The 144,179-nt window shown below is 43.4% G+C and overlaps 2 protein-coding genes and 1 long non-coding RNA gene across 3 annotated transcripts in view; 2 read left to right on the top strand and 1 right to left on the bottom strand.

Moving 5' to 3' along the window:
* Nucleotides 1-46,089: 46,089 nt before the first annotated feature.
* On the bottom strand, nt 46,090-108,311 carry CUNH1orf94 (chromosome unknown C1orf94 homolog). Its single transcript, XM_020983719.2, is given in 8 exon segments — nt 46,090-46,287; nt 54,332-54,528; nt 59,081-59,155; nt 75,405-75,580; nt 78,515-78,781; nt 83,882-84,031; nt 84,034-84,599; nt 107,731-108,311. Coding segments are annotated over 8 exon segments (1,821 nt in total). The 5' UTR covers nt 108,045-108,311; the 3' UTR covers nt 46,090-46,211.
* A 47-nt stretch (nt 108,312-108,358) lies between these two features.
* Nucleotides 108,359-115,249, top strand: LOC110206390 (uncharacterized). The gene is made up of 3 exons (XR_002323900.2): nt 108,359-108,734; nt 108,832-108,880; nt 113,125-115,249. It is a non-coding gene; the product is annotated as an uncharacterized LOC110206390 (long non-coding RNA).
* A 13,418-nt stretch (nt 115,250-128,667) lies between these two features.
* CSMD2 (CUB and Sushi multiple domains 2) overlaps nt 128,668-144,179 on the top strand; it is a 974,125-nt gene continuing 958,613 nt past the window's right edge. The window contains 1 exon segment of the mRNA XM_078157010.1: nt 128,668-128,989. Within this exon segment, the coding sequence (XP_078013136.1) occupies nt 128,842-128,989 (148 nt within the window). The 5' untranslated portion in view covers nt 128,668-128,841.

Raw genomic sequence — 144,179 nt, 5'->3', positions numbered from 1 at the left:
CAGGTTCACAAGACTATCATTTCAGAGGAATATTATAGGTATAGAAGCTTAGACTTTTGGCAAGGGATTTCCTGAAGTCTTTCATGCACCCTTGTAAACAAGATGGAGAGATGTAGGCTAGACAATAGCAAAGGGAGGTAGATTTAAAATGGTGAATGCAAAGAGTGATGATAAGTATATTAATGTCTGCTTGGGGTGAGGTCTAGTAGAGTGCCACGGGGCTCTGTCATTGATTCAGGTCTCACCTCCATCTGCATCAATTTCACAGATGAAGACATAGTATGTATCAAACCCATGACTATGAAGATGGCATATGTGACAAATGCCTTGCTTCTTCTGACGTAGTGATCTCTCTCAGCAAGCTGAGAAAGGAAATCAGGCAGATAACCAGAATCAAAGGAGGTCCTAACACTGGTAGATAGGCTAAGAGCCTTAAGCAGGAGTCACAGCTGATGAGAATATGGCCCCAAGCTATGTGACCTACATGGCTGTCCTCTCCTTGTCATACATCTCTGCCCTCACCTCCTGTCAGCCTTTGCCCTTGGACTTTGCTAACTAGAATTGAATAGTAGGGGCAGCTAGGTGGCGCAGTGGACAGAGCACCGGCCCTGGATTCAGGAGGACCTGAGTTCAAATCCAGCCTCAGAGACATAATAACAATTACTAGCTGTGTGACCCTGGGCAAGTCACTTAACCCCATTGCCTAACCCCCCCCCAAAAAAAAGAGAATTGAATAGTGGCTATGTCTCTATCCAGACACACATGAATGTGTTTGCCTCTTGCTGGTCCCGTGCATCCTGGAGACTTCAGTTCTTTTGCTTCCAGCACTGATGAAAAACAAACAAAATAAATTCAAGCCCTAACCCTCAGAGTGAATCCTGTTTATCCGCTATCCATAAGCCAGGAATGATACATTAAATTTTTATTTTCAAATACTTTATTAAAAATTGTTCAATAAACATGGTTTAATTTAAATTTATTTAATTTAAAATATCATTAAAATATTTATTTTTAAATACTAAAATTTAATTTTTTTCAGAGGTAGGGCTTAGAGTCACAGGATACCTGGGTTCAAAACCCATCCCCAACAGTTACTGGCCAAGTGGCCACAGAGAAATTATTTATCTCTGAGCCTGAACTTTCTAAACCATATTATCCCCATTTTATGATCCCTGTAGCATTTACCTCACAAAGTTGTGAGAATCAAATAAAGTGATGTATATAACACACTTGGATGCTTTGGATACAGCACTGGACCTGGAATGAAGATTTGAGGTCAAATCCAACTTTAGACGCTTACTAGCTATATAACCCGGGTCAAGTCACTTACCTCACTTAACTTCTGCCTTCCTCAGGGTCCTTATCTGTAAAATGGGAGTAATAATAGTATCTATGTGACAGGGTTTTGTGAGGACTAAATGAGATTAAGACTTGTAAAGTGCTTTGCAAGCCTTAAAGTGCTATATAAATGTGATTATTATTTTTATTACCATCATTATTATGAAAGCATTATATAAATCTCAGCCATTGTCATCATTGCAGTTATCATTTGTCACCATTATCATTTAAATCTATGAGCTTGCCAGGACTATGGCTCAATTTCCCCAGCGTCTATTCATTCGTCCATCCCCCCGTCCATACACACCTCTGCCTCCATCCATGAATTCACTTTATGTTCACTTTTCACCCTTCACCCTCCACTTTCCATCTTCCTCCTAATGGTTATACAGTAGCAAAGAAGAGTAAAGAAACCCAGGAAATATGTGACATCCCAATATATTCCATCACCCTGGTAGGGATTATGATGATATTGAGATCCTGAAGGACTGGAAAGCCTGCAAGCTCAGATGATGCAAGCTGGTTACAATAGCCCCTTCCTCCAGCTCCACTTTTCTCTTTTGATATAAAGCTACACAGCCTCCAGGCTCTGTGGGCCAGTTGCTAATTGGGCTGTGTCTGGATATCCTACCTTCTGGGCATAATTACATGTGCAACTTCATTTGGCAATGAAGCATATGTGTGCATATCTTCTTGTATCCTTCCTATCTGTGTGTCTGTGGAGTTTATGTATGATTCAGTAAATCTTCCAGTTAGTTGAGGATGAGTATGATGTTATCTGTTTCCTGGTATCCCAAACCTAACTACTCCAATGGGTAAAAAGGAAGGTTTGGACCTTTTAAGATAATGGCTACAGGGGGGCAGCTAGGTGTCGCAGTGGATAGAGCACCGGCCTTGAAGTCAGGAGGACCTGAGTTCAAATCCAGCCTCAGACCAAACACTTGACACTAGCTCTGTGACCCTGAGCAAGTCACTTTACCCCAGTTGCCTAAAATAAATAAATAAATAAATGAAAGATAATGGCTACACCCCAACCCCGTGTGCATAGGGGAACAAAGGCACAGGAAAATCCAGAAAGAATACCTTTCCTGAGGGAAAAGTTGTTGAATATTTAGAACAGAAAACAGATTGTTTATAAAGAGAAAAAAAAACTGTTCCACGACTCTATCCAACTATAAATAGAACCTTGTACTTATGGGCAGGTTGTCCAATATCTTTCTTAACTCATCAGCTAGCCTTCTGAAAAACCCATGCTGAGTCAATTACATGCGCTAGAATTTTAAGTGCTGTAGCAGGGTTCCCAAAGGGTTAATTTCCCTCTTGGGGCAGAATTTGTTCTCCCTATGACTTGCTGGCTGCTCAGTCCCTGCAGGACAATTGCGTGGCCAAAACACTTCTTTGCCTTTTGATTGCAGCCCCCTAGAGGCCATGGTTGATGGGAGGAGGGTGGGGGTGGAAAACAATCCTTCATTGCTCCAAAGCCATCCACATCTCTCCCTGTGGTTCCTCATTCTGTGTCGTGAGGGCTCTGTCTCTGAACCTGAGTGAGAGTGCTTGAGCTGAGCCCAGCTGGGGTTTCTCATTCTCTAATGGTTTCATTGAAGCAGAGGGTTTTAATGTCTCAGCTTCATTTTTCCTTTCCCCTGTTGTGTGACTGTGATGGGGGGTGGGGGGAGTGAATAGCAACTGACAATATTCCTTTTCCTGATGACAGAAAAAGATAGAACAAAAGGGAGTTCTGAAAAAGATTTGAAATGTGCCTGAGTTCCAGGTGACTTTTCAAATGAAATTTCAAATAGATCAGATGTGTCTATGAGAAGGTAGTAATCTTTGACCTCTCCACACCATATTCAATCCATTATCTGGTGATCCTCTCTCCTTTCCCTCTAGAAAGTCATCTATTTCTAGCTCTACAGTTGGTCAGGCAGACAGTATCTACCTCACATATGGGCAGGCCTCCAAAATTACCTTCCCCAGAGAGTGGCTGTTTCAGGCATGAGATTCCCAAACAGAATCTCTGATTCTGGGTAAGATCACTAGCGTGAGGCAAGTGGGGCTTTGTCCCAGGGCACTGAAACTTACCACTTCTACTTCTTTAGTAGCAGAGAGCTACTGAGCCTTGTATCCCATAAGACTAATTAGTTCAAATAGGAAGTCACCAGATGGCTTCTCCCCAGCCATCCACCTGTGGCTTCTTTCCTCACTCACAGGGGCCTGTATTCCAAGTAAACGCTTCCCCAGACTGGCTCTAGCATCCTCTTTTCTCCCCAGACTATAGTCTCTCTATCCACGATCTCAAGGTGTCTGAGAAGCAGGACAGGTGAGGGGGGCCAGGAATGGGGCATAGGGAGGTCTCCATTTCTTTCCCCCAGTGACTGAATTGAGAGTACATTTCATGTCACTAACCCAGGTTACACAAATATCTAGTTATGTCTCTACCTTAAGGATCCCAAAAATGTCAGAGGTAGATTTTGAACCCAGATCATCCTGGCTCCAGGACTCTGACTTCATCCACTTACATCAAGACGCCTCAACAAAGTATATTCAAAGTGATGCAAAGTAATTTTAAGAAGTACCTAAAACTAACAACTGAAAATATGAGGAAAGGATAGGCTTACTCATCATGAAGTAGACAGAACATGATGATGGATGATGGATAACAGAATGAATGACAAATGACATTCTCTGCCCCTGGGTATGATTGTATTCAGGGTTGAGCCATACCAGAATTGCAGCTGCCTGCCCTTTGACTTCATTTCTTCCTTGAAAACATGGGTCCCAGAGCCTGACAGCCATTTCAGCCAGGCAATCGGCCATCACTGCCTCCCCCACAGAGCAGTTAGGAAGTCCCTCCTGGGCCTGTGGGCCCATGCTTTTCATTTCTTCAAGTAGGTATGGGATGTCATTGGAAGCAGCTCCCTCTGGTCCATCACATTTGTGAATTAAAAGTTAATTTGTAAGTCCTGCCTACCTATGAGGCAAGATGCACTGGAATGCATGAGTGGCATGGATCTGAAAGAACAGTGTCAAGGAAGGTAAAAGCCTAGAACTAGCAGAGACTTGATAAAAGCAAGGAACAAGCAGAAAGATTCTGCAGAGCTGTCAGGATCAAGGAGGAGGGGTGCTTGTCATGGTATAGTGGAAAGAATGCTGGCTTTGAAGTCAGGATCTGGGTTTGAATCCTGACTCTGCCACTTACCACTACCTGTGTGACCTGGGGCAAGCCATTTAAACTTTCTAGGTCTCAATTTCCTTATTTGTAAAATGAGGCATGTGGACTAAATGAACTTTAAAGTCCCCTAAAACTAGAGTCAGCTAAGTGATGCAGTGGATAGAGTGCTGGCCTGGAAATTAGGAAGACCCGAACTCTGATCTGACCTCTATATTTTACTTAGCTGTGTGACCCTGAGCAAGTCACTTAATCTCTTCCTGCCTCAGCTTCCTCAATTGTAAAATGGCACTATTAGTAGCAACTATCTGCCAGGGTTGTATGAGGATTTAATGAGATAACATTTGCAAAGTGCTTTGCAAATCTTAAAAAGCTAGATAAGTTATCATTATTGCCTCAAATTGATGGTCCTATGGACCTATTGTCCTGATTGGTGATTGCCTCTCTCAGATCGCTATTTCAGAAAAAGGCTCAGCCATAATCCACTTTACTGCCAACTCTTTGGCAATCTCTTCCATGGCCTTGATGCCCGGTCCCCACAGGGAGGGGCATAAATAGCACACTCTATTTTTCTCCCTCTGAGGTGAGAGAGATCTGTGATTTCATCCATGTCTGTAAGCTTCCAGTGTGGAAACATCCTTCACTGATGCAGACCCAGTGATTCCTCTGTCACAGTGTTAGAGAATTGCTTGGGGCATGAGGTGGGTGACTGACTTTCCTAGAGTCACATAATTAGCAGGTATCTACGTAGGAATTGAACCCAGGCTGCTTGACTCAAGATCTCTAACTTTATCCACCAAACCATACTGCTTGTATAAAGTACATACAACATAATACAGAGTAATTTTAAGAGGCATCTAGAACTAACCACTGAAGAATAGGTATAGATAGAAAAAGATAATGAATGACAGAGAGCCAAGGTTCTCAATTCATTCTTTATCACTGTTGCTGTTGTTGGGGTGTGTGTGTGTGTGTGTGTGTGTGTGTGTGTGTGTGTGTGTGTTTTAAATCAAGGAGAATGATCTTCAAATTGACAAGAGTTGTAGTTAAAAGATAAAGGAGACCCAAGATATCCCTTAATGAGTTCCAGTCACCAAGCCAAGATAAGCTCCATTCCAGAGTATTGAAAGATCTTGTAGATTTCAGGCAGTACTGAATATTGGAAAGGGCATTGTACTTGGAGTCAGGAAGACCAGAGTTCAAATCTCTCCTCAGGCACTTACTAGCTCTATGATCCTGGGCAAGTTACCCAACCTTTCTCTGCTTCCATTTCCTCATCTATGATGTGAAGAGGCCTCTGGCCTCTGGGTTTGTTCCAACTCAAAATTCTGAAACTGCTAATTAGGTAGATAACTTTTGAGGATCTGTGAACTCAAGCCACAGAACTGGAGACAGACAAATCCTTCACTGTCCAAAAGAGGGAAGAAATTGAATTCCACACATTATATACAGTGAAGTGAGTTTTATGTTCACTCCTGGAAAAATTCTTCCAGCTTTTTAATTGATGGTTTGTGAGCTCTTAGAAAGAGAAGTAGTGATTACTTCAAACTAGCAAGTGTTCACTAAGGTTGAGTCAACTAATCTCATGGCCCTTGTCAAGATGACAAAGCTGGTACAATAAGGAAACAATGTGCAATAGAATACCTGGCATTCAACAAGGAATCTCATTTTATTTGTAACCCAATTTGAGTCTCAAAGCCTATTGGCATGGGATTCTCTTCCCATTGGTGGAAAGCAATGGCCATCACTGTGTGAGGAGCAAGGAGGAGTTGGTAAAAGTGGGAGAGCCAGAGACAGAACTCTTCATTTCTTCAGGTCTCTTCACACTATTGAGTTTCTTTGAGCTTAGCAATTATTTTGGGCACTTCTGACTTCCAGCTTTGAAAGAAAATGGACAACGCCAACCCCACTTCCAACTGCTAAAGGGAAAACAAGAGTCTGGGAAGAAGCTGACACGAAAGGATCTACCTGTCTCCATCATGTTCCTATCCCCAGCTTGTTATATTAGAGACTTGGAGAATTTCCCTTTGTGTGTGATCTAGGAACTTCTCTTTCTCCCTCTTGGTTGAGTTGAAGTACCTCACTGCCAATGAGAGAGCTCCTTCTGTATTGCCTAGTACATGTGGAGAAATGCAAGCTACATTAAAAGTGCAGTGAATTTGAAAGCAGTTGAACAACCATACCCTTTCTCTTATTTCTGTTTTGCTACTGATTTGGATAAATGGGTTTCTTTTCTACTTCTTATGTGTGTTCATTGTGGAAGTGGAAGTTAGTGGAAAGGGAGTCAAGCTTTGGATATAAAATGTGAGATCTTCCTTCCCAATTAAGAAACAGTGATCTAAAGTTTAGCTTGAACCTGAAATCTACACCCCCTAGACTAATAATATTTATCCCAATTCAATTTCATCATATTATATATGTCCCATCACTCTAATCTGTTGAGATTCTTTCATCCTCCAATTTGGCTATTCCTTCCCACTTCATTTCATCAACAAATTTGATAATTGTGCCATCCATATCTTTAACAAAGATATTGGCAAAAATATTGAACAGGACAGGGCCAAATCCAGACCCCTGCAGCTGCCATCAAAGACCTTCCTCTAGTTAGAAACAGATCAATTAATCCACATTCTTTGGGTCTGGTTGTTCAATCACTTTCAAATTCATCTAGTTTGCATTTCTCCACTTTTTTTATAAGGTCATGATGGGAGACTTAAAAAATAAAGAACCTTGCTAGGGCATGTAAAGTCCTCTACTTGGGCTTTTAAAAATAAAAACGCAGGAATCAAAATTCACAAATACAGGATGTATAAGACATGGCTGAACAACATTTTATGTAAAAGATATAGTGATTGAATGGACTGCAAGCTCAATATGAGTCAATAGCACAACATGACAACTAAAAGAGCTAATGAAATTTTAGACTGCAATAATAGAAATCTAGGAGCTGGAGTAAGGCCAACGATAATTCCATTCTCCTTTGCCCTGATCAGTCTGTATCTGGAGCATTGTGTTCCATCGAGAGTGTTACAGTTTGCAAAGAAAATTGACTGGCTGGAGGGGGTACGAAGGAGGGCAGGCAGTGTAGTGAGGAAAGGAAAACCTATGCCTTAGGAGTGTCAGTTAAAGAAAAGATTAACAGGGGTTTGATCAAGTACTTTAAAAGCTTGTGGAAGAGTGATTAGCTTTGTTCAGTTTGGCCTAGAGGGCAGAACTGGGAATACCTGGCAGAAGTTCCAGAGAAGCAAACATTGGTGTGATAGAAGGCAACATTTCCCAACAATTAGCACTGTCCAGCAATAGAGTAGGCTGCCTTGAAAGCTCTACCACTAAATGTATTCGAGTGGAGGCTGAAGATCAATTGTTCGGGACATTGTAGAGAGGATTTCTATTCCGGTGTGAGTTGCAACAGATCACTTATGAGGCCCCTTTTAGCTCTGGAATTCTGGGGCTTTCTAAAAGGGAGACCTGGGTCTCAGCTGACTACAGGTTCAACTTGAAAAGCAAGTGTAATCTGAGTCTGCATTAATAGAAATACCATCCAGAGGAAAAATGAGGTGATTATCTTGCTGTCTTCTAAGCTGCTAAGACCACATCTGGGGGAATGTGCTCAGTTCTGAACAATAAATTTTCAAGAGGTAGGAAAGATTCATTTAAACCTCTACAATTCCATCATCTTGTAATTCTTTGAGCTTTTACAACATAAAGAAGTCTCAGCCCACACACACACACACACACACACACACACACACACACACACACACACCATCTAAGCCAGTGAAGACAGGCTCAGAGAATGGTTGCACATCCTAGATGTGTAAATTGTGGGAGACTGGAAGTTTCCTGAAGCCAGGGACCCCATCTATGTAATTCTTTGTATTGGGACTAGCATAGCATTACGTGTCATTAGACCTTAATGAGAGCTCTTTTCTTTTTCTGAAGATGATTCAGACAGGGCAGGAACAAAGAGTTGCTTTGTTGATTTTATATTTGGCCTTTCATATTCCCTAAGTGTTCTCAGATACATTAGTAATGAATATCAGAGCAGGGAAAGGCTAGGGGCCTCTATGATGTTGGTCAAATCACATACAATTAGTGTTTTCTGACCTCTTCCATTGATTGAAAATTGCCTGGTGCTCATAATCAGGTCTTCTTGCTCTGCCAGTATTTGTTATAGGGGGGAGCCCGATGAAGGAGGCTTGACCTCTGAATGCAGAGGCCACTAGAGAATACCCCAATGATTTCTTCACAGGGTTACCTGAGTTTGAGCATTGACAGGTGGATGGAAGCTCACCAGATGAGACAGAGATCTGAAGACTTAAGATGCCAATAATCATTAGTAATGTCTGGGTTATTTGGTGTCACCCACACTTAAAATACAGAAGGAAAATACGGGAAAAATGTAATGAACTCGATTCTACTGAAGATATCCTATGCCTTAGATCTTATCTATCTCTGCATTCCTATGTCTAGCAATGTCTTTGCACAAAGAAGGTCCTCAATAAACATGCTTCCGTTGTGGTCGATGGCACTTGGTGCCAGTGGGAATCAGGTGTAAAATAAGTATTTATTAAGCACCTACTGGGGCAGGTAGGTGGTGTAGTGGATAGAGTGCTGGGCCTAAAGTCAGGAAGACCTGAATTCGAATCTGGCCTCGGACACTTACTAGTTGTGTGACCCTTGGCAAGTCACTTAACCCTGTTTCCTCATCTGCAAAATGATCCCAGTTGAGTCTGAAATGACTGAGCAATAACACTGAGCACTTATTATGCACATGAAATAAACATTTATTATGCACCTTTTATGTGTTTAAAAATAAACATTTGTTAAGCACCTACTGTAAACCAAGTACTACGATAAGCCCTTGGGATACAAAGGTAAAAAATAGTCCCTGCTTTCAAAGAGCTCACAATCTAATGTGGGATACAACATAGAAACAAATATGTAAAAACAAGCTATATGTGGGGTAAGCTGGAAGTGATATCAGAGGGAAGGCACTAGAATTAAAGGGGATTAGGAACACGGGAGGGTGATGGTAATGTGGGGGAAAGAAAGTGTAAGTGTCCTAGTTGTTAATGCCCTCTCCTTAATTACTTTGTACTCACTTGGCATGAATTCTGTATTTACTTAAGCTTATCATGTTATTTCCCCTTAGAATGTAAACACTTGAAGGCAGGGACTCTTCTGTTCCATGGAAAGAATGCCAGATGTGGAATCATAGAATTCAAGTCCATTCCCAGCTGTGCCACTGACTACCTGTATGACCTTGGGCAAATCACTTGACTATAAAAGGAGGAGGCTGGACTAGATGACCTCTGACCTCTCATCCAGCTTTCTACCTCTGACTCATGACTGTCTTCATATCCTTGGTCCTTAGCAGTACCTGGCAGATGCTGTTTTTGTTCAGTCAAGTCCAACTCTTCATGACCCCATTTGGGGTTTTCTTGGCAAAGATACTGAAATGATTTGCTGTTTCCTTCTGCAGCACATTTAATGGATGAGGAAACTGAGTCAAACAGGGTTAAGTGACTTATCCAGGGTCGCATAGCTAGTAAGTGTCTGAGGCCAGATTTGGGTTCAGGTCTTCCTGACTCCAGACCCAGTGCTCTATCCACTGTGCCACCCAGCTGCCCAGCTGGTACATAATAGGCACTTAATAAAACATTTCATGCACTTGATCTTATGGAACACACCTTACACATTGGCAATGTGATGAAATTCACCTTAGGACCTAAGTTTATGTGTTTGTATATTGTATAGTCCATGTGAAAATATGGACCTTTGTTTCAGAGAGAAAGTCATTAAAAACACTGGATAATTGTCTTCCTACCCCCAATTTTTGGCCTGGATCATTGTCCATTTGCAGGGCTTGTACAAGATATAAGTACTGATAGATGAGTTCTACAGATCATCTATCCAACTGCTTATGGTAGCCTGGACAACAGGCATTGGTTTATCTAGTTTTTCCTGTGTGGCTAGTTAGGTCAAACTCTTTATAATGACTATGGATGGCCCTCATTTAGGAGGCTCTGCAATGTTCTCAGAGAGGTTGCAATTAGAAACCAAATTAGTGTCACCCCCAGACAAGAAAACCTGGACAAGGCCCCATCTTTCTAACAATGGTATGCTTCTGGAGACATTTTATGGTTTTGAGGTGTGAGATGCTCCGAAAGTGGAATGCAGACTCCAAAAAGGTAAAGGTTCAAGTCACTTTAAGGGCATATGGCTGGCATGAGTAGGATGCAACTCATTACCAGTAAAGAATTACCTAAGAGAAATGGCGCAAAGGATGCCTGTCATCAGAGAAATCTCTAATTGGAAGATGGGCCAGTCAGTCCATGAGAGTGAGGCATAATTGATAGAAAGGCTGCCTACTTGATTGGAATGCAATTAATCAAGCTATCTTGAGGAAGACATCCAGATGTTGGTTGGGCCCTTCTGCTAGGGGGAGGTGGGAAGGGAGAAAGGGAAAATAAGCATTTATATGTCAGGCACTATGCTAAACACTTAATAAACATTATCTTGTTTGACCCTTACAACAACCCTAGTAAGCAGGTGCTGTTGTGATCCCATTTTACAGATGAGGAAACTGAAGTAAACAGAAGTTACATGGCTTGCCTGGGTTCACACAGCTAGTGAGGGATGAAGGAGTATGGATGGTATAAGGAGTGCCCACATAGATCAACTCAGATCCGTTCAATATCATAGTAAATGTGTACAAGTACATGTACTTTTCTACGGTGCCTTAAAGTTTGCAAAGAGCTTTCCTCATAATTCTGTAAGATGATGTAGCTTATACAAATACTATTATGCCCATTTTACAGATGAGGAAATTGAGGCCCTTGTCATTATTATATGGCTAGCAAGTATCTGAGGCAGCAGCTGGTCTGAATGTGGGTCACCTGATACCAAGTCTATGGTATTTGAGCATTAGTACCTGTATGCATGCCCTAGGCAGCTGGCTTCAGCAGTCACTAGGAGGGGAGGGAAGCCAAACTGAAGGGCAAATGAAGTCTGATATCCTTTCTAGTCTAGACAGCAGTATGTTATGTGCTTTTTTGTAAAGCACTTGACCTCTCAGTGTGACAATTTACTGATCAGTATAGAAACATCTCATGTGCTTCATTGATATTCATAAATCTGGGCCAGAATGCTGAATGAATTTAATTTGTTGTGAATAAACTGAGAACTCACCTTTGTCTGCCTGATAATTGACAATTCTTGATTTTGGAATTGACGGTCTCAGAGTTGGATGGGACCAGTACGGTGGAAAGAAGACCAGCACTGGAGGCAGAGAATTGAGGTTCAGATCTCATCTCGGATGCTTAGTACCTGGGTGGCCTTGGGCAAATCTCCTGGGCCTCAGTTTCCTCTTGTGTGAAGTAAGTACTTTGAACTAGACTGTCTATGAGGTTCCTTCTAGCCCTGGATCTGTGTTCCTCTGACCTGAGAGCTCATCTAATATACCTGGATATGAATCTTCTCTGCAATATACTAAGTGGTCATCGGGTTTTAAGAGCACAGGAGTACGGACTTAGATCTGGAAGTTATGTTAGAAGCTTAACAGCTTCATTTTATGGATAAGGAGACTGAGGCTCAGTGGATTGAATAAGTACCCAATATCAGAGGCAATGTTTGAACCCAGGTTTCTAACCACAAATCTCCTCTATTCCATGTACTCCTCCTTAGGCTTGAAGATCTGCTAATAAGGGAAAAATAGCAACCTTCCAAGGTAGTCCATTCCACTTTTAGATAGATCTAATTGGTAGGAAGATTTTCCCCACAACTGGGCCATCTCCACCACCTCTCTACAGCCTTTACCCATTCCTTCTTCTTCTGCCCTCTGCCAAGAATCAAGAGTAAGCCCTTTTATGCATGAAACACCTTCAGATATTTAAAGATGGCTATAATGTTCCCTCTAAGTCTTCTTAGGCCATAGATTTAATCCAGGCAGCTGAGGATTCAGCATGGGAATGGGAGAGTAAGAGAAGCCATGACTTTGCTAGTCTTAGAGGAAGAGTCCAAATAGACTAGCAATAGATGGGAGCAGCTGTGATGGGGATGGTGGGTAAGTGGAATGATCTCTGTCTTGGTTCTCTGTCAAAAGTTGGGGCAAAAGAAAGATCCAGACAAAACACATGGGAAAATATGAAGAAAAAACTCTTTTAGCTATTATGTGTCAGCTCAGCTGGATTAGCTAGGAGAACTGGGAAGGATTCAGGGAGTGGGTGGCATCTGATCTGAGTTCCAAAGAAAGTTAAGGGTTCTGAACAGTAGAGTGAAAGGAATGCTCTTCTAACTGTGGAAGACCACTTGGGCTAATGCAGAGAATTGGGAGATGGAATTTCATGTTTGAGGAGCAGCTACTAGTCCAGTTTGGTGAAAATGCAGAGTGCCTGAAGGAAAGCAATGAGAAAAAAGGGAAAGAAAAATTAATTGGAACCAGGTTATGGGAGCGCTCAAATGGCTGGCTTGAGGAATTTGCATTTTTTCCTGTTGGCACTAAGGAGCAATGGGATGTTTCTGAGCAAAATCATCTTGACAACTGTGTGAAGGATGGATTACAGAAGGAATACTGCAGGCAGAGCCAGGATTGGTCCTTTGGTCTGGGTCAAGGCTGAGGCTGCAGGTGGGGATAAAGTGGGCACAGCTGCCAGGGTTAGAGGGATGTTGGGGGTGGGCAGTTCATTATAGGATGTCTTTCTCAGTGACCAGAAGCAGCAGAAAAAAAGAGCTTCACCAGGGCTGGGGAGAGGAGTGAAGAGAAACAAGGGAGGAGAAATGACTGTAAAAGGCTAATGAGGCCGTCCACTAGATTGTATGTCCTATGAGAGAAAGGATAAGCTTTTATCTAAACTTTGATTCTGTTCCAGTTCCCAACACATAATTTATGTTAAATATTGTTGAGTTCTACTTTCTATAAATCACTATCAGGATTTTTATTTATTTGGCCCTTGAGGCCTTAACTCAGTCAATCAGTCCACCAGCCAGTATTTATTAAGTGCCTACAAAGTGCCTGATGTCATGCTAAGCCCTTGGGATACAAGAAAAGTCAAAGCAAGAGCTACAAAAGCAGTCCCTGCCCTCAAGAAGCCAGAAGTCTAATGGTGGGACAATGTGCTAACAACTGTGTAGAACAAGTTGGAGACAGAATCAATTAGGGGACAAAGATTGAGCAGGGGTGGTAAAAGCCTCTTTCAGAAGGTGTAAGTAAAGTATGTGTAAGGTGGATTTTTGTTATACCTTCTTAGAGTTTAGTTTCCCAGGATCCATAGCCATAACATCTCTAGTTTCCAGGTGTTAGATATGAGTTCTCACGATCATGGTTCAAAACAGTCCTATGACTGCTCAGTGAAATATAGGAATGAGCTAATGTAAAATTGTGAGGCTATTGTTGGCAATATGCCTTCTTTGTCTGTTGCCCTTTAAAGCAAGTGGGCACTGGTCAGTAAGTGGGGAATCCAATTTGGGGAATAGGAAGGCACAAGAGGAATGTGTATGTGTGTTTGCCTTGATTGGCCCCTATCAAAGCCCCTATCAAGTTGCCTGGATTAAATCTGTGTTTGCCTCAACTGGCCCCCATTGAGGTTTAAGAGATGAGGAGTTGTACTCCTTTTCTTGCCCATCCCTTTGAGAACTGATTAGGGAATGCTATAGGAGTTGGTGCCCCCATTATCAGCAGCCCTTTTGAGAAGAACAGACTGGAATAAAGCAAGTTTATTTAACCCTCCGAACCTGTCTTCCTGTCCTTCTGGCTGTCCAGATCAAGAGTGAACCTGTTAGAGGCTAGAGCCTAAAAACTTCAGTGCCTCCATTGTTGTTACCTGTTCTAATAGAAGGTAAGACTAGCTGAGACTTGAAGGAAGATGGAAGTGGGGAGGGCTGAGGAGGGAGAGAGTGATAGGAATGGGGGCAACCAGTGAAAACACTTGGAGTCAGGAGATGGGATGTCATGTGTGTGGAGCAGAAGGGAGGCCAATGTCACTAGACCGCAGAGCACATGGAGGAGAGAAAGTTGAGTGAAGACTGGAAAGGTAGACCAGGTCATATTGATCCTGGAAGTGATAGGGAGCCACTGGGGTATATTAACTGGGGTGGGGGGGTGACATTGTCACATCTGCCTTTTAGGAAAATCAGTTTGACAGCTGAGTGGAAGATGGATTAGAGTGGAAAGAGACACCATGTATGAGAGATGTTATAAAAGCAAAAATGATAAGACCTGACCACTGATTAGATATGGGAAGTGAGAGAGAGGAGTTGAGGATGAACTCTAAGTTGTCAGTCTGGGTGACTGGGAGAGTGATAGTACCTTCAACAGTAATAGGAAAGTTGGAAGAGGGGACAGACAGTTTGTGAGGAAAAGATCATTTCAGTTTTGGACATGTTGAGGTTAAAGCACCTGGCACATTCAGCTCAAGATACCTAAAAACACAGGTGGAGATTTGAGACTGGCAATTGAGAGAGAGTTTAGGACTAGACTGGGAGATCTGAGAGTCATATACATAGAGATTATGCTTGAAACTGTGGTATCTGATGTCATCACCATGTATAGATAGAGAAGAGAAGAGATTCTGGAACAGAGCCTTGGGGGATTCCCTCAGTTAGCAGGCATGATGTGGATGAAGATCTAGCAAAGGAAAATGAGGAGATGTCAGACAGGTAAGAAGAGAACCAAGAGAGAGTGATGTCATGAAACAAGAGAGAATAGAATATCGAGAAGTAGTGGGTGATCAGTAGTGTCAAAGGATGCAGAGAGGTCAAGAAGGATAAGGATTGAGAAAAGGCCATTAGGTTAGTAAATGAGATTAGTAACCTTGGAGAGGGCAGTTTTAGTTGAGTGATGAGGTTGGAAGCCAGAAGGCAGAGTTAAGAAGAGAGAGAGGAAAGGAAGTGAAGGCAGCAGTTGTGGGCAGCCTTCTCAAGGGGTTTAGCTACAAAGAGGACAGGTATAGGATGATAAGTTAGCAGTATCAAGTGATGGATTAAGTGATTTTCTTTTGAGAATGGGGGAAACATGGATAATATTTGAAGGCAACAGGGAAATAACCAGTACACAGGCAGAGATTGAAGATTAGTGAGAGTAGGGATGATAAAGGGGCAATCTGCTGGAGAAACAGGATGGAATGGGATTACTTGAGGAACAACAAGCAGGAATTTGCCTTGGCAAGGAGAAAGGATACCTTTTCAAGTGAAATAGGGGTGAAGGAGGAAATAACGGCTTAAAGCATATGAATGATGGGAGCTGAGGAACAGGAGGAAAGAGAGGAGGTTTTCTGTGAATGGCCTCATCTTTTAGAAAGTGAAATATGAGCCCAGGTTCTCAGTGAGAGGGGTGGGGAAGGTGGGGTGGGAGGTTTGAGGAGGGATAAAAAGATTTGGAAAAGTCTCTGTGGTGAGTGTTATAGTAAATCAGGTAGGAAAGTATAAATTTGCCATTATGAGGGCCCAGTTGAGACTGTGTAGCATAAACTTGAGTGGACCCAGTTGGGCTGGGTTTGTGGTTTTCTCTTGTTTTGTTCAGCAACATGTGAATATGAGTGAAAGGAGAGGATGGAGGGAGGAATCCAAGGCTGGGACTTGGAAGGGCAAGATCGTCAATAGGGCAAGGTACTCAAGAGAGGAAGTCCACCAAGTGGTCAGGATGGGGAAGAGAAGAGAGTTTGGCCAGGTCATGGGGTTGGGAAAGAAATGAAGGGTGTAGGGACTGGAGGTTAAAGTGAAGATGAAAAATAGGGTTTGGAATTGTAAAGCAGAAGGAAAGGTGGAATGACAAGTCATGATCAGATAAAAGAATTTCAGAATTCATGAACATGGATATGGAACACTTGTGGATGATGGCAAGATCAAAGGAGTAACCATCTCTGTGCTTAGCTGGGGAGATGTAGGTTGTGAGAAATGAGTAAGTTGAGGCATTGGGAAGTTTAGACATTTGAGGGCATAATGATATGTATGGTGAAGTCCCCTAATATGATGGTAGGAGTTAGGACAGAAAACCAGGCACTGAACTCATTTAGGAAAGAAGGGAAGTCTCCTAGAGATTGGTAGATAGTAATTAATATAGCACTTTATGGTTGATAAAAACTACCAGAATCTTGGTTGGGTGATAGATATGGATAGAATGAACCCCAAAGGAGGAGGGGTTACTGAGTCATGGTGGTAGAGGTAGATCCTGGAAGGGCAATGGGGAGCAAGGAGTAATCCATCTCCCCCATCACAACCAGTGAGTTGGAGGGTATGAATTAAAGTGTAACTAATATTGGAAAGGGTGGCTAGGGAAGCTGTGTCATCAGGAGGAAGCCAGGTCTCAGTGAGTCTAAGAAGGTGGAGGGAGGGATGATAGGAAAGGTTTAAAATGAAATCATTTGTTATCTATGGATCAAACATTCAAGAAAGCACAATGTAAGGTTTGGGTAATTTTAGAGTGGGAGTTTGGGTTGAGTGGGACAAGAGTAAGGGACCAATCGTTGGAGAATGGAGAACAGATTTTGAATAATGGTAACCAGGGGTTTAGACTCAGTGGCATATGGGGCACGTGACAGGATGGGAGAATGCTAATCATTGGCTACAAGAGTTCATCCTTGGGTAGAGTTGTCCCAGGGCATCAGGAAGCTATCTGTGGCTGGAAGAGGGGGAGGAAGGATCATGGAAGGTACATGATCTAGAGCAAGGCAAGACTTGTAGAACTGTAGGTAGCCCTAGATGGTGGCTTCTTAGAACATAATGGAAGGGCACAGGCAAAGTAGGTCCTAGTAAGATCTCTTATAAAACTCCTCCAGGTACTCTGTGTTCCAGTTAAACTGAGCTACTCTCTAGCTTCTGAATCTCTCCCTCCCCACTTTCCCACTTCTGGTTCTCCCTATTTCTAGTGCCTGGATTTAGAGTCAAAGGACCTTGGTTTGAACCTTGGCTCTGCCACTTCCTACCCATATGACCTGGGGCAATTAATTTCATTTCTCTGGAGCTAAGTTCTCTCATTCCTAAAATGAGGTGCTTGGACTAGATGAGCTCTATGGTACCTTTCAGCTTCAAATCTATAATCTTGGGATCTTTCTTTCTCTCCTCTTACCATGCTGAATTCCTAACTGTATTTTATTTTTTAAGTCTTTAAATTTATTTTAAACTTAAGTAAAAAAATAAGAATAGAAAAAAAACATTGCCATGTACACAGTAGAACATGAAAAGATCCAATATGAAGCAATAAATTTCCATTTCATATAATACTACATTCATATAATACTACAAATTGTTTTCAGAGCTGTCCAGCTTTTCATTGCTTTCTTGTAGGTTTTCTTTTGTTCTCCACTGTTCACTTTTTACTTTATTTCCCATCCCCCCCCAAAGAAGGCTACAGTTAAGGAAGAGATAGACAGACAGGAACACACATATACATACACACAGATATAATACATATCTATAAACATACACATATATACACATATACAATGTGTAAGACCTACTATGCTTATTTCTATTTGTCATCAGTTTTTCTGAAGGTGGATAGCATCTTCTTTCATAAGACCAAATCTTTCCATGGTTTTCTAAATTAACCAGCTCATCACTTCCTCACACCACAGCAGTATTCTAGCCCAATCCCATTCCATCTGAGAGATTTTCTATGAAAGGTTTTCCCCCCAATTTTCTGCATCCCTTCTATTCTTGGCTGCATAGGTTTTATTTATACAAGAATCCTAACTGTATTTTAAAGTTCCACTCAAATACCACCTCCACGAAGTCTAGATTCAAGCCTTCCTAGATTCCCCCTGCCAGGAAGGACCTTCCTCCTTCAGCCTCTGAAAGCACTTTGCTTGAACTGCTATTAAAGTATATTATAGATTTGTGTCTTAGACTTACAAATTTATATGCACTTACACATGAAAATATATATATATGTAGCACTTTAAAGTTTATATAAAGCACTTTCCTCAAAACAACTCTGTGAAGTAGCTAGTGTTGTGATCTACAAAAGGAAATGTAGAAAGGTGAAGGGATTTGCTCACTCCATCCTCATTATGTGCTGAATCTGGAAGGAAGGGAGGAAATTGTAGTCTCTGGTTCACTTGCCTCTTATCTCTTAGGGTTCTAGTTCCTTTTGCCTGGGAAGGTAAAAGTGGCAGGTGAGTCTAAGGGAGAGAGTAGGGCAGGTCCATCCCAATTCCACTGATAGCAGAGTGGGCAAATCTGTCCACACTAATTAGTAGAGCCAGAAGAATCCTTGGGTCATGGGAATTAAGGCTAAAGGAGACTTTAGAGTTCTTCTGGTCAAATTCTCTTATTTACAGAGGAAGAAACAGACTTAGAGAGGGGAAGACAGTTGTCCAGTTACCCAATGAATCAGTGGCAAAGTGTGGGTACCCTTTGGACCTTCTCTCTTATCTTAAACTTCCCTACCTTCTTACTCATTGAAACTCCTCACAGTGGTTTAGAGCTTTCACTATGTGGCCCCTGTCTTCCTTGTGATACACAGCTTCCCCCTTTGCTTCCTCCTGGGGTGAATTTCTTCCCTGACCCTCCTCAGCCTATGCCCAGAATTTGAATATCTCTGATGTAGTTCAATTGTCTTTTGGTAAAAAGGCACCAGATGACTCTAACTTAATTGTTTGTGTTTAAGGAAGGGTCAGCTAGGTGGCACAGTGGACAAAGTGTTGGCCCTGGAATCAGGAATTTTAAATCCAGCTTCAGATACCTACTAGCCATGTGACCCTGGGCAAGTCACTTAACCCTGTTTGCCTCAGTTTCCTCACCTGTAAAATGAACCAGGAAGGAAATGGCAAACCACTGTAGTGTCTTTGCCAAGAAAACCCCAAATGGGGTCTTGAAGCATTGGACATCACTGAAATGACTGAACACCAAGGAAGAGATACCTCCATGCCTCCTCCAAGAAATCCAGCCCAGATCTAGGTTGAAAGGATTATCAAATTGCTAGTCTAGCTTCCTGCTTTCGTAGGATCAGAGGGTTTGGAGGAGGAAAGTTCCTTAGTTTAGAGAGGAAAGAACACAGAATTTGAGAGCTGGAAGGGACTTGAGAAACCACTTAGACCAACCCAGACCCACAAAAGACTCTCCACTCCAACATACCTGACAAGTGGTCATTTAGCCTCTTTTAGGGACCTACAGTGAGTGGAAATTCACTACCTCCTCGGGTAGCCCACTCCACTTTTGAATAGCTCAGATTGTTAGGAAATTATTATGTAATAGGGGAGTGGCCAATGAGAGCCCAGTCATCAGATTATGCACAATCTGCTCTGCCTGATGCCAACCCGTGCAGTTGCTGGAGGAGCCAGCATCTTGGCATACATAATAGTGAGTCCTACCCACTACTTCTTATACAGGTGTTCTGTAATTGTTTCCTGTCCACTTACTTTATGACCATGAGAAGCCTTTTAATTGCTTGTGGAGCCAGAGCTTAGTGTGCATACAAAAGGCTTCAAGAGAGAAATTTGTTTCCCTTTTCCCTGGTGACAAGACAGGCACGAACTACAATGGCTCTTGGGGTGGGGAGGGGTCTCAGCCCCTCTCCCACTCAGTCATCATGAAACCTAGAATATATGGTGTTTTTTGTTTTTCCTTCTCCGTTATGGTTCATTCTTTCCTGTTTAAGTGAAGGAGTATTGAACATAGAATAATCCTGTGAGCCTAAAAAGGTCAGAAGAGCCACCAGAAGTCCTAGAACCATACCAAAATTTGGCAGCAGCTGAGTCCTGTAAGCCAGTGCAGCCTTGAGGAGCAATCTGCCTCACCCAGTCCTCCAGTGAATCAGCCAGGAAGCTGAAATGCTTTGTCCTATAAGCAAGGAAGCAACACTATTCATCATCTGTGCCACTTTCAGAAATGAGCTCAAATGCTTTGGAGCAGCCAGTTAAGTGGGAGCCCACTCTTCCCAGGGAACAAGGTAATTGGGAGGATGTTTTTGTACTCTGATTCTTGCCATATATTTTCAGTAAATATCCTCTTATAAAAAAGATCATTGATGTTCATTGGCTAGATGATATTGAGGCTCTCATCACTGACAAATGGACATTGGGACAACATGCCAGGAGGAGAGTTAAGCCAGTAGCATTAGAAGAAGAACATCACTATAGCTCAGAGGTAGAGCTAGGCCCTGAGAGGGAGATGAGAGCCAAGCTTTGGGATCTTACCTGTTAACACACCTGTAGGTTAAAGTGTTAGGCAACGACCTTGCTACTAAGCCAAAATTTGCCTCATTGTGGCTTTTATTTCAAAATAAAAAGAAGTCAAAAAGAACATGTAAATCTCTCAGCCACCTGTTAGATTAGACCTTCAAATACATTAAAACAGCTATCACATGGCCTCCTTAACTCCCTCTCCCCCAACAGAAGGAACACAGGCTTGCAAACTAGAAAAGGCAAATGGGTAAAAGTGGGTTTGACAGATCCTTGGTTCAGTTCTCCAGGCTGAAAACCTCCAATTCTTTCCAACTTCTCCTTTGATAGATGAGGAAACTGAGGACCAGAAATATGTGACATGCCCAATATTACACAGGTAGCAAGATCTATAGAGTGCTATAATTGAAGACCTAGAAGGGCCCTTAAAATGTAGAACGTTAGAGCTGTAAGGAGTCTTAGAATGTCAGAACTTGGAGGCATCTTTAAAAAAAAGTATCGTTAGAGCTGGGAGACACCTTAGAACATATGTCAGAGCTGGAAGAAACCTTGGAACAGAATCAAAGCTGGAAAGGACATCAGTACATAGAACACAGAAGGCCCAATGTAGAACATCAGAGTTGGAAGGATCCTTAGAACAGAGAATGCCAGAGTCAGAAAGAACTTTAAAATGGAGAATGTCAGAACTGGAAGGACCCTTAAAGAATTTCTAGTTCAAAGTCTTGTGGTGCCAGCAATGAAAATGAGACACAGATAGAAGGGATTTGTCCAGGGTGATTTAATGGCAGAATCAGATCTCACCCAGATCCCCCTCTCATCCATCTAGTATGGGGGCTCCACCCAATGTACTGAGGGCATTCCTTATATTAGCTTGACATTTCATAGGTAATTCTGAAACATGTGGCCTATCCATCAGCCAGCCCTCACTCCTGACACAGGACTTTTCATCTTTTTTTTTTTAATGTCATACATTTCTCTGACATTCTGAAACAAGAACTCACAGACTCTTTGGACCATGACGTGGCATCACAGGAAAAGAATACATTGGGAGATTCTAATGAGCATCATCTAAGACAAACCTTGAGGAGAAGTCCAAGAGGTCCACTGTGAATCTGTGCCTAAGGTAAGGTACACAGGCTTGCAAGATGAAAGAGGCAAATGGGTAAATGTGCATTTGACAGATCCTTTGCTCAGTTCCAACTCCATGCCCAGGACCTTTCTGTCCAAGATGGTGGACAGATGGATAGTGTGTGGTGACAGAGAGCTTATACTGTCTGGTGTAACAGTTAGAGAGTGCTTTATGGTTTGCAAAGATCTTTATATATAACAGCTATTCAATCCTCATTAACAACCCTTTTGGTTCCCTCAGATCACAGAAAGAGTAGTAGTGAAAAAACTACTGGATTTGAAGTCAGAGGTTCTGGGTTCAAATCCTGGGGTTCTGCCATCTACTTCATGTAATAATAATAATAGCTGGCACATATATACACACACACACACACACACATATGTGTATATATATACATATATATGTATGTGTGTATATATGTATATACATACATACACACACATATATACACATATATATACATATATGTATATATCCCTTTAGGGTTTGCAAAGTGAATTACACATGTCAGTCACTCAATAAACATTTATTAAGAGCCCACCATGTGTCAGACACTGTGCTAAGTGCTGGAAATACAAAGAAAAGTCCCTTCCCTCAAGGAGCTCGCAATCTAATGGAGGAAATAAAGCATAAAAAGAAGTTAAAAAGGAGAGAAGAGGAGGAAAAGGATACTGAGGAGGTATACGTGTCAGGGTTGACACAAACTTGCAAGATAATGAGATTCTAATGAATCCTGGGAGTTCAGCCAGGCAGGAAATTATGAGATTGCTTCCCTGGACACTTTCCTTTAGTGGAGAATCTGGGAGGAGCTCACTGTTGTCCACCCTCTGCCCTCTCCAGTCAGAGGGAGGAAGGGGTCCTAGGGGCAGAAGGTACAGAGAAGATGTAAGTTTCAGGGTCAATTCACTGACCTTGTGCAACGTGGGTTATGTTGTGTGATCAAATGAAATAATATTTGTAGAGTGATCAGCACAGTGCCTAGCACATAGTAAGCAGTATGTTAGTGCTAGTTATTGTTATCACCTTAAAACAACCCTATGAGATAAGTCTATTATTAGCCCCATTTTGCAGATTAAAAAAAAAGAGAGACAGACAGAGATTAAGTGACTTGTCCAAGATCACACAGCTAGTATTTCAGCTCAATTCTTCCTAACTCCAGGTCCAGTGCTCTATCCGCTGTGCTGCTGCCTAACTACGTATACCAGCTTGCCTTCTCTGGCCTAAAACTGGGTTGAACCAATCAAGATACAGTCTGAAAAGATCCGCAGCTCTGTCCTGGAAATAAAATTTACTTCCCCACATGACTACTGGAACTTTTCATTCTGGAATCCTCCAGGGGGCACAAGCCAGAACCATACCCATGGATGGGCTGGTGGTCTCAATGACCACAGCTCCTCAGGCAGCAAAATGAAAAGGGAGCTGGGCCTCACGTAATAAATAAGCTCACTTGCTATTCAGCATATGGGTTTCTAACAGCTGCCTTTTCTCCCCTGAGGACCTAGGTGTGGGAAGCAGACAGCCCCAGAGACTGACCAGCCTAGTGCCAGTGAGGGGGTGGGAGAAAGGGAGAGGGGGTGTCAAGAATGCACTCGGTGTCTTTATTTTTGACTGCTGTTGACCCCTGGATGGGACAGTGGCAGGGATCACAGGGTCTCCTGAAAACATCAGAGGGCACTGGAGTTGGAGACAGGCTGTTTTAATCCTTCCCCTGAGACCATTGTTCTTCCTGAGAGACATTTACTAGGGCTACATATCAGTGAATAAGCTGACTACTGTCTCTTGTAAATGAAGGGACATCAGATCTAGGCACCTGGAGGTTTTTCTGGTATGTAAATGAACCTTGGGGAAGGGATCCTTGGTGGTAGCTAAGTAAGGAAGAAGCTAGCCCTAGGGGAAGCTAGATCACCTTGGGCTAAGGAAACTATAGGGGAGGAGCTGAAGCCCTAGTCCTGGAACAATAAATAGACTATTGGACCATTGGATCTGTGATCTCAGAGATGCAGGTGCCACACAGATGACAATCCACCCATGTATGCCCATTCGGTGTGGCTGCTGTCCAGGCTTTCTCATCAATCCATTTTGGGGGCTCCACCCAATGTACTGAGGACAATTTCTCATATTCTCTTGACATTTCATAGATAACCATGGAGTCTGTCCGTTTGTTATCCCTCACTTCCAATACAGGATTGCCCATCTTTTTTTCATATTGTACGCTGATGACGTCCTGAAACAATGATATTTTGTGTGTGTTGTGTGTGTGTGTGTGTGTGTGTGTGTGTGTGTGTGTGTGTAGGTCAGTCTCATGCAACCATTCTATATCCAGATGCATATATGTGTATATATAAGTATTTGTGTTGTATATATATAGATATGTATATATGTGTGTGTACATATATGTATGTATTACAAATATGTGCATTATGCACATATGCACATAGACAAGAGTCGGGGAGAGAGGGAGAAGAAGGGAGAGAGAGAGGAAGAAGAGGAAGGGAGAAAGAGGACAGATGGAGAGAAAGGAGGAGAAAGGGAGGGGAGAGACAGAAAGAGAGGGAGGGAGAGAGGAAGGGAAAGAGAAATGGAGAGAAAAGAGAGAAGAAGGGAGAGGGAGGAAAGGAGAGAGAGAGAGTGAGAGAGAGAGAGTGAGAGAGAGAGAATGAGGAAGAAAGAGAGGGAGGGGAGAAGAGAGAGAGGGAAGGAGGGAGGGAAAAGAGAGAAAGAGAGAGAGAGGAAGGGAGAAAGAAAGGGAGGGAGGGTATAGAGAGCACTTACTGGAGTGTGGGGATCAGGGGAGGCTTTATGGAAGAGGTGGCCCATGAGCTGAGCCTTGAAAGACAAGTGTTCAAGGGCAAGGGTTGAAGGAATGCACTTTAGTTATGGGGACCAGCTTGTGTAAATGCCCAGAGGTAGGAGGACTATTGTGTTTGGAGAATGGTCCAGAGTCCATATGGCCTGGACTAGAGTTATGAAGGGAAGTGGTATGAAATGAGACTGATAAGTTAGTTGGGTGCCTTAAAAGCCAAGCTAAGGAGTTAATATTTTATCTCTGAAGTAATAGAGAGCCATTGAAGGTTTTTTTTAATCAGGTAAATGACATGGTTGCTTCTTGTTCTTTAGGAAGATTAATTTGGCGTCTGTGTGAAGAATGAATCAGAGAGATGGAAAAGATTGGAAGTAGGGAGCCCAAGTAGGAGGCTTTTACAATCACCTAGACAGGAAGTGATGAGGGCCTAAACCAGGGTGCTGGCTGTGTGAATGGAGAAAAGGGATGGGTGACAGAGATTGGGGAAGTAGGGTCCACATGATTTAGTAATTGATGCAACATGGGGGGCTGCTGGAAGAGGAAGAAATGAGGAAGCCTTGTGGTCAGATTGCAAACCTGGTGACTGTTGCCTTCAGTAGAAATTGGGAGCAAGAACAAACACATTGATTCAAACGAGATGCGATGTTTATACCATCTTTCTTTTTAGTGTTATGGGGAAGGGCAGCTAACTCTGGCACAGAAAGAAGAGATTTGGGGGAAGTGTCCATGGAAAGGGCTCTGCAGTTGGCGTGTGAGACCTTGAGCTCAGTTCTGTTCTCTTGCTTGCTAGCCATGTGACCTTAGGCAAATTGCTTAATTTTCTTGGTCCTCAGTTTCTCCATCTGTAAAATGAAGTTTATACTGGAGGACCTCAAAGGTCTCTTCAAACTCTGGAATTCTACAGATCTATAATTGTATGAAGAAACAGAAACAATGCAGGGATAGGTGATGGCTGCTTCCTCAGGCTGGCAGACCTCGCATGGCAGTCCGTGAAACTAGCCACTTAGCTCCATGGTTCCAGGGACAAAGGGTTAGTGGCTTCAGAGAAGCAGCTGGGGACAGGGCGGGAAATGCCTTACTAGATATAAGCCTTTCCTCCTTAAGTAAGTGACATCAATCCCATCCATAGCTTTCTCTCTTCCTACCCTTCACTAATCCACAGTGACAGTCAACCTGGTGCTCCTGGCAGGGAGATGGATTTCAGGCAGCCTTCTGTGCATGGGGCCTTGCAGCAGGTACATGTCGAGATTGATAAACCCCTCCCCTCCTGGCAGTCTCCCCCCCCAGCACCCGTCCATCACTATGGGCTGACTGCTGCCAGCTCACATAGCATTGGGGAGCATGCAGAGGTTAATGCAAAAACAGCAGCTTCGGAGACCGAAGGAATTAAAGACAAGGGAAACAGGCTCCTGAATTATCAACATAAATAAATGAGCTGTTCCAGAGGAAGATGTATGGCCCTGTCTGAGGTATCTGAGGTGACAGACAGGAGGCGATGGAAAAGTCAGCAACAGACAGAGAAGGGATGTGGCTGTGGAAGCCCCTGCCAATACTTGCCCCATCTGGGTACAAGCCCTCTGCCTGCAGAGGGAACCACTGTGTCCTCTGGCCCCAAGACAATGTTCCATATTTAGTTCAATTCAATTCAACAAATGTTTATTAAATCCCATTAAGAACAAGGAATATGTGGTATAATGAGCAGCCCTTCCCTTCCCCACCACCTGACAATCAGCCAGCCATCGGCCCTTACTTGGCCTCGACACATTTTGAGTTATGTCCCAACTTAAACTCAGGGACATGGTGCCTTCATCCTTCACAGTAGCTGCCCCCATCCTTCCACTTTGGCTCCCACCCTGTACACAGACCCAGCTGTAGAATTTCTCCTGCTCCTTACCTTCCCCAATAAATCTGCCCCCTTCGTTAAATCCTACTAGGTGATTGGCTGATGTGGCAAATGCATTAGTTTCAAAGCGGTCACTGCGGGGATCGTGGCTTAAGTAGTTATCACAACTCAGTACATGCTTGTGCAATTGAACCCTAAGGAATTTGGGAGCTCCAGGCACTTTGGCAGGGATAGTGAGAGAAGAGTTTGGAGAAAAGGCATTTTTTCCTGGCTACCTCAGAGTCTAGTATAGAGATGCAAGCCTGGCATAGACAATTTAAAAATGACTACAATATATATGCTTCCATTTTTCTCTGACCTGCTGTGAGCCTAACGGGATCATTCATTCACCAAATATTTATGGAGCATGCATGCAGAATTGAGGCCTTGAGCACCACGGAGGATACTCAAATTAACAAGACCTGGTCTTTTAGGAGTTCAGTCTTATAGGGAAGAAGAGACCTGAGCATACATTCGAGTCCTCTACGTAGGTTCAACAAATCATCAACTCTAGTTCAAGGCAGGGAAGATGGGCCTTGATGGAAGTTTATCAGGAAAAAAAATCTGGAGTTTTAAATGCTTGACATTTCTACAGAAGTTTAAGAGTTGAGAGGTAGATACGATTATCCCCATTTTACAGATGAGGACATGGGCTGGAAGAGGTTTGGTTACTCACCAAGGATCACATAAGTAGTAAGAGTCTGAGGGTCTGCTCACTTCACTCTGCATCAGTTCACACAAGTTCTCCTAGGTTTCCTTGAAACAGTGCCCTTCACCCTTTTTTGTGGCACATGAATGTAAAGAAGAACACACTTGGAAAAATATAAGAACTCTGATAAATGCAATGCAATCCAATAAACATTTATTAAGTACATACTATGTGCCAGGCACCGTGCTAAGCACTGAACAAACAATTAATAAAAAGAAAGACTGTCTCTGTCCTCAAGGAGCTTACAATATCACCTTGCCCCTTATCATACCACCTTGGAAGAACTGAAAATTTACAGGTCCCTACAAGTATCTCTGAAAACAGCTGTACAAACCCCCCTCCCCCGAAGCTTGGGACAGGACATTCTCCACATTGGAAGCAGAGTTGTACATTAACAAACAGTTTAAAACTCAAGTAATTGGCTGGGATCATGAGCAAGTAGTGCAAAAAGAGTCAGACTATATTATCTTACTTTGGTGAAAAAGAAGATCAAAATACACAACCAGAAGAAGACAACAAAGTCAAAGCTCCTACATCCAAAGCCTCCAAGAAAAATATAAGTCAGTCCCAGGCCTTGGAAGAGCTCAAAAGGGATCTTGAGAAGCAAATAAGGGAAGTAGAGGAAAAACTGAGAGCGATGCAAGAAAATCATGAAAAACAAGTCAACAGCTTGCTAAAGGAGACCAAAAAAAATACTGAAGAAAATAACACCTTAAAAAATAGCCTAACCCAAATGGCAAAAGAGGTCCAAAAAGCCAATGAGGAGAAAATGCCCTAAAAAGAAAAATTGGCCAAATGGAAAAGGAAGTCCAAAAGATTACTGAAGAAAATACTTCCTTAAAAATTAGAATAGAGCAATTGGAAGATAGTGACTTTATGAGAAATCATGACACAGTAGAACAAATCCAAAAGAATGAAAAATTAGAAAACAATGTGAAATATCTCATTGGAAAAACAACTGACCTGGAAAATAGATCCAGGAGAGAGAATTTAAAAATTATTGGACTATCTGAAAGCCATGATCAAAAAAAGAGCCTAGACATCATCTTTCAAGAAATTATCAAGGAAAACTGCCCTGATATATTAGAACCAGAGGGCAAAATAGAAATTGAAAGAATCCACAGATCTCCTCCTGAAAGAGATCCCCAAAGGAAAACTCCTAGGAATATTGTAGCCAAATTCCAGAGTTCCCAGGTCAAGGAGAAAATATTACAAGCTGCCAGAAGGAAACAGTTCAAGTACTGTGGAAACACAATCAGGATAACACAAGATTTAGCAGCTTCTACATTAAAGGACTGAGGGCATGGAATATAATATTCTGGAGGGCAAAGGAGATAGGATTACAACCAAGAATCACCTACCCAGCAAAACTGAGTATAATCCTTCAGGGGAAAAAATGGTCATTCAGTGAAATAGAGGACTTTCAAGCATTCTTGATGAAAAGACCAGAGCTGAATAGAAAATTTGACTTTCAAATACAGGACTCAAGTGGAACATGAAGAGGTAAACAGGAAAGAGAAATCATAAGAGACTTATTAAGATTGAACTGTTTACATTCCTGCATGGAAAGATGATATTTGTAACTCATGAGACCTTTGTCAGTATTAGGGTAGTTGGAGGAAAAAAATTATATGTATGTATATGTAGATAGATAGATAGAGGGCACAGGGTGAGTTGAAGATTAAGGGGTCATATCTGGAGAATAAAATTAAGGGATGAGAGAGGATTATACTCAGAGAAGAAGAAAGGGAGAGGTAGAATGGGGTAAATTATCTCACAAAAAAAAACAGAAAAGAAAAGTCTCTCACAGTGGAGGGGAAACAGGGGAAGGTGAGAGGGAATGAGGGAATCTTATTCTTATAGGATTTGGCTTAAGGAGAGAATAACATACACATTCAATTGGGTATGGAAATCTGTCTTACCCTACAGGAAAATAGGGGGAAGGGGACAAGAGAGCAGGGGGATGATAGAGAGGAGGGCAGATTGGGAAAGTGTGTAATCAGAAGTAAATCCTTCTGAGGAGGGACAGGGTCAAAAGAAAGAATAGAATAAATGGGAGGCAGGATAGGATTAAGGGAAATAGAGTTAGTTTTTCACAACATGTCTACTATGGATGTTTTTGCATAACTGCACATGTACAACCTGTATTGAGTTGCTTGCCTTTTCAAGGAGGGTGGGTGGGGAGGGAAGAAGAGAGAAAATTTGATACCTAAAGTTTTAAAAAACATGTATTTTAAAAAAATGTTTCCACATGCTACTGGGAAATAAGAAATATAGGTAATGGGTTACAGAAATCTATCCTGCCCTACAGGAAAATAGAAGGGGAAGGGAATAAGAGAAGGGGAGAAAGACAGAAGAGAGGACAGACTAGGGGAAGGGATATTCAGAATGTATGACATCTTGGGGTGGGAGGAGGGAGGAGATGGGGTGAAAATTTGGAACTCAAAAACTTGTGAAAGTGAATGTTGAAAACTAAAAATAAATAAATTTATATTTTAAAAAAAGGAGCTTGCAATCTAATGGAGAGAGACAATACAAACAAAAGAAGGCAGGGATCGGGTGGTGGGATACCAGAGAGTATCCCATTCCATCGAGTTGAAACCAGGAAGAACAGCAGGTGCAAAGCAGAGTGAATGACCTATGATTCCAGAGCACCCATCTTCTGAGGTCATGGATTAGCTTTGTAGGACGAAACATGAATTATTAGATACAGCCAATGTGGGAATTTGTTTTGCTTGACTATGTGTAATTATGAGGATTTTATCTTTTTTCCCCCCCTAGAGAGGGGACAGGTAAGAGATAGAGAAAATAAATGCTTGTCAATTGAAAAAAAAAGAAATTTAATTCGAAAGGAATCAGAGGCAAGGCTCAAACCTTGGTCCTTCTCACTCCAGGTCCAGTTTACTGGCACTTGCACAACACTTCTTCCCTTTTAGTGGCTGAAAGCTCCATGTGAGTCAACAATGTAATATGGCAGCCCACCACAGAGATAATTTGAGCTTAGGCCATATTGTAAGAGACATAGTACAAAGTACGACATGCTCACTGTTCACTGACCTGGATAAGCCAAATCTTGATTATTGCAGGTAGGTTCTGGGCACCACGTATTAGGAAGGACATTGTTAAATTGCAGCATGCCCAGAAAAAGATAACTAACCACAACTGGGAAGCCCCAATTATTCCATACAAGGATCAGTTGAAAAAATAAGAATGTTTAATGTGGAGAAGACTTTGGATGGATATGATAAGATAATGGATAAAAAGCATTTTATAAACCTTAATATGTGGAAAGTACCTTGCAAAGATTGCAAAGTATACATATGGCACCCTTTGGGGGTTAGCTAGGTGGTGCAGTGGATAGAGTGCTGGACCTGGTATCAAGGAGACTCATCTTCCTGAGTTCAAATCTGGCTTCAGACACTTACTAGCTGTGCGATCTTGGGCAAATCACTTAACCCTGTTTGCCTCAGTTTCTTCATCTGTAAAATGAGCTGGAAAAGGAAATAGCAAACCACTCCAGTATCTTTGCCAAACAACAACCAAACAAACAAAAAAACCCAAATCGAGTCACAAAGAGTCAGACAGTACTGAAAAAGACTGAAAACGGCATTATTTATACATCACTGACTCTCCCTATCTACATACCCTGACCTTAGTTCTGGCAGCTAGGTGGTACAGTGTAGAGTGCTAGGTCTGGAGTCACGAAGATCAAAGTTCAAATCTAGTCTTAACACCTATCAGCTGTGTGACCCTGGTCAAGTCACTTAATCCCTATTTGCCTTAGTTCCTCAACTGTAAAATGGGGACACACTGGAGAAGGAAATGGCAAATCACTCCAATATCTTTGCCAAGAAAACCCCAAAGTCGATGGGCTCACATAGAGTCAGACACAACTAAATGACTAAATAACACCACCTTTATCTCTCCTGAGTCCCATTCCTATATGTGTAACTATGTAATCAATTTCTCTACCTCGATATCCCAGAGACATCTCAAATTCAACATGTCCAAAACAAAACTTATTTTCACTCCTCCCACCCCAACACCCTCCCCTCCTCCCCCAACTTCTCTACTTCTCTTGTGAGTAGCACCGCCCTTTCAGGAATCCAAGTTCAATACCTCTGAATCATCCCTGATTCAACCATTCATTTTCCAAAAATTCATTCAAGTTGGCCTCCAGATCTTTCCTTGTAGTCATTTCTTTCTCTTCACTCATTCAGCTACCTCCTTAAGTTCAGGCCCTCATCACCTCTTGCCTGGACTATTAGAATAGCTTCCTAATTGATTTCCCCACCATTAGTCTCTCCCTTCTCTGGTCCATCTTCCACACAGCTGCCAAAGGAACCTTCTTAAAGCACAGGTATGACCATGTCACTCCCTTGCTCAAGAAGCTTCAGTACCTTCCTTTTGCCTGTTGGATAAAATGCAAATTCTTCCTTCTGTCATTTAAAGTAATTTGCAATCTGGATCTAACTCACCTTTCTCTTGCTCATAAACTCTGCCTTCTCACCATACTGGCCTCCTTGCTCAGCCTTATTCACAATATTATCTTTCACCTCTCCACCTTGGAACAGGTTCTTCTCCATCCACAGAAGGCTCTCCTTCACTTCCTGTTTGAGAATTCCTAGCTTCAGTCAAAGCACAGCCCAAGCTCTGCTCCTCATAGGATGATTTTCTCCGTCTCCCCAGTTGTCAATACATGCTCCTTATCTTGAGATTACCTTCTATATACCCTGTATGTGTTTTCTTATTTGTGCACATGGGGTTTATCCCTAAAGAATGTAACCGCTTCTTGCCCAAGGACAGGTACCACTTAATTTCTGTCATCGTAGCCCCAGTGCCTGGCACCTTGTAGGTACCCAATAAATGCTTGTCACAATGCACTGAATTGAACTGTTATTCGTATGTGCACTTGGTATGCATTGCTCATGTTTGTAAACAGCTATGCCTGTCATCATAAATGCTGATTGTGTGCTAAAGTAACCATTTTGTTTCCCTTCTTAGAATTTAAAAGGGCTTTGGGGGAGCCGTTGGATAGTCTGGGTTTCTATAAAGAAAAAAAGAATGTCCCAAGAAGTCTGAGCCCAGTGCCTTTTCTTTTAAGACCGAAGGTTTGGGAAGAACTTTAGGCATCTCTTAGGCCAGTCTCCTTACAAAGGATAACAATTAACCTTTCCAAATATTCATACTGACTGTTTATGCCCGACCTGTGGTAGAGCCTTTTGAGCTAATATTGGTTTGATCAGTCACAATTGAACACTCTGTACATTGACCTTACATCATGGTGCCATTTTGGTCATCTTCAATTACAAAAGACAACAGTGAGCCACTGATTGGAGGTCCAGAGAGGTTAAGCAATTTACCTAAGGTCACATAGATATATAGCAAGTTGCCAAGTCTGGATTTGAACTCTAAACTGACATTTTTTTCCTCTCTGTACCAATTTTCTCTTTAAAAATTGTAACAAGTGCAAGCATTCAGAATCATTCCACTGACATTCAAGCTGCCTCAAAGCATCCTAACAGTTGCTCAAAGCATATTTCTTGGTAATGGTAGTAGTGGTGGTGATCGTGGCACCATGATGGTGCTGGCAATGTGGGTGCCCCAGCAAGACAGGTGCAGAGGTGCTAGACTATAATTAGGGAAGTCCTGCCAAGATGGACAGAATGGGTGAAAAAATGCTGTAAGCAACTGGCATTCAGAGGCAAAGATAAAAAGCATATTCCAGGAGTAGCAAAGACAACTCCTAATTGCTGGTAGACAATTATGCTGCTCACAATCATGTCCCTGTTAAGTGGATTTGGTGGCTTATGAAATGAAGGTAAGATACAAGCAATCCTCAAGGACATGGGAAGGGTGTGGGGACATTTTATGGATTTCTAAACATCTTAGAGTATATTTCCCCACTCCTGACATCCAGAAATAGTTAGGTCACAGAAACTATAAAACCCATCACCAAATAACTTTCTGCAGGATCTATGGAAACAAACCACTCTCCAATCTTTCAGGAGGCTGTTTTCAGCACCTAGAGAATAGGTCTTTCATTTCTCTGGGAGACTGGAATTATCTTGCGGGTGTCAGTCTGTCTATATTATACCCATGTAGAGCTGAAGGGATTCTGAAGTGGGCTCTGGCCAGATCAATTTACTAGGGGGTCAGCAGCTGATGATGAAGCTTTGACTTTAGAATACTCTGTAGACCCACAGCTGAGAGTGTTTCTGAGGACCCACTGTGTCTAACACTAGAAGGACCAACCTGGGAAGCTAGCCAAGGCCATCTGGTACTTCCCCCTGCCTTGAATTCATTCCAGGTTATTAAAAGAATGTCTCCTTATATGCCAGCAACATTGTTCTGAACATTTCCAATATAAGGTGAGTATTGCCCTTACTTTTTAATAAAGGTTAAAGGTTACTTTTCTCATTGTACTGATGTGGAAGGAGATTAGCACCTGAATCACTCTCCTGAACCCTTGTCCTTCATTATCAGCTCCCTGCTGGACATCTTTGCATGGCTGTCCCAAAGACATCTCAAATTCAATGGGCCCAAAACAGAGCTGATATTTTCTCCAAAGCCCATCCTTCCTTCAAAGTTCCTTATTTCTGCTGAGGTGCTATCATCTTTCTAGTCACCCAAGTTAATAATCTTGGAGCTTTCCTAGATTCTTCCCTCTTTCTCATTTCTCATCTAATCAGTTACTAAGTCTTGTCAATTTTACTTGCACAAAATCTCTCTCCTCCATCCCTTTCTTTGTATTCATTTATCCTCTACCCTAGTGCTGACCCTCATCACCTCTCAACTGAACTATCACAATAGCCTCTTAATTTCTACCCCAACTCTCTATTTTCTTTCTCCCCCACTCCAATCCATTCTCCACACAGCTGCCAAATATTATTTCTGAAATACATACTTACACACACACACATATCCCTCTCTCTCTCTTGTCTGTCTCTCTTCCCTCCTCCCCTCTCCTCCCCTCTTCCCTTCCCTCCCCTCTTCTCCTCCCTTCCCTCCCCTATTCCCTTCCCTTCCCTTCCCTCCCCTATTCCCTTTCCTTCCCTCCCCTATTCCCTTCCCTTCCCTTCCCTTCCCTTCCCTTCCCTTCCCTTCCCTTCCCTTCCCTTCCCTTCCCTTCCCTTCCTTCCTTCCCTTCCTTCCCTTCCTTCCCTTCTTTCTCTCTCTGTCTCTCTCTCTCTCTCTCTCTCTCTCTCTCTCTCTCTCTCTCTCTCTCTCTCATGTCCACACACGCTCTAAAAATATTCAACTACTCCCTATTACATCAAGAATAAAATACAAAATCCTTGTCTTGACACTTGACACCCTCCCTAATCTGGCACTTACCTTCCATTCCTATTTAATTTATATTATTCCTTTTTGCTCACTCTCTGTTCCAGGCAGACTGGCCTTCTGGCTGTTTCCTGTATTAGCTATTTGATCCCCTCCTCCCGTGTCTTTGAGATTAGTCTCCCATGTCTGGAATATACTCCCACCTCATCTCCATCGTATAGAATCCCCAGCTTCCTTCAAATCACAGAGCAGTCACCTCCTTCATGACATGAAACCTTTTGTGATTTCCCCTCCTCTTCCCCTCCTCATTAGGACTCCTGCCCTCTTGAAATTACTTTTATATTATTTTACATATATTTTGCATTTCCTTAGCTATGTGCCTATTTTATCCTTTCAGTATAACGGTAACCTCCTGGAAGGCAAGATTTCCTTTTTAAAAATATGTATCCCCAGACCCTAGTGCAGTGCCTTGCATATAGTAGGTGATTAACGAATGTTTATTAAATTGAATTGAATTATAACCTGAAGCCAGTAGAGCAGTAAAGTGGTGGAAACTGAATTTTACTCACTACCCCATACTTTACTCACTACCCCACACCTGATGTGATTAAAGGAATAGTCTACAGTTGCTATTATAATTGTGTTAGTCTGATGAGAGACTAGTAGAGAAAAAAAAACAACCCAAAAATCTCCCACCAAAATCCTTTCCTTTTCTTCCTTCATACTGTGCTAACATTCAGACACACGCTTTCTGACCCAGAGTAATCACTCTGGATCAATGGCTCCTCTTTTGAATTAAAAAGAAAATCTAACATGTTCATTTTAATTTTAAAAATGCAATTTTAAATGGTAGGGAGCCTTTTAATTCTCTACTCTAGGTTATAAAAAAATAATAGATAGGCAGAAATGTGTTATTAAAGCCATCTATTTTTCTTGGCGTCCTGGTAATTTAATAAACTGCTGAAGCTAGACTTCGGGACTTTATGATGCTGTAAGAAGAAAACTTGTCTGTTGATTCATCATCGTCCCACTCCCACCCCAAACATCCCCTCCTTCCCAGAGTGATTTCCGAAGGACAATGGATTTTTGAAAAGACTGAGAAATATTTGACAAATATGTGGCAGAAACTTTGGACTTATAAAGATTCCAGAGGGTGCAACAAGGACCAGTGGCTGAAAGTTATGATGAAGTAGATTTCAGCTCAGCATCAAGAAGAACTTGTGACATAGTTATAGCTGTACTAGACTAGGCTGCCTCATGAAGTATGCAGTTCTCCATCAATGGAGATGCTGAACATCAGACTAGATGGCCACCTGTCAGAGATGATGGAAGCATTTTTGCTCAGGTATGAGTTGGAAGAGGTGTTCTGCACACTCTTTTCCAGCAATGAGTTTCAGTTCTCATAGTAATATGGGAAGAACATTGGATGTGGAGGCAGGGAACCTAGGTCCAAATTTTAATTTTAATAGGTGGGGATGGTGGAGAACAGTATTGCAGACCTTGGGAAGAGGGGGAAGCAAAGGTTCAGAGGCTAGAAGTTATGAGGCACGTGGGGGAAGCAAAGAGTCATCCATTCTGGCTACAGCATGGAAGGACAAGGATAACAAAAGTACAAGATAATGACAAAAAGCCAGGACGACATCAGATTTTGGAGGACCATGTTAAGGAGTTTGACCATTACTGGACAGGTCAGAAGGGTTTTACATGACCAGCTGTGAGCATAATCAAATCTGTCTGGCAGGATTGTAAAGGATATACTGGAGCAGGAAAGGAGTAGACAGAGGAAGATTGGTTCAGAAGCCATTGCTGGGGGGGAAATATTACAGTTGGTCATCTAGACTAGTGGTCATCTAAAATGATCTCGAGAGGATGTACTCTAATAAAAAATGCTGAAAGATTTACAAAGTACTTAAGAAATGTTATCCCATTTGATCCTCACAACAGTTGTGGGAGATAGGTGCTATTATTATCTTCATTTTACAGATGAGTAAACTGAGGCACGAGGGTCACATGGCTAGTTGGTGTCAGAGGCAGGATTTGAAATCAGATCGTGCTGGCTTCAGGTCCACTGCTCTCTCCACCGCACCATCAACCTGCCTGAATTTGAAGGGCAGTATAGAAAATAATGAATAGGATAATCAATTCAAGAAATATGGCAGAAGTAGAATTGGCAGAATTAAGTCATCCAATTAGATGTTGGAGGTGAGGAAGTGAGAGACAAATATAATAATGAGATTAGGAACATGAGGGAATTATGGTGCTACTGACAGTAATGGAGAAAATCAGAAAGGGGAACAGGTTTTGAGGGAAAGATAATAAGCTCAGTTTGAGGACAGGAGGTAATTTACAAGAGGTTGAGGAAATGTCAAGTAGTAAGGAGGAACAAAAAAAACTTTCACCTGATTTAACAATGAAAGGTGATGGGAATTGATATGTCAAGAGAACCCTGACCTTAATTCTAATTCCTTAGATTTCTGTATGGTGGCATACTGAGTATATGTAAACAGAAAAGAAGGATAGTGGAAAAGAAGAGTTTGAAGATGCTTAAGAGATTGCTTGAGCAAGGACCTGGAGAAGGTTGGAGGAGGCAGACCAAGGATGGGTAGAGAGAACCCCTTTAGGGAGGATTAGGGATGCTGAGACCTTCTGAGAAGAGGAAAGGAGCGGACAGTTGTCACTGCTATCACTGCTGATGCTGAGTCAATAGCCTTGATCTTTCTATGTAGAGATTTACCTAAAGCACCAAGACTTCTCCTGGGGTCATGTAGCCAGTATTCGTCAGAGGTGGGACTTGAACTCAGGTCTTTCTGGCTTCAAAGCTAACTTTCTGTCTGGTGTCCCATGAACTGCCATATATTTCCAGCCTTATCTGATGTTATTCCTTTCCCTGTACTCCAAACAAACTGGACCTTGTCTTTCATACATCCAATGCACAATCCCATCTCTGTGTCTCTGCTCACCCTGTTCCCTACACCTAGAATGGCTTTCCTCCTCAATGAAGGTATGAATTCTCACCCCTCCTTTAAAGTCCAACTCAAATGCCACTACTTTGTAAAGCCTTTCTGGATCTTCTCAGTAGGTAAACACCTCCCCCCCTCAGGCTTCACAAAGGCCTCTGCTTATACCTCTCTAATGGATTTATTATGTAACATTGTGTGTTCTATCTGTGTATGTCTCATCCCTCTACCACTCTGTAAGTTACTTATAATCATCATGAATGTTATAAAGCAAGATAACGAACTGTCCTATGAGGGTAGGGTCCATATCTCATCCTACCTTTGCATATTTACCTGGCTCCTAGTATAGAGCTCTGCATATTTCCTTTAATATTTCAATGAATATGTTATCTCATAAGTGTAACCTCTCTATCCCTTGGCATATGTCAAGATCCATCCACACCTCTTTCACTCATGCTATCTTTCCACCAATCCTCCATGGGGGATCTGCTCAACATGATAGACACATTCTTTTAATTCTTTTTAACATTTTGCTGATTCCTGCGAAGCACTCAGACTGCCCATCTATTATCTCTCACTCCTGCTAGATGACCTTTCCTGTCATTCCTGTCATTTCATTAACAATGTCTTTTGCACCACTTCTCAAATACAATCCAGACATAGTAATATGCATGGGCCCACTCACAAACCATACATCTAGCCACCATTGCCCTCTGGGGAACCTACGGTTTTGTTTCTTCTGAGATCATGGCTTTCTACAATTTGCAGCCACACAGCATCACCTGGAGAATACCAGACTTAAAAAGGCAGGTTCTTGTGGCAGAGAGAAGCTTAGGATCATCGAAAGCACTGCCCAGTTTCCCAAACTCAATTAAATAATTTAATTCAACAAGCTTTTATTAAAGGCTTACTGTATGCAAGACCCTCTTAGGCAAATGGAATGAAGCGTTTATCAGACACTTACTCTGTGCAAAGCACTGTGCTGGCATGCAGATAGAAAAGTAAAACAATCTCTGGTCTTCAGGAGCTTACATTTTAATAGAAGGAAGCAACACATATGGAAGATTTCAACTGTAAATCAGATGGAAAGGTACCATGATCCTTAGGGTACAGCAACAAAGCAGATGATGGCTGGATACTTAGACTTGGGAGTCATCTGCTCAGAGACAATCACTGAAACCATGGAGATGATCTGTGAATTCGGTTTGCTTGTTGTCTCCCTCATTAGAATGTAACCTCCTTGAGGGCAGGAACCACGTCTTCATCTTTTTTTGCAACCCCAATGTTTAACATAGAGCCTGGCACACAGAAAGTGCTTAACAAACATATTGTTTAGGAAGGAGATCATATCTGTTCTTAATTAAATTCTGAGCCCAGTTTATTTTTTTTATTTTTAAAATTTATTTTATTTTCAATTCAGGGAACAAAACAAACATTTCCATAACACAGTACAATTTAAAAAAAAAGGTGATTACACATGAAACTGCAAATTTACCATGTACAACCTACCAACCGCCAAGGATATATTGGCTAGGTCAATGGGCTTCCCGTTTAATTGAATGTCATCATCTGGGCAATACACACAAAACACAATCCTCATCCAAGTGTTGTTCCTTTTTCTGTGTGGATGGTTAGGCTTAACTCTTGAGTGGCTGCCAATCCCATCCAAGAGGTTTTGTAGTTTTGGGGGGCTTGTAATATAACCAGTACATCTTCTACAAACAAAAAATCTGAAGACATATCTATGCTTATTTCCTATAAATGGGCTTCCTATAAGACGTTCTCTGTGACAATAAAAAACCCCACTTTTGACAGACACGTCTTACTGTTTTATGCTTTGCTGGATGTCGGTCCTCAGGAGAGCACTAAACAAAGCCGTCTCTGTGATTGAATCTATTGAAGACTCTTCTATGATTTTTTACATTTGCAATGGAGACACCTACATCTTGTTCTACCTAGTAAATGTGGGCTTTTTGATAATCAATAAAATGAAACCTAGCAGGATGTTGAATTCTCTTCACCTCTCAGTCATGGTGATGGAGATATAGTCACTTATGAAAAATCATCTATTAAGGCATCATGTTCCCTACTATGTTGTCACCAGGGATACTCCCTTTTAGAACACAGACTTAAAGTACATTTAGTCTCATAAATATTTTTTAGAGATGAGAAAGTAGACATAAGGATAGGTCATTCCTGATGCCTTTTTTTTTTTTGGTGAGGCAATTGGGGTTAAGTGACTTGCCCAGAGTCACACAGCTAGCAAGTGTTTATGTGTCTGAGGCTGGATTTGAACTCAGGTCCTCCTGACTCCAGGGCCAATGCTCTATCCACTGCACCACCTAGCTGCCCCCTCTCATGCCTTTTTAAATCAACTTTTTGGGCAATAAGTAGTCCACTTTTTTCCAATTTGGAAAGGAATCTTCTCTTCTTTGAGATTTCAGTCCTTTGATGCCTTTAAAAATGTGTTACCTCCAGCATGAATTTCTTCTTCACATGCTTGTCAAATGCTCTTCCTACCTCCAGCCTCTAATTTCTCATTTCTTCTTTCTCATATCGTATATTGTATACTAAGGTTTGATTTGTTGTTGTTCAGCCATTTTAGTCATGTACAACTCTTTGTAACCCCATTTGGGGTTTTCTTGGCAAAGATACTAGAGTAGTTTGCCATTTCCTTCTCCAGCTCATTTTACAGGTGAGGAAACTGAAGGAAGCAGGGTTAAGTGACTTGCCCAGGGTCATATAACTAGTAAGTGTCTGAGACTAGATTTGAACTCAGGTCTTCCTAACTCCAGGCTCAGTTTTCTAACCACTGTACCACCTAGCTGCCATTTTTCTTCCACTACTTTTTGCTATTTTAGATAGCAATACTGCTTGTAATCTTTCATAATCGAACTCAGTAATGTTCTTACAAACGATTTTGTAAGCCGTCATTGCCCTTACATCTCATGTATGTCCCCTTCCCTTCTCTCACATAGCCATCACCATGGTTCAGGCCCTCACAGTGTCAGTCACACCTTGATTACTGCAATCACCTTCTCTCTGGCTTTGCTGCCTCAAGTCCCACCCCATGCCATTCTATCCTTTACTTGGCTGCCAAAGTCATCTGCTTAAAGTTCATGTCTTGTCACTCAATAAACTCCAGTTGCTTCTGGTTACCTCCAGGATAATATACAAAATTCTCTATTTAGCACTTAAAACCACTCACAACCTGACCCATGCCATCTTTCCAGTCTTCTTACATGTTAATTCTTTCTATTCACTCTATAACCCAGCTACTCTGCCCCATTTGCTGTTCTTAGCACAAGAGATTCCATCTCCCAACTCCCTGGGTCTTCACTGACTTTCTCTCATGACTGAAGCTCTCTCATTCCTCACTTCTGCCTCCTGGCTTCCCTGGCTCACTGCCAGACTTAGTTCAAATCCCACTTTCTGGAGCATGCCTTTCCTGCTCCCTTCACTAATGCCTTCCTTCTCTGAGGACCTCCCATTTACAGCACATTTGTCATGTATGAACATAGTTGCTCACACATTTTCTCTCTCATTAGAATGTAATCTTCTTGAGGGCAGGCATCATGTCTTCCTTCTTCTTTGGAACCCCAGTGCTTAGCACAGTGCCTAGGCCAGAGAAAATGCTTAATAAACACATTGTTTAGCAAAGAAATCAAGTGTTTGCTGAAGCTCTCTAGAGTCTTTGGAATTTTTCTTTGCGGTGATTTTTCTATCAATTCCTCTCTAAGAAACAGTGTTATTCCAAGTTGATAATATTACCCATTTCTCAGCTTTTTCAGTCAGCAGCTTGTCTGAATAGGACAAGTTAGAGCTATTAAAGTTATCCTTACTATCTTCTCATCTTGATCCTTTCTTCTCTAACTTGGCTTTTACTTCAACCTTTGCTCTAACTGATCAATGATTTGCCTACATGCAATCAGATCATTCTGAAATGACTCCTTTAGTAACCAGTGATTTCCCTCCATTAAGATATCATCAGTTGCTTTTTAAAAATTATGTTGTTTGGTCTTTGCCATACCCAGTGCCTTGCACCTCTTTTTCTTGAAGAAAGCATTCGTGATATATGAGTGAAGCTGTAAACCTCTAGCCTTTTTCAATTCTTAATTCAAGATTATATTTTCCAACCCTTTTCACTATGCTTTCCTGTGCTCACCATCACATTAATGTTGTTAAGTGTCAAGGTTTATGTTGACTTGATTTGGAACGCTTTGTCCAGTTCCTCCCAGGATGTCTTTACTTCATCCTTTACAAGATGTTGAGGTATGTGGGGTGCTCAGAAGTACAAGAATCTCTGGTGTGAGGTCTTGCCGAGCCCTTTTCAGGGCTGCACATCCACCTTTGGGGTCAGCCTGTCATTCAACTCTCACTTGTGGCTCCAAGAAGCTGTAGCACATGCAGTGGCCACACCATGGCAAAACCCTATCAGTTTCAGGGTAATTGACAGGCCTCAAACCCATTGGTAAGTTAAGGGGCAATGTAAAACATGTGAAGACTTCCCCCAGTGGCATGGGCAGATGAGAGCAATTTGTTCCAATGGCCATGACAGTGGCTGGAGCAGGTGCTGTGGAGTGCTTAGAGCTTGGTCAGGCATGGAAGGACGCATGCAAGGGCTACTGCCAGTCCTCTTGACTTTTGTCTTGCCACTGGACTTTCATAACTCTGGAAGAGAGAATAAGGCTGATGACTTCATGTAAATCTTCCCCATTTAAATTCAATTCATACACCAGTCAAGACACCACTTGGTGATGCCACTGATCCTCTGAAAACAAATGAAAACAAAACCAAGGATATCTGTTGGGGGCATAGCTGAAAATGATTTCTTGGTGGTCTCTGTTTGCTTGGACTCATCATGAACAGTGCAAAGCAAGATGACCAATTGTCTCATGAGATGATGTTTCTTCTTATCTTGCCATTCCAATGAAACCAAAGCTACTAATTCATTTATTTCTTCACCATAAAACATTTTTCCATTCATGTCAGTGGATAGAGTGCTAGACCTGGACTGAGGAAGACCTGAGTTCAAATCTAGCTTAAGACACTGTATAACCTTGAGAAAGTCATTTAATTTCTGTCTTCCTCAGTTTCCTCATCCATAGAAAGAGGATAAAGAAGGAAATAAGCATCTATTAAAGGTAGCTAGGTGGCTCAGTGGATAGCACACTGGGCCTGGAGTCAGGAAGACCTGAATTCAAATTTGGCCTCAGACACTCACTAGCTGGTGTGACCTTGGGCAAGTCACTTAACCTCTGTTTGCTTTAATCCACTGAAGAAGGAAATGGCAAACCATTCCAGTACCTTTGCCAAGAAAACTCATTAAGAGTCAAAAAGGAATGAACAACAATAAGCTATTATTAAATACCTACTATGTGTCAGGCACAGTTCTAAGCACTTTATTATCTTACTTGATCCTCACAACCACCATGACAGATGGGTGTTTTCCCTTATTTTACATTTGAGGAACTTGAGGCAAACAGGGTTAAGTGACTTACCCAGGATCACATGCCTTCTAAGTAAGTGTCTGAGGCTGGATTTGAACACAGGCCCAGAACTCTATCCAAGTGTCATTTAACTGCTGCTAATAATAGCAACTATCTCCCAGGGTTGTTGTGAAGATCCAATATTTGTCAAGTGTTGTGTGAGCCTTAGAGAGCTATCTAAATACTAACTATTGACATCATTGTCATCATCATCATTAGCAGTAGCGAGAATGTCAGTATGGATATGGTTCAACTCATCTACTATTATATCTACTTCTTGATCATTAATTAACCCCAAAGAAGCACTTATTAAACTCCTACTATGTGTCCATCACTATGCTAAGCACTAGAGGCATAAGAACAAACTGATCCCTGCCCTCAAAGAGCTTACATTCTAATAGAAGTTTTCAACATTCAAAGAGGAGTAGTGTTCGGGGAAGTCACTTTTGGTCTGGCTAGTGAAAGCATAGGGCAGTGGATTTCCAATCCTTCTTTGGTAGCAATAAGAGTAATTATTTGAGGTTTTCCCAGAGCAAGAACAAAATGTTGGGGTTGAGGGGACAGGGAGATGTAAGAAGAGGTGTGACATGAGTGCTGTCAGGGCAGATGGAGATATAGCCACAGTGTGTGGGACTTGAAGTCCTGGTAGATGCCTGGGGGATGTGACACCTGGTCTGGGGCTAGATATAAGAGCTAGGTGAGTTTCTAACTCACTCACCCCTCCAATAATCAAAGAGCTGACACTTACAGAACTTCAAGTAGCATTTGTAGGCAGTCTATAAACTTCCTTTTCTTTAGCACCTCCACTATACAGAATTAGATGGAAGGTAGCATGGGGGCCTAAAGGCCCTTGTGTACTATTGCCTACTTCATGGTGTGCATGGTCTAAGAGTTCCTTGCTTCCTAGCCAACCAATAGGGATGAGTCTGTCTCTCTGACCTTAATGAAGCTGAGCTGTTGGGCAATAGCCATGGCCCATTACAGAGCCCATGCTCCATGACTTTCTAGCTTGGTAGAACTTGTCAGTGTTTGTAGGTAGCTGGTATAAGTTGGTATAGCCTCCAGGAAACCAGGAAACCCTCCATTCCATGGTGTAGCTTTTGTGGACTCTTCAAATAATAGATGCTTTACAAATGTTTGTGGAATTGAATTGGGTTAAATCTTTCACGACCAAGTCTATCCCCTCCTTGCTCCTCTGATCACCTTCTGCAGAACCCACCTTGGTCTGGAATAAGTCCTTAAGTTCTTTTGGTTTAGGAGGGGAATTAATGAGCATTGTTACCATGCCCTTATCAGGGCTTGTTTTCGCCTTTGAATTTGGTGATTGTCAAAGTCCTATGCTGGATTTCTTTCTCAAATACCATGCCTTGAAAGAAACCCACATGTACAAAAACATTGATAACAGCTTTTCCTATGGTGGCAAAGAATTGGAAATTAAGGGGATGCCATCAATTGGGGAATGGCTGAACAAGTTATGGTATATGCATGTAATGAATACTATTGTGCTATAAGAAATGATGAGCAAGCAGACTTCAGAAAAACCTGGAAAGACTTGTATGAACTGATGCTGAGTGAAATGAGCAGAACCAGAAAAACACTGTATACAATAACAGCCACACTGTGCGATGACTGACTTTGATAAACTTGGCTCTTCTCAGCAATGCAAGGATCTAAGACAACTCCAAAAGATTCACAATGGAAAATGCTATCTACATCCAGTGAAAGAATTATGGAGGCTGAATGCAGATGGAAGCACGCTATTTGCTCTCCTTTTCCTTTGTTGCTTTGTTTTATTGCTTCATTCTCATGGTTCCTCTCATTAGTTCTAATTGTTCTTTACATCATGACTAATAGGAAAATATGCTTAATATGAATATATAAGTAAGGGTCTATATCAGATGCCATCTTGGGGGGAAGAGAGGAGTGGGAGGGGGAGAAAATTTAAATCTCAAAATCTTACGGAAGTGAACGTTGAAAACTAAAAATAAGTAAATAAATAGACAAATAAATAAAATGAATAAATGAATGCATGAATACACACATACACACACACACACACACACATATATATATATATATATATATATATATATATACATATATGTATATATATATATATATATATATATAAGATCATGCCTTAAACCCAGGTCACTCTGCATCTCATTGATTGCACAAGTATAGGTGTCTGGCCAAGCACCACTCAATGGTTATTTTTTTGGGCCCTTCAGGCTGAGTGAATGTAAATAGTAACTGTTTCTCTTTGGCTAGCAACCTCGAGGGTCTTCCCCTCCAATTTGATTTTTTTCTTTGTTAAAGGGGCCAACCCTTGACCCAGTTCTTAAAGAGCCCTGTTCCCCGGGCACTGCATCACTCAAAGTGAGAACTTGAAAAGACCTTAGCTTAAAAAGGCCAAGGTCTCTAACTGCATGCTGGGCCAACCCTAGTGGTCCTGATCTATATCTGGTGACTGGCCCCAGATGGCTCTGGAGGAGAAAGCGAGGCTGGTGACTTTGCACAGCCCTCCCTCACTGCAATCCAATTCAGTTGCAAGTCATCGTCATCTCCCTGATGTCACGGTCCTCTTCAAGAACGAAGGACAAACCACACATGATAGGCATGCAGATGGGAAGCCTCATTCCTCAGATGGGTCAACTGAGGTAGGAAGTGTTTGAATGCTGGCATTTTAGAACTGAGGCCAGAGGAGTTCTGTGACATTTTTAAGATTACACAGAGTGTGACAGAGGTAGGATTTTAAATCAGGTTTTCTGACTCTACAACCAGTGTAAATAAAGCCAGAAGGAAACCATACCTCAGTATCCTGATGATTAAGGGGCACCTGGGTTGAAGCTCAGAAGGAACTCCATTCTTTCTGCTCTCTCCCCAGCCTGCCCCAACTTCAATAAAAGCATTGAAATCAGGCAACTTTCATAAATGCCAGGAGACCTGGACAGGTAGATGGGGCACTTCAAAACAAGCAGCCAGGAAGAGAGATGAATCCATTTCAAGTAGTTCAGAGTTTTATTATAAATACAAACTTTTTTTCTTATTATATGCTTTACTCCTATTTTACCAACAACAACAACAACAAAAACCATTCATGTCATCTAAATACAACTCTGTATGTGCATGGGCATGTGTGTGTGTGTGTGTGTGTGTGTGTGTGTGTGTGTGTGTGTGGTGTTATGTGTATATGTGTGCATGTATATGTTGGAATGTTTGTGCATGTATGGGGGAGAGGACCTGCCTGGCCAGAACATTGGCTTTCCAAACCTGAAACCAGAGGATCTCGGAGGCCAGCATTGCAGAATAAGAAAGGGAGAAGCACAGCTAAAAATTGATGCCATTGCCACTGGAAGAAAAGTAGGGGCTGTTCATCAGGGGTCCACTGGATGTCGAGCTAAACCTGCAAGAAAAAAACAGTTGATCTGATGAAATCTCCTGCCATCATCAGCCCAGTGCTTGCTGAGGTTCTCATTTGAATTGGGTGATTGTCAAAGTCCTGTGACAGGCATGGAGATGGGAATCCTCAGGACAGACTCCCATCTGAGCTCTAGCAAAAGCCCAAGATTGCATTCTGATCAAAGTAAAACAATTAAAAGGAGCCTAGTTATTTCCTTTGCTAGAAAAAGGACCCCCCCCACCCCATCCCCAACCTGGATCTTCCCATGTCCATTTTTGTGGGCCCAGGCCATCAGAGAACAATTGGCTTGGCTCATATAACAGAAGTACTAGAAGAAGCCTTGGACATCTACCCCCTCATTTTACCAGTGATAAACTGAGGCTGAGGGAGGGGAAATGGCTTGTCCAGGGGGTCACAGAATGTGAATACCAGAGGTAGGACTAGAACTTGGTTCTCTTGACTCCCAGCTCGGTGTTCTTTGCACTCTCCCTCATGCTACCTTCATCTCCATACCCAGGACCTTGTAGAGGGGTCCCACCCCAATGTTTAGGTAGGGTTGCTGGGTGAGGAAATACCAAAGCTCTAGGCCACGTTCCTGAACCCTCTGGATCTCCCACCATACCCAGGAGGCTGCTGACTAGGCAGGCTAGAGAGTTCTCGGGCTGCTTCTATTTCTAAAGACAGTATCCTCACTCATGGAATCTGAAATCAAAGGAGAGCTCAGGGTCAGACCCAGACAAAGGGATGCCTTCTTGGGGTGCATCTGGAGACACAGTAAGATTCCCTGACCTTTCTACTTCCTTCCCTTCCTTCTTACAAGACCCCAATACTATATTTCATTTTTAGGGCAATAAGCATGAACTAAATGCCTCCTCGCCAAGCCCTGGGTGTTATGGAGATGACAAGGAAAGGAAAGAGTCAGTCCCTGCTCTAGGCAGTTCCTAGTCTAGTAGGGTTGGTATGACTTACACATGAAAACAATTAGGCACTATGACAAGGTTGGCTTGGACCACTGCTAAATTATATACTAGACATGATGCAGGTGTGAAGCCTTGAGGAGTGGGCAAGAAGAGAGAATGGGATTGTCTCAAGCAGCTAACAAAGGCTTCCTGCAGGGGGCAGGATATGGCAAAGGCCTTGAAGGATGGCTGGATTTGGATAGATTGAGGAAGAAGAGCATTCCAGGGAGGCGGAAGTCTTACGCAAAGACAAGAATAAGTTCACTGTGATCACTTTCCACTGCTCTGAGAAAGTTAAGAACTTCTGGTCTAATCTCCTTCAATTTCCCATTTTGCCTCTTCTTCACCTCAACATACGTATTTGTTTTACCCACTCTTTCCTCTTTATCTTGTCTTAAAGGAAGTAACATCATGAAAACAAAGCTTTCCTCTCTCTACCTGCTTCCTTAATACCATTCCCACTCCTTTCCTCTGGGACTTTTCTCTGGTGGTCCTTCCTCTCCTTTATCACTGAATCACAAAGTTGGGAGAAAGGAGACCTCTGAAACCAACTTTTTCAACCCATCTTTTTTACCAGTTGTGGTAAAAAGAAACAGATTTAATTACCAGGTTTCATTGGTATTGGAGCTTCCTCATGATGAGTAAATTCCCTCTATAATGCAGATCAACATATTCTGTGCAATGGGTAGTCTTAGAGAGCTTCCTGGGGCACTGAGAGGTTATGACTTGCCCAAGGTCACACAGCTGGCATGTGTTGGACATGAGACTTGAACTCAGGTCTTCCTGATTGGAAGACTAGCCATACCATTACCCCTCCTTCAACCTATATCAGAAGAAAAAACCTCTTTATAGCACACCCAATAAGCAGTATTTGGTTTGAAGGCCTCAAGTGAAATGGACTAACCACTCACTAAGGCAGCCATTCTACCTTCAATAACTGGTGAAGTTTTTCCTTCTGACAGGCTTAAATTTGCCTGCTTGTAACCTCCCTCCATTGTTCCTAGTTTTGCTCTCTGGGGCCAAGCAGAACACTTCTCATCCCACTCTACTCTAGCTGGCCACATATTGGAATCACCTAGAGGTTTAGGGTTGGAAGGAGCAGAAGCAAGTCAGCAAATCCAAGCCATGTCTGACAAAGAATCCCCACTACAAGAAACAAGACAAATGGGCATCCCAACCCTCACCACCTGAAGACCTCCAAGGAAGGGGAACCCACTTCCAACTGAGGTAGCCCATTCCACTTTGGAATAGCTCTACTCAGTAGGGAGTTTTCCAGCATCAAGCCTCAATTCTCCTAAATCCTCCAACTTCTGCCCATCACTCCTATTTCTCTGTAGTCAAACATAACAAAGCAGACAACTTGAAAACAACTATGATGTCCCCTTGTATCTTCTTTTCCCTAGGTTAAACATCCTTATTTTCTCCAACTAACCTCATAGAGGATAAACTCAGTTATCACCACCTTAGCTATCTCCCTCCAGACTTTCTCCATTGTAATGATCTCCTTAAATTAAGCTTCCAAGAAGAGAACACAATATTCCAGGTATGGTCTGAGAAGGGCAGAATAAAAAAGGACCACCACCTCTGTATTCTACCAAGCTATTTCAGTGTAGCTCAAGATTGAAATCAATTTTCTGGCTGCCGCATATTTTCCATGGTTGGCCTGCAGTGAACTTGTAGTATGCCAAAGGCACCAGAGCTTTTACAGCAGAGAAAAACCCCAAACTGCTGTCTTGCCTTACCTTGCCATTCCTATACTTGTGTATTTGATTTTTTTTGAACCCAAACGCATGACTGTATAAGACAGCTGGTGGCTCAGTGGATAGACCTCTGAGGCAAGAGTCAGGAAGACCTGAGTTCAAATCCAGCCTCAGACACTTCCTAGCTGTGTGACCTTGGGCAAGTCACTTAACCTCTATATGCTTTAATCCACTGGAGAAGGAAATGGCAAACCACTTCAGTATCTTTGCCAAGAAAACCCCGCGGGCGATACTGGTATGCTGTGGTCCATGAGGTCACAAAGAATCAAATGTAACTGAGCAACAACAGTATGACTTTATATTTATTTATATTCAATTCCACTATCATAGTTTCAATTCAAAGCTCTGAATTGTCAAGATCTTTTTTTTGAGTTCTGACCATCATGTAAAATGTGAGCTATCCCTCTCAGCTTTGTGTTTGCTGATAATTTGCTGCATATATCATCTATACTTTTATCCAAATCATTGATAAATCTGTTAAATAGCATCAGGCCAGCAAAAATCCCTGGGACCCTATATTGGGGGCTTCCTTCCCATGACTAACATGGAAAAACAATGGATACCCTTTGAGTTTGACCACTCAACCAGTTCTGATGAATCTTACCATCATCCTATCATGAGGTCCACACTTCTCCAGCCTTCCCACTGGAACAGCATGAGATGCTTTATCAAACACTTTGCTAAAATCTAGGATACCTATCCCTCCAACATCTGCCTCATCTACACACTTAGCTTCCCTGACAAGTAAAGGAAATCAAAAGTGCATGACTTGTTCTTGATGGAGTCATGCAGGTTCTTTGAGTTCACTCCCTTCCTTGATATCCAGGAACTACCTTTTTTAGAGTGCACTCTGCAATTTTGTTGGAAAACAGTCCCTCGCATCAGGCTGTAGTTTGCAGACTCTCCTATTTTGAACACCGGGACACTCACCCTTCTCCAATCCTTCTGTACCTCCCCCATTCTCCAAGATCTTCCAGATATCACTGACAGTGACTCAGCAATCACATTCAGCCCTTCTTTCAGTTACCAAGTATACAGTTCATCTGGGCCAGGTGACTTGAATTAGTCAAGGGTAGCTAGGTGCTCTCCCACTATTTCCATACTTGTCTTGGTTATCAGTTCCCTATTGTACATTTTTGTTCTGTCCATTCTATTTCAAAGGCCATTTTCTGAGGCAGAGAAAAAGGGAAAATAAGAATTAAGGGCCCTTCCTTCTCTTTGTTGTCGGTCATCATGCCATCTACCCCAAGCGCTATTCCTATCATTTCTTTCACTTGCTTTTTTCTCCAATATAGCATCCCTCCCTCCAATCCTCTTTTTGTTGCTATCAGTTTTCCTCACCAGCTTGAGTTTATTCTGAGTTTTCACACACCTGCCCATCTTTTTCCAAACTATGCCATGCTTTTGTATCCATCCTCTGTTACTTGCCCTTACTTCTATCTTCTGCACATTGCTTTTCAAAATCTAAGTTGGCTGGTAAGTTCTCTGTTACATCCATACTGATCTCTTCAGACAGCTCCCGTTTTCTCTCTTCATTGGAGTTGTTTTCCTTTGTGTCTTCAGAATTTCATTCTTAAATTTCTCATTCCTCTTTTACTGACTTCCCCTATAGAATTCTAGTCCATGGGCTCATACTGACTCATCCTCCAAGCTCTTTGAAATCTGTTCTCCTTAAGTCTAGGGTGCATGTAACCATATGCCCAGCTTTTCTTTCCTGTATCACAACCTAAGAGGTAGGTAGAAATCACTTACCCCAAGGCTCCCATAATTGCCTCCTACCCCAGCAACCTATTCTCCCCATTAGAATCAGATCCAGAATAGAATTCCATCATTAGTTCCTCCACCTTTAGAAAGATAATATTTTCATTGAAACAAGTCAAGAAATTATCATCAGCTCTGTTTTTGGCAGAAAGAGTGCCAATAGATGTCTGGATAATTGAACTTCTTCATTATTATCATATTATGCCTCTATGCCAAGCTTGTAATCTCTTTCCCAAAATCATATGTTTATTCTTTCTGTACAGGTGGTCTGTAATATACCCTGATTACAAAATCATGTCAGTTTCTCCATTATCTTCACCCAGATGCCCTCCTACAGTTCCTGGATATCCTCATATGGCTGTCGCTCCTTTATAATGCTACCCTCTGCTTTTTATTGCTATACTGTTTAAAACAAACAGACAAAATAACAATGTATATTGTCATCTAATGACATATTACAGTTGTGGGCTTCTTTGCTAATTTCAGTGATACCTATGATATCAAATTTGCCTCCTTGCGTTACAACTCTAGCTCATTTTACTTGTTGCCTATAGCCCTTAATGAGGCTCCTCTTTTCTATCCTCAGTTCCACATGGTATTTACAGCAGACATGGTTTTCACCATTCTGATGACCTTCCTTTAAACATTCTTGACCTTATGAATATCCTTCTGAAATTGCAGTGCCCAGAAGTGAACACAATACTCCAGATGCTTTATCATTTTAACCTCTCCTATTCAAATGTCTGAGATCTCCTCATCATTGATGGGAGGAAAACTTCTCCCCACTCTGCTATTTCCTGTTCTTATTCTTTCCCTCCTTTCATTCCATACTTGTAGAAAGAGGAAGTTAGATTGACTACCTCCACTTCCTTGGTATCCACTCACATATCAAGCCCCTGCAGTGAGACTTCCACCTATACAGACTCTTCTGAAACAGCTCTAATGTCAGTAACGACCTTCTATTGCTATATCCAATGGCCTATTTTTGTTCCTCCACTTCCTTAATGTCTCAGCAGCATTTGACACTGTCAGCCAATCCCCTAGATGCCATTTCTGGATTCTCTCTCTTTCCCTGATTTCTGTGGCACTGCACTCCTCTAACTCCATTCTTTCTCTCTGTTTCTGTTTCTGACTCTTTTTTTTCTTCTCCATTAATATGTATAGTCCACAGGTTTTAATCTTTGGTCCTCTTCTCTTTCTTTTTCTCCTCTTTCCCTTGGCAATTTCAACCACAGCCGTAGTCTCAGCTGTGATTTCTATGCAGATAATCACCATATCTATTTTACTAGCCATGACCCTTTTTCCAAATGCAGTCCCATATTCCTGTATGCTAGCTGGACTTCTCCACCAAGACCTCAAATTTAATGCATTCAAAATGGAACTCCTCATCTTCCTATGTACCTCCCCCCCAAAAAAAACAACCCACAAGCAAGTACCCACTCTTCCTCCTGACTTCTCTGTACTTACTGAGGGAATGGAACTATCCACCATTATCTTAGTTTCCCAAGTTCAAATCTGCACCCATTTTTGATTCTTAATATTACTTTACCCCCTCCTCCCATCTCCAATCTTCACTAAGTCCTATGGATTCTTCCTTCACAATGCCTCCCAAATCTTTCCTTCCTCTCTTCTCACAATGTGACCACTCTAGTTTACTCCTCTTTACTTCTTTCCTGGATCACTGTAGCCATCTCTTAGCTGGTCTCCCTGCCTCTAGTATTTTCTCTCCAATCCTTCCTTGCTGAAATAATCTTCCCAAAGCACAGATCTAACATATTACTCTCCTTCTCAAAAATAATCCATAATTGCTTTTAGGGCTGAATATTAGCCTGGAATTCAAGACTCCCACCTCTCCTCTAGCTAAACCCTGCACTACAGCCAAATTGGATTATTTGACATCTCCCAAACATACCTTGTGTTTTCTCACCTCTGTTGCTTTGTGATACCGTTCCCTTCACCTCCAAAGCCCTTCTGCCTCATCTCTATAGAAATCTTGCCCATTCATCAAAGTCTAGCTTAAATGCTGCTTCCTTTGTGAGGTTTTCTCTGATCGCTCTGATCAGCAGTGACCTCTCCCTCCTCTAATCTCCTACAGCTCTTTGTTGGCACCTATCCACAGGAATTTTGCACATACTGCCTTGCATTTGAGTTTTTCCCTTATTTTATCTTAAAATACACATTCTATTGGCATCAAGATTTCTAGGGGACAGCCCCAAAGTATTGGATGGAGCCCCTGTGCAGGATTGAAGGCATGATATGAACAAGACTCAGGATGAGAGGGTATGGATGTGTTGTGAAGTGTATCACTGAAAGAAGTAGCTACATTGATGAGATCACAGATGCATTAACATATCCAAGTATTAAATTCTGGGTTTTTTGAGGGCTAGGACTTTGTATCCTCTGCACAGTCTAGCATGGTGGTGGGCACAAAGATGGTGCTTAAGAAATATCTTTTGAATGAATGAATTGAGATTTATTATTGCTGCAGTGAAGGGTACAGTTTGGAAAGAAGGAAGAATGACAGGTAATAATAGCTAGCATTTATAGAGTGTCTTAGGATTTGCAAAATGTTTTATAAATGTTATCTCATTTGATCCTATCTTAGGAGCTAGACACTATTACTAGTCCCATTTTACAGATGAGGAAACCAAGGGTGAGGTTGTGATTACACAGATTACACAGATAATAAGTATCTGAGGCTCAGGTCTTCTCCCCAGGGCTTCCGTAACCTGAGACTCAAACTCTGCTCTTGCTGATTCCAGGTCTGGTGTACCAACCACTGTGTTACCTGGCTGCCCCTGGGTAGGGACAAGTTGTTGAAAAGCTATGAATGTTGAGATAAGAAATTTGAACAAGGTCCTAAAAGCTCGGAGAACTACTGCAGGTTCTTGGGAGCAAGAGTGACACAAGCAAGATTAATCTGGAATCTCTGTGGAGGGAAGAATTAGGTGGGGGAGGGAAAACAGAGCTAAGGACACTAACCAGCATGTTGCTGTTTCACTCTGGGGATGATTTGATGAAGGCCTGGCTCTAGTTACCTCTTCTCTGCAAAGTCTTTCTTGACCATCTATAAGATGTAGGGCTGAACATAGGTGATGTTTATGGTCCCTTCCGGCTCTAAAATTCTGTGCTCCTTGTCCAGTCCGTGGCAATTTTTCTTTCCTGAGCTCTCATCACACTCACATTCTGTGCTCAGAATTTTGTACTTGGTTATAGTCTACCATGTAATGCTTTGTATTATAGATTTCTTGTTATACTTCTACAACTGAGCTGGGAGCTCCTAAGGCCATGGGCCATATCCATTCTTCTGTCTCCCTGTAGCATCCAGTAAAGACCTTGATTTCAGCCACTATTTTGCTGCTCTTATACCAACCACAAAAACCCCCTAGGGAAGCCTGCCTGTGGACTAGTCACACCTTCTGGGACACCATTTGGTACACTATCCAGACCTGTTTGTCTTTATAAAAACTAATATTTTCACAGTGTCCCTACCTCCACCCCAAATGGTTCAGCCTTCCCCCTCCAGATAGATGCCATCTTGGACCAGGGTAGAATTTAGGAACGTACCCATAAGCTTGGGGGAAGAGGTACTGTGGCCCATCTCCTGCCATGGGGGAAGGGTCACGGGGGTTGGTGGACAGCTTGGGAGGTGTCCTCTGTGGGTATGAATAGCCAGGCTGGACAAAAGGGATGTAGTTCAGCAAGGGGGTATACGATGATCTGAAAATCTGCTGTCCCATCTGCTGCGGGTTGTAGGGCATCACCTGTCATTCAGAGAGGAGAGAGGAACCCCATGCTGTCAGGGCAGTTTCCATTCCCACCCCCCAGTTCCCTTCCCTGAGTCCCACAGACCAAGGCCATATCCATGTGTTCCATAGATTATACCCTAAAACCCACCCAAGGCTGTAGTTCACTTTCTGGTTTCTGCCATCACCAAATATAATAGGCTTGATTTGTTCAACCTCAGTCTCTGTGAGTGCCAAATCAGACCAAAAATGGAGGCATACTAAATTTATTTCATCCAACTTAGAACCCCATCTCAAGATTAGAACTGTCCCCATAGACAAGGGCCACCACATTCTATATAGGAAGGCAGAAAGACTTCGGGCCAAAGATGGGGTAAGGAGGAGATCACCCAGCTGACATTTGTTTTCTCATTACCAGGGAAAGACTCTCTCCCACACCCTGTTTCCTCAGAGACACACGAGCTGGAAGAAGCTTCAAAAAGCAAGCTCCCAAATTAGCTTCTTAAGACTAATTTAGTTGGGGGAGGAGGAACAGAAATGCTAGGATGCAGGCCCTTGGGATGGAGAATCCAGGATATTATGAGGCTACTCATAGGTAGGTCACCACTAGGGGTAAGGTCAGGGAGAATGATGGGGCTGCACTGGGAAGGAATTTACCTAGGGTGAGAAGGGGAGGAAATATCTGGTAGATAACTAATTACTCTTGCTAACTGGCTGCTATACTCAGGTGTTTCTGTTTACTAAAGAAGTGCTGTCATCATCCTCTAAATTTTAGTGCTCTATGACAAAGTTCTGATCATCCCACCCTAGTTACAGCTCTGAGCCAAACATCCTACTGCCCCTTCCACTCCCTTCCAAATACTCCCCTACCCTACACATACATACAACTCCCCTGATTGCAAGCATTTAAAGATGTCAAGTCCTGAAAAGGCATGTGAATTCTATACAAGGAGGAGGCTGATGAGTGAGAGAGCAGAATTATGGTTCAAGCTCCTCAGACGACACACATGGCATTCTACCATCCAACGACACCACCTGCCTTGTTAGTCCTGTCTCCTAATGCTCTGTTCCACAGCCTTGAACATGTCCTGTACTCTACTGCCTCCTTACTTTTGCTCAGGCTGTTTTCAGTGACTGACATATCCTCCCAGTACCTCTTGGCCTGTTGAATTCTTGTGATCTTTAAAGCTCCCCCCAAACATCACCTTCAAGAAGGCTTTCCTGATTCCCCTCTCTGTATAAGCCTTCACCTTCAGGTCTTTGCATCTCTCTAGTGCCCGTTTTATGTAACATTGCACAATAGAGTTATCTATATTTGTGTCTTATCCCCACTACTAGGTAATGACTCCCCTGAGAATGGGGCTTAGCACAGGACATACTTATGACATATTTGCTGTTAAAGGCATAAAAGAACAGGAAGAGGTGTTTCCAATATGACCGCAGCTTCCTGGCTTTTGGAAGGGCTAAGGTTCATGACCAATGTGGTCTAAATGTGAAGGATGGTGTTCTGCAAGGCCAGTCCTTCCTGGTAGACAGACTGGATATTCTGACTCCAACACACACAAGCCCCAGAATGCCGTGCTCAATCCATCAGGGACAATTGGAGGGGTTGCTTTGTCTGTCACTGGTGTCCTGAGCTTTGTACCCACCACCAGGAATCTCCTTTGGATGATAATAGGGCGTGAGTTCAGCTGGGACAATCAGATCTACAGACCTAGACTGGATCTTTACTTCCTCTTCAGAGAGACAGAGGATCACAGAACTGAAGCTAGAGGGGAGACCCCAGAGGCTATCTAGTTCAGCATCTTCGACTTACAGTTGAAGAAACTGAGGACTAGAGAGATAACGCCATCTCACTCGCTCAAAGTCACCCAGGTTGTGAGAGTCAGAGGCAGGATGTGAGGCCAGGTCCACATGTTCTCCCTCATAGCAGTGTGTAATGATCCTGGCCTCGGGGCAGCAGGAGCTATGGCCCTGGGTGCATGGTTGACGCTTGAGGAATGCCCCACACTCATCTTAAGAAGATAGAAGGAGATACAATTTGGGAGCTTCCACACCACAGCATTTGCCAATGCACCATTCCCTCAAGTCCCACCTAGCCTCCATGTCTGCCCAAAACCAATGAGATGCCAGTGTGACCCAAGACACACCAGCTGCAGTCCCTCTATCTGTTTCCTTTATACTTCCTTGACATGAACTGCAAGTCCAAGAAGTGTTGATGGAATTATTCTGCACTGCATCCCAGCTGTTCCTGGTACCTTGGCATGATAGAGACCTCCTCAGAGGATGCTCCAGCATGGGTAAAATACACGCAGCCCCATCTGCCCTCTCCTCCACAATCCACTGTGCTTTCTTCTGAAAACCAGGGATTTCACCAACCCCCAGGATTTCTGGGCCCCCATTCCCCTTCTACTATCTGCTACCTTGTCTATCTGCAGCAATGTGAGTACACCAGGGCATCATAGACATCTCAGAGCAATAATAATAATGACAATAATATAATAATTCACATTCACAAAGCACTTTACAGTTACAAAACAACCAGCTCACAGCAAAATATTATAGTCTCCATATGACTGATGAGGAAAATAAGTGGCAGTGACTTGCTTGAGGTCACACAACTAATAATTCTCAGAGGTGGGATTCAACTCAGGGATTCTGACTCCAAGCATGGCACTCTTGCTACTGCACTATGGATGGACAAACCAATCCCTAAGCCCCACCTGGGGCTAGAAGTTCAGTGCTAAGCAAAACCGAGAGAAGTCAGAGGATAAATTTAGGGTGAGAGGAATGAGGTGGGACAGGGCATCCCTGGCTCTGGCAGGCACCACTGAAGTTACATGAAATGTCTTAAGTTAACGATCCTGTCTGGATGCTCTGGTGAGGATGGCACAGCCCTCTGTCACTACAGAGACAATCCAAGAGGCTACCTGGGCTTATGGTGGGCTGCCAAGGGGCACATCATGCCCTGGGGGCTCTGGTTGAATCTCTGACCTATATCTTGGAGAGGGACAATGGACTACAGCTTTGTGGCCCCTGGAATTCCCTTGGCATTCCATGAAGACTTCAGATCCTTCCCTACCCTATGCCCATGAGTGACCAGAGAAGTGAAGAAGGAAAAGAAGGGTGGGGGGCAGGGAGAAGAAAGGGAAGGCTGTGTTTGTGTCTGTGACTATGTCAGTGTCAGTGTTTATGTCTGGGTGTCTGTAGGTCTGGGCCTATGTGGCTGTTTCTGTGTGTGTGTCTAAATTGTATCTGTGTCTATGTCTATGTCTATGTCTATGTCTATGTCTATGTCTATGTCTATGTCTATGTCTATGTCTATGTCTATGTCTATGTCTATATCTATGTCTATGTCTGTATGTGTCTGTTTCTGTGTATGTCTAAGCTATATTTGTGTCTGTATCTGAGTATCTAAATATTTGGGTGTATGTATCTATGTCCCAGAATGACATGGGGGTCAGTGAAGTCAGCTAAGTTTTCTTCAGTGCCTTCTGCTTTTTTCAGATCCCTTTGCCCATTTCCCTCCCCTTCCCCAACATCCTGTTTTGCCTCCAATAACTGTGCTCCAACCCGTCCAGGGACCAGGATTTTTTGATAAAATGAATATCTACTGGTGAGGCAGGTAATGTGCTTCAATAGTTGGATATAGAGGAAATGGAGAGAGAAAGGGAAGGAGGACAAATTTTTAAAGAGGAACCTGGAAAGACTAATGCCTTCCCTCCAACATAGACCCATGGAAGATCAGAGTGAAAGGGCCCTTAGACCATAGAATATAAAATATCAGAACTGGAAGGAACCTTAGGCTATACAGTATAGAATGTTTGACCTGGGAGGGCTCCTAAAACATTGCATGGTAGAGCTGGGAGGATCTGGGAGGTCAAAAGGTCCAATCCCCTTATACAGAGGGAGTAACTGAGGGACTTGCCTGAACCTAGGACTTGGCCCTGGGTTTTCTGGTTCCTAACAGCCTGACAGAAGGGAGCGAGCACTGTACTTGGGACCAAAAGACTTGGTTCCTAGACCCATTTCACTTGCTAACTCTGTGATCTTAGGCAAATCATCTCACTCCTCTAGATCACACATACTCACCCATAAAATGAGCATAATGGTTCCTGACCTAATGATGACACAGGGATACAATAAGAATCAAATTAATTAGTGAATAGGAAATTGCTTTGGAAACCAGCTCTCCATCTGTGTAGTTATATTCCATAACCCTCAGAAACAGATTTGTGATCAACATGTTCTCCAGCCTCTCAAATCTCTCTACACCAGAGACTGTCTGCTCTGCCTTAGTATGACACTGGACCAGATTGCCTTCCTGGGTCTATCTATGTCTGAGGGTTTGTGCCTGTCTTTCTGTCTGCCTGCCTGTCTGTCAGTCTGTATGCCTGTCTGTCTTTGCATGTCAGTGTTTCTGAGATTATTAGTGTGCCTGTCCGTAGGGTTCAAGAGGAAGGAAGGAGAGGGAATGAATAGAGGGAGCAGGAGAAAAGCAAAAGGAAAGTTAGACAGACACACAGAAGGTGGGGCTGGAGGGCTGCCTGGAAGCAGTGACTGGGCACACCTGTCTGGAGTAGCATCCCAGCTGGGGGTGCAGCGCCTGGGGGTAGGGCATCCGTGCTCTCTGCTGATACAGGCCCTGGGGGAGAGAGGGGAGAAGAGACTCAGCACTGGGTCTGCTAGGGATGGGGAAGGGAGAGGGGAATGAAGAGGAAGTAAGTAAAGGGGCTGGGTCTATACTGCCAGGGGCCTGCCCACGGTGTGCATAGGCACCAGTATGACAAAGAGGTTCTAAACCTGGGACTCTGGCAACTACTGGGCCAATGACATTGCATCACTGCCTTGCTCAAGAGCCTACTCTGGCTCCCCATTGTCTGGTGCATCAAAGCAAACTCTCCAGATTGGCCTTTCCAGGGCCATCATCATTGTTATCCCTTCTCTGCAGACTCCCCTGAAGTACCTGTGAGCTCTCCAGTCCCAGATACAGGGTCTGGAGATGAGAAAGCCAGAAAGATCTCTAATTTTATGGTAGAGAAAACTGAGGCTTATGAGAGGGCAGTAAGTTGCTGTCAGTCACTAGGAGGATGACAGAGGTGGACTCTGACTAGGTCCCCTGACTCCAAATGGGGAGCCCATCCCTCATTGCCACACAGCCTCATCTTCCTCCTCCCCCCCCCTCCTCATTCTCCCTCTTCTGCAGTTGGTGTCCCACTAGCCTTGTGCCTTTAGTCTCACCCTTTTGTCTAACCAGGTCAGGGTGCTGACTTCTTCTCCTTTCCCCTAGCCACACCCCCAAATACCAACTTAGGTCCCTGCAGCCCAAGGCTGCAGACAGAGACCTTGAGGAAGAAAGGTGACTGGGCAGAGTGACTTGGCCCTCTTTCTGAGTGCCTCCTTCCAAAGCCAAGGACCATCCCTCAGCCCTCTCTGATCAGCCTTCCTCATTCCCACTAATGCCTAAGCCCATGCTGCTCCTCCTATTCTCTCCATCTCTGCCAGTCTGAATTCTTATTTCCATGCCTGTCCCTCATGCCTGGAATGCTCTAGCTCCCCAGTGCCACACCCAGAAGCCCTGCTTTCCTTCTGAGCTAGGTTCAAGTGCTGCCTTCTGTACCAGGCCTTTCTTAATCACCTTGGCTACTAGGGACTTTGCACTAAGTAACTTTGTTGAATTGTGTATCTGTTTCGTACTATTCTTATGTATGTACAATTATCCTCTCACACCCATAGACCATAAGCTCCTTGGAGGCAGGGATATTTGATTTTTGTCTTTTCATCTCCAGAGCCTCGAACAATGCCTGCCACAAAATAGAAGGTTAATAAAGGTTAATTGATTAAAAACCTACCTCAAAGATTCCCTGTCCCAAGAAGCTTCCCTTCCGGATCCCACATCTGCTCACCTATCAGAGTGCATGTTACTACAGAGCATTTGTTCATTCACACTGTTTGTCAGAGTTGTCAAGTTATTTAGGGCATGGCTCTTGTCTTCCCAACCCTCTCACCATTCCTTGGAGTTGGTCACCCATTCCTAAGAGAATGTCATGTGTTCCTCCCTGCACACAGTAGGTACTCACTCAAACCCAATGTCTATGTCTGTCTGGGCCCACTTGGCTTAGATATTCTTTTTTATGTCAAAGAACTAAGAGTACAACAGGAGCTGGGAGTAAACCACTTCCTTCTAGGTGAATTAACACCTTTTCCAAGCTGAATAAAGAAATAGGTGCTCAATTAATTCTGATTGGTTGGTTTTTTTATCCTATGGCAACTTTTCTCTTAGGGACACATTCATTCACTTCAGTCATCTCATTTGTTCCCTTATAACCCCTCTGAACCAAAAGAAAAAGTTCGAATTTATTCATTTATTCACTCATTCAAGAAACACTCAATGAGCTACTTATTTAGGCAAGAGCCTGTGCTAGGCTGAAGGAGATGCAAAGACAAATATTTAAGACAGGGCCCTGCTATCAAAGTGTGTTGCAGGGTATCACTGCCCTAATTTTACACATAGGGAAACTGAGTCTCGGAGCAGGGTGGTGACTTATTCACGATAATGCTGTGGGTGCTTGTGGACCTGGCCCTGCCTTGTCACAGTGACTCCAGGAGTGGAGCCTTTGAGATCTGAGGTTGTTTCCTGTTTTAACATTATGATTTCCACCATGTTCTATAAGCTGCTGTGGATGCTTCCTGGTTAGGTCAAAGGTCTCTGAAGAGTTGCAAGGACCTGCCATGAAACTCAAAGGCCCAAGGCTCCCACCCTGGAAGCTGCCAAAAGCAGGAACAGCTCAGAGCAAGCTGAAGTTACAAATGCCAAGGACAAGAGGATGATGATAGAAGGGATAGGACAAATACCCGGAGAGGATGGGAAGATAATGCATGCTTCCACAGAACTAGACAAGGGTCCATTTCCAATTTTGAAAAAGGAGAAATAGAGTCTGCCAACTCTAGGCAGGGTGAGTCTGACTCTGATTCCTACCAAATTATAAAATTTACAAAGATGAAATGCAAGACAGTACCTACCTACAAAGAGCTAACAATTTATTAAGGGGGTATGACAGATCTACACATAAATATGATGCAAAACAGAAAATGATAAGAGGCAGGGGAGAGTCAAGAGTGCTTTAGGGAAGTCTGAGAACCCATGGTGGCTGGTCACATGAAGAGAATAAGGGTCAGCCTTCCCAGATGGGAAATGAATCAGAAGTGGTAGCCTTCTTTCCCTTGCCTGTGGTCACCAGCTAGGTCATGTCTTCATCACCTCTTGGCTGTACTATCGTAGTAGGCTCTCACCTAGTTTCCCTGCTGGGCCATAATCTACACAGTGACCAATGCCAAATCATATCCCTAAGGCACAAGTCTACCCTCGCCTGCCTCCTGATTAAAAATCTTCAGTGGCTCCCCATGGCCTAGAGAATAAAATATAAACTCAGTAGCAAAGCATTGAAAGATTTTCATAATGTGGCTCTAATCTCTCTGGTATTTTTCATACACTCTGTGTTCCACCCAAACTGAAGAGGTGAAGTTTGGGGGTGGGAGTGAGGAGGTGGTTGAATATTTGTATACATGAGATATGGAAGGTGTAGTTTAAAAAAATGTGGATCTGGAATCAGAAGAGACCTGGGTGTGAATTCTATCTCTTACTCTTCTTGAGCAAGTTATTTGACTACTTTGAGCATCAGTTTCCTCCTTTGTAGAATAAGCGTAATGAAACCTAGAGCAGCTAACTCACAAGGTTGTTGTGAGGATCAAATGGGGTTTGATTCAATAACCATTAATTAAGTACCTACTATGTGCTAATTTTGTACTTGGTATAGTATAGAGACAAAAATGATGCAACCCCAGCCTTTGATGAGCTGACATTTTCCTGGGAAAACAACATGTATACATATAAAGAATTCAAATAAATATAACCATAGTATCTTTTGGGTGGCAGGGAATGCTAACGAGCTACAAAATTAGAAAAGGCCTCATGTAAGCAGTAACACTCAAATTGGGCCTTCAACAGAACTAGAGATTCCCAAATATAGTGATGAAGAGACAGTGAGAGCAGTAGCATCAAGCTTGAATAGAAACTGGGGCCTCTAATCTTGACATAAGGATCCCTAGGGGTTGCATTGTGACAGTTTTAAAATGTAATATTGTCTATGTTTTATCATATTTTTATTTTATTTCATTTAATAGTTCCCAGTTATATTTTAATCTGGTTCAGTTCTCACTTGGGAGCGTTGTGGGACATATAGAACATTGCAAAGTTGATGGCCAGTTAGCCATGAAGGTCAAGAGTTAGGAGATTTAATGTATATAGAACCGCATACAGACCTGTTTGGCTTCAACACAGTATGGTGGGTAGAATACTGTGAAATCAGGCTGGAAACACTGAGGGGAGACAAATTGTGAAGGGCTTTAACTGTCAAAGAGAAAGGGAGCCAATGGAATTCTTGAATAGGGGAGTGACGTGGCCAGCCCTATGCTTTCAAAATATCCACTTGGCAGCCATGTGGAGGATGGATTTGAAAGGGAAGAGAAGAGAGGCTAGAATTAGGGAGACCATCTAGCAAGTTCTTGCAGCAGATCAGGTGGGAGGCATGGAGGCCTGAATTAGGTGATGGTCGTGGCAGCACAGAGAGGCAAATGAGGAATATGGTGGAAGTCATTGCTTGGATACAGGGAGCGAGAAAATAGGAAGAATGGAAGATGACACTGAGATTGTGAACCTGGGGACCTAGGAAGGATATTGGTTCCCTTGACAGAATAGAGAAATTAGGAAAGGATGTATTGAATGAAAGCATGTATTAAATGTCTGTGGTACATAGGGATGGCGATGTCTAGTAAAGAATTGCTAATGCAAGACCAGAGCTCAGAAAAGAATAGAAAGCTGGATAGATATGGAAGTCATCTACAGAAGTGATTCTTTGAAACTATGAGAGCTGATGAGATTCCCAAGAGGTAAAAGTATAGGGAGAAATGAGAAGAGGGACTAGGGAAGAGTACTGGGGTATGGCCAGAGTTAGTGGCAGTGATGTAGATGGCAATTCAGCAAAAGTGACTGAGAAGGATCAATCAGATAGGTGGGAGCAGAACGAGGAGAGAGCAGTGTCATAAAAACATAGATAGTATCTATGAGAGGAAAGGTGGTCCATAGCAACAGATAACACAGAAGTCAAGAAGAATGGGAAAAGACTATTGGAATTAGCAATGAAAATTACTTATCAGTGTTTGGAGACAGCAGCTTTAAACAAGTGTTAAGAAGTGAAAGGCTAGCATGGATAGCTGTTGTTTTTGCCTAAGAGTGTAACCATGAAAGGAAGGAGAGTTACAGGGTGTTAGTTTGAGGGGAGGGCAGGGTCAAATGGAGACTTTTTTTTTTAAGGATGGAGAGGTCCAGGCACATTTGTAGACAGCAGGGAAGGAACTAGTTGTAATTATATGTAGAAGTGCATTGTGAATTTTAAAGCACTTAGCAATTGAAATAATAACAATGAGGACGATGATGGTGATGATGATGATGATGATGATGATGATGATGATGATGATGATGATGATGCTATCACGAAAGCTCCTTTAGGGCAGGGACTGTTTCATATTTTGTCTTTGGATACCTTGAATCCAAAAGAAGGCATTGAACACAGCAGGAACTTAGTAAAGGCTTACTGTTAAAGTGAATCTAAGAAATGAATAACACTGTACATTTCTGTGTCCTTTGTAAATTGAATTTCTTGCGTGTTTGTACTTTTTCTCCTGGCATTCGTAAAGCCTTGCTAAAAACCCATTCATGGCTTGGGCTTATTAAGGGAAGAGGGCAATGACGTAGTAAGGGCACTCTGGTAACAGCAGGATTTTGAGGGTTGAATGAGCCAAACCCTGCATGCCAGAAGATGCTGGCTGCGATGATTAAAATCGGTGCATAAAGAGAGGGAGCAGAGCTGTTGTCTCCAGAGTGTGATTTATGGAGTTGGCCAGTTCCCTATCCTGGGGCTCAGAGGTGGTGGCCACATTTTATCACACTCATCACAGCCAGGCCTGCTTTGACTGCATTGCAAGCAAATGGCCCCTGAAAGATGGGAGCAACTGTTATCTCCAAAATTTCTCTCCTCAGCCTGATTCCCAGCCTCATCCTTGGGAAGGCCCCCATTGTTTTACCAACAATTCCTTGTCCCTCCGAAGTCACACTGGTTTAGGCAATGTGCTTATCCAAGGCTATAGAAAAGTTTTCTAACTTGTAAGGAACAAGGATAGATTTGGGGAAAGATTTTAGCTGAAGGAGGAAGAGGAAGAGACTTCATTAAGAACATGGGCAATGGGTTCAAACTCCCACCCAAGCCAGTTCCCTGTCCATGTCCAGGACACATAGAAATAACAATCATTTCCAATGCTGCCAGTTACCACACTCCAGAACATTTCAGCCCAGGAAAGGAGGAAAAAGATTTGCGAAAAGCCTTGAAAAAAAAAGTGGTGGTGGGTATCAGTAAACAGGCAAGGGACCATCAGGCCTTCAACATGATTGAACATGATTGCTACAAAAATAACTCTGGAAATCACTGCAGCATACAACCACCAAAACTCTAAGCATATAAAATTCTAAATAATGCCAAGGAAATAAAATTAATATCCTGTATCCTGGCTGACATCGTCACCTGAGCTAACATAACCTTTCACCCAGTGCCGAGGCAAGAGCAGTGGAAACAGAAATGCGAGGTGCTTCTGCTTCACTAGTTGGAGCCATCAGAGAAGATTCAATTTTAACCTCATTTTATGGCTTTGGAGAACCCTCAGGAAGTACAGCTGAAAGCCTGATGCTAGATAACTCTCAGAGGGGACACTTCTAACCCCTTGTGGTCCATTCACTCTGGGAAGAATGCTTCTGTAATTGATCAAGATGGGGACACCACAACAGCCCATCTGTTTTTTGAACTTCATATGACTCAAGCCCCATGATCTCAATTATAGTGACAGGAACCTTGGCCCAGGTTCATAATTTCTAGTTTTCTTGTTAAATAAATCAAGAGTGGCTACTTTTGGGATAGTGTCCATAAGACCCTCTAACTAGAGGCAGACCATGAGCTTCAAAACCTCCCAAACAGCCCCAGCAGTCTTCTCTATATTTCCCAATGGACACACTGCTTTTGGACTTCTTTGGAGCTCTCTATCATTCCAGTACCTTCTTTTGCCTCCCCATCCCCTGCCTTCCATGCTTTTCAGTTTCCTATTATGTGTCATCTTTCCTCATTAGACTGTAAGCTTCTTTAGGGCAAGCGCTGCTGTCTTTCTGTTTGCATTTATATCCTTAGTGCTTAGTACAGTGCCTGGCAAACAGTAGGTGCTCCATAAGTGTTTATTGATTATGACTATAACTGTAGCTGTAATACATTACTGTTCATCTGCTAAGTACTCAGGTAAGTCTTGATGGTCAAGGCGAATCTTGAAACATCAACCAATCAGTAATTTAACAGGACTGATGCCCATTGTCGGTCGTGGAATGATACATTTAGTGATGAGAAACCAGGCAAATCTTGGTGGTTAATGGTCCCCCAAAATCTCTTTTAGGAAGTTCTAAGCAATTTGTAGCACCCTTTAACAATCTACTTGAGGGTTATCAGGTATGATAATAACAACTTGGATAAAATTCCTGTCCATGAATTCCTCAAATTTAACTGAGGTTCATAGGAAACCTATTCTCAGAAATGATCATGTCTGCCAGTTCCTGAAGTTTGAAGGTAGAAATAGGAGTATCTTCAGCCATTTTGAGAAAGAGCCTACCACAATCAACAATTTCTTCTTTTGGAATGATGCTGAAAAATCAATAAAATCAACATGAAAAATCAATCAAGGCTTTGACTAAGACTTTTTGGTCAGTTCCCAAAGTGAGACAGGTAGCTTTCTGTGGGTTCGACATATAATCACTTACATTATAATCTTTTCACTATCAAAAATCATTCCAGGCCATAATATATGCCTGTAAGACTATGGTTGTTGATTTTTTGCAAGACTTCCAGATTTCATTGCAAGTGAGGTTTCATTCAAACCATTTCAGGATGGTTAATGTGGCCCATATGATAGCTTTCTGAAGTCGTAAAGTAATATGGCAAATGATGCCACAGATGCATCCTCAAAAATGCATGATCTTGTGGGCAAGCTGTGAACGGCTTAAAGTCGTTATCAATAGGTGACCACTTTGTGCCCTCTATTCAATAAATGTGTTAATTAGAGTGATTCTCATTTTATCTGTCAGATAAAATGAGTCATGTCGATCTTCTGATGTCACAACTTCCATCGGGGATGACACAGCAAACTTTAGGATTTGACATAGTGGACAGCTCAGGATGTAATTAGACACTAAACAGCTAGGCTTGTATATGTACATCTACTAGTCGTAAGTGCTGAATAGCCACATGTATTTTAGCACAGTTAAGTGTAAATAATAATAATAGTAAGCATTTATATAATGTTTTAAGATTTGTCAGGTGCTTTGCATATGTTAACTCGTGCTATTATCATTCCCATTTTACAGATGAGGAAACTGAGGCTGAGAGGTGTTGATGACTTGCCCAGGGTCACAATGCTAATAAATATCAGAGGCAGGATTTGAACTCAGGTCTTTCTGACCCCAAAGCATGTACCAAGTAGCTGACAAGAGAACCACAGAGGTTCATGACCAGTACAAATTGTTGAGGTAACATAACTATTTATGGTTCTGAAACTTTTGACTCCTAAGATACCTGTTTGAGTTTCTTTATCAGAGTACTCTCAAGTACTAAACAAATGGGGTCTTGAGGTCATCTGGCACTTGGAGGTTGGGCATTGCTCCCACACAGGAGGTGTGGTGAGAAACAACAGCTCCTGTTCACTGTGATGCACCTGACCAGAATCAGAAGTTAATAACTGGCATTCTGAAAAGCACTTGATGCCACAGGAAGAAGTGGATTCGCAATGGCTCCATCTTATAAGCAAAGAACACAGCAGAGGTTGATTAATCTCCTGGAGGAAGGATGCCCTAGGAAGTTTTGAGGAAGGTACAGCAGCATCGATGTGTTAGCCACAAAGATGATATTGGGTATTCTAATTCTACTCTAACTCCCTTCTTCCATCTGACTTACTGAAACAGCATAGGCCTTCCTGGGGATTTTCCACAAAATCATACACTGTTGCTCCCATGATCAAATGATTAAATATTGTCTCATGTTTGGAATCCTGAAAAGCAAGGTTTCTAAGAAGCCCAGAGAAATCATCAGGCAGTGGATATTCCAGACTGAAGGAATTTAACTTGGAACAAGAATGCTTCTCAGTGACTAGTTACTGCCTGGTCGTTTGCAGCAGCGCCATCATCAATCAGCTGTTGATAAGCTTGGGCCAGGTCACATTTTGTTAGGATCTTCCCCTCCATCAAGAACAGCAAGGAGTTGGCTGACGGCAGGCACTGAACATGGGAGCTGCCGAAGGGCCTTGTTTACAGTGCATTTGTCATCTTCCCAAAGCTTTCGGGCTTAGGTGCCCACACAATCAATGTAGTTCATGGATGTGTGACTGGTCTTCATTCGTCTCAGCTGCACTTCTAACTCTCCAGACTTTGTCTATCATGTATGCCACAGAAACCTCTTCACCCTGGGAGTTCCCGCACTTCTCATACTGGAAGTACCTTTCACCTTGGAGCCTCTTGCTCTGATCTACTGATTCCTCCCTGAACTTCAATTTTAAGGAGATCACTCAGGCCAGCCATGACTTCCACTTCAGGCTTCACCCTTGGTTCTCTAGACATTCTTTAACATCAGTTTCCTTTTATGTGTTGTCTTCTACCATTAGAACTTAAGCTCCCTAAAGGCACAGACTGTATTTCTTTCTGCACATGTTTCTACCTCCGGCATGGTATATTTGCACGCGGTGCCTGACAGTAGCAAACTCTTAATCAGTGCTAGTTGACTTGATGGCTCTAAGATGCCTTCTTTGTGTGATGCCCAAAAAAGGTTTGTGAAGTTGAGTTGAACTGAGACAAATTGAATTGAATGCTTAACATGACTTAGGGCAAAGGGCGGATTCCTAGCTCTGAGGTGAATTAGTGGGTTGGCTGGATCTAGATGGAATGATACTGGTTCTTTCTTGGAAGGGTCTAATTCCACAGAAAACTAGTGAGATAGAAAATGTTGACAACATGCTGTAGTCTGATTGTTCTCATAAAATGACTGTCTTGGTGTCTTGGTGTCTTGGAGGAGCGAAAGCTGTATTACTGGCCTCTGAACCAACTAGAAAAGCAAAGAGTTTGTACTCTACATACCTTCCATAGGGGAGACATACAGTGTATGTATTTTTCTGCTCATGTTTCTGATTCCTATGGAAGGATATTGGGGTACAATGCAAACAGCATGGGGTTTAGCCTTGGGAGACCCCAGTTCAAAACCTAGTTCAACTATTTACTACTTCCATGATCTGAGGCAAGACACTGAACCTTTCCCATCCTGAGTCTCTTCATCTATGATATGAAGGGTTGCCTCAGAAAGCTCTGAGGGACATTCTAGCTCTCAATCTATGAGGCTCTGAGTCACCTACTCTCAACTCCTGCTTCCTCTTTCCATCCCACCAACTCTTTTTTTGCTGATGCCATCTCCAAGGCCAAGTTAGAGAGGCTTCCACCTGGAAAAAGTGATAGAGCCCTGAACAGGGGCTTAACAGGGTCACAAGCTTCAATGTATACCTCCCCCTTGTGGGAAGGAGCTTTAATGGAAAAGTGCAATTTTGTTAGTACTTTTGCACCTAGCTCCTGAGAGGTATAAATCTTCTTCTGTTTCTGAAGGCTTTGGACCAGCTCAGTATTGTGGGAGTTAGTTGCCAATTGCCGCAAAGGATTGCTATCAATATCAATTGCTATCACAAAGGCTTGTAGCATACCTCAGAATACAGAATCCAGGTTCAGGGCTGTTCATGCTAAATTGAGCTGCCACTTCAGGGCTAATGGGAATGGGCCTTGGAACATCTGATTTCCACCTGCTCCTATCTATGTATCTTTCAACAAACATCACTTCCTTGCAACCATAATTCTTTCTTGTGGAGTTGCCTTTTGCACCTTATAATTCAGCGCCATGCATGGATCAGCTGGTCTAGTGAGGTGAACACACTTGGACACTAGTTTCTGATGGATATAAAATAGTTTCTTTCTATAAGGCTTTTCTGTTTCCTCTTTGGGGTGAAGAATTGGAAACTTCTTAATGAAAAATCCATCTTGGCTCATTCTGGCTCATGCTGCTCACCGCAGCAGCTTCCTGTTGGGTGACCTTGTCCATCCTGAATGCACGAGTGCCTTCTAGAAGTTGAGTAACAGGTAAAATAAAAAAAAATTGCAGATGGCATCTGTATCAATTATTAATGCAACACACTACAATAGGAGTCAATTTCCATCTTGTACTCCAAGTCATTTTAAGTACTGAGGCAAATAGTGAAGCATCTTGAGACAATGGAGCCTCTGAAAATGATCCTGAAAACTACAGAGCTTTACTCCCATGTGAAAATCAAGATGGGTGATATGAACTGTGATGGCAGTTCCTGGGCTTTCTTCTGATGGATTGTGAATGTGTTGCTTTCTCAAGGTGACCCCATCTCTTATAGAATGTGCATTCTTCAATTTGCAAGCAGAGTGTCTTTGTACTGTTTTGCAGCCTGAAGAAGGGTTGTTATATCTGAATTGATTTGCAGATATTATAGGGTGTTGCCTCTTCTGTGTTCTGTTAGCAATATTTGCAAGAGTTCAGTTGCCTACATGTTATGGACAGTGTGAAATTAGAAGATCTACTTTTAATTTCTATGACATATAGTTATTCGGTCTTACTAGCTAAGTCTTTGTTTATAGCCAATAGCATTTTAAAATTTAATTCAGAAAAGGGTTCTATTGAAGGTCTTCACTGTGATTTCTATATTCAAGGTGCTTGTGCAACCTGTGGCAGCAAGGTACAGGCAATGGGGCACAGCTAAAACAGCACTGGATTTAGAGTTTAGAGGACCTGGGTTCAAATCCTACATTTTCCATTTACCATATGTGTGATCTTGAACAAACTGCTTAACCTTGACAGACCTTCCTCTTTACCTATTAAATAAGGGGTTTGGATCTCTAAATTCCTACACAGTTTTAAATCTATGAGCCTCTATCATCTAGGAAATCCCTAGAATTGCAGTATTGAGAACAACGGCATACTACTTTTGTATTGTAAACAACAGTGCTCTCACTGAATGATTGATTACTAAACTTTTAATTTTTGAACAATGACTGGTAATGGTACTTTGAGCTTAGGAATCGTTTGTGGGTGCTGGTGAGATATAAGCTCTAATAATCCCATCATTTTATTGAATGTTTCAGTCTTAAGGAAGAAAGGACAGTGAGGGATTTTATGGCTAAATATTATGGTCCTGCCAATTGTTAGAAGCATAAAATTCTCCTCCTTAGGGTCCTCTTTTTTGTTTCCTTCAAGAAATAGGGATAGTCTCTCTTCATAGGAACCCTAAGAATGAGAATGACTGACATGAAACTCTTCAATATATCCTGGAAGTTATTTTAAGCACAGGTCACTTCAAGTTTCTGAGTGGCAAATGTATTCAATAGCTTATGAGTAGCATTTAAGAAGGGTTACTGTGCCTACAATTGTCCAGTTCTCATTTCCAGAATATACTTGGCACTCCACGTCAGTAAACAGGTGAAAGACCAGCAGACCTTTCATCATGGCAGGTTGCTTTATTGTTATAAAAGTTCCACTTAAAAAAATAAAAAGAGCTATAGCACATAATTATGTGAATTCAGAAGATTTTTTTAAAAAAAACCAAGAAACTCAAACAAAATAAAATTGTTGCATTACACTAGAGCATTCTCTAGTATGCGCTCACTACATGAAACTGGTTCTAATACCCAGAGGAGTAAAACAAAGATGGCTCTCCCTCCAAAGCCAATCTAAGCAGACGTTCAAGACTTAGATGTTGTATTTCCTTGACCAATGGGCTTTGTAATTTCACCAACTTCTGCAGAATTTTGATTTCGTTTGACTCTCTCTCCTCTTTGCTTCTCTCCCTTTCTCAACATCTTTATCTGTCACCTTGGTACTTGGAACTTCCAGTATGAAACTGGATGATTGTCAGGTACAGAAAGATTTGGAGCTCAGAGGTTGACTGTGAAGGTATTTACTTCTTTTGTAAGCACAATGTTGATCAAAATTAAAGATGGAGGAACTTCAGGGTGACACTCTGAGATAAGAATTGAATAAGCCTAGGCTAGGGATGGTTCTCACTAAAGGTAGATAGATATTCCTTATTAATCTAACTGGTTTAGGCCAGCTGTGTTGGTCCCTGCCGAAACCCACAGACAGATATAGATGAATAGAACCCCTACCAGGGACCTTTATCCTCACAAAAATCACATAGATGAGACATTATTCCCAAGACACAGACCCAAATGAGCATGTTCCAAGGGAGACAGATACTCAGATAATTGGACAATAGAGGAAAGAATTCTGGCATTATGAACAAGAGGTCCTTGCTTCACAAAGGCCTATGAACACTGTCATGATGAAGCCCAATACTATATTGGAATAAGAGCTTGACTTGGACAGAAACAGGTGATCAGACCAAATCACCAGTTTCATGGTGATCCTGTTGTTGATACTTGTAGACTACCACCCTTCTGGAAGGTTTTAAAAAAATGGACTGATTAGGACTCACTTCAGTTGCATGCCCCCTCTGACTACTCTTCCCAATCCTGTACCCTCCTGTTTGATAGCTCCCACTCCTATGTATCCTGGAATTTACTTTTGCCAAATGCCCAGAACATGCCACCATCAGGATATTGCTTTACCTCTCGCTCCTTGATTTCAAGAAAAGTTTTATGTTTGTCTTTGCACCCCCAGCACCTGGCACAATACCTGGCAGAAAACAGGCACTTAACAAATGCTTGTTGATTGACTCTTTGTATCACCTGCTGCCTTTTCACCTTCTTCCCAACAGTTAGAATGGATGTTCCTGAAGGTTCTGCCCTTGTCCTCTTCTTTCTCCTCACACTCACCCTTGACAACCTCATTCATTCCCATGGCTTCCCCTGCCACGTTTATGTGGATGACTCTATAACTCTAGCTCTGACTTATCTTCTGAGCTCTAAATCCACATCTCCAACTGCCTACGAGACATCACTACAGAGACATCCCGCTGGCTCCTCAAACTCAACACATAGCAAACCAAACTTAGGATCTTGGTCTCTAATGCATGTATTATCTTTCTCCCAAAATTTATTCTTCCTTCTGACTTCACCTTTTCTGTCAGTTGGCACAGTTCTAACCAAATTCAAACCTTTGAAAGCATGGTTCTCATTACCTTAACCTGGGGTCCCTCTAACCAACTACTCTCAGTCCCAGACTGCCAAGTACTGCAGAAGGAAGTCATAAAACTGCTTACTGTACCCATTAGAAATTCATGCTGTTGAATTTCAAATCAGCTTTCACTTCCACATGGCAATATTATATTTCCTCCAATTCAAAACTCTCTGAGTTGTTAGAGTCCTTTGAGATCATTTGGTCTAACCTATGCCTGGAACAAGAATCTCTTCAACAGTATCTTCCCCTCCCCCGCAACAAGTGGTCATTCAATCTCTTTTTGAAAACTTCAAGAGCAAGGGAGTTTCAGGGCAGACCATCTTACTTCCAAGTAATTCTAAGTGTTAGCAAGCTTTCCCTTCTATCAAATGAAAATTGCCCTCCATTTCTGATTGATTCCCTTTCACACTCCCCAAAGGGATTGGTTTAAATCTCCTTCAAGCCACACATCCCACCTTGATCTCCTTTTTTTTTTCCTTCAGCAGATGATTTTACCTCCTGCTTTACTGAGAAGATTGGGATCATCTGTTGTCCATTCTGCCATCTTTCCTCCTGTGTGCCTCAAAACCTCTCTTGGCCCTCACTCATATTCCCTTCTTTGCCCTTATCAACCTTATCTTACTTATTTGCATTTATTTAATATACTCCTTCCTGCCCCCACTGCCAATTTTTTTAAAGTCAATAAGGGCAGGGACAATTTTATTTTTTTATCTCTTCATCTCCCATATCTGGCACAGTGCCTCGTGCACAATAACTACTTAATAAATATCTTTCAAGCTTAATTGAATAGATTTGATTATTTCAAATTTCTTCTCTTTGGTGGCTCTTGACAGCCTCCCAAGTAAAATCCAAAACCCTTTGGCTGGATTTCAAGGCTCTCCCCAATCTGACACTACCTACTCTTCTAACCTTATTTCGTACTACATTCCCCACACCTTCAGCCTCAGTTTGGCTTCCTGTCTTCCATATAAGTTTTACACTTTCTCTTCTCTATGCCTTTGCTGATATCATGCCCTGTGGATAGAATAACTTTCTTCCCCTTGAATTGCCTGTTAAATTCCTACCATTTGTTTCAAATCAAGTTTAAATGTCACCTCTCCTAGAGACCAGGGACTTCTCTGATCCTCTCAGTCAAGAACAGCCTTTTCTCCCTCAGACCTCAAATAGCACTTTGTTTTTCAATTATTTGATGCATTTAGCCATAGGATTGTGTATTATACTTGTTTGAGCTGTGCCTTAGCCCCCTCCCAAACTGTAAGATCTAAGAAGGCAGGAACTATATCTGAGCTAAAGTTGATATTTTCCCCAGCTCCTACTACAGTGCTCTGTGGACAATACATGTTTAATAAATGCTTGTTGAGCTGAATTGAATCAAAGTGGCAATATCCACATCAGACATGGAGAAAAGCAAAGGATGTCATCCCTGATACTGCTAGCTCCTTACGACTAAACAGAGGAGAGTCAATGACTGCATAGAATATGGTGAGCCCAACTGGCCAGGATCCCCAATCACAGGTATAGAAGCACTTCACTCATTACACTAGGAAAACTGCCTGACAAAATCCCAGGAGAGAGAATAGATATTTCTAAAGATGGCTGAACCTTGTTTTCAGAAAGCCTGATCTCCCCAATTCAGAAATTACAAACTAGACAAAGTAGAAGTATGTATTCATATTACAAAAATATCATTCATTTTTTACAGAAAAAATTCACTATAGAATTCCTTTAAAAAGTAGATTCCTTGAGTGGATTTTGAATCATGATGTAATTTATACAGATTCAGTTCCATACTTAGATTAAGGTACAATGGAAAGATAAGGGACTTTGCTACATATACATTGACTGGTTTGTTTTGGTTCGCAATCGCACATTTATCAAGAAAGTTTTGTTTCCCCCTTGCATGGAGTCTGTCATACAAACCCCTTTACACCTTTGGTTGATGGCCAATCCCTGTGCACCTCCTGAATTTCCTGTTAACTTCCTGCCAGAGGTTGAAAATCAAGTTTAAGGGTCAACACTTCTGGGGACCCTTCTCTGATCCTCCCAATCAATAACAAACTTGTTACCAACCAAGAATGTGTGTCATTCCTCAATTAAAACCAGGAGGATGTTGGAATGTGCTTTCAATGGATGTTTCAGCCAGGCCTCCTGGTACTCTGCCCTGAAACTACAAAAGAGCCTGTTTGGAGGCACTAGCCATACTCAAGGGAGCCCTGCCATGTCTAGACATCACAGTGTGATCTGGAAACCAGACAATGAAATACTTTACTACATCTAGGTAGAAGGTCCAACTAGAGCATTCATCAGTAGCACAAAGACCTATTTAGGGGCCTGACTTGTTGAGACTTCTTGGCCTCTTTTGGCTCACTGTGTGCCATGCAGCCATAGACCTGTATTCAGGAGTGTCAAATTAGAGACTCAGGAGATCTAACACCCCTGTCCCACAGGACTTTGGAGAGGCAGGAGCATCTATGTCCAACTTGCTTATCTATGGCCCAGTCTGTGGGCAACTTTGTAGCCTGGGGCCCAGGGCCCAGGGCCCAGGGTACAAGACACAATTACCTGGTACTGTGGGAAGGTCGAGTGGTTTGTAAATACAGGAGGTGGAGGGTAATTCAGGTTGAGCCAAAGTGGCTGGTTCAGTGCTGTTGAGGTTAAGGCTGTGGCGAAGCGTGGCATGAACACATTTCCAGTATACTTGAGGTTGTTCTTATCAGCAATCGTCATTGGTGCATTGACTGTAGGACAGAAGTCAAGGGCTTCACTCAAAAAGGGGCCGGAACCCAGCAACCCTTCAGCTCAACCCTCAGCACAGAAGTTACAATTCTTAGAGGGCCAATCCTCTAAAATCCAGGTGAATATCCAAACCTCATCAGTATGTGATAACTCTGACCTGGGTTGGAGAAGATTTTGCCTCCAACTGACAAAATAAAACAAAAACCAAAAACCACCTTCTCCTTCCCTCAAAAAGAAAAAAAAACCCAAATAAAAAATCAAACATGGCTGAGCAAGTTCATAACATAAATAGAAGGGGAGTGTTTAAACTGCTTTAAATAATCAAGAAGCATTTGTCTGAATATTTTTATTGAAGTAAAAACAGTTGCCATTTTTGTCTATTCATTAAAACAAGACCCCTGAGGACCTCCATTTGTTCCTAAGAATAAAGATCACTGAATTAGAAAGACTTAACTTCAAGACCTGAATTTAAACCTTGTTCTGTCTCTTTTTGCCTGTGTGACCATGGGAAATTAGACTACAAGCCCAATATGAGTCATCACTAAGTGATACGGCAACTAAAAATCTGATGTAATCTTAGGCTGTCCAGGGTGGTAATCATTTTACTGTACTTTGCCCTGATCAAATTGCATCTCAAGTGTGTTCAGCTCTGCTTGCCACATTTGAGGAAGGACCTTGATTAGCTGTAGAGTACCCAAAAGAGCGAGCCAAAGACCTGGGCAGCTAGGTGGTGCAGTAGACATCAATCAATAAACATTTGTTAAATGCCTGCCATGTGCCAGGCATTCTGCTCAGCACGAGTCTTGAATCAGAAAGGCCTGGGTTCAAATCCAGCCACAGATACTGGATGATCCTGGGCAAGTCACCTAACCTCTGTTTGCCTCAGCTATAAAGTGAGGACAGTAATGGTACCTCTCTCGTATGGTTGTAAGGATCAAATGAGATGCTATTTACTAAGTGGTTGGCAAAATTCCTGGGATGTACTAGGCACTAAATAAATACTTGTTTCCTTTCTTCCTTCAAAAGCATGTTTTATGGTTATAGAATGAAGGAACTTGAGATGCTTAACCTGGAAAAGAAAAGATTTCCGCAAGTCTTTGTCTGCAAGTATCTGAAAGGCTGTCCTGAGGGAGAGAGATTAGACTAATTCGACTTGAACCCGAAAGACAGCATCATAAGAAGGTGACGAATATCAGATTTAGACTTCATTGTAAGTCAAAACTTCCCACCAATGAGCCCTGCCCACAAATGGAATGGCTTCCCTTGGTGATACAGTTTGCCTCCCTAGAAGCTTTCAACCAAAGGGTGGAGAAGCATGTTCTGGGTATGTTGTGGGGGGAGGTCCCTCCTAGCACTAAGATTCTTTGATTCTGTAAAGTTGTTGAGCTTCTCTGGGCCTCAGTTTCTTCATCTATTAAACAAAGAGGTTGGCCTAGAATTCACGGGTGGGGAATCTTTGGAGGCCACGTGTGGAGGTTCACTTGAGGACCTAGAGGGCCACGTATGGCCTCAAGGCTGCAGGTTCCCCACGCCTGGCTTAGATGATCCCTAAGCTTTCTCCCTGCTGTAAATGTTGGTACTGTGATCCTTGAATGGTCTTCAAGTCCTATAGGAAGGGGTGGGATTTGTTCTTCTTGGCAACTCCTCTAATCATAGAATGTTAGAGCTGGAATGGGTCAGAGAACTGAGCTGCTTGTGCTTAAAAGTATCAAAGCAGTTTCTTCTACAATATTATGGAATATAGCCTAGACTTGCCCTGAATTAGCCTGATTCAATGAGATTTTTACAGCATTATCTGTCTGAACTTCAGTACTGATTGGACTAATTGGAGGGTCTACTAGCTTCTTTGTTGGGAATAATGACTGGTTTGCTGGAAGGAGTGGCCAGTTGTCAGAGAGATTAAATATATTAGTAATAATGGAGAAAGATCCTGACTAACCATGCTAAGAACAGGAAATTCCAAACCACAGATCCAACAGTTCAATAGATAAAATTTAGCAAGAACCTACTGCATTCAAGGCTATGTGCTTGGCAGGGGGGAATATAAATAAAAAGGCCCTGACCTCAAAGAGTTTACAATCTAATAGGAGAAAAGACATTTGCACACAGGGGTGGGATAGAAAAAGAGTAACATAGGTGCAAAGGAGAGGTCCTAGCAATGTGTTACGGGAAATAAATGGGAGGAGGGGGGAGATTGGTTCTGTTCTGTTTTGTTTTTTAAGCGGGGAAATCAATGATGTTTTCCAGGAAGATAATGTGACGTGGCCTTAAAAGCGAATGGGGATTTCAACAGCCAATGCATTTGAGGGAGGAGGTTGCATATTCCAGGCAAGGCGAAACAATATGAACAATGACATAGATAAAATGAAAACAACAATTCTGTTTGGTGGGAGCCTGGGGTATACGAAGTCAGCAGTAGGAGAAGAGAAGGCTAGAAAATGTGACCACAGACAGATTTCGAACGGCCTTGAATGTCAGTATCAGTTACTCTAAAGCAAAGGGGAAACCCTTGTTACCATTTTAAATGTCTTTTTAGAAAATGTCACAGCATTATATTAGTCTGATCTTAGATTAGAACCTGAAAAATGAGGTCTCTGGGAAGAAAAAAAATCTACAAAATGAAATAAAAAAATCTATATACTGAAAAATAAAATTATATAAAATTATTGTATCAGTTTTCTGACTTCCAGGCCAATGTTCCCTTCATTGCATCAGGCTGCCTACATTTTACAGATGTGGAAAAAAAAAACAAAATGGAACTCACAGGGTCATACAGCTATTCCATTTAAAAAGCCTAGATTGGAATGGCTCTTATGTCCCTAGACTCATACCTGTAGGAGTCTCTTGTGGTCACCTGCCTAGTTCTTTCCCGCAAGGATGCTCAATGAAGCCCTTCCCTCTAGCGTTCTCTCAACCCTTCCCACCTCCCAGCTTACACTTCAGCTCCAGCCCATCCACTTCAGTTTTGCTCCGTAATCTCAGCTGTCCATCGGGATTCTTGGCTGCCCCGAGGAACTCATAAAGCAGGTTCTTTTCTGTGGGCCAAGGAGGCCTTTTGGAAGGCAGGGAGACAAACATGCTGCTGGCCTTGCCACTGCCGAGGCCCTCCTCACCACACATGTCCTTCCGGCACTGGGGCCACTGGCTGGGAACCAGGGCATCTCTGGGGGCCTTGACCAGTTCCTTGGAGTTTGGAGTCCTCTCTGTGGTGAGAAGGAAGATGAGTCAGGAGCAGCTGGGGCCTGGGAGAGCTTTCTCCCTGCCCCATGCGGCCAGAATATCCCAATGCACACATACACATGTACACACTGACCTCTGACCTCTCCAGCCATGTCATCTGCTCTGCAGCTAAACTTTCTTATATGTATTGCTTCCCTCTTTAGAATATGAGCTCATTCAAAGCAGGGAGTGTTTTACTTTTCTACTTGTATCCTTAGGGTTTAATTCCATGCTTTGAATGTAGTAAATACTTAATACCTTTTCATCCACTCATTTATTGGTTGAAGGGAATTAGTAGGAGACAAAAGACCTCAGGACACTGAGGCTACTAGTGGACACCACCACAGGGACTTTGGGAGAGCACAAAGGGCGTGGGAGGAGTCCACTCCAGGCTCTTCACAAATGCTATCAGTGTTTTATATGTTTGGGCTCTGGGACAAAGCCTCATTTTCTGTGCCCTAGTTATTCGTTCTGCTCAAATATCTTTCCTTACCTTAACCATCCTAGGGTCCTAGAAGACCTTCATCTACTTCTCCAAGGTGCTGATGCCTTCTGACTCAGCTTTTCTCCATCGTCTTCCCTGACTAACTCATCTCGTATTGATCTGTCCGTCTTCTAATACCACTAATTGACTGTACTAGTGACTGATTGTTTAGACTGATTGATAGGATATGTTCTTGGAGAGTAAATTGCCCCTTAGTGGCTCTACCCCATCCTCTTCTCTCAGAGAAGTTAACTGGCATGCTTATGGTCACACAGTTCTCAGGACTGATGGAATCCCCTGGCCCCAAGGAGGCACTGGACAGTGAGGAAGGGGAGGACGAACTGGGTCAGTGCTAAGGATGAGATGTCTCAGCTCTGCCCCAACTCAGGACAAAACTGTTCTGACTGGAGCCAGTTTGGGGTGGGGTGGGGGAGACATTTTTAGCTAAATATGTCCCCAGAGTCTCCTCCAAATGATTGTGCGTTTGCTGAGTTTTCCCTGGAGCCAATGAGCTGCAGTAACAATGCCCACTAATAATAGCAGCATCTCTCCTTCCACACACTGAGGGAGGTGGCAGGGGTTGAGGGGTGGAGGGAGGATGAGAAGGGCAGACTGGCTGGGGCCAAGGCGACTCTCGAAAATGCCTTGCCCGACTCAGCCCCCACCAGGGTCCCAAGCTCCTCTTTTGGTAATCCATTCAAAGACGGAACAGGTGGATCCCAGGAGAACCTGCCTCACTAGAATGGATTCATTCAATCATCCAACAAATCTTAATTAAGCAAAAACACAGTCTACTCCTCCTATGCAGAATTTATGAGAGGACATGGATGAGAGAGACATGGCATGAACAGCCAGGAATCTGTGTCTTTGGAGGAAATCCTACTTCTGTGGAATTAGAGATCCATTGGATTATTGAAGTGTTGGAATATCATCATTTTAAAATTTCTACTATAGTCACCTGTGTAGCTGTCTTCTCTTCCCTCATTGAATTGTTAAGCTCTTTGGAGGCAGGGACTGGGTCTTATTTAACTTTTATGTCTCCTCAAGTCCCTCCCACTGTAGTGGGCCCATGATGAATGAATGAATAAGTGAATGAAGACCCCATTATGTGCTAAACCTTTTGCTGGGCACTGGGATATATTCTGAACAGGACCCAGATTTCTGACACCTCCCCACCCTAATCACTAAACTCTAGCTCACCCTGTGAACCTGGGATGCAGATGATCCTTGGGAAATTTCTCCTTTTGACTTCAGGCAGCAATGGATTTGAACCCACAGAGGTACAGTACAGAGACATTCACTGTCCTCAGAGATGACAAAGGAAAGTGAACAATACGAACTAGTATTTATTTAGCTTCTTCTGTTTTGCAAAGCACTTCACACATACTCCCTTATTCCATGCCCTTTTGAGTTAGATAACACAGATATTGTTATTATGCCCATTTGTGTTTTTTTTTTGCCCATTCATAGAAAATCACTTACCCACAGCCACACAGTTAACAAGGGTCAGGGCTGTGACTTGAGCCAAAGTCTGTCCTAACTCCAAATCCAATGCTCCTTACCTTATATCATGCTAATCTATAATCTCAGGTCATGAAAGAGGATTTTTTTTCACTTTGAAATGCAATATATGAGACACAGCCTTGTGGAGTGGAAAGAACCCTGGCTGGGGGCCAGGAGACCTGGGTTCTAGTCTCAAGTCTTCTCCTGATTTGCTCTGGAATTTTGGTCAAATCCTTTTCTCTTTCTGTGCCTGAGTTCTTCATCTGAAAAATGGAGAGTTGCACTAGGCATTCTCTTGTCTCCTTTCCAGTTCAAGTATGCTATATTTCTGTGTCTGAGTCCAAATCCTTTCATCTCTAAAATATGGCACATTCAAGAGAAAGCATGGTGGGATGCACTTGGAGGCAGGAGCCTCCTCGCTCTGATGCACTGATGATGCTTCAGCTTCCTCAAGCCCCTTTCCCACTTCTGAACCTCAGTTTTCCCATCTAACAGGCACTAGTGTAAACAGTCTCTAAAATTCTATTTCTAAATTCCAGGCAAAAGACTTTTTTCCTAGTGATAGCTGATATAGGCCAATATGAAGATGAATCTGCCTCGGGCCTGCAGGGCACATACATAAACACGCAGCAGAGGGAGCTGGACTAGGAAAAAATATTCAACATGGCTAAACCAGACATGGCTAGTCAGGAGCTGGCTCCATGTTGCTTATGGGGCCATAGAAAAAAAACTAGGGGCCAAAGGCAGCCCTGGTGTCTAAAAGTAAATGATCCCTCTGCCCCTAGTAGAAAGTGAGTTCCTTGAGGTCAGGGAGTGTCTTCAAACACACAGACACACAGACATACACACACACACACACACACACACACACACACACACACACACCCCTAGTGCCAGGCATAGAACAGATGAATCTCTAGATGCCAGAGAAAGCAGAAAAAAATTGGGTAAGAGATAGGAAATTTCCCTAGGACATTTAAATGGAAAGATAGTTGCCTAAGGCTGTCCTAATGTCGCACAATGAGGAAGAGATTTTAGGAGAGCCACCTGCTTTAAAAGAAAGATACCAGGAGGCCTGTCAGTGGAAGGTCTGAGGCAAGGTGTTTTCTTCTTCCTAGAAGTGAGCCATACAAATTCCCCCCAACTTTGGTCTCAGAGACATTGTCTTCTGGTATCTGTTTCCCCCAACTCCCAGAGCCTCCCAGCCCTGGCAAGGAGCCCCTCAGCTGAACATCAGTCAACCCCTGGGGCTTGAAGCAAATCTTGGGGAAGACTAAGATTGGCCTCTTTCTCATAAGGCAGACAGCTCTCATTCCAAATGCCCCCCTCATAGTAGGACACTGAAAGACTTTAAGCCTTTCTATTAAATGGCCCGGGCAATTCACTTCTACCTTGCTGCTTTTCCTTAGTGCCTAGATATGGCAGAAAAATGAAGAGGAAAATACCCAGAAACACAAAGCTTGCAAGGGCTGCTACAAGCAGGTACTATATTGGACTGGATTTGGGGAAATATCCAACAATTTAACAAGCATTCATTAAGCATCTTCCATATGCCAGGTGTTCTGCTAGGCCCAGGGAATACAAAGATACAGTCCTATCCCCAAGGGGGGTACACGTTATTTGGGAAGGTGGCATGTACACAGGGAAATCAATAAAAATACATTAGAATAAATAAACAGCCATTTGGGGAGGGAACACTAACAATTTGGGCAATCGTGAAGGTTTCTTATAATGGGGGACACTTGAAATGAGCCTTCAAGCGAGTCCCAAGAAGCAAAGGTGAGGAGGGAGCACACTCAGGCATGGAGGACAACGTGTGCAAACACTTGAGGGCGGGAGGTAGAATGCCAAGTGCAGGGCGTGTTTGCCTGCCAGGGAGGTTAGCTGGATGAGAGCACGGGGTGCTCTGTCTGTGGTAGAGCCTTCCGAGCTCCTACTGGTCTGATCAGCCACAGTCAGACACACTCTACCTTGACCCGAACATGGTGATGTCATTTTGGTCCTCTTCAAGCACGAAGGACGACCAACTGTATACACTACTGCCTGGAAAGAAAGGCTGGAGCCAGACTTGAAGGGCTTTAAATGACAAACAGGCAGGAGTGGGGGGGGGGGGGAGGTGTATTTTATCCTGGAGGCAATAGGGAGCCACAGGAGCTTCTTGAGCAGGAGAGTGACATGGTTGGACCTGTATTTTACATGAACTTTTCTACTGTCCCAGGTCCCTGGGGCAGCACTGAGAACATCCCTGTGTCCCAGTGGGCTGCATAGGGCCCAGAGAAATCATCTCATCCATCTCCTGTCTTGAGACCAGGCTACGTCCAGCCCACCTCTAATGGAGAAGACCTGAAGATGGCAAAGGCACAACTCACATCTTGAAGGAGCCTCATTTATATCAATGGGCTTGGCTCCTGGCCGACCCTGCAGCTTTTCCCAGGTCCTCCTGGGGCGGCTTCATTAGGTCAAGGGATCAGAGGTTTAAAGCTGGAAAGGACCTCAGAGGCCACCTAGACCAGCTAGGTCACTTTTTACATGTGAAGAACCTGAGGTCAAGAGCTTAGGTCACTTGCCCTCGAGGCATTGAGGTGGCACTGTGCATAGAGTGTTGGACTCCAGTCAGGGACACTTGAGTCCTAATCATGCCTCAGGTGCTCCCTTAGTTGTGTGCGCCCCAGTAAGCTCCTATTGTTTCTCAGCCTCAGTTTCTTCATCTGTAAAATGGAGGACTGGTGTGAGAATCAAATAAGATAACAAATATAAAGTGCTTTGCAAACCTTAAATTGATAAATTATTGCCTAAATAATAACTATTAGTATTGCCTATGATCACAAAGGATTTGAATCCAGAGCTCCAAGTTCAAATCCAGTACTCTTTTTCACTCTCCCTCTCTGAGATATTTTTTGCCCTTGTATCCTCAGTGTTTAGAACAGTGCCTGACTCACAATTAAGCAATTAATAAATGCTTGTTGACTGACTGATCAACTTTCTTCGATACCCGTGGGTCTAGCAGAACCAACAGGTTAGTCACTAGCCACCCCAGTCCACCATCCTCCCCAACTCTTCTCCGCCCAAGCATTGCTCTGCTCCCAGCATCTCTCACCCATCACAAGGAGCCCCTCCATGGAGGGGTCGGCCTCTGGTTTGGAGCAGATCTTGGCAAACACTGGGAGCTGCCTCTTCTGCCCGGGGAGCTCAGGAGCCTTCTCTGGCAGCACTGGCAGTGGTGGTGGTGGCAGAGGAAGCAGGGGCGCAGCCCTGATGGCTTTTTGGGGCCGGGGCCACTGAACATGCTGTTCTGAAGGAAGTCCTTGATCACCCTGGTCTCCTCCAGCACCATTTTGTTGTCGGGGGCCTTGGACGACTCAATATGCTTCAGGGGGAACTGGGCCAGGAGCCTGCTGATCTCTGAATTGGAGGCTGCAAGGGTGGCAATGCCCTCCTCCCCGCCCTTGGTGCCCTTGCCCTTGGCGGAGCGCAGGATCCCCGTGACTGTGGATTTGACTGAGTCACAGTCAGGGCGGCCAGGCAGCTCCCCCAGCCCACTGAGCATGGGCGGGATGGCCTGCCCCACAGTCTTTTTCTGGCCCAGCAACTGGTCCCGCCCAAAGGTGAGGGCCAGGGGGAGGCCCCTGGCCCGGGCCAAGACATGTGGAGGGAAGGGTGGAGTGGCCAGCCTGCTCAGCTCAGGGGCGTCACCTGCTACGTCCAGCTCCCCAGGACTGTCTCTGGCCAGGCTCAAGTTTTCTTTCGTGAGGTTCAAGTATTCTTGCTCCACTAGGAGGGAGATCTCATCCTTACTGCAGCTCTGATCCAAAGCTCTGTGTGGGGATAGAGAAAGATGAGTTTATCAGCCATTCGTCCAGAGGCAGCTGCAGAGATTCTCCAGAATGCTGTCTGGGAAACGAATGATTTGGAACCAAATACGAACAGCCAAACAAACCTTCCAAAATCCATTTTGTCCTTGAGAGGAGAGCATAAAGAAGATTCCCTTCCCAAATGGGCTTACCTGTGAGGTTCTGAGTACATCTGAGCCAGAGCTGGACAGGCAGCCAGGAAGCTGGGGACCTAGGCCTTCCTCTGCCTCTAACTTGCCGTGTGACCTTGGACAGGTCACTGCCCTTCTCTGAGGTTCAGTTTCCTCATCCATAAAACGGAGCTATTATTAATCCATGCCCCACCCACTTCACTGTGAGGATCACACAAGAGAAGAATGATAGCATACCTTCTTCAGGCATAAAAAGTAATTTCCTGGTGACAGCAATTCTGTGAACTGAGTGGTGGGTATTGCTAAGTGAATTTTGAAGAGGAAACTGAGACTCCAAGATAAAATACCAAGGCCAGACAGCTCTGCCACTTACTGCCTGTGTTACCTTGGGTTAGTCACTTACCTCTCTGGACCTCATTTTTCTCATCTGCAAAATGAGGGAAATGAACCAGATGACCTCCTAGATCTCTTTCCATTCTAAATCTAGGACAGCCCTAGTTCTCAAAAAGATCTAGTTGCACGGTGGTAGAAATTTGAGCAAACCAATGTTTTGGGGAGCCCAGAACAAGGTTCCCTCCCAATGAAGTAAACACTTAATAAATATTTGTTGAACTGAGTTGAGTTGAATGACCTGATTCAGGTTCAATCCTAAACCCCATACAGACTTCATGGAGTGCTTGGCAGGTTCTTTCCCAGGCCAGTCCCTGAGGTCCTCCTGTTAACAAGAGAAGGGCTGGCTTGCTAAGGTGGAAGGCAGATAGAGACATTAAAGGGGGTAGGGGTGCAGTGCCCCCACGATCTGGAAAACCCCCATATGATATTTTGACCCTCCCTTCGTACCAGAGAAGAAATCAGAATGATTATGGTATTCACGAATAAAATGTGTTGATATATTGATATTATACAATACTCCACATATATTTTATGCATTTCTGAGCTTCTGAACTTTTTCTATGTCACCTGCTGACCTTCACGTGTTGTGTGCAGCTTCCACAAAACTCCCCCCAAATTCCCATTGAATTTCTAATGCCAAACCCATGATATATCAAAACCGTGATGGGGAAAGTCCCAATGTGGAAGGGATAACTGTATACTCTACAGCATTGCTTTAAGAACCTCCAAGACCTCTTGGGGAGCTCACTACCTCCTGAGGCAAGCCATCCTATTTTGGGGCAGCTCTAATTGCTAAGCAGTGCATCCTCCTATAGACTTGGAATCTGCCTTCCTATAACTTCCACCAACTTGTCCTAGTTCTGCCCTTCTGTATCTATGCTGAAAAAAGCTGGTCTTTCTTCCATGTGACAGCCTTCAAATGCTCGGAGACAGCTATTGTGTCCCCCCACCCCCATCATTTTTTCCCTCCTGGGCAAATATTCCAATTCTTTACTCATATACCATAGTTTTGAGTACCCTCACTATCCTGACTGTTCTCATTAGGAGGAATTATAGCTTATCATTGTCCTTTGCAATATGCAGTATCCAGATGAATACACTATGTTGCAGACCAATAGAATAAGAGATGTGAGCATGCCATCATGGAAGGGTTTGCAGGATGCTGGCCAATCGGGAAGAGATGAGGTCTTTAAGGCCATATCATGTAAGGATATCAGTCCAGAATTGAGAGGGGCCTGAGGAGAATAAAGTCGTGTATCTGGTCTGAGAGATTCAAAACGGAAGAACAAGAACCGGAACCAGGGAATCCAGGCAAGAAGTTATCACAATGGGAAACAGGGTATAGGGTGGGGTGGGCACGGGGTGTCTAATCAGGAACCAGAGCCAAAAAGGCAAAGCAAAGGTAAACACTTCCGGGGGGATTCAGGACATAGTAGCTTAATTTACATGCCCAGTATTTCATGGTCTACAATCCATCCTTACTAAATGGCTGTCTATGTCACCCTCACCAGCTGACACCTGTACAATTTTCTACATTTACCAGGGATAGGGTCCAGACACAATACTCTGGATGTGGTTTGATCAGCGGGAGTGCTCCCTCCCCACTTCTCCCAACCAGCTTGATCTGGACTTAAGTCTTTTATTAATGCAGCCAAAGATCACATTAGTGTTTTGCTTTTGTTTTTTTATTTTAGCGGCTACACTATCCTATCTGCATGTGTGGGGGTTATAGTCACTACTCCCTCCTCCTTCCCACCCCCACCTGCCCAGCCCCAGGTAGTTTTTCACATAAATAAAGCCCTAGCTTGTACTTGCACAAGTGATTGTTTTCCACCTAAATTCAGGGATTTACATTTACCTCTATTCAATTCCATCTTGTTAGTTTTTACCTATTGTTTCGGCTTATCCAAATCATTTTGGAACTTGATACAGCCTTCTAAAATAGGAACTATCCATTTCAGCACCATATCTTCTGAGCTAGCATGGTTGTGTTTTTTTTTAACCTCTACACCTAAGACTTACACACACACACACACACACACACACACACACGCATGTGTGAGTGCTGAACAAGAGAACAACATTGAATAATAACACTGAATGGGAAAATATTGAAGAGAATGTTGGAAAGAGCTCTAGGTCCAAACCCTGGCTCTGTAACCTTTAACAAATTGAATCACCTCTACAGGCTTTAGTTGTCTCACCTTTTAAATGAAAGGGTTAAGCCAAATTATTTCCAAGGTATCTTCCAACTCTAATTCTATGCTCTTATGATCTTAATGCCAGATCCCTAAGTCCCACCACTAGAGACCTCTGTCATAGTTGAAATGGGTACATACATTCATCCACTTTTTCCAAGTATAATTATTCAACAATTCATGTAACAATACTATCACCAAGCCCATTTTGCATCTCTATATTGTTTATGAGGATACAAGCAATGCCTAGCTAAAATCAAGCTCTATTGTATGTCATTTTCCTGTTCTACTAGTACTTCTCCCACCCCCACCCCCAAAGGAAAAGAATGAAGTTATTTTGCCATGGCCTGTTAACAGTCAACTCCTGGTTATCATTGCATTCTTTCTCAAGTACTCATAATCCACCTACTTAAGAATCCATTCTAGAATTTTGTGGGAGTTCAGTACCAAGGTTACTGGTCCACTCTTTCCAGAATCCACCTTTCCTCTGCGTGTTCTAAATCAAAACCTCACTGTTCCAAGACCTCTGGAACCTTTTCCATTATCTATGATTTCTTTTTTGAGTTAGCCAAATTCAGAGGCTGTCAAAGAGAGAAATAATACATCATTCAGAGAAACTAAACCAAACTTCCTGACTCCTGAGAATAAGAGTGAATCAGGATTAGTGGGGGTGGCTTCCCTGGATCTCTTCTTTGTCTCCTTAGTGGCTTCACCCATTTCTAGAAATGATAGCTGTCCATTGTCAGCCATTTGCTCAGACATTGTGCATTATTCCTAGATCCATGACACAAAGGACAATGTAAGAATAAAAGATATTGACTAGTTGGCATCCCCCCTCCAGAATAACGACTAAGATAGTATGCTGTTCATTTCCCAAACAGCAGTTCAGTGTACAGTATAACATAGAAGAAAGATGAAAACTGCTATCCATCTGAAGCCAAAGGGAAAAAAAGCAGGCAGAAAATAGTTGGTGTTGGAAGAGGACATCAAAACAAATATTTCCATCCAGCTAAGGCATTTCAAGTCTGCTGCTAATACAAAATTAATAATCTCCTATTTTCATGGCTAAATGTCACAGTACCACTGAGGTTTCAGTTGTGCTGTGAGGGCAAAGTGGTTTGCATTTCTCTATTAGAATGTGAGGTGGTAGAGATGATGATGATGATGGTAGTAGTGGTGGTAGAAGAGATGGCTATAGTGGTAGTGGTGGTGAGGATGGTGATGAAAATGGAGGAGGGGAAAGAAAACAGGAAGACAAAGAAGGATGAAGAAATATTAGATCTTAAAAGCTAGAAATGGGCACAGAATATTAAGGCTTGGAGGTGCCTTAAAAAACCTTCTAGGTTACCTTGCCCATTTTATGGAAGAGGTAACTGAGGCCCTGAGAAAGGATGTTACTTGATCAAGGTCACAAAGAAAGTAAATGATAGAGCTAGGACTCACAGCCCAATCTTCTGACTCCCAGGTCAGTGTCCTTTGCATTGGACTGCTAGTGATATTTTAATTTCACAGAAACTGTCTATACTTCACAGAAATTTCACAGAAACCTTATATATTTTTTGTTGTGACAGAATTTTAGAATTGATCATTCGGTCCAACCCTTACCTGAACAAGAATGACCTCTACATCACACACAAGTGATCACTCAGACCCTGCATTAAGACCTCCAGTGAGGGAGGACTCACTACCTTCAAAAGCAAGTGTATTCCACTTGGAGGTGGCTGTAGTTATTAGGAATGTTTTCCTTAAATTGAAATTCACTTCTTTGCAACTTTCACTCATTGCTTCCAGTTCCAATCTAGTTAGCCAATGCTAGTTACTCTTCCAAATGACAGGTCTTTACAGTGGATAGAGCACCAGCCTTGAAGTCAGGAGGACCTGAGCTCAAATCCAGCCTCAGACCAAACACTTGACACTCACTAGCTGTGTGACTCTGGCCAAGTCACTTAACCCAGTTGCCTTAAAAAAAACCCAAATGACAGCTCTTCAGATAGTCAAATGTAACTATTATCTCCTCCTCTACCCCAAGTTTTCTCTTCTTCATGCTGAACACTCTCCATTCCTTCAGTCAGTTCCACATACATCATGATCCATCACAAGGTCCTTCTTCATTCTGGTTACCTTCCTCTAGATATTTCCATTTCAGCAATGTTCTTCCTTCTTAAATGTGGGACCCAAAACTAAACACGATATTCTAGAAGTAGTCCAAACATGGTGAGCACATTAGTACTACTACCTCCCTAGTCCTGGTCACTATACTTCTCAATCCAGCCTAAGATTTGCATTAGCTTTCTTGCCAGCCAAATCATATTATTGGATCACATGGCCTTTGTGTTCTACCAAGACCCACCAGATTCTTTTTAGATCACGGATTTAGGTCTAACTATAGAACTTTGTATTATATTGGTGAAGTTGATTTTGGAATCCTGTATAAGAATTTACATCTATTCCCATTCAATTTCATCTTATTGAATTCATCCTAATGTTTCAGGCTGTTGAGATATTTTAGAATCCTGATTCTGTCCCCCAGTATTTACATTAACTATTGGTCCCAACTTTGTGTCATCTGCCGGTTTGATCAGCATGGCACCCCACACCTTTATTTAAGCCAAGGATAAACATTTAACCGAGACCAAGCAGAGATTGTTTGGGTTCCCAAATAGAGACTTCCTCTCAAACTAACATCAAATTATTAGTGATTAATCTTTGGATCCAACTTTGTGTCCAGTTCCAAACCCACCTAATTGTACTACGATATAACCTCCATCTCTCTCTAGGTTCTACAAGAAAAGCAGGAGAGATTCTATCAGATACTTTGCTAAAATCTAAGCACATCTAGACCTGAGTATAAAGCAAAGATGTCAGTGACCAATTGGGAAAGATCTCACAGTTGCCTTTCCATATGTTTCAGTTTGTAGCTCTCTGAATCTAGATTCAAATGCTCAGTTTTTCTGAAGGACCTTTGAAAAAAACTGGCTCACATTACTCATGTGCAAGAAAGGCATTATCAGTTCAGTATCGAGCATATTTGCATGCTAGGCCTCAGTTTTTTCATCTGTAAAATGGAGGAGAGAAGTACACCAGATGATCTCAACAATCCCTTTTCAAAGTAAAGTCTATGAGCTTTCGATCTTTGTCCTTGGCAAGGGAGCTTTAGGCAAGTCATCTTGGTGTGGTCATAGTTCAAAGTAAGGATATGATTACTGGGAGAGAAATGACTGATCCGGCTGCTCCTCTGTTAGTATGGGAGCTGTTGCAGGAAAATCTCCTCAGGCAGAGTTCTATGCAGGTCATTTGGCACTCTTAGCTCAGGAGAGGGCTTCCAGATGCTCGTTTCTGATAGTGGCAGGGAGGAAATCCCACCTGGCGCTGGTCTTCTCATTAGCCTATTGCTCAGTATCTGATGACTTGCTTTGTGAGATAGGTTATGTCCTAAGGTAGGAGGAGTTCTTTACAAAATGAGGTCACTGTGAGAAGGAAAATAGCAGAACTTCTCTAATGGCTCCCTAAATCTCTCTTCTAGAAAGGATGGGGTGGGGATGGGGCTAGGGCTAGGCAGACCTTTCATAGAATGTCAGACCCAGGAAAGGCCTCTTTAAAGATTAACGAGATGAACCTACTAAGATAATAGAATCTAGGGACCCGAGAAGTAATTTAGTCCAATTCCTCCATTTTCCATGTGAAAGAACTGAGGTTCAGAGAAATTTGTTAAATGACTTTCCTGAGGTCTCTTTGATCCCAAGCCATCCAACTTTAAATCCAATGCTTTTCAGCTCTACTCCCATGTGGCTCCATGCCATGGTTCAAAGAGAGTAGAGAGGAAATACTGGGCAAGAGAAGTGAGTGGTAGGAACAGGAAGGAACCAGGGGGCCCAAATACAGCCCAGATCCTGGAGGAGACAATGAGTCAGAAAAGCTCTAAGTTGGGGAAAGAGAAAAAAAATGGCAAGAAATAATTACAGCAATAAATGGAGCTTCAGAGTGATTCTTTTTGTTCAAATTATCTTTAAAACTTTTCATTTGAATCTGTTTAATAAGAAAAGGCTTACCCAGAGGAAGAAGTATTTTTTTAATGTGACTGGGGAGTTGAATTGGAAAGAACATCGTAACAAAGATATTAAAAAGGAAATTAAATCAAACCACTAGTGCACCACTCTGTGGGCTCCCAGGAACCTAGGACTTAAACCCCATAATGTTCAATGAAGAAGGAGCTGCCAAAAGTGGGCCATAAATCCTGGTTGAGCTCCTCTCTTGATGCACTAGACACACTGCACCATCTAAGTCACAAAAGGGGATTGGGTGTGTGCTATTGAGCAAGCACACATTAGCAAAGGCTACCAGCCCAATGGCCACTCCTCCAAGGGGACTTCTGGGATTGCAATGGGGAATAAGATCGAGAGAGGGTGGCTAGGATTCATACTGGGACAAGCTTCTCATTCTTCAAGCGAGACTCACAAATGGGAAATACTCAACAGCAATCCCCCTTCCTGCACCCCCCCCCACCCTGTCATCTCTAAAGCCAAGACAAGAAATGAAGAGAGACTTCTTTAATGCACCCTTCTCTTCCATCCCCCTGTACTTGATCTGTCACCGAGCTCTGTCATCTCTGTGAAGTGTCTTTGAAGTGGGACTTTTTGCCCCATCCTCCAAGCCACCACTCTGATCTTGAGTCCTCATAACTTTACATCTAAATGATTGTAATAACCTCTTAACCGCAGGCTACTACTAGGGGGAAGAGCCCCTGGAGTAAGAAGACCTGGACTTGCCATCCAGGTCCAACACCCTTGAGCTGTGTAAGACCTTTGAGCAGGGTGACTACAAGGACATCATCTGACCTCTCTGAATTGCAATTTCTGTTTCTCTAAACTAGGAAAAATAAGACGTGGACTAACTATCTCACCAGGTATCTGTGGGGAGGAAATGGAAGAGTGAAAGGAAGATTCTTTGTAAAGTGCTTTGTAACTGCCAGCTATTATCCTTCTCCTTCTCTTCCTCCCTTATCATCATCTCATACATCCTACATACCCACTGACAGACTGATTTTCCTAAAATATCCCATTTCTTCACATCGCTGTCTTACTCAAGAACTCCCTAATGACCATACAATTCCTCAAGGCCCATTACAGTCCAGCCCCAGTCAACCTTTTGTACAGTGGGAGGAAGGCTATGTATAACCTGTTGGACAGACCACTGGATGGGGAGCTTCCAGAGGGGTATCAAGAGAGTGGCATCTGTATTAAAGGCTGCCTATATGGGCTAGTGGGAAAACAAGGATCTAGTTAGAATTGATAGGTCACCTCTGAGTAGATGGAAGTCCACAAAGTTATCAACTACAGATGGGAAAGAGACACTAATGAAATAATAATAATTCATATTTATATAGTGCTTTTAGGTTTGCAAAACACTTTACATTTCTTATCTTAATTGATCCTCACAGAAACTTTGTGAGGCAGGTGTTGTTATTATTTTCATTTTACAAATGAGAGAATTCAGAGGTTAAGTGATTTGCCAATACACTTACACAGTTTTAAGTGAGTGTCTCGGTTTCTTGACCCAAGTTTCCTGACTCCAATCTCAATTTGGACAAAAATATGAGATGGAATCATCAATACGGGAATTCAGTAAATCTGTTAAGTCATGACAACAGACATGAATATGAATGAATGAGCCTCCCAGTCATACTACACTCTAAGCAGACCCACTGCAGCTCAATGCTACAAATACGTTCTACTCATCTTCTGGGTGCAAAACATTATCTTGCCAACAAGCTAGACCCCTTCTTACCTCTGTGCCTTTGTTTCTGCTATTTCCCTAACCTCCCCTTCTCTTCTACCTGCTTCTCCAAACCCTACCTATCCTCCCTCCTCCATGAAGCCTTCTCTGACCACTCTAGCCAACATAGGTCTCCCTGTCATCTGAGCCCCTCTTGGACATCAGGGTTAGAACTATCTTGTTTAACATATAACAGTTCTCCTGCTGTTTCATGCGTATCTGAGAGTCTTGTACCCACCACCAGAATTCTTGTTCCTTTCCAGCAAAGATCAGATCTTAGAATGATAGAACCATGGAATATCAGCACTGGAGAGAACTTCAGAGACAAATGTTAGAAGAAAGGAAGCACTTGAATACTGGTGTCCCCACAGTGTCAAGCCCAGGGCTGAGCACTTAGTAGGTGTCTATAAATGCTTGCTGACTGGTTGCTTGAAGGAAAGTTTTTCCATCATAAATTAGCTCCTGATTGTCCAAACCCACAGCATAGAGGACACATGTTGATTCCAGCTCCATGCCACCCCCAGGGTTGATATAATACCTGCTAACTGAGCAAGCAAGGCTTTACTCACATCATTCTGAGGTCAGATTCCACTACTTGACATTTACTTGTTAAGGAGAAGAAAACATAAATCCATATCTGAGCAAAATAATGTATGGATTTCATTGTCTGACCAATTTTGCCCATCTAAAGTGACCTCATGTATCTCCTGATCTAAGGTTGGTGATCCTTGCATCCAGATTGCAGGGCAACTGATCTACCCCTGTACTTGCCTCCTCCTCTCAGATTGGCACCCAGCCCAATGCATCTGGACCAGCTCCCTTGAAATGGCTCTCCAGTGGCCACCATGGGGAAGTCCATGAACAGGGGCCATCAACAGCAGGTGGTGACAAGTACTCTGTGTTTTCTTCCATAGCCACAAGCTTTTGAGCCTCCTTCCCCCAGATGGCCCATAGTCTGAATACTATGGAATACAGTGAGAGCATTAACCCTTCTTGGCCTGACCACAGGATGAGACTAGACAGGGAGGAGGGGAGAGTACAAAGAGCTAGATGTATACTGCATGTATAGAAGAAAAAAAATTGTTGATCATTAGACCTGCCCAAGAGGAGAGTGGGATGCCTCAGGAAGAAGTGAACTCCCCTTCACTAGAGATCTATAAGCAAAGGCTAATATTTTTGTACAAGTATGAGTTGGACTAGACTAGACGGACCTTGAGATTCTGTCATTTTGTGGGAACACCCCCTGATTTGTTGGGAACATTGCGGAAGGAATTCTGTGACAGATTGTGCTGATGAGATGAGGATATGAGGCTCTGAGGTCTCTTCTCTATCTGGGATTCTAGGATATTGTGACTTTTCATATTAGACCCTAGTTGATCTTGTTTTTGAACCTGTTTTGTTGTTTACAGAGTTCTGGCCCATTCATTCATTCAACAAACACTTGTTAAGTGAGTACCTTTGGGGCATTGTGCTGGGACCTGAGGCTCACAGGAAAGTTTCCAGTTCAGGGACAGATTGGATGAGATGACTTCTGGGGTCCCTTACTCTGAGGATCTGCAATTCTGTAATGTGTGAAGGACACCTACATACCTCACTCTGTGATAAATTCCATTGTAGCAGGGAGAGAAACATAGTGTCTTCATGGCTAGGGGGTAGATGGTAGGGAGAGTATTATTTTGACTGTCAGATGAGCAACTATGGTTGTAAGCAATCTGAGAAAAATGATAATAGGTAGGAGACATACAGAGAGAGGTGGCAACGGGCCAGTCCAATGGTGAGGGAAGAAAGGCCTTTGATGGAAGGAGACAGCCAGTATTAGGGTGGGAATGCACACAAATTAGGGAAGGTCACCAGAAATCAGAAGACTTCGCAGTTGGCTATGAGAGTTGCAGGAAACTTAAACCAATAAGCCAAAGAAGAGGTAGCAGACAGTTGGGTTGAGTGAGGCAGTTGGAATGAGGAGGCAGTTTGACTGGGCAAGTAGTTGGGCTAAGGCAACAATGATAGACTGAGCCCAAGCAGATGAACTGGGTACACAAGTAGGCTGAGGAAAGAGGCTTATAGGCAGTTGGGCTGGACACACATTTGCACTGAGTAGACAGTTACACTGAAGCTAGGCTAAATGGGCAATTGGGTTGAGATTGTTGGTGTGTGCAGGCAGTTGAAAAGGATTGACATTTGGGCTGAGGAAGCAGTTGGACTGAGCAGACAGTTAGGCAGTTGCACTCAGGAGACAGTTGGGCTGAGCCAGCTCAGCCCAAAGGATTCTGGGAAGGAGCCTTGTTCTTTCCTAGGCAGACATTTGAAGGGAGAAATCACAAATCAGGAAGGGCTTGGGACTCTCCTGCCCTAAGTTAATGACACCCTGACCTTCAGACTCAGTCTGTGGAAAATAGATTCAATCAGCAAGCTTAAAGCTGGCCAGCCCTGTAGCAATGAGATTACTTTGCTTCCTAAGATCTCTCCCATTTTTTGCATTACTCACAAGTTACATCTTATTCCTGTAAATCAGCAGTTCTCAAAATGGGACCCCTGGGGGTATCTGAGACCTTTCAGGGAGTCACCAAGGTCAAAACCATTTTCATAATAATACAGAAATGTTTTAATTTCTAGTACAGTAAATATTGATATAACCCACATAAATAAAAGTTCTTTGGAGTCCTTAATGGGACAGCTAGTGTCAAAGTAGATAGAATGCCAGGCCTGGAGTCAGGAAGACTCATCCCCTGAGTTCAAATCTGGCCTCAGACACTTGCTAATAATATCTTTAAAGAGTATTAAAGGGTCTGAGACCAAAATTTGAGAGTGGTTGCTATAAATAAATACCCTTGCTTAAAACTGAAAAGGGGATCCAGGATGATAAATTGAAAAGAGAGAGTAGACAGTGATGGGTTTGAATCTAACCAGGGTAGCAAAAGTGTTTCCTTGTTTTGTTAGAGAAGGGTGGTGAATTAGGAAGAAGTACCTGACTATAGAGTAGACCTGTGACCTCTAGGTGACTCAGGAGGTTTGAAGTGTCTCAGACTGGAATGGAATTTTGTTCTTCTCAGGATAATAGAGATGAATCCCCTCCTGGGATTTTCTCCAGAGTGCTAGTGGTATCTTTTTACATACTGGGAGTGGGGGGAGGGGAGAGACAGACAAAATCAAGAATGAAGCCATATTCTTGATGGAAGGATTGTGGAAGACTTCTCAGAAAGGGTGACATTTGAGTGGGACATGATCTTAACAGGCTGACACTGAGGGAAATAGTCCAGTCAAAGGGAATAACAAAAAGCTTGAGCAAAACTCCAGGATGGAGGATGCTGAGTAGTCTAATTTGGGTAGAATGCAAAGGATAGTTAGGGGGATAGTGTGTGATAAAGCTGGAAAAATGCATTGGGGTCAGATTTTAGAGGACCTTGAATGACAGGATAAAGAGTCTGAGCTTTATTTAGTAGGCAACAGGGAGACAGTAAAGTGTTTTGAAGAGGGGAATAACATTCTTGACACTGTTTTAGAAGAATTAATAGGGTAGGGGTGGTTAAGGATAGATAGGGGCTGGAGAGGGAATGGTGGGAAATCATTTAGGATACCAGCAAAACAGATGAAGTAAAGGATAATTTGAACCCAAATGATGCACGCATTCTTGAGATTTAGAGCTGGAAGAGAAGCAGAAGACCAACTGTGCAAACTCCTCATTTCACAGAAGATGAAAGTAAGGCCCCAGAGAAGCTAAGGATGGGTGTGAGACCCATTCTGCAGCAAACTGCCCCCTCTATCATCCCTACTCTCTCACTAATCTTCAATCTTTCTCTATCTATTGTCTGTTTCCCTACTAACTACGGACATGCCTAGGTTTCTTCAATACTCAAACACTTTCACTTGATTTGTTCATCCAGCTAGGTATCCACTTAGATCTTTCCTCCAGTTTTTGGCTAAACTACTTGAGAACATCTTGTACAATTGATGCCTTAGCTTCCTTTCTTTTTCATTCTCTTCCTAACTCTCTGTAGTCTGGCTTCTGACCACATCATTCAATTGAAACTCAAGTTATCAGTTGTGAATTCTAATGGTTTCCCCCAACATTTCACCTACTTGACCTTTCTCTGCAGATTTTGGTACTGTTGATCACTCTTATCACTTTGACATCCTTTCTTTCTAGGTCTTTATAACACTACTCTCTCCCAGTTCTCCTCCTGTCTGTCTGACTACTCAGTTTCCATTGTGAATCTTCATCCAGGTCATGATGCCCATTAACCATGAGTTTCTCCAAGTGGTCTGTCTAAGCCCTCCTCTCCCTTAATACTATTTTCCTTGGTGATCTCATTAGCTACCATAAATTCAAATATCTCTATGCAGATTATTTTAAGATCTATTTGTCCAGCCTTGACCTGCTGTCTCTAATCTCTAATTGTCTATTGGACATCTCAAAATAGACATATCAAACTCTATATGTCCAAAGCAAAATTCACTATCTTTTCCCCAAAACCTTTTCCTCTTCTTAAATTCTGTATTGCTGTTGAGGGTACCACCATTCAGGTTTGAAACCTAGGTGTCATCCTCAACTTCTCACTCTTTCTCATCTCCTATATGGAATCCATTGCCAAGGTCTATTGATTTTACCTTCATATATCTCTCACATATGTCCCCTTCTCTCCTCTGACACTGGTACCACCCTGGTCCAGGCCCTCATCACTTCTGAGGACTACTGCAATAGCTGCTTGTAGGTCTGCCTGCCACAAGTCTCTTCCTACTCCAATCTCCATTCAGTTTTCAAATTGATCTTCCTTAAGCACAGATTTGATCACGTCATTCTTTAATTTGATAAACACTAGTGGATCATTACTGCCTTCAAGATCAAATAGAAAATCCTATGACTATTTAAGTCCTTCGTAAATCCTCCTTTTCTATGCTTTACTCCTGTGTATTCTGGGACTGAGGGACACTGACCCTCCTTGCTGTTCCTTGAATGATCTGCTGATTCTAAAAATTTTGAATGACTGTCCTACACTTCTTATCTCTCTCTCTCTCTCTCTCTCTCTCTCTCTCTCTCTCTCTCTCTCTCTCTCTCTCCTTCTCTTCTCCCAGCTTTCTTCAAGTCTGAACTAAATGCCTTCCTTCTGCAAGAAGCCTTTCCCATTCCTCTTTAATCTTTGTGCCTTCCCTCTGAAATTATCCCCAATTTATCCTGCATATATATTGTTTGTATCTAATTGTTTGCATGTTGTCACTCCCCCATTAGACTGTGAGCTCCCTAAAAGTGAGGATCATTTTTGTATCCCCCACACTTAGTACAATTTCTGGCACATAGTAGGCACTTAATAAATGCCTGTTGACTGAAGGACTATCTGAAGCAAATGAATGGATAGGGGTGGGACTCAAGGGTCAGTCAGAAATGACTGAGCTTCCAAGCTTAACTGATAGGGAGGATAGTAGTAATATTAACAGAAATAAGTCAGGATGAGAGGCCAGATTTAGGAGAAGATAATAAGCTTAGGTTCTGAGTTCACTATTTTGTGGGATATCCAGGAGGAGATGTTGAATAAATAACTGAAAATGCAGAACTGGAGCACTAGGGAGATATTGGGGGTTGAAATATGAGAAGGGGAGAGAAGAAGGAGAGAGAGAGAGAGAGAGAGAGAGAGAGAGAGAGAGAGAGAGAGAGAGAGAGAGAGAGACAGAAAGAGAGAGAGAGACAGAGACAGAGAGAGAAAGAAAAAGAGAGATACTCCCCAAGATCCATGGCCCAAGAGTCTTGGAGATGCAGGGCCTGAAAATGGTAAGAAGAAGCTGGATCGGGAGGAGAGGAGGACAGATGCTTGTCTCAGGTGCTTAGGTCCTATACTTAGACCTGAGGGTTGGGAGAAGAAGAATCCAGATGAGCAAGATGCAAACCAGCCTTTCCAGACCTAATTAACTAGGTGAGACAGTATAAACCAATCTGTCACTGAGGACAGTGCCTTAAAATGGTTTTAAAATGTCACATTATTATAATGAAAGTCTTTGGAATACTCAGAAAAGAAGTACCAATTATTCCTTGTGTCTTCACTTCCCCAAGACGAACATTCCCTGTTCCTTCAGGTGAGTCTTCTGTGCCCTAGACTTGAGGCCAACCACTCTGGTTGTCCTCATCTAACACCATCCGAGTTAGTATCGTCTTTTCTAAAACATGGTGCCCAGGACAGAACCTGATCTGTACCACATCATTCCTGCTGAGCTCCTCCTCCTCCTCCTAACTTTGCTATTTCTCTTTGTGGCAGCACTATCTCTATGCAGACAACTTCCAAATCAATATGTCATGTTCTCTTCTCTCTCTCCTGAGTCTCACACCATAAGTTGCATTTTGGACATAACTCAATATATCCAAAAGAGAACTCATATTTTCCCCTAACCCACTGCTCTTAACTTCCCTAATTCTGTTGACTATATCACCATCCTTCCAGTCACCCAGATCTGCAGCCTAGAAGTCATCTGCAGCTCTTCATTCTTCCTCTCCAGCAAACATCTTGTCTATTCTTCCTCTTCAATGTCTCCACCACCTTCATTGGGACCCTCACATCTTGTTTGTATTGTTACAATAGCCTCCAAATCAGTCTCCCTACGTCCATTCTCTCCCCTCTCCACTACGTCCTTCATGAAGCTGCTACCGGACTACTCCTAAATCACAGGTCTGATAGTGCCACCTCCCTGCTGAAGGAGCTGCAGTGGCTCCCCATTGCAACTAGGACCAAATACAAACCCTTCTAGAAGGCTGTTCCAATCTTTCTAAGCTGATTGCATAATCCACTCCTTAGACCCAGTCAGATTGACAACTGGCCTCCACACTGATCCCATGAATGCCTCTCAGTTCCCTACTTCCCCACCTTAGCACAGGCTACCACCCATGCACTCCATGCCTGATTGACTCTCTCTCAGCTTATTTCAAGTCTCCACTCCTTCAAGGCCTTTCCTGAGTTCCTCAGTTGTTATTGTCCCACCCCTCAAAGCCCCTTTGTATGTGTTTCTACATAACCTGTATTTGTCTGCAGACATGTTGTATTCCCTTAGCAGAGAATAACCCCTTGGGGGAAGGAACTATCTCACTTCTTTATTCATGTCCCCAGTATCTAGCAGTGCCTGGAATGTACTGAGTGCTTTAAAAATTATTTTGATTCATTGACTCTCAGCAAACATCTTTTAAATTTTCCTTCTTCTCTCTTCAGCAGACCAGAAGATCCTGTGTGGGTAACAAATTGTTTTTTGCTTCTAGAACAGGGATCATGGCTTTAGATCTCTAGGGGATCTCAGAGGTTATCTACTTATCCCATATTTTGGAGGTGGGGCGGCTCACACCCAGCAAGAAAAGTCACTTGCTCAAGATCATGTCCCAGGAAGGAGCTTTGGACTCCTAAACCTTAGACCAGGGCCCCATGGCCACTACCTCATTTTTATAGCCTCCTAACAGGTATTCCTACCTCTGCTTTCTCCTCTAATTTATCCATCATACCATTGTCAGGATAAACTTCCTCACACAGAGATCTAATTGTAATTTGCTCAAACATGACTCTTCTGCTCAGTGTCATTCTACTATTAGCTAATGAGCAAGTGAAAACTCCTCTGCTGGCTTTCAGGCTTTCCACCCTCTGTCCCAAGCCCATCTGTTTAGCTTTATTCCATACTATAAACCTCAAAATGCTCTAGCCAAGTCAACTCCATGGTTAAACTACTCCATGTACTACTCCAAACTACTCTCTCATTTCTGTCTTAAAAAAAAAACTATTGGGGCAGCTAGGTGGCACAATAGATACAGTACCAGCCCTTCTCCGGCAGCCATATCCAATCCTGACTCTAAGAGGGTTAGGAAACATGATGGCTGGGGAATCACTTTTCCTAAGTGAGCTTCTGTCAGGACCATATGATTGGAAAGAGATCTTCACATTCTCAGTCTAAAGTGGACAAATCAGTACTTTGGGTAGAAAGGGAAGGGGAATTAATTTCTACTAGTCAGAACTCTTAGCAATGGACTAGACTGTCTCAGGTAGTGAGCTGATCACTAGAGTCAGTAGAAATGTTGAAGAAGAGGCTGATGACCACACTAAGGAAGCCATAAAAAGGCTCTTGGCATGGGAATAAAGACTTGGACCAGATGTTGCCTCTATGATCTCTTTCAGTTTTCAGATTCCATGCTTCATTTATTCCTCTATTCATTCAACTAACATTTAGAATCTTTCATCTAGACTTCCTGAGCTAACAAGACTTCATTCACAGTTGTTTATAGAGAGACTGGAGTACAATATCAGCAGACCTTCGTTGGCAACTAATTATCTTTTGCTTCTCAAACAAGAATCATAGCTTTGGATTTTGAAGGGATCCCAGAGGTCATCTACTTATCCCATATTTTGCAGATGAGGCAATTCAGACCCAGCAGGAAAAGTCACTTGCTCAAAATCATGCCCCAGGAAGTAGTTGTCACAACTCACACCTAACTCTTTTGACTCCAAATCCAATGTTCTCTCCACACATGTTGTCCCAGGACTCAGGGGCTAGACTGAAGAGGACATTTGGAAGGAAAAGAACCAAGATATGTAATTCTAGTAGGTCAGGAGGAAAATGTTTAGAGGTGAGATTATTGTGAAGGTAACAACTCTGGGCCAGGTGAGGGGAAGGGCAGGGTGTTGTTAAGTAAAATTGATGAGGCCACGAAGAATTCAACTGAATTAAATCTAATGATTATTAATCATAAAAATAGGTCCTCTCGATGGCTTTGGGACCTCAGTTTCCCTGTGGCAAAATGGCAGAGTTGAACTCGATCTCTAAAGTCATCAGCATCTAATATGTAGGCTTCAGGTGAGTATACAAAGCTTGCTTTTACAGAGCCCAAAGTCCTCCATGTTGTGCTTCTTCAAGCACCATTCCTGGGCCCCAGCATTCCAGTAAGCCCTCTTGTATCTACAACACTGGTGAAAAGAAAGTCTCTTGCCTGTGGGAGGGAGCTGGGTATAGATATTTTCCAAGCCACACCTAACTGGAAGATCATTTATGTTGAAACTTTAAAATATGAAATACCTTTTGGAAAGGTCTCAGAACTTCCAATTTACCTTTCTAAGTAGGTTTTGACAGAGAATAACAACAATGATGTAAATAAAGTAGAAAGAGCCATGCTTAAGTTTGAATAAAATCAAAGCTCCCAGAGGCTGACAGGTTAGTGGTGCTGATTAAGGATAAAGCAGGCAGTTGCCACAGTGACAGAATGGGAGAATTGTGGCTGGGGGAGGAGTCCAACTGAGGTGTGGCAGCTCCTAGGAGCGGAGAATACAGCACCCACCGTGGTTGGCTGACAGGGAGGGGTGGAGGGGCACCGGCAGTACTGCTGAGGACTTATCCCAACAGTGGAAAAGGGAGAGGGATTAACTCACAAGCAGGAGCTGTGAAATGTAGCCACCCAAATCAGAGCCACTAATTTCAGACCACTGGCATGCCTTCTCATCAGGCTGCCCTGCCAATGTCATTTCACAGTAAGATTGTTAATATATCATAACACAACCCTCCTGTAAAGTGAAGAAACCTACAGTAATGCTCTTTGACTGATGGCCCATTTACAAAATGGTTTCGATGGAATCATCTGCCCCCTGTAATGGCATTTCACCTAATGTGTTTTCAGAGACCCAATTAACAATGTTAGGCAGGATATTACTCGATTTTTTTTTTCAGCTAGTGCACAAAATGTACTAGGGTAGAGCCCTAATAACAATCTGACCAATCCTGGTCACATGAGCAAGATCAATGAACTTATTGATCCAGGTGCCCTGCTTAAGAGAAATATTCCCAGTTGTGACACTGAGACAAAGCCTGTCCCTCAGTGGGAGATGCTAAAGCTGTTATTGAAACTGAGGAATATCAGGGTCAGCCCATGTTCCTGGTGATACCCTGAGGAGGGGCAGGTCCATCTACACAGACCTGAGGGCTTACAAAGTTGGGGAGTGATCAGAGTTCATCATATACACACACGCATATTTGGAACAGCTCCCAGGGTCTACTCAGACAGAAGCCACAGTTCACTCCGACAATGGCGGCAGCTTCCAGAGCTGGGGCTCATGCACACAGGCTGCAAAGCTCCCAGTACACAGGCCAGAAAGTACTCAGAGCCAGATAGATCATGTAATAATTGGCCCAATAGACTTGGGTTCACTGAAGCACATGATCTGATTAGTTTATTGAATGAATAGCCTGCATTTTCATAGTGCATGTGCTTCTCATACATCATCTCCATTGATTCTTATAACAACCCTGTGACTTAGGCACTTCAAGCATTATCTCCATTATTATCTCCATTTTAGAAGTGAGGAAGCCACAAGAAAAATGTGGAGTGTCTTCCCCAGACCACACACACAGAGCACATACACATACCACATACAACTAGACCATATGCAGAGCCTGGATTCAAACACAGGTGTTCTGATGCTACATTATGACACAGCTCCCAAAGTTAGGGCTCCCCGACACAGCCTCCCAGAATCCCTTTGGCATTTCCACAGGAATTGGCATAAAAATCACCAGAGTAACATACATTTGTATAATGCCATCAAAATCTACAAAACACTTTCCTTACAGTAGAAGGGAAGCTCCTTGAGGGCAGGAACTGCTTTGTTTTGTCTTTTGTATGCTCAGCAACACGCAAACACAGGGTTAGGAATCAGAGAAAATATGTCCTCAGTAATGGGAGGAATTTTGGTAGATGTAGGGGAGAAGGGAGCTTGCACATTGGAAGCACTTAAATATTTGTTCAACTGAATCACAAAATCTCAGGAAAAGGATCCCAGAGATGACCTAGTCCAATGTATACCTGACCTGGAATCCTCTGTACAGCATCCCTGAAGAGAGATCATCCAGTCTTTGTTGGAAAATGATCCACCCTGAGGATCCAGCCTGCTGCCTCCTGAGGTAGTCCACCCCAGTTTTGGACAGTGCTCATCACTGCATCAAAATCTAAATTTGCCTCTCTGTCACTTCTACTCATCGTTCTCTTCTTCCCTCTGGGGCCAAGCAGAACATGTCAAATCCCTTTTCCATGTATCAGCTCTTCAAGCACTAGAAGGTCATCTTCATTGCTTCCAAATCTTTTATTCTCCAGGCAAAACATCACTGGGTACTTAATCATTGCTTAAATCATGTAGCCCCTAGTCTCCTCACTGAACTGGTTACCCATCAGTGAAATTCTCCAGTTCATCAGTGTCTTTCCTAAGATTTCTCACCCAGACCTGAAAACATTGCTCCAGATGTGATCCAGCTACAAAATAATATGGCAAGACTCACATCCTTTCACTCTGGATACTGCTTAATACTGAGCTCTAGTGTCTCTGGCTGTTCTATCACACTGTTGGCTCCTATAAATTTTGTTTTGGACTCAAATGTAGGATGTACTACACCTATCCTTAATAAATTCCATCTTCTCTAATCTGTCAAAAGCTCCAAGACTGAGTCATTTATAAAGACTAGAGAGCAATCAGACACAGCCTAGGAAATGTCTAGAGAGGGAGTTGGATAACAAATGTATGCTGAACAAATGAATGCAGAAATGAATGAAACTTATGCTTACAGAGCAGACAGTTCCCAAGCCTGAGCTCATGCACACACTGCAGATAGTTCCCAGACTAGGGATAATGCTTAAAGGCTAGACAGCTCCCAGAAGGCACTTCTTTGAAGCACACCACCTGACTTGAAGTTGGATGTTTGTTGAATGAATAAATGATTGAACGAGCTTCATGCACATAGGTCACACAACTTATTTGCATAACTTACTCTCAGGCCACAGATCATACACACAGCCAGGATAGCTTAAGAATAAATGAATGAATGAATAAAGCTTGCGTACATGTCAGAGATCTCCAGACAGGGCTTACACCCAATGACCAAACAACTCACAGATTAGGGTTCATACGCACAGCCAAACCTGCTCCTTCACCTGGAGAATGAATGAATGAATGAATGAATGAATGAATGAATGAGATTTATGCTCATAGGCTAGATGTTTCCCAGACTGAGTTTCACGCATTTAGCTTTATCTGTTTCTAGATCTAGAGCTAGATAATATTTGCTGACTGAATGAGTGAGGCTCATGAACATAAATCAGAAAATTCCCAGGCTTGATCTTTATGATTATATAGGCTTGGCATTTCCCACACATCTGGCTCATATACATAGGCTATGCGGCAACCAGATTGGGATTCATAGAAGCTAAATACCATATTAGCTCCTAAGCCTGGGGTTAGATAGTAAAGTTTTGTCAGATGGATAGGTAGATAGGTTATGGATGAATGAATGAATAGATAAACTAATGAATGTGATATACGCGGGCCAGACGGTTCCCTGACTGTGCTTCATGCACATGGGATATACATCCAGATCCAAGGTTTCTGGACAAGCCAGACAGTTCCTGAACTAAAGGCTCATGCACACAAGCCAGAAAGTTTCCATAACTGGGATTCATAAACAAACATAAACCATTCAGGGCCTGTGCAGAGGCCAGATAACTCCAGCAATTGGCAGATTTGTCATCATTTCAAACAAGCTGCAAAGATGGGGCTTCCACTTCATAAGCAGATTCCTAAATATACTATGGTGATATACTTGGTTGTTGCTTGAACAGTTATAATAAGATTGTATCAGACACATCTGGGCAATTAAAAGTATAATAACTTGAGTTTTATACAGTTTTTTATTTAAAATTTCCAAAGTACTTTCATAGCTATCATCCCTTATCACTCTTGCCACAACCCTGAAGGCAAACAGGACCAAGTTCATCACTCAGTTTAAAGGAGGGGAAACAGAGGTACAAAGGAGGTTAATCAATTTGCTCCAGCTCATGCAGGTAATCAATGGCACACCCCAAACTAAAGTGAAGATCTCACACCCATGCACTTGCAACCCAGTCCAATTTTGCAGCCCACATATGAAGTCAGGGATTAGAGAAAAGAGAGGCCTGGAAGAAGCCAAGGCTATTCAGGGGAACCAAGTCCCATGCTAAAAACCCATGACTAACCTACCAATCTGGATATCATCCGCAGGCCACTTACTGCCAGTGGCAATTGTCTAATTTGAAATTGGAAGACTTCACCCCTTAGTTGTCCAGAAGCAGTATAGTCTGGAGCGAGGGGGCTAGAGTTTGAATCTAGGCTATGCCACACACCTGTGTGGCCTTAGCCAAATCATTGCCCTCTCTGTTTCCATCTCTGTAAAATGAAGGAACTGGATCAGCTCAGTATTAAGGCAGACTCTCTTGCAGCTTTGCCTCAGCACCATTCAGCTGCACCAAGCTTGGGGTGTTTGTTTCTCTTGTGCAGCTGAGGCAGACTGAAAACAGAGCGCCTTAAACTTCCTCCTCTCTGACAGGGACTGCAGAACAGGAGAGATGGGAAAGGAGGCAGCTGAGGTGTTTGCGTCTTCAGCTCTCTGATGTGCTTAGGGCTTTCTATTCTCTGGGATCCAAAGGTAAGCTTTGCAACAGCCTATGAGCAGCCGCTAACAGCTGGCCATTGCCTGGGTGCTGCTTGGATTAGCAGACAAAGACTCCACCAACTCCCTAATGCCATTCTCCACCATGCAGAACCGTACACCAGGGCCTGCAACACTTAATTATCACTTAGCCTCTAATTAGCATTTAATTATTAACACTTAATCCATCTGTAAAATGGGGACAGCACTATCTGCCTGTCGGGGATGTTGTGAGGAGTAATTAATTTAGGTTTGCAATACCCTTTGAAGACAGAAAACTTATGGAAAGACTAAATAGGGGAGTGAATCATAGCCTTTCATTTCCTCTCCTGCCTCTCCCTCCCTATCCTCCAGCTCTTGTTCCCCTGCTTCCTCTTGCCCTCCACCTCTGCCCCAGTATAGACACTTGGCACTCCCAGACACAGGGTTTCCCAGCAGGAAATAGGCATATTTACAGTCATCTTCTAGAATGTGTTAATTTTCTATTATGGTCTTTGACGATGTCAGGGCTTTCCCAGTAAATATTTTGATGTGTGCTTTTGGAGAGGTTTCTGTAGCGGCTGAATGGGACAGCTGCTTCCCAAGCTGGGGGATTCCAGATGTGGCTCCACACCAAGAAGATCGGTTTATATGATGGGAAGGAAAGGAAAGTGAGTATCTCTGAAAAGCATCTCCCAAGAAATCCTCATCTCTAAACCATCTCTGAGGAGGAACTTAGGAACCCTGGAGGTGGGTAGACCTCTGGGACTGCCAGATCATACTAGCTTTGATCAGTGCAATTTTCTTGCCTCTTATTTCCAAGGCTTTGGGTAGAAAAGTGATATTAGCAGGCAAGGAAGAAAAGTTGGCCCTTCATCTCAGAATAGTCCCAAGAGGAGCCCCAACCATCAAAGGGCACAATTCTTCCCAGGGCTTTATTCCTTGTATCCCCTGAGGCTTGTGGACCTGGTGCGGTGGCATTTGTTGGCACTGGAAAGCCTAGAGGGAAATGTGAGGCATGAGGACACAAGGTCAGCCACCATAGAGTGGCTGCAAGTATGGAGCCAAGGGTAATATTCTCCACAAGCATCTGCCTCCCAAGGAATTAGACCTTTCATGCTCAGAGTCCCCCAGCCCAATTTCTGTTCTTGGCAGGGGAAAAACACTCACTCATCCTGGAAAGTGCTGTCGTGGTCTCTGAGGGCACCAGGTGGGGCAGCAGTGGGCTGTGCTGGTACCATTGCCCCTGCCCTAGGCTGGAAGGCTTCTGGGAGGCCCTGGGCCCTTTTCCATATCTCATGGCAGGTCTTGTCCAGGCTGTCTTGAGGCGTGTCCTGGTGGATCCAGATATGCCTGGGGAACGGGCCCAGGGGTGAGGGGCGCTTGCTGGCCACCGTGGAAGAAGGGAACCCGTTCCCGCTGGCCATCATCCTCCTCTCTTTGCAGAAGGGCCCTTGCCTGCCCAGGGCTCCAAGACAGACCATCCACAACCCCTCATTCACCAGAAATCGAGTTAGGGATACGGGAGTTTAGGGGGTCAGATTTTTCTCTGTCCTCCAAGGACAATTGTTTTACAAGGCTATGTGTGTTTGTGTGCGAGTGTGTGTGTGAATGAGTGTGTTCTGGGGGAGGGGTTGTTTTGATTTATTTTTATTTGCTCTTTCCTTTTCTTTTGCCCCCATCCCCCCTCCCCCAGAAGAAAATATTTTAAAATAAAAGACAACAAACCTAGTAGCTTAGTAACCGTGGAATCCCTGGAGCTCAGGATCCTGGCAACTGGGCCGGCAGAATAACAACTGGAGAGGAGCTGAGAAGGGGAACTAGGGACCGGCAGGGCCCCCTTCTCCCGATGCTGCCACAGCAGGGAAATAGGGCAGCTGTGGCCCGGAAAACCCACTCTCAACTCCTCCACTCCCCCACGCTAGTTCAGTAATGGAACACCACTCCTCTCCCTCTCCCCTTTCTCCGCTCCCCTCCTGGCCAGAGGCTTTCACAACTGGGCGGTCCAGGCACGAGACCCCTTCAGGAAGGGGGGTGGGGTGGGAGAGAGGGCTCAGACCCTCCCCCATCCTCATCTGCTTTCCTGACCCTCTCGAGCCAAACGCCCTTCTGGGCCACCTACCGCCCCAGTGCACATCCTTCTACTGCCCCCGCAGCCCTATCCTGGGGATGAGGTAGGTGACGTGGGGATGGGAAGGGCGACAGAAAAGGTCCACAGCTCAGGCTTCAAAGCCCCAAGAGATCTGAAAGTCAATCCTCTTCATTTTACAGATGAGACAAACGAGGCCCAGGAAGAAGTGTCTAGTCCCAGGGCACACAGGTAAGTAACAGAGTAGTAATTCGCACCCATGTCGTCGGACTCCCAAGCTAGCGTTCTTTCTACTGCAGTACACAGCTGCCGGTATTTAGAGGTAGAGACAAATCGCGCGCCCTCCTCAGCCTCTTGCGCCAAACCTCCCTCGCTGCAGTATTGCTCTCTGACTGCCACGAATGAAAACCCAACAGTTCTTAACTGTTCCCCCAACCCCCGCCCTTTCCTGCCCAGTCCCTGGGGGTTCAGCGCAGATACGATGGGGTTTTAGGGACTCCAGAGCGCAGGAAACACAAGAGCGGAGCCCTCCGCACCGCTCCCCTCCCAAGGTTCTGCGGCCGCTCTCCGGGAGTGCCCACATTCCCCCAGCTCCGTGGTCAGGAATGAAATTGTGGCTCAAGTTTTTCAAACTCCCCAACTCCTGGAGCATGGGGCCCTTGCCTGCCAGGGCAGAGGGAGAAGGAGCCTGGGCTGGACCGGTCTTCGTCCCCCGCCCGCCTCAACCCTCCCGGGGGAACTGACCGGCTCCTGGGGACAGCTGCTCTGGGGACAGTGCAGCTGAAGAGGAAGTGAGCGGGCAGAGGCCCTGTGGTGAAGCCAGAACTCGAGGGGAGCCTGAGGCAACAGGCCGGTGATGCCCGCCCTTGCCTGGCCAACCAGGGTATATACCCTTTCTTCTCAGCCCCAGCTGAGAAAGGCTCTTCCTCACTTTTCTAATCTCAGAAGCATTGGCCCTGCAGATGAAGTGAGGGAGAGACTCAGGGGCTTTACCTCTTTCCCTGCTTCCGCTGCCTGCAACCTGCAGTTATCCCCCGATCCCCTTTTCTTCAGGGTTGGTGTCCAAGGCATGCTTCAGTGGCTGATGTGCCCCCTCCCTCAATCCCCCTCTCCCGCAACACAGTGTTCCTATGACCACTGGTCTTCCCACCAGAGCCACTGGGCCGATAGACAAAGCTGAGGGGCCCTGGCACAGAGTCCCTTTGGGACAACCTTCTATTCTACTAGATTATCCCTGCTAAAGATGCAGGAGCCCAGCAGCCCCGACAACCCTCAAAGGTCCTGTTTGGCTTGGCAACCCATTATGTGATGCAAGCCATCAGATTTATTGGCTTAATTCTGTTTGGCTCATTTTTATTTTAAAATGAGTTTGCATTCCCCCAGCAGGCCCTGACCATAGCACAGTCATTCAGGGTGAAGACTGAGCTAGCCTGGTTTTCAAACCTGCCCCATTGCTGTCCAGGGCCCCAGTATCTTCCCAGTCACCCAGATTTCCATCTTCAGTGTCGGCTTCCACACCTCTCTCTGCCTCATTCCACTTATCCCAATCAGTAGCTAGATCTTGTCATTTTACCTTCACAAAACCTCTCTTATACTTTAGCTTCTTTCCATACAACCACTCCCCTAGCTCAGGCAGACCCTCATTGACTCTTCCCTGGACTATTGCAATAGCCTCCTAATTGGTCTCTCCATTCCACCTACCTCACAGATGCCAAATTGATTTTTCTATAGCACAGGTCCAACTACATCGGTCTCCTGCTCAAGAAGTTCCAATGGCTCCCTATTCCTCTTAAGATCAAATGTAAACTCATGTTTACTGGTTAAAGTTCTTCATAAGCTGTCTTCTCATCTTTCCAGTATTCTTATACTTTACTTCCTTTCATACACTTGGTAGTTCAGCCATACTGAGCTATTTACTGCTCCTCACATGAAACATTCTATCTCTTCTCTGTGCTGGCCTCCATGCCTGATGTACTCTCCCTCCTTTTGGAATTCCTGGTTTTCTTCAAGGCTCAGGTCAATGGTGCTACCTTCTGCTTGAAACTTTTCCAGATCCCCCCCTTCCAGGGCCTTCCTAGCGAATTATCTTTCATTTACTCTGTGTGTGTGTATAGATGGAGAGACAAAGACAGAGAGAGAGAGAGAGAGAGAGAGAGAGAGAGAGAGAGAGAGAGAGAGAGAGAGAGAGAGAGAGAGAGATTGTCATGTCTGATGAGATTATAAACTTCTCAAAGGCAGAAGTCCTTGTCACTTTTGTCTTTATGTCTTCAAAGGACACATGGTAAATGAATAACAAAAGCTTGCAAACAATTGAAAATGGAGAGTTATGGACAATACTTCAGGACAAGAGAGTGCAGCAGAGAAAGGGAAGGGCTGAAGTGGGCCTTTGCTTCTCTATGAACCGTTGACCCATCCTGGTCTCTTCATCCCCCCACTGAGCTTTGCTCCCCCCAAATTAGTGAGGAAGCCAGGACCTCTCCCCCCTCCCTTCACTCTGGCAGGATCTAAATCAATCTCCTCCTCTCTCCTGGGTTCTCCCAATAATGGTGCTAACACTGTTGCCAGAGTCATTAAAAATTGAAGGAGGGGAAAAACAAAAGTTAGTTGCAAACAAAACGTCTCTGTGCTCATTAGATGCAGTATTTGTGTTGGCCTGGTTGTTTCTCAGGAGAAACCTGAGATGGAGGGGGGAATGGCACAAAAGAGATAGTAAACTAAGAGTTCTTCCAGTTGCAGAATAGGTGTATTTCTGACAAGATTGTCTGGAAAACAGATCTTTGTATATCAAATCCCATTTTCACAGATGTTCATGATAAAGTCAGAGCTGGGGTGTTGCTTGGGTTTTTTTTAAAATAATGTTTGTTCTAGATTTGTGATTTTATAGGTGTGGGGAATTCCTGGTGTAGAAAATCTCTCTATGATACATATCAACAGCACAACAAACTGAAGCAGTAAGGTAGCCTGAAGAAGATATGGAAGGCCACATGTGTCAGGAAAATAATGCCAGCACTAGCACCTTGACCACCACTTCCCTCAGATCTTGATGGAGATAGCCCTAAGTCCCAGAGGCCCCGAACCTTGGGAGTAACAGTGCCCCTCGGTCCTGCCTCCAGCCCTGCCTCCATAGACACCATCGAGGGGAGCAGTCATTGTAAGGAGGGGATCTACCTTCCTTAGCATCACTGGCAACAACTGTCAACCAATGGCTACCTACAAGCAGTCAGACCCAGGAGTCCTGGGAGTGCCAGCTCCTTCCAGACCCCAGTCCTCCCTCTAGCCCAGCCTTCCCAGTCAACATCTAAGGAAGCAACTCCTATGCAGACGGGGCTGGTCATCCCCACCACACAGGCCAGACGAGCAGCAAGGCACCCCAAGGGAGAGATGGGAGGCAGAAAGTGCCAATCTAGTCACATCAGCACCCCCACCAGGACCACCATGTCCCCTCGGATCCAGATGGAGACAGCCCAGGACCCTGAGTTCAAGAGCCCAGGGAATGACAAAGCTTCTAGCCCAGTTCCCTAAGCCATCATCCTGGGAAGCAACCACTGTGGAGATGCAGCCTGGCAAATGCCCCTTTGAGTGCTACAGCCACTGCTACTTAAGAAAATAAAGGTCTTGCCAGGAAGGCCTTAGCATATCAAATAGTTCAACATCAGAAATTGGTATTTTATCAGTGGAAATAACATTAAAGAAGAACCATTACCATCAGCGTGGAGCAGCTGGGAAGTACAGTGGTTAGAGTACTGGGCCTGAAGTCAGGAAAACTCATCTTCATGAGTTCAAATCTGGACTCACACATTTACTAGCTGTGTGACCCTAAGCAAGTCACTTTACCCTTTATGCCTCAGTTTCCTCATCTGCAAAATGAGCTGGAGAAGGAAATGACAAACCACTCTAATATCTTTGCTAAGAAAACAACAGCAGCCTTTGCCCTTGCACTATGAAGACTATGGGACTTTCCTATCTAACTTGCAGCTGAAACCTTCCATATATGTGTCATCTGTCATTACAATGTCAGCTCCTTGAGATCAGGGATCATCTTTTCGTATTTCCGGCACTCAGCACAGTGCTCTGCACATAGTATATGCTTAGTAAATGGTTCATTCATTCACCTGTAGTGTATAGCTTATCAAGTTGTACTGAGTGGCTACTGGGAGCTGCTCATCTCATACAGTTCATAAGTGTCAGAGACTTGAATGCAAGTTTTATTGTCCCTTCTAGAGGCAGCTAGGTCTAGGGGATACAGTGCTGGGCCTGGAGTCAGAAGGACCTGACTTCATGTCCAACCTCAGATGCTAGCTATGTGACCCTGGCAAGTCATTTGACCTCTGTCAACAGCTATGACTATTATTGACCAATTTCCTCATTTGCAAAAGAGGGATAGTAATGTGAGGATCAAATGAGATATTTGTAAGGTACTTCCTGAATCTTAAATATTATGTAAATGTTAACTATTATCATCATTTTTCTCCTAGATACAGTTAGGCACAAGAGCCCTGGGAGTGCTCCTTCTACATCACCAGACCTGCTTCCAGCCTAGCCCTCACATTCATCATCTGGGGAAACAACCACTGTGCAGGGTGAAGGTGAGGGAGCAGAGGAAACAGCCTAAAAATGTAGAGCTCAGCACCACCTGAGCTAGCTCCAGCTCTGGAAGGCTCTAATTAATTGCTTGGAAAGTCTTTCCTTACATGGAGCTGAAATCTGGCTCTTTGTAACTTCTACTCATAGCTCCTATTTCTGCTCCCCAGGGTTCAATCCCTTTTCAATGTAACTACTCTTCAAATGCTTGAAGACAGCTATCATGGCTCCCCTAAATCTACTAGTCTCAAGTATTTCCAGTCCCTTCAGAGATTCCTTATGTGACATGTTCTTCAAGCCCTTGACTACCCTCACCAGTTTCCTCTGGATATACTCCAACTTGTCAGTGTCCCTTTACTGAATTTGACATCTGTTTCATATTTTGAAATGACCTCCCCTACCCCTTTTCCCCTTCCCCCTCTTGTTAAAATCCTTACCTCTTTGGACTGAGTCATTCAATTGGTTCTGAATCTCTCTACTACACTGTCATCCAGCTCACATCTCTGTATATTATCCACAAGAATATTATGCTTTGTGTGTATATGTATGTGCGTATATACATATGTATATATGTGTATGCATATGTATATATCTCCTTAATCTACTGGTTTAACATGTCAATACAAGAAGGATCTGTATTATTGGCAATATGGCAGGACCTCAGTGTGGGAGTTCATACTATTAATGCAGATTGTAACTCATCCTTATAGGTATATGTTTGGGAATTGCTTGAAGATCACAGAGGCTAAAAGATTTGCAAAGATTTCAGAGCTAGTATGAAAGGCAAGATTAGAACCCATGCTTTCTTGACACTGTGCCCAATACTCTATTGCCTATCCCAATCTAATAATCTTATTTTAAAAAGGAAATAAGTTAGTCTGGGTATAAACTGTTATTGATTAAATCATAATAGCAATCATGATAACTGCTTCCTTTTCTAAACACTTACAAACTGCCCTTTTAATTCATTTTCAGTTTTTTTCAGAACTACTTGCTCTTATTTTGCTTCTGCTTTCCATATCTTCATACTAGAAAGAATAGAACACAAATGTTTAACAGAATTGAACCCCAAGATGAATGATGAGTTGTTTATTGAATATCAAGCTAAACCCAGTGAGTCAAGTCACCAGGCTTGGCTGAATCCTAGGGTATGAAGAGAACTAGCAGATATAAATGCTGAAACAATGTTGGTGATCTTAGAAAAATAGCATATGAAGACAGGGCTTTCAAGACAGCTCCAGGCCCTGAACTCTAGAACTTACAGTTGAGCAAGGGTGCTGGATATATACAGAAATAATTGTGATACAAAAGGATACCTGTTAGGTACATAAGATATGTAAAAGTTGTCATGTGAGATTGGGGAGATCATTACCAATTTGGAAGAATCAAGGAAGTTTTCCTAAAGCAGATTGCATCTGAGCTGGGCTTTAAAGGATTAGCAAAATTTTTTTTGACAGGCGGGAGAGTGATGCAAGGAGTTGGTGAGTGCATTTCAAGCATATAGAATGATGCAAGCAGAGAGAGGCAGGGAAGCCCGGAGCATGTATTATGGATGGTTAAAATCCAGTTCAGCTGAATGGTGAGATGCATGCAAGGGAGGGTAGGACTATGAAATAAGGCCGAAAAAGTAAAGTAGGGAGCCACATTGTGGATAGCTTTAAATACCAGACATTGGAGAATGAACTTTATTCCATTGGCAAAATGGAGTCATGAAAGAGTTTTGAGTGGGAAAATGACTGCCATGATGAGATCTAACATAAGAAATATTATTCTGGCAGCTGTATGAAGGGCAGGTTGTTTGGAGAAAGAAAGTGGAGGGAGAAGGAAATAGTAATGAATAATTGTAGTTGGGCAATAGCTCTGGGAACAGAAATGAAGGGATGGATGTAAGAAATGTTTCCAAAGGGATGCTATAAGCCTAGATTGATTTTATTAGAGCAGGTGTTCTTAATTTTTATGGGTCATGGACCCCTTTGACAGAATGGTGAAACTTATGGATCCCTCCCCTTTTAGGTGCATAAAACACATAAGATTGTAAAGGAAACAAATTATATTGAAGTAATATGACTCTTTTTGTAATTACAAGGGTATGGAAACTAAGGGGGTACTTATCAATTGGGTAAATGCATGTAGTAGAATATCATGCTGTAAGAAATGATGAAAGACACTATTTCAAAGAAACTTGGGAAAACTTTTATAAACTGACAAAGAGGGAAAGGAGTAGGACTAGCAGAATAATTTATACTATGAGAATAACATTGTAAAGACAAACAACTTTGAAAAACTTAAGACTGCAGATCAATACAATGGTCAGCCATGATTCCAGAAGACTATTAATGAAGAAGGCTACCACCTCTGACAGAGAGGTTCAGGACTAAATATGCAGAATGAGACACATTTTTGGACATGGCCAATATAGGAATTTGTTTAGCCTGACCATGTATATTTGTTACAGTAAGAGTTTTTTTCCTAGTGTTGGGGTAGGCAACATGGGAGGAAGAAAAAAATTGATCATTGAAAAGCTAGTTTTCAACTTTTTAAATATAAAAGCAAGCTCATGGACCCCCCCCAGGTCAAGAAACACTGTATTAGAGAGATGCTAATGAAATAATTCAAAGTTTCTGAACACGGGAGATGGGATGAAAGATGGCACCACAGACAAAGACAATGCAAGGTCATTTTAGGAATGCTGAAGGTTACTTAAGGTTACTAGTGGGACATACAGTGAGAATAATGCATATCTAAAATTCAGAAAATGGGAAATGGGATAGGGGAGGACTTTTAGATCTGAACTAGAGAAATGATATCAGAGCATGAGGAGACCCAGAAACAAGGACAAAGATTCTAGGTACAGCAGGAGCAATGGACCAGTTTGTGATGGAGTGACGGGTGAGCAGATTTCCCAAGAACATGTAGCACAGGCTCATGAAGTGATGCACAAATGCTTCCTGGCACACACAGCACACATGGAGCAATCCTTGCAGAGACCACATCAATGGAGTAAGGTACATGTTTGTGTCTTGGGGGGGGAGATTAGGTTCCCATGAATCCATGGCACACATGGGTTGCTGGAGGAGCAAGTTCATACCTGGACAGATCCAGAAGGAGATTCCTAAGAGCATTCTGAGGCCAAGTTTTATGGCCCACCCTACAGCCACCTCCAAGGTAAAATGGCATAATACTCAGTGAAGAAACGCCTGAATGACAGGACCATAGGTTTAGAGCTGGAAAGGACTCAGATGTTACCTACTCCAAATTGTCCTTCTGAAGATAGGGAAAAGAGGCCCAGTAGAAGGGACTTGTCCAAGGACACACAGGTAGTGACAGGTTGGACTTTTAAAGCTTCAGCAGATGAACCTTCAAGTGTCCAGGAGCTCTCCTTTCTCCCTCACCTACCCCCTGAAGATTATGAGCCCTTGGCAAGCCACCTCCTTCTGTCCATTTAGACAAAACAAGGCTGGATATGGTGTCATAGGACAAAATGGACAAAATCCAAAATGGCAGCGCTGTAAGGATGTTCTCCTGCTGTCTAGCACTGCCTCACTGGCTTCCAGATTCCCCCTTCTCACCCTAACCCATGGCTAGAGCACTTGGGCCTGGAAGTCAGGAAAACTTTAATTCAACTAAGGCCTCAGACACTAGCAATGAGACCCTGAACAAGTCACTTGTCTGCCTTTTTCCTCAACTATAAAATAGAGGTCATAATGCCTACCTGCCAGTGTTGTTGTGAGGATCAAATGAAATACTGTAAAGGGCTTAGCACAGTGCCTAGAATACAGTAGGCAATAAATGTTCCTTCTTACCCTTCCTGCTCCCTGTCCCCTTAGCCAGAGATGAGGCTGACTGTTCTTGGAGTTGCTGTTACCCCAATGCACCCAGACAGGACTACCAGAACCCAGCTGTTCCACCTTCCAAAAGCCCTAAGTCCACCCTGTAGAGTCCCTTTCACTAGTTCAGAAGCCTCTGCTACACCTGGCAGCTCCCCGTAAGATCCTACTGTAGGTAGCTTCCCTGGGACCTTAGTTCTGTCCAATTGCAGGGCAGGTAAGATTGACACCTGTGGGATCCAATCAACATTTAAGATGGCTCCACCTACCTCCCTTTGTTTTCTAGGCACTAGAGCTAGTCACTTGTACCAGGGAAGTGCCAGTTCAGAGTCTGACCTTACAATCTTCCCCAAACTATACCCAATAATTTGATAATGTAGCCCATTTTTACTCACAATAAGAGAAGGGTCATTTTTCTCATACTCCTCTGGTTTACAAATTGCTTTAATAGAAGCAGACAAGATCTTTCTGTCCTCTGCCTGGGACAGACCCACTCAGAAACACTTTGTTCAGTATTGGGTGCCACCTTTTAAAAAGGATATTGACAAGCTAGAGAGTGCCTGGAGGAGGGAACCAGAAATCTTGTCGTGAAGGAACTGGGGTGTGTCATTTGGAGAAGAGAAGACTTGGGGAGAGGAAAGGCTTGTAATGCAGGAAAGGGATTCAGTTTGTACTGTGGTATTCAAATACCACTACCAAGTCTGTATCCCAAAGAGATCAAAGGGAAAAGACCTATTTGTACAAAAACAATTTTATAGCAGCTCTTTTTATGGTGGCAAAGAACTGAAAATTGAGGGGATGCCAATCAATTGAGAAATGGATAAACAAGTTGTGGTATCTGTGATGCAATGCTATTGTATTATAAGAAATGACAAGCAGGATGGTTTCAGAAAAACCTGGGAAGTCTGAACTGATGCAAAGTGAAATGAACAGAACCAGAAGAACACTGTACACAGTAACAGCAGTATTATAAAGATGATCAACTGGGGAAGACTTGGCTCATCTAATCAAGGCAATGATCCAAGACAATTCCAAAGAACCCACATTGAAAGGTGCTATCTACTTCCAGAGAGAGAGAACTGATGAACTCTGGATGCAGACTGAAACACACTTTTTTCACTTTAATTTTCTCGTGTGTGTATGTGTGTGTGTGTGTGTTTGCTTTCTTTTGCAACATGGCTAATATGGAAATATATTTTGCATGACTTCACATATATAATTGATATCATATTTCTTGCCTCTCAGTGGGTAGAGAAGACCAAGAGAAGGAGAGAATTTGGAATTCAATTTTTAAAAAGTGAATGTTAAAACTTTAAAATATATTTGGGAAGCATTTAAATAAATAGAAATTTTTTTTAATTAAAAAAAAGATTCATGCTGCTTGGTCCCAGAAGGCAGAGCTAGGAAGTGGAAGTGGAAGAGGGGCAGATTTTAGCTCAATAAAAGCATTTTTAATCATTATGGCTATCTAGTTGGTTGCATTCACCAAGGTGAGAGGGAAGAAGCCGGATTACTACTTCTCAGGGATATCGTAGCGGTTGGACTCTTGCTCTGGTGAACGACATAGCTTAATATCACAGAATTTAGGGCTATAAGGGACCTTAGAGGTCCTCTAGCCCATGCTGTTATTGATAAAAGGGAGACAACATGACTGAGATCACATAGATAAGTCACAGAGCTAAGATTCAAGCCCAGATGATTGACTCCAAATTCAGAGTTCTCTCTACCACTTCCACATTAGAGATTTCTTCCAACTCTTAGAATATTTTTTTTTCTAAAAGGAATTTCTAAATATTGAAATAGGTGGTGATATTTGGTGAGGGAGAGCCAATAAAAGAAGAGGTAAGGGCCTTCTTCCAGGCTTTGATTCCCCAGGGGATCATTATGATTTAGCTCGATTCAATTTGACCAACAAATGGAGCACTGAGCTATCTCAGTTTCTTGAGCTATAAAATGGGGATAATATGATCTATTTCCAAGGCTACATGGCATAGTGGGTAGGGAACAGGCACCAGAGACAGGAAAACCTAGTCCCCACCTCTGACACATCCTAGCTGTGTGACCTTTGACAAGTCACTTTACTGTGAACTCTACAGGGACCTCTCTGAGACTCTAGGTTGCAGAGGTCTTGACCAGCGGTGAGAATGCTTCCACATATGTGAGTTCTCTATATCAATAAAACCACAGTCTCAGTCCCTATCCCTGCTGTACAGGGCTGTTGTGAGAAAAGTATTTCAAAAAGCTTACAATGATCTAGAAATGTAAGTGGTTATTATAAGCAAGCAATTTAAGCCCCTCTTGGAAGATTTTAAATGTATTTGTTCTGTAACTGCCATTCCGTTGGTGTAGAGAGCCCAGTAAGGCCAGCCTGCGCCTGGCCTCTATAACTTAGTCTTAGAGAGTTGCCCAGGAAGTAACTTATCAGGAGATCAAAGATTTGCAGCTGGAAGGAACCTCGGAGGCCACTGAGTCGAACCCTTCCATTTTATAGATAAGGAGACTAAGGAAGGTTAAGCATCTTGCCCGGAGATACACGTCAGAGGTGGGACCTGAACCCATCCTGAACCTCCAGCTCTTTCCATGGCACCACACTGCTCAGTCTCAATAACCAATTAGGCCGGACTTGAACTCAGGTCTCCTAGATTATAAGAGAAACCTCTTATAGGATCAAAGATCTAGAGCTGGAAGGGATCTGGAAGGTCATCTAATCTGCTCCTTTCATTTTACAGATGAGGACATGGAGGCCCACCAAGAAGGTTCAGTGACTTGTCCAGAGCCACTTATAAAGCAAATGTTAGAACTGGAATTTGAACCCGGTTCTTCTGACCCTGGGTCCACTGCTCTATATACTCTACCATATCTTCTCATCAATCACATTATTATTATTATATTACCTGTTTCATGATTATGGATAATGATGGTCAAGATTAGCCTTTCAATGAAACATGGTAGACTTTACTCAGGCTTGCCTTCCTCTTTTTTCAGGCTTGTCCAGTGAGGGATCTGGAATGGTGCTTCTCTATTCATGTCCACCTGATCAGGTGCTGTCTTCCCTTCCTCCTTCCCTCTGTCTCTTTTCATCGCGGAGATGTGAGGGAATCTGGAAAGGGGAGGGGGAGATAGGGCCTTTACAAAGAGGTGGGTGAACAGGATCAGTGGGAACCTGAAGCCGTCGAGATCTGGCTTCCTTGTAAACACTTCCTTAAATGATAAAGCAGCAGAGCAGGAAGAAGATAAAGCCACAGACATCCCTCTCAGGGAGAGCTTTTCCTGGAGGTATCATCATATCTATCAACCCAGAGATGAAGCTGTTTTAAACAGGTACTTCTCACAGGCCTGGGATCCGAGCTGCAGCAGTCTTCAGTACTTTGAAGTTCTAGTATCAGGCTTTCTTGGTTGGGAGGGGGAATGGAAAGGGGGAGGGGGGCAGAATACAGAGAGGACAGCTTTGTTTTTGTATTCCAAACCTTTGAATATTTGGCATGTTTCTTGTCTGGTAATAGCTGTAATAATCTCTTGCATTTTTATGACATGTTTAACTTTTCAAAATGCTTTTATATCCATTATCTCCTGAGATCCTCACAACACCCCCCTCCCTGGGGAAGCAGCTAGGGCAGTGGTTATTATCCCCATTTGGCAGATGGCAAATTGAAACTCAGAGATGATAAGTGGTAGACCTGAAACTAGAACCCATGTCTTCTAATCCAGAGTTCATTTTCACTAGACCCCAATCAACTATTTTGTTTCCTGAGACATTTATTTGTGTCCATAGCACCAAAGTAGCTTATGCAGACAGCATCTCTCCCTGCCTTTTTAGGGCTTATATAAGGTAGAAGATTGTTGATTTAGTTGTTTCTGCTCATATCTGACTCTTCCTGGCCCCTTTTGGGGTTTTCTTGTCAAAGGTACTGAAGTGGTTTGTTATTTCCTTCTCCAGATGATTTTACAGATGAGGAACTGAGGCAAACAGGGTTAAATGACTTGCCCAGGGTCATACAACTAAAAAGTATCTAAGGCTGGATATGAACTCAAGCCTTCCTGACTCCAGGCCTGTCACTCTATCCACTGTGCCATCTGGCTGCCCCATCAGATGGATGATAATAATATAGAAATCAATTTGAATTGATCTAAGGATTGTCCTCCTTTTTTCAAATTATCAAAAGTAGCATAGTCTAGTGGTTAGGGTGCTGTGCTTGGAGTCCAGAGGACTGGGTCCAAATCCTATCTCTGGTACTCATTAGCAGTGGGACCCAGAGCAAGTCCCTTAATCTGTCAGTGACTCAGGCAAGTCTAGGATTTATCCAATAAGTCATAGGTAGGTTACCTCATATACTTTGGAGGAGGAAGTTCCCATATTTGAAAGTCAGATGAAACTATAGCTCCTTCCAGTATTCATGGAGGGAAGTGTAAGATAAAATATTAAGAATGGCACAGAACAGCATATATCAGAAGGGATAGGAAGGAATAGGTCATAGAATCACAGAATCCAAGAACTGAAAAGGCCCTCTCAAATGATCTAGTTTGGATTCAGTCAAAGTGCTACACTTGAGGACCTAGAGGTCCCTAGAGAGCCATATGTGACCTCGAGACCAAAGGTTCATAATCTGTGATCTAGTCCAGCCTATATCTGAGCAGACAGCCCTTATACAACCTAACCAACATGTGACCATCCATATTTCTCCTGCAAACTTTCAAATTTGGGAAGCCCATTGCTTCCCAAGACATTTCATTCCACAGTGCCTGGCACATAATATGTGCTTAATAAATGTTTATTGATTGATTGATTGATTGTTGGGCCAGCCCTAATTGTTGGAAAGTTTTAACCTCTTCCAAACTTCTCCATTACTGTGGAGAGTACCACCATCCTCCCTCACCTAGGCTGGTAAGCTTGACATACTCCTAGATTCTTCTCATTCCACATATCCAATCTGTTTTCAAGTCTTGACATTTCTGCCTTCACAATATTCTACTCTTTCTACTCTTGCAGCAGCTCCCCTCGTGCTAGGTCTCATGACCTCACAAATGGATAAGAGTAGTAGCAGGCTGGCTGGTCTCTTTGACTTGAGCAACTAGAACTTATTCCAAGACCTCCTTTTCTCAGCTACCAAAAAGATTTTCCTAAAATGCATTTCTGCTCACATCATTCCCAACCCCAACTCAGTAAAACCTCTATGACTCCCTATTACTTCTGAGATCAAATAAAAATCCTCTGCTTGACATTTAAAGTCCTTCACAATCTGTCCCTTTCCTTCTTTTTTTCTTTTAAAAAATATTATTTTTTGTTACATTTTGAATTCCAAGTTGTCTCCCTCCCAACCTCCCAAAGCTACGTGAGAGAAGGCCAACATTTGATGTTTGTGAAGCTATACTATGTGTGTGTATATATATATATATATATATATATATATATATATATATATATATATATATATATATATGTATATATGTATATATATATATATATATATGTATATATATGTATATATATGTATATATATATACATACATATGTATCAGTTCTTTCTCTCAAAGTGGGTAGTATTTTCCTTCATAAGTCCTTCATAGTGGATTTGAATGTTTGTATTACTCAGAATAGCTCAGTAACTCACAATTACTCTTTGAACAATATGCTTTTGCTGTTTACAATGTTTTCTTGGTTCTGCTCATTTTGATGGGGTCTAATGATGGATCCCTAAAAGGACCTGAACTTTCCCACTCAGCCCAGTCCCTGGCATTTGCCTGAGGCATCTGGCCCATCCCAGCCCACCTTAATTACTTAATTAGCTTACTCTCCTTAATCTATCCAATCCTCTTTCTCTGTTACCTCCGGACCACCCCAGGCTACTTGCCACTCCAAGATCCCATTTAGGTCTTTCCACAGTCTTTCCATATAAAAGTGTTAATCTTGCACCCATTAAATTGCTCAGATTCTTAAAATCTGACCCACTTGTTGGCTTCACAAATAGTACTAACTCACTAGGAATCCTGCCCACTCAAACCAGTTTTAATAAATTCACTACTTGGACTGAAAGAAGGCTTGAATGGTCAAATTCTTTTGAGGCAGACCCATACCCTTTTACCCTTGCATTTTGGGACTCCCCAGACCCCTAGACCACAACAGTTTCACTTTGTCCCTCCTTACCTTTCTGGCTTACTTTACTCTTCCCAACCTTGCTGTTCTTTGAGCATGACACTCCATCTTTGAGGTCCATGCCCTTTTTACTCCCTGGACCTGGAACACTCTCCCTCTTCAATTCGGTTTCCTTTCTTCCTTTGCTTCCTTCAAGACTCATGCACCCTCACTGAGGCTTTTTCTGGTCGACTCTATATGTGAGCTGCCTGAGGGCAGGGGCCATGTTTTTGCCTTTCTTTGTATCTGCTATGCTTAGCACAGTGCCTGGTATATAATAGGTGCTTAATAAATGCTTGTTGCCTGATTGACTTATGTCAAGCCTAAATCTACTTCTTCGAAATTTCCTCTATTCCCTATCTCTTTGCTTCTAGTACTGTCTTCTGGTGACCAGCAGAGCAAGTTGAGCTTCTCAAAATATTTTTGGCCAGCTATTATGTCCTACCCCATCCAAGCAGCTTCTTCTCCAGGTGCAACATTTCCAGTTCCTTTAAGTACTCCTTATAAAGCTGCCTTATAAAGGTAGCCTCCCTTACCAATCTGGTCATCATCTTCTGCATTTGCTTATGCTTGTCAACATCCTCTTTGGAATGTGGCACCCAGAACTGAACTTCTGATGAGGTCTGACCAAGTTGGAGGACAGCAGGACTCTTATTTCCCTTATTCTGGGCCCTGTCACTCTCAACTCAACCCAGGGCAGCCTTCATTACTTTATCTGGTTGTTTTTTGTTTGTTTGTTTGTTTATTTTCTCACTGTCAAAGCACACTGTTGACTCACACCAAGGTTGCAGTCCACTAAAACCTCTGGATCTTTCCCTTATAAACTGTTATGTTGCCATCCTCCAAAAATGGAACAAATTACCATATGTGAGTAATAAATTTGGTTATAAGTTTGCTAGGTGCTGAGGTAAAAAGAGATTTTTGCTTTGCCTTTTTTTTTAAGGAAACCAGAATCTACCTACCTTTTTTACTTTCTGACAGCAGTAAGCACACAGCTCCTTCACAGGCAGATTCCTCCCCCCCCTCCCCAATTAACTCAAGTAGGAGTCTATGCTCTGAATTTTTCTATAAAGGACATTGAGTAGCATAGTGGGCAATCTATTCAACCTTGGTTTTTGTAAGAGATATAGAATTTCTTTGAGTGGCTGAGATTAGGAGGCTCAGATATTTTGCTTTCTAGTGCCCCAGCCTGGGAATATGTAGCTAGGTTTTGAGGGCAACAAATCAGCCCCAGAGCCCTTGGCCATGGCCCCAGGGGAATGGCGGGAAAAGATCATACTCCACTAGCAAGAAAAAGGAATAGCTAGATAACCTGGCATCTCTTTAGGCCCTGAAACAGCCCTGCTTCATTTGCAGGGTACACCACTTTCATGAAAGTCTTTCCTTCACAGCAGGAGAGGAGGCATTTCCCCCCACGAATATGAGCTTGCTGGCAGATTCCTGCCCATTGACAGCACTTTAGAACTCAGGAGGACTACAGGATGTGCAGCAGGAGGGGAAGAGGAGCTCAGTTTGCCAAGACTCCCAGGGAGGCCTGTTCATCTCCCTCTGCGTTCCATGGTTTGCTCCTGACCTCCTCATTAATGCCCTCTTCCATCTTTCCTGGAGTCACTGCTGTGACAGCCCCTCCCTTGGGAAATCCAGGCTACTGTCTGATCATTCTGACAGCTGAACAACTTCTCTCCCCAGTTCCCAGCCCAGTCAGACTTCCCTTTCTGAGTCTCTATCCTTTGTTCTATGACCTTCCAAATCAACAGGCCCTGGCCACCTTTCCCTTTCTTTATTTTTCTTTCTTTTTTCCCCTTCCTTCAATCTTTACCTCCCTCCTCTCTTCCCTTCCTGCTTTCTTTTCTTTCCTTTTTTCTTCTCTCTCTCTGTCTCTCTCTCTATCTCTGTATCTGTCTCTCCCCCCCCCTTCAGAAACTCTTTTCTCCTGTCCCAAACCCTAGAGCAGCCTTTCTTACTTTCTTAGTTACATTTAAGATGCAGTTTAACTCTTTTAATCCCATTTGGGCTGCGGTCCCCAATTTCAGGATGAATTTTCTATGCAGAGCTTCTGCTTGCCCATCTTGAAATAACTTTGGTTCTTGCACTCAAGTAGTTGTTTTCCTTCCAAAGTGAGCATTGATCTTATCCGGATATTTGGCTTATCACGGTGAGTCACTGCATAGAACTGGCCTTTTTTTTTTTTTGCAATGTGATACTATGATGAGAATAGAGCTCATGGCCATTTTTCATCCAGAACAAAAAGATGATCAGGGATTCAGGGGTGCAGGATGGGAATACACCCCAGGAGCCTGGCTCTAAGGCCAGCAACCTGCAAGTTACTGTGTCTAATAAGGAGAGCTGCGAAATTAGTTTCAAGGAAGGTTGATCTTCTAGGGTGGAGGTGGCAAAGGAACACCGCCAACGTTGCCTGCTCCATGCCCTCAGCACAGCCATTAGGTCCAGGAGCAAGCTTGTTAGATCCTCCATGTTTGCTGGGGAGTGCTCTCTGGGGGAAACTGCAGCTGTTTGCAGCTCCCAGCTCAAGTAGGGCTGCTGTCTGTGGTGGCAGAGCAGAGCAGAGAAGATTGGCTGCTAGTGTGAGTGACTGGGTGAAAAGCAGCTTAGGGCTGGAGTATGGACACTAGAGTAGAACTAAACTACATGAGCTCTTTCTCTATCTGTCCATTAGTCTGTCTTGTCTGGCTGTCTTACTGTAGCTCTGATTGTCACTAGCTGTGTCTCTTCTCTGTTCCTGTCTCAGGCTTTCTCAGTCTCTTTTCTGTGTCTGTCTCTTCAGCTCTCTCTGCCCTTCTGACCTGAGCCCAGACCAAGCAAGGACACCTCCTTTCCTTTTTTCCCAAGAGAAAAGTGGGTAACTGCGTCTCGGTAGATGTAGAAGAGGTGGTGGGTGAAAGAGGCCAACTCCTGAAGATGTGGATAGAAGGGGATTGTCTGGGAGGGGACTGCTTACAGAACAGACCTTCCGCTTCAGTCCTTTGCCTCAAGAGAATGCTCCGGAGGCTTCATTGCCTCAGCATTAGGGTTAAACCCCAAAGATAGTTTGGGGGATCTCCCTGGCTCCATGCCCTTCCCCCTTCCCCCACTTGGTTGTCTAGACTATTTCTCTGGGACAGGAAGGATGGGTTGGTGGGAAGAGGGAGGGGGTGGTGGGAAGTCCCGCCGAGCCCTCCCCTCTGATTCCCCGCTCCCTCTGAGCTCCCTCTGCCTTGGGACAATAAGTTGGTTTCAATGGGGCCCCGCGAGTTTGAAGGGATATAAAGCGAGTCTTTCACGGAGCTGCCTTTGGCCCCTGGTTCTTGGCAGCCGCGCAGTGGCTGGCGGCGGGAACGGCCTGAAAAGCAGAAGCAAGAAGGGGGCTGGAGGGGAGGGATATAGGGGGAGGGGGAAAGGGGAGGACGAGAAACGGGCGATTCCGGGGAGATTCGCAAGCCTGGGGTATAAATGGTCTCCCAGCTGTCAGATGAGCTCATTCAAAGGAGCCGGAACATCTTGGGGGTGGGGGGCACGGAAGGTTTTCTTGATGAAGCCATAGTGGGGTAAATCCCTCTGGGGCTTGGGGTGATGGGGAAGAGGGACTCTTTTAAGCTTGAGTCCTGGCCCCACCCATAGGGAAATCACAGAAATCCGGGAGGAGGGGAGGAGGAGTATTGCTGGTCACTAGTCCACTAGCTGCCTAGGTGTCTGGTCGAAGCCGAAGCCAAAGCCATCAAGCCCCCCTCCCCGAAGCCCCCAGCCCTCCTGCTTTCTCACATCAGATTAAACAACCCCAATTTTCCTCTCATCTAGGTCCACTCAATTCCTTTCGGACCTGCTTTCCCCGCCCCCTCCCAGGCCCCTCCAGTCATCTACCCTTATCTTCCTATCTTCCACTCTCAGTCCCCCTCGTCTCTCTCCAATATAGGTACCCCAGTTCCTTTCTTCATCATCTTCATTGAACACCCCACCTGCCTCCTCCTTGCTCCCGCTCAGATACCCCCAGTCCTTTCTCCTGCTCTCTCATTCCCTCTGTTCTTCCGTCCCTCCTCCTCCAACTCTTTCCCCCCAGTGTTCAGCAATTGGCGTAGACCTGGAAGAAGCCATCGTGACCAGGGAGAAGCCAAAAATTGGGGGGGGGGCAGCTAGAGAGTGATCTAGAGAGATGGGGGTGGGAATGGAAAGAGGTAGTCAAAATCTGCCGGCAGGGCTGCACCCAGTTCAGAGAAACTTGTTTTCCAGCCAGGTACCCGATGGTGTGCTTGTTTGGGTCCTGGACTGGGGCTCTGTGTGTGTGTGTGTGTGTGTGTGTGTGTGTGTGTGTGTGTGTGTGTGTGTGTGTGTGCGCGCGCGCGCGCGCGTGTGCGTGTGTGTGTGTGTGTACACGCGCGCGCAGGCGTGTGGATGTGCTGGCTGGGGGAGGGGGGACATTTAATTTTGAGGGTAAATTGTGCAAATTTCCCGGGTAACTTTCCAATACTGGCCACACCACCCTGGCCCCCCTAGGAAAGCACTGAAAATGCCTGCACTTTGTGGAGGTTGGGAAGGAGACAAGCAAGCTTTCATTGAGCTCACCGCCAGAGTGGGTGTCTGCCCCCCCCACCCTAGGCCCCTCTCCTTGGGAGAAAGGGGAGAGAAAAGGTGGACAGAGACTCAGTCTTTGCAACAGCCCCCTGCCCTTTTCCTCCTCCGTCTCCCTCCCTACAACACCTTTCAGAGAAGGGATTTATACGAGCATCCTCTTCTTGTAGATAACCTCATAGGTACAAGTGATAAGTTCAAGACCCTTCAGCCCGGATGGCTTACAGACCTAGACACTGACCTCTCCCCGTCCCCCCCCTCCCCACAGCCCACCCATATCTCCATCCAGACTGGGGGAGAGTATGCTGATTTCTTTCCCAGACAGCATTTGTAATTATTAAACAGTGTGTATGAGTGTGTGTATGTGTAAATGTGTGACTATGTACCTAAATGCGAGCGTGAATGTGAATGAGTGTGTGACTGTGCAAATGTGAGTATAGATGAGTGTGTGAATGAGTGCATAGGTGAGTGTGTCAGTGTGTGTGTGCGTGTGAATGTGAGTGCGGGCGAGTGTGTATACGTGCGCTTGCGTTTATCAGACGATTTAAGAAATGGAAATTGTCCTCTATGGGTGTGTTTGGGTGGGGGGAGTTGGGAGTGGGAGGCTGAACTTGAGAAGAAACCAGCCCATTTTAAAACAAATACGAATAAACAACCCTTAAGACGTAATTTGTGGTTTATTGTGTGTTGGGGGGGGAGGGCGCTGATAAGGTGGGAAAGCCCTATTGCAGTTTTCCCCTCTTCCAGCCCCGTCCCTTCCGATGCTCCCCCTCCCAGAGTGGGGAAGTGGAAGGTGGGTGGGGGGCGAAGCGGGCTCAGCGAGTGATTAATCCCCGGGATAATAAAACTCCCCTTTCCCCGGGGACCCTCCGCGCTGATCCTGCAAAGCTCGATTGGAGAGAGTCATTTTCAGAGAGCGGAGCCCTCCTCTCCCCGAGCCAGAGGAGACTTGGTTCATTCCAGCCGCAGCAGCTCAGGGCTTCCACGTATTAGGGATTTTTCCGAGCAGAAAAAAAGCTCTCTCCTGACCTCCTTTCTCCTCCTCCGCCCGGTCGGAGCCTCAGCCATCCTTTGCCGAGCCCGACCCGGCCATGAAGCCCTCGTCGGGATGGGAGCCCAGGGGCTGCGGCGGCCCCAATCCGAGTGTGCGAAGCGAATCCGGGATAAGGGCTCCCGTGCGGGCTGGAGGGAGCCGCCTGCTGCTCCTATGCTGGGTGCTGTTCATTGCCTCGGCCACCGGTAAGTGCCAGCCCAGACTCGGGCTCCGAGCTCCGCTGCGCTCCTAGCCGCGGCGCGCCGCACCTCTTCGCGCTGTGCCGCCCCCGGCAGCCCCGGCCCCGGCCCCGGCCCCAGCCCCTGCTTCGGAAGCGCAGCACAGCCGCCAAACCCGGACAGCGTGCAGGGCGCACCCAGGACCTGGCTTCGGCTCCCGCCGCCGCCTCCCGGGGCTTCTCCCTGCATAAACTTTCCCGGATCTCCCGGCCCCTCCGGGCCTCAGCCGGGGCAAATACCTCTCGCCAGCCCGGTCTCCCTCCTTACCCGGGTTATTTTCACCACCTCTTCCCCCTCGAGGACCCTGCTTTGCAAAACAAAACAAAACAAAAAACGTCTCTGGGTTTGGGCGCACTGGGAGAGACAGGATGGGGGCGATCCCCGTCGATTCTAGGCTCTGCCTGGCTCTTTTCCGCCCCACCCCCCTAGCCGGTTTCTCGGGAGCCTAACCGGCGCCCGGAGCGGGCTGAGCTCCCCAGAGCCGGCGGGGAGGCGTATGCCGGCCACCTTCCCCGACGCTCTGGCCTCCTGGCCCTGCCTGGCGGGGTCTGGGAAGCAACCCAGCATGTTAAATAAACTTCCTCGCCACAGCCCAGTCCCAGGAAGGAGCCCTCCTTCCATCCCCTCCCTCTTTTCCATCCCCTTATCCCAGTACCCCCAGAGCCCTGCAGGTGCCGTGTGGGGAAGCGAACGGTCTGGGGGCGCGGTGGCTGGGTGCAGGGAGGGGGCAGTGAAGACTTTATCCTTTGGTCTACAGCCTGGGGAAGGAGAGGAGGTGACTGCTGGGGCGATGCCCTGTTCTCTCCAGGGCTGCGGGGCGGGCGCTGGGGCGTCGGGGGGAGAAGCGGCTTAGCCCGAACCTTGCCTTCCCCTCCCCCAGCCCGGAGCTCTCCCCCTCAAAGTGCCCTTTCTCACTGCCTGCAGCAAATGCTCTTTCTGCAGCGGCAGCACCAGCAGCTGTGAAGGGACTTTGTTTCAGGCTCAGTCTGACGAGGGCGGGGGCTGGGGTTAAGGGAGATTGGGGAGGAAAAGGGAGGGGAGCCCGCTGGTGTCCCTAAACTTTGCCCGTAGCGGAGATGCCAACCTGATTTCCTTATATAAAGCATCCCTCTTCGAAGAGAGTGGAGCGCACTGACCAGCACCAACACTTAGAGATACTGAACAGATCTAACACTGCACCCACCCCCATATCTAAGTCAAGAGACATCATTCTGACCCTAGCTGGAAACCCCTGGTTTTCCTGGGCCAGATCAACGCGTTTTCCTGCAGCACCATTTCCGTTCCCCTGGGGCTAACTGGACCCCTTCTCTAGGGATTGGCGAGAAATTCCTTAGATGGGCACGGAGGCTAGGGACTTTGACTTCTCTGGGGCAGCTGAACCGTGTCAGATTCCTTTATGCTGTGGTTTCTTCTGCGAATGTTAGTTTTCTTCCTTGGGCTTCTCTTTCTGACGAGTTTTCCCAACTTAACAATGCCAGGTACCCTCCTCCCAGCCCCGCCCAGAGCTGGCTTGCTCTTTTCCCGCAGAGGCACAACGAGGTCTTTCCCCTGACAGTTGCCCCTACAGCCTTCTGTTTCTAACAGTGATCGTCTAGCTTAAGTCATGACTATCCTCCTCTCTTGTCATCTGGGAAACAAGGATTTCATGCCGAGCAAGGGACAGGGATCCCTCATGGCCCTGCCTCCTCAAACTCTCTCTCAAAGAATCTCCGTGAGAGAATGGTCCGCAGAAAATCCAGCAGCAATGGGGCCTCTGGGTCCCTTAGTCATTGAATCCTGCAGCACGGCACCGTGTGGGCTTTATTGGGAGGGTGTGGGGTGAGGAAGCTGATTGACCCAAGACACTCAAGGGACCCAAGGGTAGAGAAGCCCTTCACTTTTATCCTTTACTGATGGCCGCTGGCTTTTCAGCTAGTACTTTGCCTAGGACTTTTTTCTGAGATTCCAAGCAGTAATGACTCGAGTCGCCCAGAGAGTGGCACCACAGCATCGCTAGCATCTCAGCGCTTGCCGACTCTGGCTCCCATAGCAGAGCTTCCCTTCCTGGTCACACATTCACAGTATACAAGCACATAAGGGGCTGCTTGCTGTTTCTGGGCCAGTAGCCCAGGGGCACCCAGCCTGTCCAAGGAGACCTCGATGGGGCCAGGATCAGGTGGCTTCCAGCACTTTAGTGCTCGGTAGATGCTGAGACCCAACCCGCTCATTGCAGTTGCCAGATTAGCTCTCACTGCAATCACAGGGAGTGGTTCTGCAAAACCCTGACGGACTGTTTGAGAGATGCAGGGGCTAGAATTTTCTTTCCCTAGTACATGTCACTCCCCTAGAAAGAGGCAGACCCCCAGCAAAACTTTCCCTTGCCAATCCCTGGGGTTTCCTTTCTATGGAGAAGCATTGGCCGGCAAAAGACTGGTGCAGTCCGGGAAGTTCCGGTGGGAAGAATGACTTCTAAGGCCGATCCTCCGGCTTTTCTTTGTCTTTTCTCTTCAATCATTCCCCCGCTGAGCCGTGAGATTTTTCACCAGTACAGTAAACAGTGCCCCTGAGATAAATTGGGTTTTTAATGGGTGGGTTGAGTTATACTGAGCAAGTCACTTCGGGGAAATTGAGTCTCTTCATTTTGCCTTGTGAGTGTTGGCTAACTTGAAAGTTTACCCAAGGTCTAAAATCCTCTCTGCTCTCTCTCCCCAATTGGAATTCCCAAATCCTCGAAGCTCAGCCCTTGACTCACTGTGTGACCTTGGGTAAGTCCTTTCCCTTCCTCTGGGTCTTGGTTTTTTCACATGTAGAGCGAGGAAATCAAACTAAATGATCTCTGGAGTCTCTTTAACTCTGCCATTCTGTTCTGTGTTTATGATGGGAAGGTTCCCCCCTATTTTACAACCTCAGCCTAAGTCCTGTTAGTGGTTCAGTTTAACTGTGATTTGTATAGAAAAAGGATCCTACATCTAAATTGTCCAGTATCTCAAGTCATATGTAGCCCAGTCTTCCTTTATTTACATGACTGTAATTAGAAACACTGATCTAGATGGCAGAGATAGAAATGGATGGAGTGATAGAAACTTATAGGATTCTAGAATCATGGATTCTCTGACCTGGAAGGAGTCTCAAAAGGTCTGTATCTAGTCTAATGCCCACCTAACAATGTCCCTGGCCATCCAGCCTCTGCTTGAAGCCCTTCAGTGGTGAAGAACCCTCTCCTTAAAAAGGAAAAGGTTATGATCTGCTCAGGTCAGCTAGTGAATAAAGTAATTTTCTTGACCTTGGGAAAATCGGGTCAGAAGACCTGCATTCAAATCCAATCTCAGACACTCACTAGTTCTGTGATCCTGGACAAGTCATTTAACCTGTCTACCTTGGTTTCATCATCTATAAATTGGGATAATAATAATCCCTAGCTGCCAAGGATAAAATTATATTTGTAAAGCATTTTGCAAACCTTAAAGCACAATATAAAGGTGCTTTAATATGCTATAAATATAAATAAAAGCTCAAATATTATTTGTGAGCTCTATTTAGTCAACTTCAACAAGCATTTATTTACTGAGCACCTGCTTGGTGCAAATCACTGTGCTAGCTACCAGGGACAAAAAGACGAAAACAAAACCAGGCCCTGCTCAAAAAGAGCTTCTATTTTTACTGGGGGATACAACATTAAAATCAGATTAATCAATTCCAAATAATTTGATGAGGAGAACATAGTATTAACTTGAGAGATCAGGAAGGGCTTCCCATGGAAGGTGATACCTGAAATGATCCTAGAAGGAACCTCAAACTTCTAAAAGGTAGAGGTGACAAGAGAGTGCATTGTAGGCATGGAGAAGAGTCAGGGAAGAATGTGTTCTGATTTCCATATAGAATAGACTACAGATAATCAGAAATCAGCTTTTAAAAAATCACTGTCCAAGGATGGTATTCTAGATGGGTCCATGTGAGGAATGTGTACATACTGAGGCAGAGAAGAAGCTTAGCCTGTGCAGTATATGGAGCGGGACTGAGAATCCAGCTCTTCCTACCTCTGACATTGGAGTTAGGGATGGGCTATACAGTGCATCAAGGGCTGGATCTAGAATCAGAAAGGTCTGGGTTCAGATCCCACTCCTGGCAATGTCACCATCTGGGGGAAAAATCACTCAACCTTTCTGACCCTCCATTTCCTACTCTGTCAATTAGAAATAACGATATTCGTGGTAGCTCCTTGTTGAAAGAGTCAAAATGTGGTAATATATCACATGTGTTTTGGAAACTTAAAGTGCTATAAAAATGTCAGTTAAATATTAGGTTATTTGGAAGGCTGTGTTCCTGATTCAGAGAAGGTGGAATACAAACCAGGAAAGTTGCTGGGCTAGGAGTCTCCAAAGCAAAGGTTCTTAACCTGGGGTCATGAACTTAATTCTCTTTTTTTTTCTATTTCAATATAATTAGTTTCCTTTGTAATCCAATTTATTTTATTGTTTAAATTTAAAAGCATTATTCAGAGAAACAGTCCAAAGGCTTCACTAGACTGCCCAATAAGTCCATGACATAAAATAGCCTGAGTTCTAACCCTTGCACTAAAGCCTCATAGAAAGCTCGGTGCTGCTCCTGTCTATGGTCTGCTTTTTCAGCTCTGGTCTGGGTTTTGTGATTCCTATCTATTGTTCACTTCTCTTCCATTACTTTTTATGGGAAGTGGTGATTGGTTGAGTCCATTTCAATTCAAATCAGTTTGATTCAGTTCAACAATCATTAAGCACCTGCTGTGTGTCATGTACTCAGCTAGATGCTGGGGAAGGTTCAGAAAAGGGATAAGAACACCAATGGAAATAACAAATGCATAATTATTACATAAGTGCATGAGAGGGGTGAAGTCCTATGGGTGATCAGGGGATGATAAATTGAGGAGGAGCATTGGAGTTAACCTTTAAAGAACAGAAAGTAATTCCATATCAGGGAGGGAGAGAAGTCCAGGAATAGGCAACAGTGTGAGCAAAGCTGTGGAGTCAGGAAAGTGCCCAAGAGCAGAGATTAGTCAGTCCACTTCAGTTGGAACCATACACTAAATAGAAGGGAATTTATATAAGGAAAGGTAGGGGAATGTCTAGGCATTTAATACCATGGACAGAGGGTGTTCCAGGAATAGGCAACAGTGTGAGCAAAGTTGTGCAGTCCTGAAAGTTCTCAGGAACAGAAATTAGTTCACTTCAGCTGTAAGCTTAGAATGAGTAGAGAGGAATATGAGATAAGACCAGCAAGCTAAGGCTGAGCAAGGGCCTTTAAAACCATTTTTGTATAGAGAAGTGATATGGTTAGATCTCTTTACAGCAAAGATGAGCTTGGCAGCCTTGTGAAGGTTGGATTGGTGTGAGGGGCAGAGAGGAAAGACGATAATGGGCAATGCCAGGAGCCCTGGAGTCGGAGTTCTTATCTCAGCTCTGTCACTTAGTAGCTGTATGACTTTAGGCAAATTACTCAATCACTCTGAATTTCCGTTTCTTTCTTTGTAAAATGAAAAGGCTGAATTAGATTGTATCTAGCATAATAGGATTATAGATTTCAAGCAGGAAGGAATCTCAGGCCATCTAGTCTAACATTCTCATTTTACAAGATGAAGAAACTGAGTACCATAGAGGTAAAGTGACTTGCCCAAGGTCACATAGTCCATGGCAGAGCTGGGATTAAAGCCCAGGTTCAATCCCAGATGCTCTTTCTCCAGAATTGGCACTATCCCATTGCACTACCCTGCTGACTTTAATATCCCTTTTACTTATAATTCTATATTCCTGTGTTCCTAGTGTGCAGGCTAGAAGACTTTTGGGTAGATTTGTTTTTATCCAGGTTAAAGGAATCACTTCCTTTTGACAAAGAGGAGCTGCTGCCATTAGAGATCAGTCCATCTCCTTTTCTCAACACACACATCAAGGACTTGTGAGTATTGCCGGTGTTGCAAGGTCACCCACCCACAAGCATAAACCTTAACCTGTATAATGTATAATCTTAGAAAATTATCTGTGGTTCAAAGAAATTAGTGATTTGCTCAAAATCACACAGCTACTAGGTATCAGAGGTAGGATTTGAACCCAGGTCTTCCTAAGTCCAAATCCAGTACTTTATCTGCTATACCAAGGTGACTGTCATATATACCATTATGACATAAATGTTATGAATTGTGTCTTTTACACTACAGACTTTATTTAATTTTCATTATACAAATTTGACTTTACAAAGAATTCTGAAAAAAATCCACATTCCAAAAAAAAAATAGTTTAACTTTACTGTATAGTACTGTGCTCTATCTCTACTCCTGCCCCTTGGCTCAAGTTTTGAAGCTTCTCTCCATTCCCACCAAAAAGCAAAACGAAACAAAAACAAAACATAAAAAAACCCTCCAAGTGAAAGCAGAAGAATGGTCAGAGGGACCACCACAGTATGAGGTTGGGGGTGGGGATGGCTTGAGACTCCAAGTGCCAAGAGAAGAGATCTTTTCTCCACTCCACCCATCTGACCACAAGTCCACCCCTGCATGACTATCTTCCATCAGTCAATGCTTGGGTATGAGGTATCTCAGTCTGTCTGGCCTCACCCTCCAGGCACCTGTCCTATCCTATGTCAGTGTCCAGCTCTCACATGTTTGCCCCCATGTGTTCTCTCCTGACCAAGGTGTTCCTCTTTCTGCTCTTGCTTCTCTGTCCCTGGCCCCCTACATGTCTGCCTGTGGCCCTCTTCCAGCCTCCCTTTCTTTCTCCCTTCCCCATGTCCACAGGCAAATTTGAATTAAGTAAAAATCTCTTCCTGTACAGGTCTGTTGTCCATTTAGGTAAATTGAAAACTGTCTGTATATCTTATATAAAAAGGACAATATTGCTGCAACACTCCTCATGAAAAGTTTTGCTCTAGAAATACAGAAGTTAGAAAATTTTGAATCCAAAAATATCTGAGCTGTAAGAATCCAACCCATTCTTGAAGCATGCATCCTTTTTTACAATGTCTCCTACAAGTCATCATCCGACCTGCAATGGTTAAGAACTCACTGTTTTACAAAGAAACCCATTCCTTTATTGGTCAATCCTAATCAAATTTTTTTCTGCCCATAAGTCTTTTGTCTCCTCTTTGAAATAAGCCTAACAACAAATTCTGCAAGGGATACAAAGATGAAAGGTGACATATTTCTTGCCCTCAAGAAGTTTACAATCTAATAGATAAAACATCTAATCTCTTTTCTCTTTGGCAGTCTTTCAGATAATCAAGTGCCTCCTCATTCTTTCACCCTAAGCATCCCCAGTCTTTCCACACTTGTTGATCTTCCTCTGCCTCCAACCAGCCAATTAAGTTCCATCTTAAAATGTTCTGACAAGTGTACCATACTAATGAACTATCACCTCTCTCATTTTGGGGCACTTGGTTTCTTTTATCGAGGACTAATATCCTACTAGCTTTTCTGACTGCCTTGTCATGCTGTTGACTTTTGTGAAAGCTTGAAATTCACTAAAAACCCACAGATCTTTTTTTCATGAGTTATTATCAGGCTTAGTCTCTCCATCTTTGGTTGATGTTTTGAACCCACGTATAGGATTTTGCATTTATTCTGATCTCATTCCCTTAGATTATGCTGAATATAACCAACAGACTTGGCTGCCTGTCCCCTAGAACACATTACCCAGTAGGGTTAGATTTCTTAAAAAGCTGGAATGAGAAGGAAAAGCTTAGAGCAAACAAGTGAAGTCTATTCTCTCTCTTCCTATACTGCTAACTCCCTTTGTGTTTACCCAACCTGGCTTATTTACTGAAGTGGTCTCTGGATTGCCCTTCGGGGTTCCTTTATTGTTACTGACCCTTGCTTGTTTACTTGGTTAATGACTGGAAATTTCCCAGTGGAGGCCTCTGTGTTTACTAAACCACATCCTGTTTACTGAGTGAACCCCCTCCCACTGTCTCTAATGGCCCCCAGCCACTGGTCCTTTTAGCCTGTAGAGATCTTTTTAGATCTCTGTTTTGTTTGTTAGTTATGCCTCCTAATTTCTCGTTTCCCATCTGCAAATCCAATAAGCATGCTATAGCTTTCATCTCAGTCATGCTTCCCATCCTCTAGGTCCCCACATGATAGTAGTTGGACTATGCTTTCTCTTGATTATAACAATTAACTGGGATAAAAAGCTACTATAGACCCAGCAATGCTTTTAAATGAACTTGGATTTTGTTAATCAAAGTGACCTCTATATGCATTTGAAAAAAATAGTTAATACCTATATAATTTATTCCTCTTCTGAAGGTGTGTTTGCTTATTTGTTGCACTGAGTCACTTAATGAGATGGCTGGTGCACTAATGGATTCAGCCCTCTCTCCCTCCCTAAGGGTGGAAGGCCCACAGTTAGGAACAACTGATTCAGTTCATTTGCATTTATTAAGCTCTTTCTACTGCCAGGCTGTGTGCTAGAGGCTGGGAGTACAAAGACACAAGAGAAGCACTCTTTGCCCTCAAGGAGGTTATAGATTGGGGGATGAGGGGAACGGAGGAGTGATACAACCATATGCAGAAGGGCAGACATCTGGCACACACAAAGTGTTACGGAGCAATTTCCAGAGGAAGAGAGCCACAACTGGAGAGATCAAGGAAAGCTTCTGCAGCCTTTGTAGCCTGGGCTTTGAAAGCAGCTTAGGATTCTGCAAGGAGATGAAGAGGGAGTGCATGCCAGTTAAGGGGTTCAGCCTAGGCAAAGCCTTGGAGGAAAGAAATGTCATAGGTGGTGCCTAAACTAGGTCACCTTGACTGGAATGGAAAATACACGAGGGGAGTAATATGAAATAAGACTGAGAAACATAAACACAAGTAACTCAGTGGAAGGGGCTCTAAATGCTAGGTGGAAGAGTTGATATTTTAACCTAGAGGTGATAGGAAGCCATTTGAGACTTTTGAGTAGGGGAATGACAGATATGTTAGAAATATCAGTTTTAGAACTGAATGGAGGATGGATTGGAGAAGGAGAGACTGGAAATAGAAAGACAATTAGGAGGCTATCGAAGTTGTCCATACAAGAGATGAGAAGGGCTTGAACTAGGGTGGAAGTTGTGGGAGTAGAGAAAGGGTGAAGATTAGAGAGATGCCATAAGAATTGGCAACTGATAAGATTTGAGGGTTGAGGCCTTGGGAAGAGGCAAGGATGACTTTAAGGAAAACTCCAAGGATTAATCAAAGTCTTGGTTAAAAAAAAAAGTTACATAGCACTGGACAAAGAAAAGGCTCACCCTCATTCTTGGCCACCCCACCAGAAAATTCTCAATAGGTTGCCATCCTTAGAGTCCCAGCATCTAACCAGAGACGAAATTCCTCCACTTATTTTGTTAGTATGAAACTTCTTTCCACACCCCCCCCAGGGGACTTTACAGACATTTCCTTATCTTTTCCTCTTTACCTGCACCTCCTTCTGTTTAAGGTACCACCATCATTCCAGCTACCCAGTTTGAGAACTTCAGAATCATCCTCAACTCTTCCCCATCCCTCAACCCAACATCCAATCAGTCATGTCAATTCTGTCTTCACAACAATGGGTGTATGTCAGAGGAACAACCGATGCTACTCAAAGTCCCAAGAGGAAAGTCTTTACTAACTATGTGGATTAGGGAAGTTTGGATGGAAGATGACCTTTGGGTTGAGCTTTAGACAATGGGTTGAATTTAACGAGTGAAGAGGAGAGGAAGCATAGAAATACAGTAGGGATGGAGATGAACATGCAGGGAGGACAGAGAGTAGACCAGTTCTTTCAGAGAAGTTTAAGATAAGGCTTAAAAAGGGAGGGTGGTACCAGCCAGCACACTTAGCAGATGAGAATTTTGTGTGTGGCAGGACTCAAGGAGAAATAAACTCCTTGGATAGATGGGTCCAATGACGTCTTTGGCTGCTTCAGTCTTCCTTGGTGGCTGAGGGAAGGGAGAGTCCATTTTTTAACCTAGAGGTGATAGGGAGCCACTTGAGACTTTTAAGTAGGGGAATAACAGAACATTTCACTCAATCTAGTTAAAGGTCAATTAAGTGGAAGCCTCAATTAACTATATTAATTCAAAACTCTATTATTGGAAGAAGTGACAGATAACTCCCAATCAAGCAATCTGGCAATATAACCTCTGCCCCTTACTAATTATGCGACCTCAAACAAACTGCTTCCCTTCTCTGTGCCTTGGTTTCTTCATCTGTAAAGGGAGTATCAGGCTAGACGATTTTTAAGGTCTCTTCCAGCTCTGACTTTCTTGGAGTCAATGAAACTTATAAGGGTGCCCCAGCATATAGATATACTCGACTCATTCGCCTGTACCTTTTCCAGGTTTAACCAGGCACATTCATAGTCATGGCCCCGAGGTCTAGCCAGATTCCAACTTCATTAAGATTTGCTTATGGTCATTAGAATGGATGTATATAGGGAGAGACATAGACAAATTCACTGTGTTTTATCTATTTTTAAGATCTTGTTTAAAAAATGTATTTGTTCATTTTCAATTTATATCTTTTGTTTTTATATCACCTATATTTCCTAATATATCCTTCCTCTTTTCCCTTCCCAGTGACCCATCCCTTAAAACAAAGAATAAAAGTAAGGGGAAAAATTTAGAAAAATTAGCCAATATTTCAGCCAAATATAATACCATATGTAGTGTTCTACAGCTGTAGGCCTCCACCTCTACAAAGAAGGGAAAGGAGTGCATCCTCATATCTTTTCTTTGGGGTGAAAATTAGTTATTAAATTTCATAACATTATTTTGATTATTATTGTTTCCATTTGTACTGTGGTCATTTTGTATATTATTTTCCTGGTACTCCTTCCTTCAATTTTTATCAGTTCATATAAATCTTCCTATGCTTCTCTGTATTCATCATATCTATTTTTTCTTACAGTAAAATAACATTTATGTATACAGTTTGTTTAGCCATTCCCCAGTCAGTGCACATTACTTGGTTTCCTTTCTTTGCTACCACAAAAAAAATAATGCTGAGATAAATATTTTGGTATACATGCACCTTTCATTTTATTTGGATCAAAAGAGTATGGACACTTTCATCAATTTTAAACATTATTTCAAATTGTTTTCAAGAACAGTTGGACCAGTTCACAGCTTCACCAACAGTGTATTAGTATACCTGTCTTTTTACAACATTACCAACAGAACATTTGTTGTCATCATTGCCAATTTGCTGAGCGAGAGGTGAAACTTTGGCGTAATTTTGATTTATATTTCTCTTATTATTAATGTTTGGAACAATATTTCACATGATTGTTAGTTTTCCATTCTTCTTTTGTGAATTTAATTCACATCTATTAACCATTTATCCACTGAGGAATGACTTTTATTCTTATAGACAAATTCATGTTAGAAGATTTTCAGCAAGACTCTGTCACAGGAGGTATTCAGGCAGAAGCCTGAAGGCTCTTTGTCAGGGATGCTATCCAAGACATCCCTACCTTAAGCTGGAGGTTGGGCTAGTGAACTCTGTTACTCTAGCTCTGAGGTTTTAGTGTTCTTCTCTGAGTTAGCTAGGAAAGACATTTCCCCCCAAGTTTCTTAGTTATTAATGGGCCTCAGCTAGAAGCTTCCCATCCCATTCCTGGTCTCCCATTATTCCCACTGCCCAATGCCATCTCTGTTTCCAGAGATCTATCCATATAGAGTGATTCCAAACCCCAAGGAAGGGTATTCCTAGGGTAGGGAAAAGCCATTAAAAAAAAAAGAAAAGAAAGGAGTTTCATGTGTGAAGAACAAAAGGAAGCCATTGTAGCTGAATCTTAGAATACCTGGAGAGAAATAAAGTGTAAGAAGACTGGAAAGGTAATAAGGGACCAAGCTGTGAAGAGCTTTACATGCCAAATAGAGCATTTTATAATTAATCCTGGAGGTATTGGGGGCCATTGGAGTTTATTGAGTGAGGGGCAGTGACATGGTCAGACCTGCACTTTAGGAAAACCTAAATCTCTGGCTGGGTAAAGGATAAATTAGACTGGGGAGAGATGTCCAACTGGATGGCTAGTGCCATAGTCCAGGGATGAGGTGACAAGGTCCTCTATCAGGGTATGTGCTTTACCAGTATGAGTTAAGTGAAGGAGACTTATATAAGAGATTCCGTGAAGGTAAAAATGAGATGGCAACACATTGGATATGTGAAGTAAGTGCTATTGACAAGTCTAGGATGACACAGGTTTTGACACAGGAAGACTAGAAGGATGTTGGTGCCCTTGATTGTAAAAGGAAGTTTGTGAAGAGAGGAAGGTTTTCAGGGAGAGATAATAAGTTCTGTTTCAGGCATGTTGTTTGCAATGCCTACAGGGAATCCAAGAGATGTCTTGAAAAACTGGAGCTCAGGAGAGAGACGAGGACTGGCTATGTACAGCTGGAAATTGTCTGTGTGTAGCTGAAAATTGAACCTAAAGGAACTGATTGGAGGCAACTAGTGACTCAAGGGATAGAGTGCTGGACTTGCAGCCAGTAAGATCTGGATTCAAATCCAGCCTGAGACACTAGCTCTGTGACCCTGGGCAAGTCACTTAACCTTGTTTACCTCAGTATCCTCATCTGTAAAATGAGTGGAGAAGGAAATGGCAAACCACTTCTGTATCTTTGCCAGGAAAACCCCAAATGGGGCCACAAAGAGTCAGACATGACTGAAATGACTGAATAACAACAAAAGGAACTGATTACGGCTAGGTTTTGTGAGGTCGTTACTCAAATCCATATTGCCTACTTACATTTGATTGGGACCAACTGCTATATTTTACATAATTTAAACTTCAAATAGAGTAATTGAAATGCATGCAGCCACTTCAGGGGATTATTTGAAGGATTATTGGAACTATTGACAGATTATTTGAATCAAGACCTATCTGTTAATCACCAAGTCAGGTAATTGAGAAGGAGAAGAAAATAAGATCCGGGATTTCTTTTAGAGACATCTCCAGTTAATGGGCATGAGCTGGATGAAGAGGAGCCCGAGAAGGGTTGGTCAGATGCGTAGGAGAGAATCAGGACTCAGACGTGTCCTACAGTTTGAGGTCTGTGGATGATCTTCAAGAAAGCAGGCTTACCACCAAGCCTCAATAAGGTGTTGGAGGAAGAAGTTAGTAGAGGATACTTGACTTTTCATTTTACTTTTGCTCATGGATTTACAGGCTCTGTAAACACTGAAATGGCTGAACTAGCCAGTGGGTTTAGGTTCTATGAGGAATGCTGATCACCACAACTGTTTATTGGCCTTGCAGGGGAAGTTACAGGGATGGGAATGACTGAGCAGTGCAGTCCAGCGGCATAGCAGGTACACACACACACACACACACACACACACACACACACACACACACACACATTTACACCAGCAGTAATCAAGGGGGAGGGGATGGGTGGTGGTCCAATAGGAGGACAGAGAGCATTCATCCCCACCTGGTCACAAGGAGCCTTCTTCCCATGTACTACTAGCACTGGGCCATCTCGGAGTGGACAGTGGCCCTGTGCTGTTAGAGCTTGGGCATTTTATCCTCTCAGGGGAGCTTATCAGGAGAGAGGCAGCCCCGAGCTCCCACTGGCAGATATTCAAATGGTGCTGGTGTATCCCCTTTCAACAGGGATAAGGGCCGGAACAATTAGGCCTGAGCTTGCTGCCTCATCAAATGCAAAGAGGGGGTGGGGTCTGCTTCAATAAAAGAGGTACATCAGCTAATCCACAGATCATCTATGGCTAATCAATGGATCCCCCAGAGATGATCCGAGGACAATCTGGGACTAATCCAGAGAAGGTTTAATGTTCTGTAAAGAGCCAACCTTTGGTGACTTTAGAACCTCGGAGTTGCCTAGTTAATATCCTTTATGAATGGGAAGATGTTTGCCAGCAGGAGAGGAAGTGCTGGCTTTTTAGAAAAGCATGTGTTGCTGAGGCTTAGTTTCTTTCAACTGTCCCATGAAGTCATAGGATCTTGGAATCATAAATTTAGATCTGGAAGGGGCTTAAAGGTCATCTAGTCTACTTAACTCAGTGTGGCATGGGGCTAGAAACTAATGTCGGAGAGAGAAAGGGAGGAAAATAAACGTTTATTTATATAGTGCCTACTACGTGTTAAATGGTTTTTAGAAAATCTTATTTCATTTAATCCTTACAGCAACCTTGGGCAAGAGGTGCTATTATTATCCCCATTTTATAATTGAGGAAACTGAGGCAAACAGAGATTAAGTGACTTGCCCAAAGTTGCACAGCCAGTAAATGTCTGTAGCTGGATTTGAATTCAGGTCTTCCTGACTCCGGGCCCTGTGCTCTATCCACTTCACTACCTACTTCTGACAAATACTGGCTGTGTGACCTTGGACAAGTCACTTAACGTCTCAATGCTCTGGGCAACTCTCTAAGACTGTTAGTTACAGAAAAGTTGCCAAACTGCATCTAGGAGTTTAGCTATGCCAGTGAAACAGCAGGTTTAGTCCTTGTCCCTTAAAATCTATCACTGCAGACTGACACTACTTCTCAGGGTGCTTTAAAGGTTATTTGGGGAAGAGGGACCCCTGAGGTCCTTTCCAGATCTCAGGTTCTGTGATTTCTTTGTCTACAGAGGGTGAAACAGCATGCCTAACTTGGTGGCTTCCACTCAATATCTCATCAGCCCCTAACATTCAACCAGCCTTGATTATTGAATTCCTACAATTAGTGTCCTTCTTTGGGCTAATTGTCTTCAGAAGGATGGTATAAAATTCCCATGTGTTTCTTGGAAGGGATAATCCATGAAACCATGAACATCCAGTCTTGGATTACTGGAGAATCAGTTATCCACATGACTAACTGTCTCTTTGGGGAAAAAAAAAGAACAGGGCTTTGAAAACCTAGCTGTAGGGAAGGCAGACTTTTTTTTTAATTTGTTTTTTTTAATTTTTTAATTTTTTATTATTAATTTATTTTGCTTTATCAACAATCACTTCCATAAGCTTTTGAGTTTTAAATTTTTCTCCCCCTACCTTTCCACCTCCCTCCCCAAGACAGTGTGCAATCTGATATAGGCTATGCATATGCATTCCTATTAAACATATCTTCACATTAGCAATGTTGTAAGTAAGAATTAGAACTAATAGGAGGAACCATCACAAAGAGGAAACAAAATACAACAGAAGGAAAAAAATAGCAAATAGTATGCTTCGATCTGCATTCAAACTCTGTAGTTCT

This window comes from Phascolarctos cinereus, unplaced genomic scaffold, assembly GCF_003287225.1.
Source record: "Phascolarctos cinereus isolate Bilbo 61053 unplaced genomic scaffold, phaCin_HiC Scaffold_726;HRSCAF=1367, whole genome shotgun sequence".
NCBI lineage: Eukaryota > Metazoa > Chordata > Mammalia > Diprotodontia > Phascolarctidae > Phascolarctos > Phascolarctos cinereus.
The sequence above is the reverse complement of the archived record's forward strand: the minus strand, read 5'-3'. Positions and strand labels throughout refer to the sequence as shown.